Genomic DNA, 122715 nt, shown 5'->3' on the forward strand with positions numbered 1-122715 from the left:
TTTTTATTAAAAAATATACAAAAAGTAAAAACACTTAAATACAGCACTCAATAACCTAAACTACTATTAATAACAAAACAGAAAAACATGACTCGAGTCATGAAAAAAGAGTTCCTTATATTATTGTTTATTGTTTTTTTTAATCATTATTATTATTATTTTTTTTCCTTTTTTTTTTTTATTTGAAAATAAATAATCTAGATTGAATTGACAGATGGGGAAAACTCGCTTCTAATAAAATATTAAATAAAAAAACGCTTAGATTTCGGAAAAAAATACAATCCTTTTTTAACCTTTTGGCTTCCCGTACATTCAGTTGCGCTTCTAACTCGTATTCACTTCTGTTGGTACGTATCACGTATGGTAACTGGGCAAAACTACGCATGATTTGTTGTAGTATGATTGCATAAAGGAAGGAAACAGGAATTCCGGTAGGGAACAGAATCGACTGACGTGCAGGCAGCGCTGCAGCAGTGCAGCCACTTAAACAGAGTTTGCCCTTCCCCTACTGACTTTCACTTTCGGTGCCCGAATGGAAGTGAATGAGGCTTTGCGATCGCGATTATTTTTTTATTTTATTTTTTTTTCTCGGAAGGGCGAGTCGGAAGGGCAACTTGAGTCAGGAAAGGCAAACGGGCAGTTACCCGGGCAACCAGAGCAACCCCCCTGTGCACGTCCCTGGTCTGTTTACCGGCTAAAACCTTTGTCACCATTTCCAAACATAAACGCCTGTCTCTACTTTATGATTTTTCCTCCAATATTATTTTATTAATGTAAACCAAACGCTACTTCATACACAAGTGCCAGAACAAACTGGACCAGAGGCTACAGTATAGGAATGTAAATTTTATTTGTTACATCAAAACAAAAGAAGAAACACAATTCAGGACTAGACTGCATTACCAGGGAAACTGATGTAGAATTGAGCACCGACAAATTATAACCAAACTGATAGACAAATAAGGAAATAACCCACACGCTCAAACCAATTAAACCAAATACTATGGAAAAACACTATCTGCATGCTGCACACTAATTACACAAAACACCCATGCAAAATGGTTACTCTGTCTTTCAGTTTCCCCCTTTAACACAGCCAGAAACACAAAATATGGCCCATTCAAGGATCTAGTGTGAGCACAATAAAACTAACCAGTGGGAAAAAACAGTGGTTGGCTCTCCTAATAACTTCTATTTGAAACAAGACAAACAAAAACACAGTAAGATACAAAAACACTTTAAAAGAAACATTTCACGAAACATAAGCAAATGTAACTATTATCATACCTTGCTTGACTTAGAAACACATTCCCCTCCCGCCGTTGAAGGCATGCAGGTGACTGGGATCTATATTTTCAAATGTTCCTGTTACATTCATATTAAAAAAAGGCTAAAATCTTGTTTAAAACCATCTTACACATACCTGTGCTTTAGCTGATGTGTTTAAACAATCACTCCAAGCTTTGGACCCTCACCACCACGAAGTCTAATAAATAACAGGTTTTTAACAATTCTTCAACGTGTCTTATCACATTAAGTTATTATTTTAAACCCCAACATGTAATATGCTAATGTTACAAAATGATAAACAGAAAGATAATTTTTTTTTTTTTTTGGTTTACATTGAAATTTTGTATTGGAAATGTTTGTTTTATTCGTTATTAGTGTGGTGTTGTATCTGTTTTTACAACATAGTTGGAACTGACGATAACAGTGCTGTTATCAGTGCAATCCTTAGAAATTTTAACATTACAAAAATAAAAACACAATATCAATAAAGAGTTTCAATATCGGTTTTCCAGTTTGGAGATCTTTTCTTTGTCGTCTTGTTTTTTATACTAAATCTTTATTCAAAATCAGGATATACAGCAGGTAAACACCTTGTGTACATCAATTGAGTCTACAGATAAATCACAAATAAGCTAGCGAGGTCGAGGGGTTTTCAAAAAGAAAATATAATCTAAAAAAAGGCAAAAGAAAAAAAATCTTGTAAAGCTTACAGAGCTTATGATTTAACAGCTTTTTTGTTTGTAAACTCAGATACTGAATGAATATATAGCTTAATGTTAGCAGCAAGCTCCAGAAAGCTTGGCTTCCCACTACAATGCAAATTCAGGGTACCGGTCTGGAAATGAGACTGTCAACATGTTTTCACCAGGTTTCCAAATAGAATTAATGTATTTTAAATGTATTTGTTATTTTTGTTTTTTCTAATTTATAACTGCTAAATGTAATGGTCTTGATTGTTAATCTTGTTATGTCCTCCAATTCAAATGTAAACTTTTTAGATTTTTGTTGCAAACTGCTTTGGCAACATGAAACAGTCATGCCAATAAAGCACACTGTACTGAACTGAACTGAATGTTTACTGTTTTTTTTGTTTTATTTTTTTAACACACACACACACTTTTACTGTTATTTATTTTATTTATTTAATGAACCATATGAATTGAATGACAACACACATGCCATCCATCCATCCATCCATCCATTGCCAACCGCTTATCCTGCGTACAGGGTCGCCGGGAGCTGGAGCCAATCCCAGCTGGCATTGGGCAAAAGGTGGGTACACCCTGGACAGGTCGCCAGTCCATCGCAGGGCCACAACACACATGCTTACTGTTTTATTTATTTATTTTTATATTATTATTATTGTTGTTGTTGTTCTTTTGTAATTTATTTGTTGCTTTAAAAATATTGTTGTTTTACATTCATGCAAATAAAGCTGAATTGAAATGAATTGAATGCTATCTGCCCTCCCGCGACCCTGTACGCAGGATGAGCGGTTGACGATGGATGGGTGGATGATTATCTGCTCTGCAGTGGTCACAATGAGGAACTACATCATGTCAAAGTTAATTATAATAACACAATAGTTGTACTTCCTGTTAAAAGTTTCAAAATAAATCTTAGCGACAGTGGCAAAAAAGTACAATCGAAATGAATGACACATTATAGTGTAGCCTAAATATGACATTTTTAAAAAAAGTATTTTAAGATTTACACCCAGTCAACTGAAAGAGTCATGAAATCATTTACGTCATAGGACTGACTTTTACTTTTATCACATGCCATTTGTTTGGCTATAAACCATTCAGGGTCTCAAATGAATACGTTACTGTCTTGATTTGACTGAAGCCTGTTGGGTCAGACCTCTTTGAATAATAGTCTTTGGTATCAATTACGAACACGTTCGCCATGTGTACCACTCTCCCAATGAATTATTTAGGAACACACAACTCCGACACCGGGATCACTTTTCTCTTTTCAGAAACTTGAGCTTCAGTCAACTGACTCCAGCAGTTCCGGATTTATTCACAGAAAACATGTGTTTTGTACAGTTATTGTTCCTCTCTGCTCCTCTCACGCCTCCAATGACCGTGAGCCGGAGCTGGTGGAGAGGCTGTTTCTATAGTAACAGCGGAAGAGAGATACACGCGAGAATATTTCGTCAAATCAGCGAGTCACAAATAGATTATTACCGGAAACGGATGGGTCCTTTTTCAAAATAAAAACACATGATTGGCAATTACTATTAAATACATGAAATAATTACTATCGTTGTTTCAGTAAATAATGCAGCTCTATCTGTAGCGGCGTGGCATATATGTCATGGTGCCCGTCGACAGGACTTAATTTTGAAAGTGGAAATTAATTATCACTTTAATTTTGTCAATTAAAGCAAAAATGCTTATTTGGAACATTGGGAGGAAGAGGCAAAAAAACAAACAACACAAACTAGATTGTTATCTGGTCCTAAACAGAGATTATCAAATGTCTGAATATCTTTCTACTGCAGAGATATCAAGCAGAGGCAACTTCTTACCAAGTACAGACTCACTGACCCATACAATTTAAAAGGGGAGATATAAAAAGTCCTGGTTACAGAATACAGAGTAGCCTATATGTAAGCATTTTATGGCATGTGAGGTGGAGACACATTTTCTCTTGAAATGTGATAAACAGAGAAGCATATAATAGTAATATTTTGAGAAATTCCATCTATTAATAACCTACCTGATTTCAAACTTGAAATAAAAATAAATTAAGAATAACTCTATGAGAAGGACATAAGGCAAACCTCGCTGTCAAGTACAATTCCTGTTTGTAGTTTAGGTGTATCTGTATTTGTTATTTTTGTTTTTGGAAATCATAACTGCTAAATTGAATAGCCTTGATAGCATGAATTCGTCTTATGTCATATTGAGATGTAAACTTTTTGATTTTGCTGCAAACGGCTTTGGCAACATTGTTTAACTGAAACAATAAAGCACATTGAACTGAACTGACCGGTAGAGCTATGCTTCATGGTGCCCGTCGACGTGACTTTATTTTGTAAGTGAAAACAGGAAGTGTAGTTTGGCACGTGGTGTGGAGCTTGATGCTGGCAGTGAAGCAAGAGCGGGAGAGAGTAGAGAGGGGGGGCTGGGGCAGGTAAAGGTGTTTGTGTTTGACTGTTTATGAATGGTGGGGAGACAGGAAGGGGTGACGGCGTGAAGAAAAGACGGAGAGGGGTGAAAGGAGGACAAAGGACCAAGCGGAGCGGAGAAAGAGCTGGAAGGAAAGAAGGAATAAGAAAAGAGGGGAGGATGTCGGAGAGGATATCTTCGTGTGGGAGCCTGTATGACAGCACCAACCTGCTGCTACAGTACTGCAACAACGGTGAGCCGCTTCTCAGTCCACCTCATCCGACAGCAAATATTGAGATTGTGAAATGACTCTGGAAGGTGCATTAAAATGTGTTTCGAAATATGCACAATTGGCCCCCAAAAATGTTTTGATAATGACATTTATTTATTTGGAAAGACTCTAACATTTCATTCAGCTGCTTATCCTCCTGAAATCCTGAAAATGTGTTGTGAATGCGCAAATTAGCTGATTGGATTGCATTATATATGATTGTCATTAACTGTACAGTTCAGTAAGCTATTATCATCTCAGATATTCTTGCCATGGTAGCTTATTTTATTTTTCTCTACCTTCATTTTGTGGTTTATTTTCACGACTTCTGGGCTTTGTTTCCTTTTAGAAAGAATATAAAAATATTAACACAGTGTTGCCATTTTTAAGCCATTTATTTATTTGTAGTAATATTTATATTTATAAAACAGATGAATATATCTGAAATGTGTGTTGAATTAGACTTCTGCTGTTTGCATGGATAGGTGGTGGATATATTTTCTAAGGTGCAGAAGAACAAAACAATTTCACTATTCAATTATAGATTTTATTCAGTCCTTTTTTTGTAGTTCCTTTTACTTTATTATTGTAGAAATGAGTTGTACTACGGTGCGGCTAACATTTAGGCCAGGCACTTTTAGGTGTTTTTCCTACCTTATTCTAGTGTTTTTGGTTATAGTTAAGGGTTAGACAGCGAAAATATATCTGCTTTTTTATTCTTAGACGTCACGTATCATCAGTGTTATTTACCTGTGATATGAATTTTGTTCCTCTCAGTCAACAGCTACAAAACACTGTCTGGAAAACACAATCACCTGTAAGACTAAAGCTGGAAGGATGATGTTTGTCATCATTCATGAGAACCCTGTTGTGATCACAACACTACTGCCAGCTTTGACATTTGGACATGATCCATTTTCTGGATTTGAATACATGATGATCTCTGATGGTAACATTGGCAAATTCAATAGCCTACTGTCTCTTTATCTGTCACATCCTGCTTTACAAATATAATGCAAATACGCTGCTGCCAGGCCCGATCTTATTTATTGTGATAAATGGAGGATTGTAGTTGATACTTAAAACATGTCACTGTCACCTGAACAAGGGAGTCATTGTTTCTCCAGCTGCTTCAAACAAAGTAGAGGCCATTTTTCTGTTATCACAGTCAGAGTAGATTTATTTAGAGACTTAAATATCACCTAGAGATCAGTTAAATGCATGTAAATGGTTTTGGTATCAGACAGTACTGTCCGTGGATTGGACATACCGTCCCCTGTGGTCTACTAAACTTCACAGTCAGCCATATTGAGCGGCAGGTGCAGAGTCAGCGAGGGGTCATGGCAGTCTGATCAGAGCTGTGATGTTTGTTATCCAAGATGTAACATGTACCTTCATTTGGTGAGTGTCTTGGTCCAAAGCCTCCTGCAGCTCTCCAAGTCATAAAGATTTCAGTTTAACTGTAAGACACAGGTTCTGCCCACTGAGCTTCACAAGAGCTTAGCACAGGTGATTGGATAATGCAAGATGAAAATATAAAGTGATTAATGTCAACTGCAATTTACCAGAAGAGCTCGTTGAGTGACAGCTGGTCCTGCAGAGAGGGATCAGCTGCTTAAACCTGTGTTGTTGTTTTTTTTTTAGTGTTTTGTCCAGTGTAGGATGCAGTTTTGTCTGCCAGTCTCCAGTATGTTTAAATCAATCAGCAAAATACATTGGTATTTTTTTACTACTTGGTAGAAATATTCAGCTGCTTTAAATTAAACTTGCAGATAGGGAGTAGGAAAGAGAGGCCGATTCCTGTACAGTCTGTCTGATTCCTCGGACACACAGGTGGATTAATGAGGTGTGTGTTGCTGTATTTCTGAGTGCAAATGTTCTCATAGGGAAAGAAAGATACGGGAAAATCCTCAGAAACAATGACTGGGTTGAGTTAAGGTTTAGAGCTTTGGTTAAGGGTTAATTTAGGCCTAAAATTAAGTTAAAGTAAGTGTCAGAGTATAAATGCCTCAGGAAGGTCCTCACAATAATAGGAAAACAGGCCTGTATGTGTTCGCTGACATTTTCACATGTTGTATTGATGCCCAGAAGGAAAGGAAAAATTGTCTTTTTGCTGGCCTTTCTCCGCTCAGAGGTCAGAAGTCAAACTCTCTGGAGGGATTTAGCAGCTTATGAAGGGCACTTCAGCATGAACTCTCCCTGTTCAATATGACCACCTCCCTTACTGTCGCTGTGTGCCATCAAGGCTCAAGACTCTGCAGGTTTCCCAGCACAGGCCTTTTGGGTTGTGACTTATAGGAAAAACAAGTTGCTCTTAGTGCCGAAAGAGTTGGAAGACAGTGGAAATCATTTGTACGCCTAAAAACCATGACGGCACATATTAAAGCCTGAATTGTGATACAGATCACATTTACCATGATAGGTGCTGAAATTGATGCTGAAAATAGGCCTGTGTGAACCAAACCTGAGAATAACACAGAAATCAGGAAGGAAAGGTGATGACGCTGGTAGACCGAACAGAGCAGACTGGAGAATAATAAGACTTTATAGCAGAGTAGACCGTGTTTGACCGTCTTTGTGGCCACGTCGAGTCTGGTTGTACTGTTGATCTCAGCAGTGCAGCATCTGCCAAGTGAGCATCAACCAACTTCTTTCTTCCTTTCTGTTAGTTGTGTCTGTCTGTCTGTCTGCCTCCTGTCTTTCCTTTTCTTTTCGACGTGTCTCAATTTCTTCCTCTGCCATCTGTCCTCTCACGTGAACCAGCAATGTGTATTGTGTTCAGATCTGCTCTTCTGGGTCATCTGGTCACATCTTCAGCCAAATACAGTTTGCATTCACCTTTTTATAGTTTTTAAAATTGTATTATACTCAGGGGCAGGGTAGTCATGTAGGGCAATATAATAGAGCTGCTAAGATTAATCGATGAGTCAATCTCTATTTTGATAATCGATGAATTGTTTCTGCCATTTTTTTTTTTTTTTTTTAAGCAAAAATGTAGAAAATTGCTGGTTTAATCTTCTTAAATGTAATGAATTGCTGCTATTCTTTGTCATTTATGATAGTAAATGAAGAGTTGTTGGGTTTTGGACTGTTAGCTGGACAAACGCAGCAATTTAAAGACGTCATTTTGGGCTCTGGAAAATTGTGATGAGCATTTTTCATGATTTCTTGACATTTTATACGGTTATTCCATTAATCGTGAATATAGTCGGCAGATTAGTCAATAATGAAAATAATCATTAGTTGCAGCCCTACAACATAATGAGTCAGTTTAGCTTCTTTAGTTTACTTTAAAAACAAAGCTGAAGGATTTGTTCAACTTGTTTTTTTACTTCATTTTGTTGCTCCTTTCTAAACAGGTAGCCTGCCTCTAAAGTATATCATTGCCCCATGAATCTACATGATGCAGAATTACACAGCAGCATCCCCAAATGGCAGTAAGAGGCAACAGTCAGTACCCACACATCATTAAACCACAGGAAACTGCACTGTTGTCAGACCTGTTGTCTTCGGTGTCTGCAGGAGGTTTGACCAGCTTTTTGTTGGTGCTTCCAGCTTTCTCTGTGCAGTTTCATATTTCACTCTCGGATTCAATTTTGTCACTAGCAGGGCGTGAGTGGGCAATACACTACTCACATCCCGAATTTAATTTGGGCAATGGGGAAGGAATTTGTCTTGACTCTTTTCCTTTTAAACCCCCATTTAGTGTTTCAGATGTGTAAGAGTGGTGTATTTAAACATACAGTGCAGCAGCGGTATTCTCTGCATACCCTGAAAATACCCACATTAGCACAGTGCATAATGCCATCGAGTTTACAGTGTAAAGGGTACCATAGATGCATTCTGGGTGCATGATAGCTGTGCAAACTACGGTATGTTCTTTCAGCTGTAGATGACTGACGGCTGAGGAAGTGTATGCAGTGTTGCAGCAACAAGAGCTGTCATTCACAGCGTATTGTACTGCTGCACAGACCTGTGATTTGCTGTAGATGGAGAAAAAAACTTCTTTAGCAGATTGTGCTGTAGTGTTTAGTGAAAATCTTGCATCTTTGTCCTGTTTGTAGTTTATCCAACAGGTTTTTAAAGAGGATTTTAAAGGATAAAGGATTGTAGAATTTTATAATCTGTAGAATTTGTTGTACTCCATAAACATGCAGTTTCTCATTGGGTTTAATAAGGTATTCTTTTTGGTTCTTCAGTTCAAGGTAAAGGATAAGGACAGTGTTCTTTATATATTTTTCTAATTGTCAACAAATGCCATGAAAATACAAAAACAACATTGTGTTAGCCTGTCTCTCAGTACCCAGTCTGTGGAACTGTGAATGGATTGGTTCCTACTGAAGATGTAAATTTGACTGTACAAGAATATCATTACAGTCGGCCATTTTATTCATTTTGAATTTTACTTGTATGCAAATGTATAGTAAGGGCATGTGGGTCAGGAGTGCTGTGTCACCTTTTGTGTGTGTGTGTGTGTGTGTGTGTGTGTGTGTGTGTGTGTGTCATTGATCCTAGAGACTAGCTCTGCAGCATCTCTTCCTGGTGGTGCCTGGCTGTACAGATGCTGATGCTGGCGCAGTGTGTGTGGCCCTGAGCCATGCTCCACCCCTTCTGCCTCTGGCCTCTCCGCTTATAGCTAACGAGACAGGAGGAGGAGGAGGAGGGAAAGAAGTATAGGAGTAGAAGAAGAGGAAGGAGGAGGAGGGGAAAAAAGGGGGCGGGAATGATAGGAGGAAGAGGGAGTGTTCCAGGAAGAAGTGAGACAAGAGGAAGTGGAGGTGGAGGAGGGAGTGGTTCAGCAGGAGAGGATGGGAGATTAGAGTTTGTGTGTAAAAAGAGAGAGTGATCACAGACGGGGAGGGGAGGGAGTAGAGTCCAGAAAGCCTCTAGGGGAGTTAGAGTGAACGCAAGTGGCCAGCCTGAGTTTTTGCTCTGTGGACTGACACACTGGTTGATTGACAGGAGGAGTGAGCAGGCGCTCAGCGTGGCACGATGGCAGGTAGGCGAGACGAGCTCCACCTTCATCATCATTTTACTGCACCATGAATATTTCAGCAGCCTTCAATATTTCTTACAGCCCTGCGTATCCAGTTGTCTCTCTCTGCCAGTGTCCGACTCTGGCAGCATCACACACACACACACACACACACACACACACAGCCCACCCGCCTCTGCATTTAATCGTCCATTTCTTTCCGTCACTCTCCTCTCATTCTCTTTTTTTTTACTACCTTACTACCAACTCCTCATTTGCTTCTTCCTCCTTCCTGGTCTGAGCTTGTAATGTAAAATGTGTGATCTCGTCTGCTGAATATCAAATAGATGTGGCCTCTGATTTATAGGGAGAGTAATGGAATCCCACTGAGGTGTAACCTTTGTTATGGTGTGTGTCTGTCTGTCACTGAATGTGTGTGAGTGTGATAATTCAAGGGCAAATTGAAAAGTAGCAGCCTCTGCAGTGTTTTTAAACAGGTGTCCTGACAGTGGAGGGGATGAAGGTGAACCCTGCTGCTCCGTCTTTGTTTGCTCTTCTCTTTTATCTCCCCTCTTGGTATGCACCCTTCGCTCTTCAGCATATAACGTTTAACATGTTTACTAGTTACAGTTGTGCTCATAAGTTTGCATGCTCTGGCAGAAATTTAGAAATTGTGGCATTGATTTTGAAAATGTGGCATTGATTTTGAAAATATGTCTTTGATTCAAAGACAGTTATTTTGTTGTTACAGACACACACAGGTTAAAAATGGCAATTAAAGGTTAATTTCCCACACCTGTGGCTTTGTAAATTGCAATTAGTGTCTGTTTATTAATAGTCACTGAGTTTGTTATCACTCACATGGATGCACTGACTGTTGAAAAACCTGCGTAACAAGGTATTGGAACTTTATAAAGATGGAAAAGGATATAAAAAGTTATCCAAAACCTTGCAAATACCAGTCAGTACTGTAAATTCGAGGATCTCTCGATACAAAGCCAAGGTCAGGTAGACCGAGAAAGCTTTCAACCAAAACTGTGAGAAGAATTGTTCAGGATACAAAGGAAAAAACCACAGGTAACGTGAGGAGATAAACAGGCTGCTCTGGAAAAAGATGGTGTGGTTCTTGAAAGGAGAACAATTCGATAATACTTGAACAAAAATGAGCTGCATGGATGAGTTGCCAGAAAGAAGCCTTTACTGTGCCAATGCCACAAAAAAGCCCGGTTACAATATGCCCGACAACACCTGGACACGCCTCACAGCTTCTGGCACACTTTAATTTGGAGTGACGAGTGACAGAATAGAGCTTTATGGTCACAACCATAAGCGCTATGTTTGGAGAGGGGTCAACAAGGCCTATAGTGAACAGAATACCATCCCCACTGTGAAGCATGGTGGTGGCTCACTGATGTTTTGGGGGCGTGTGAGCTCTAAAGGCACAGGGAATCTTGTGAAAATTGATGGCAAGATGAATGCAGCATGTTATCAGAAAATACTGGCAGACAATTTGCATTCTCCTGCACGGAAGCTGCACATGGGACGCATTTGGACTTTCCAGCATGATAATGACCCAAAGCACAAGGCCAAGTATACCCTACAGTGGTTACTGCAGAAAAAGGTGAAGGTTCTGGAGAGGCCATCAGGGTCTCCTGACCTTAATATCATTGAGCCATTCTGGGGAGATCTCAAAAGTGCGGTTCATCCAAGACGACCATGTTTTTATTGTGTTTTATGTAGCTTCTGTCCAAGTCTGTGTGAGTTTTGTTAATCACAAGGCTGCGAGTGCCCGTCAGGGACAGTCCATTTAAAATTGTGAACATTACATACAAGAAGTTTGCATCGTAACATCACTTTACTTCACTTTAATGACCACATGACCAGAACAGGTGGATTTATTTTCAGTACAGCATGGTTAAAGGCTCAGCTCAGTGTCAGCAGCATTGCACAAAGACATACAGTATATACATGTAACTTATCAAGCAATGAATAAACATTACATACAAACGAGTTAAACATGTTAAAATATAGAATATCAGCGGATGGGTATCGACCGCAACAGCCCAGTATTGAGTAGAATCGAAACGTCTCCAGTCAAACCAGTACTTCAATCGATACTTTTTGTAACCAGCAAAAAAATTACGATTTGTATGGTTTTGCTTGCAGCCAAACACGCAAGCAACACACAAAGAAAGAAAAGAGCATGCCAGCTGTGGTGTCAGGCATGTTCTTCACTGTTGCAGGTTCATCACCACAAGCTTGGCTTTCCGTTGGTTTCATCTTCTGGTATCATTTAACACTTCTCTGTACATTTTTATTTGCTATTCATATCACTTGTCACTGATTGATCGCTGCGTTCCATCACATTAAACGCTTTTATAGCGCAGCCTCCGGCTGACATCTCAGACTGACAAGCTCAGTCTGAGATGTCTTCGCATGGCACACAGGATAAACTCTTGACTATCACCTTTTCTCTGGCGCCACCCTTGGGGCAAACTGTTGAAGATGTCTCCCCATTGTTTTTTTTATGTGTTTGATCAAAGTCTATGGTTGCTATAGACTTTTAGTCCATAACTGTTCTGTGAAGTGAACTAATAGGGCCATTTTGTAGTGTAGCATCTGAATATTTAGTGAGAATTATTGTACTTTATGCACAGATTACCTCACAATGCAACTTAAAACGCATAATAATAGAGGTAACCCCCTCACTATACAGTATGTACATTCTTTTTAATAAGTGTATAAACACACTGCAGGAACTAGTCTTTAAAACTGTCTCTTCTAGATCAGATTTGATCTCTGTAGCTATCACCCTGTTTCCTCCTCACTCGTTATTTCTTTCCGTTTCTCTGTTCAGTTCGGTGTATCTAACACAGCAGTTTAGATAAAAAATTATTGCCATATCTAGTTAAACATTAATCATTCTTCTCTCTACTCCCATCTCTTTCTCTCACTCTGAGTCCTTTTTCTGTTCCTTTCTCCTCCCACCTACAATCTGTCCTCTCCTACCTCAATTATAACCTATGTTTCTTGTTTCTGTCTCTTTTGCGCAGTGATTCAGTTTGTTTTAATTATTTGCAGGCCCAAAGCTGTGCTTGTTTTTTCAATTTCACCAGTATTCCATTATAAGAAAGAGAGATTTTTCTACAAAAAGTAATGTCAAAAAACACAAATGAGAGTTGGATTGCTCTTGAATTACTATGACTTACTATGACTGACTATGATGGTTTCTCGGTATTATCTATGTGAGTAGCTAACATAGGACAATAAAAAGAGATTTGCTGGAATATTGTATTTGTGGAATTTCACCTTTTTTCATCATTTTACCATACAAATCATCCATGCGAATAATATTTAATGTAAATGAATTATGAAAAGCCAATTTCCATTTATCTGAGTTTTAATTTTCAAATGGATCATTGACTGACACAGACCTTAGACTCTAATGATGATGAGTGTAAGGACCACTCGAGGTATGGTGAATTACATTACATTTTCAGCAGTATACGCTATTTTACGATGTGTTACAACAGTAAAGGGTATTACCAGCAATCGGAACCAGAGCATCTGCAGATTTATTCCATATCCAAAATGTTATGCTCCACTAAAGTTAAAGAGGTGGTATTATGCTTTTTGGCTTTTTCCCTCTCCTTTTATTGAGTTATATATCTTTTTGTGTAACAGGTTTGCAAAGTGAAAAAGCCCAAAGTCCAGCCCAAAGGGAGTTCCCATCTCCCACAGAAAACTCTGCTCTGAACTGCTTGAAAACAGCTCGTTTGTAGTCCAGCTGCTTCCCTTTCATCCTTGTGACAACACAGGGATGAAAGCTAAATGTGCCTCATGTGCGGGGTGGTGATGGCGCATAGATAAGATTGGTGATTGATTCGATTCCCACTGTGAGACATCCACCATTGTGTCCCTAAGCAAGACACTTAACCCCTAGTTGCTCCAGAGGCGTGCAACCTCTGACATGTATAGCAATTGTAAGTTGCTTTGGATAAAAGCGATAAAAGCTAAATGAATAAATGTAAATATAACGCTCGCCAAGCGGCTACTCCGACACGCCCTTAAAAACACCGGTGGAAAAGCACTTAGCTCCTCTCCCTTCCAAACACTAGCTACCCTCCAGGCATGCAGTGGACATAAAGTTGTTCCTGTGATGTAGAGACAGAGCTCAGTTAAAACTTTATGGATAAAAAAATACTTTTGTTACAGATTAATAACTCACCACTCTGAAACTCTTGCTCCAGTCCATGTAGCCTACAGCTGAACCGAAGCTGTTTACCGTCTTTTGGCTGACCCACCCTTCTCTGCTTCTGATTGGCTAGTAGTCCTTAACTAGGAACTGCACATGTGCAACTCTCAACAAAGATCATTTAGAGACAAGATGTATCACTCCACAGCTGAAACGAAGCCTTCAACACAGGGTGAAAAGAGGAGCTGCAGAAATGTGCAGTATGGGGAAAAAAAATAAAAATAATGTGTCTTTTGAAAATTAAACCATGTAAACCTGTTGTAGTACAACCTCTAAATAGGATTTTGAACCTGAAAATGAGCATAATACCACCTGTTTAAGCATGTTACGAGATAAATAAATCACGTTTTTTGTTATCTTCGTGGCCATCTTGACTGTAAGGGAGCCAGGAGAGGCAATTATTTTTCTTTTCTATTTTTAAATTTCTTTTTTATTATTTGTTTGGGAGGGGTGAAGGAAGTAGGGATGGGTTTTATTTTGTAGGCTGTGTTACAAAAAATATTCTCTCTTGAATACATTTTATTTTTTTTTTTTTCTTTTTGAATTTTGGACTTATTGTCCAGTTTATTGTTTCCTGAAGTTTATACAGGGAGGCACTCTCCCTACCTTTTGGCTTTTCCACGTAGGCACATGGAGGGGTGGGGAGGTGCTCTCTCCTCCTCATCTTTTTCAGTTCAGTTATTATCCCAACTTGACTTTTGGTAAGGGCACATGGCTTTCCACGTAGGCCTGTTGATGGGCAGGGAGATCCCAGAACAGAGCCATACCAACAATTATATTAATTATTATTATTGTTTGACAAGTGGCTGATTTTTTTATATTCTACTAAAGGCAAATGTCATTTGGATAGTCCAGTCTTATCTTACTACATCAGATGAATTAGCTGAATGTTTTTAGAGAAGTTATTTAAGAAGAGAAACAATGACAAAGGCTTGTGGTATAATCTGACATTATGCTGCTGGGCCATCGGGCACTTCTGCCATGCAAATCTCCCATAAGATTGATTTCTGTATGTAAATCTGAAGCTTTTTCCTTATGGCCTCTTCCTGCCCCATTTGACTAAAAGATGTGATACAGTGTCGCCCGGCTCAGCTAACAGCACTGAACTCATGCGTTTTGGGAGCATTGTATTGGCTCCTGCTGTAGTGAATGGTGTACACATGAGTGTGACATTTGCATTAAAAATAATGAGGATGAGGAAGTTCATGGTAGATATAGAATATATTTTAGTGCGTTACGTTTGTTTTAGCCTTTTGTCTCATTCAGTGATAGAACTAACATGTTTTATCTTTTTTGGCTTGGTTTAACTGTAGCCTAGATCTGATTGGACAATCGCTGAAGTCTTCAACAAAAAACAGGTGTTGAATGCTGATACTGATATGTTTAGCAGTTAATGATACTGTAGTTATTTTATTACAGGATTTGGTTCTTTAAATTTGGTGGTTTTTATGAACAATATTGACCCACATCATCTTGGCAGCAGATACCGCTGAGATACAGCAGGCTTTTGAATAAAGAATTAATTAGCAAACTGAACAAATGGATGTGTAAAGAAAGTAACACATAATTTAAGGTATATTCTTTGTGTAGTTGATGTTTACTGCTTCCATTTTAAATTCCCTTGAGAATATAAAGCCAGCAGGTGTGAGGAAATTTAAAACAGAAAATGGATAGGAATCCCATTTTATTGTACAAATGGAGACTTATCAGAAGAAAGCAGCCTGTACTTACAAAGTATATGGTTTTAGATATTCAAGCCTAAATGATTGCATGCCTTCAATATTTTCAGGGCATAAGCAGAAGATACCTTGTATTAGTATGTAAGGTGAAAGTCTGTTTTTTTGTTTTTAAATTATCATTATTTCTGATCATGGAGGTATGGTTGTTTCAGAGCTAGCTTCATGACAGAGAAGGCACAGGGTTTAGGACTTAAATAAAAGAATTTAGGACACATGAGTCAAGATTTTCTATCCAATCAGAAACTTGTTTTTGACTCTATCAGGTTGTAATCTGTTAATGTGGGCCACACAGATTGCAAATTTAATCCTCACTGGGCAGTTTGCCTTCGATAATCTTGCTGGCCTCTGGTGATGTCATCGTGGAGGGTGGTGGGCGATTAGGCTGGAAAGAGTTCAATGAATAGAGGGTGTGAGGGTCAGTCAACAGCAGCTGATGAGTACAGCGATCGTTGACTCTTTCGGAAAGTTTTGCAAGTGGCCGTATCCTTAGTTAAGCACTAGGAACCTTTTAGATCTTAATGTGTGACAATTTAATGAAGAGGACAAAGCTTTTTCTCCCTGTAGGCAACTGTCTCCATTCGTCTTTCTTTTTTTCTTCTCTCTCAGGCTGTCCAAAAAACAACTACACAACCTAGGATCTGGTGTTGTTTTCCTTCTCTGACTCACACTCACATACAGAGTCTAAATTATTAAAACCAGTCAAGTTTCCTGTATGCCCCCTGAGAAACTCAAAACCATTGACCCACAAAGCAGCAGTAGCAGATATCCATAACACTCACCTTAAGCAGCTGTTAGTGTTTATTTCTAAATAAATGAGTCTCTTACACTCCCTCTGATGCACAGCCACAGCTTCATAATCCCTTCTCTCTAAGTTGCTTATTTGTCAAACATTGTGGGCTGAACTGTGATGTCTTTTTCTACTGATAGTGTTCAAAGCTGCATGTGATTATGGTTTTGAATGAAGTACTAACTTGCTTACTTTAATCTGTGTTGTACTGCACTTGACTCCTACAGGATGTAATTAGGTTTAACCTAAGACCTTTCTGAATTCCCTGTCTGTGCTGTATTGGGTTATACACTGATGCTAAGTTGTAGTAGTCAACACAGTGTGTTTTTATTAATAATGAAGTTAAAAATATCTTGTTTCCACTCTTCATGTGAGCTGGCCATTCTGACCTTGTGTGAACTGCGGTGTGAGCTTTAAGTCCCAGTAACCTAAATCTAAACTAAAACCATCTCTCTTCCTGTTCAGATGACACGGTGTCAGCCAGCAGTAACATGGACATGGAGGACAGGGTTTCCCACTTGGAGCAGAAGCTGCAGCTGCAGGAGGATGAGATCCAGCTGCTAAAAGCCGCTCTGGCTGACGCCCTGCGTCGTCTGGGCTACTGCGAAGAGCAGAGTCTAGGGATGCAACCAGGAGGTGTCCATGCTGCTGGCAGGAGATCTCTGGCCACCACAGCTTCTGCACCAGCAACCAAGGGTAAGTAAGGTAAAAAGAGAGCTAAAGGCCTGCACCCTTTCTTAGTTAGTTAGTTTTCTCATCAGTCATCATTTTTTTTTATTTCTGTATTTCTGTTAAGCTGAAACACGTTCTTGCTGTTTTTACGTTCATATTCTAAGATAAATGCTTGTGTACCACTGTGATTGAGAGGAACATTTGAGCAAGCATTCACTGACAACATGTCCCATGAGCGTTAGTCACTGCCCTGCTGTCAAACCGTCATAGGAGCTGTTGTTGAATGTTAACAACGTTATTGTTGTTTTATCTTTGTCAAAATGGGGAATAAATAACTGTATTGCTACAGCTGCTCTTCTGTCAACACTGTACCTTATGAGATTATGTCATTTTATTCCCCATTGTCACCAGTGGAAATGGCTCAACAAAACTATGCTCTGAAAGTTGTAGGTGGCCTTTCATACAAAACTGAGGACAGGTCAACCACTACATCTGCAGCGTCAGACTCAGACCTTCAATGTCAAAGACACAAAATCTTGAGGATTTGTCCTCTGTGACATGGATCTATAACACAACAAGTTATTACTGCACCTGCTGTCACATAGTATGGGGACAACATTAACTCACATACAGTACAAAGTGATAGTCTCAGATTTTGTTTTGACACTGGGCTATACTTTTTTTTTATTTTATGTTTTTATGAAATTGTTAACATCTATCAATTCCTCTTTTGCTGAAGCTAATGATGATGTTTTATCTATCAGTGCGTCAGCTCCTGCAGGCTCTTCCCTCCAGACCTCTGAGTAACGGCTACGTTCAACAGAAACGCCTCTTCTCTTCCCCTTCCTCTCCAAAGAAGGAGGTGCTACAGTCCATTAAGAGGTATAAACAATGCTAAAGAAAAAGATTTTTAGATTAGATTTAGATTTTTTATTATTCTAGCATTTACACTTAATTTCAGAAGGGAGATGCAAAGAGCCAAACTAGTAATGGTGGTGACACAATTTTGTGAATCCTACAAAAAGAAACTGAAGCTGAAAAGTATCAGTGTATTTATTTATTTGCACATGTTTATATTTATTTTAATTTTGTATGTCTGTTTAGCCTTGTCTTCACATTGGCCAAAACACAGAGCTCAAATCTGATGACTGATTTGAGTCATTTTAATTTTACATGATTTGCAGCAGATGGGCAGCATGACCCAGGCCTGGCCACATTAAAACAATGCTGCGTATCCAATGTCAGAACATACCGATTTCTCTTAAGCGTCCTCTCCTCTTTTATCTCCTCTCCTCTCCTCTCCTTGTCTTCAGGAAGAGTATGTCCACAGAGCGTCTCACCCTGGTGAGGAGAGAGCTGGGAGCAGAGAGTCGAAGTCGAACCACCTCCTCCAGCTCCTCTGGAGGCAAAAGGTAACGGCCTTGTCCAGAGATGGTGTAAATTAAACACTGTGCTTCTAAATTCGTGAACATGTCCTTAAATCTGGGACATGTCTTACTACTCTGTGATTCTAGAAAAAACACCATCAGTCAAATTTAACACAAAGGTAGATGTAACAGAGAAAACGTTGATACTATATCCTATGTTGCCTTGAAAACTCTCAAAAAACTAAGTCCTCTTTTTGTCTCTAACAAGCTCAGAGAACATGTTTGTGTATCCTGGGTCGTCAGGGTGGAGTGGAGGAGTTCAGTGGGTTACTCAGGATTGTTGTCATGAGCTGTCTTACCTTTCTACTCTCTCTTCTTGACTGTCACACAGTCTGATCACAGTCAGTCTGAACACATTTTGTGCTTGGCAGAAAGAAAGATAGTGAGTGTTCGGTTAGAGCAAGACTAACTTAAAAGTAATTTTAGATGTTAGAGTTTAAATATCCATATTTCAGATATCATATTATTGAATATGTTTAATACACTAGCAACATGTCCAGGGTGTGTTACAATGTATGCTGGTATAGTCTCCATCCCCACATGACCCTGATAAGTAGGTATTAAAAATGGATGGATGAAGTAATTAAGATACTGGTATTAAGAAAAGGCATTTACAATTGTGAATTCTTACTGTAGTCAAACTGTAGTTTGTTTGATATGGAACCAGCCCATAAAGTTGTGATGTTAACTAAACAAATGAGCTGCAGCAATCTGGTCAAAACAAGTATACAAGTACTTTTTTGTTGTTTCAAAAGCTGCTCTGTTACTTGAACTTAAATAAATGCACAGTATTTACTGTCTCTTTATTAAATTGATAAGTATGCCTTCATGATTGGCAGAAAATTGAAAGAAATTGCTAGATTACACTTTTCTTTAGGTATCATGACAGTAGGTGCAGAGTCTTTAAACCTTTCACTGTGCGCTTTATCACTGTGAAAGTCAAGTATTCCCAAGGCAACCAGCTGACTTGCCTTTTACAAAAAGATTTTTGTATATCCTTATACTTAAGTATACTTAATACCTTAATATTGAATAAAAAGAGAGATTGTGCAGTATGGCAATTGAAAAAGGACCAACTGGTTGTGCTACCCAGTCTAATAAACATCTGCATCTGATTTTGATGAAGGAATTTCACACGTACAGCCCTCAGTGTGGGAGCTGCTGGGACTCTGAGAAGTGATGGTTTAGCATTTCTGAAGTTTAAAGAACACTCAGGATGTGTTAGAGGCTTCAATTATTCAGACTGTGTTTTTAAGAGGAGAGAGAGAGAAAGACACAGATTCTGCACAACCTCATCGTCATTAGTGTCGACTGATGTGTCCCATCATCATCTGTCACTGTTACACTTCCACAGTCAGCACTTCCTGTTCGCCTGAATCTGGAATGTCACCATGAATTACATCTTGCAGTTAACATGCTGTTGATCTTTGCAATGCCACAGATCTGAGCCTGATAGACACTGAAGTATCCACGTGTCGCACAACACACGGACCATGTGGCATCAGTAAACAAACTGAGGAACTTTATCATTGGTTATACACACTTTTTTCATTGTTCTTGTTTTTCTTTTCATCAGTCTGCCTGTCATTACACCCTGACTTTCTTTTCTTCATTTTTCATCCCCTCTACTCCTGTTTGTGCTGCTTCTCATGTGGGCTCTTTCTCTCTCTTGAACAGTAAAACTTCCTTCCTTCCTTCCTTTCTGCTTCTCTTTTCCTTTTCCTGTCCACTCGTTTGCGCTCCTCTTCCCACCTCTTCTCTAGTTTCCTTCCATTTCCTCTCCTCTCCATAGTTTTCTTCTTCCCTTTTTTCCTTTTCTTTCTCTTCATTTCCTCTCTTTTTCTTTTCCTTTTCTCTCATCCCCTCTCCTATACTGTCCTTTCCTCTCCCCTCTCTCTGTTTTCCCTGTCTTTCTGCTGACGGATCAGATTTCAAACAGTTCTTGGTTAAAGGGGTGTGGTTACCGGGCAGAGGGGATGGGTCCGCACAGTCAGGAAATGCGTTCTGATTGGATAATGGGGCCTTCAGGCTGAGCTAAAGGTTTGCTGAGTGAAGGAGGAAGTCCTGTGTTGCTGTTGGACAAGGCAGGAACCACTTTGTCTGCTCACCACTGTTGACTGTTCCTCTACGGAAACCTTGCAGCCATGAAGAGATCTACCAGGTAACTAGTTGCTTTACAATGGACAGTCCGTTATTAACAGAGAGAGTGGGAGACTGTGAGCACAGAAGATTTACTTTTTGGAAGAGAAGATTTTATGCTTTTATGGATTTAAAACAACAAACAAAAATAAAGTAAATGTCTTTAAGTTATGTTGTGAAGGAAAGCTTGGAGCTTTAGTCTTTGGACTGCTAGATGGTAACAGTTATTTTTAAAATATGTATAGTGCTTTTAAAGTCTACATGACTTTCAGGGGGGAAAAATGTAAAAGTATTTTTGTGTCACACCCAGCTAGTCCCTCATTTGTTGTTTGATTAATATTTGAATAAATTATAGGTTGCACAATGAAATGCAGTTTAGTTTGTGGAATGCGTTCAGGCTACACAAACACAACCTTATGTTTGTGGTTATTTTCAGTCAGTTTTCTTGGGTCCCGTTGCATGACAGCCTGGGGAAGTTGTGGTGTTCTATGAAACTCTTGTCACGCAAACGGTTTGATGCAGTAGGTTTCCCATCCGCAGGGCTGTGGGTGGCTTTGGGGAGGGGCTGCAGCTAAGTAACATAAATACAATACAAACAAGAGCCGGTTTTGTTAGCGGACCATGGATCAAATGGCAGAAGGCGTGTCTGATGAAAACAAATAAATATATAATTCTGTCATTTTTGGAGTTAGTTATAGTTTTAATAGTGTAATAGGAAGGAAAAAGTGAGTTGTATTATATGAAACTTGCTGTTCATTTTAAAAGCTTTCAGATGATTCACATTGTTCATCAGCTCAAAAAGCTTTAATCTGACTAATGGAAACTGTAATTTGTTAAGTGGTTTTATAGATGTGAAGTGGATCTCTTACCTAAGAAGAGGTTTGATTATGTCCCATATTGAACTAATTTATGCACATTTTGCAATGTCATTAGTTGTTCTTTTATCTCCGGGCTTCTAATGATGGTTGAAACAAACAAGTTACATTTCTGTCTGGGTTTTGAAACACTCACACACAAATGAGTGAATATGAAGTGACAGACTAGTCACAGTGTGCTCAGCAGTTCTACCAGTTAACTGATCTGTTAAATCTGATTGATTCTGGCAGCAGATGGGACAGAGCTTATGCTTTTTATATTACAGAATGAAGTTCACCAAAAAATTAATGACAATAATACATATACTTATGTGGAGCAAACTGCTTCGCATCACCTTCTTTAATTTTGTTTGCACACACTGTGCCTTGCGTGGTGAGTTGCACCTAACATTAATTTAAATGTCATTCAAAGGGATTTTAATTAACAAGTTTCTGAAACCTGTAGAATATCCCCAAAAACGCTGCGAAAATTTGAAATGCCCTGCAGTGTTGCGATCACAGACGGGAGGATGTGAGACTGATTACTGATTCTTCTCAGCTTGTGATAACATTGATTGAACCTCCTGCTTAACATGCAACATATTGACCGTGTAGCTGATTGCAGAGAAGCATTTTCAACCACTAAAACCAGGTTTTGCCGCAATAAACCAGTTAACAGTAGTCACTAATTCTGCCTTTCTTTTTCATGTAATTTTAAGTAAAGGGTAATGTGTGGGTTTTTTTTTTAAATTTATTTTTATTTAAATCTAAGGTCATCGTACAAATTTCTGTTTTGCCATTCAGGCCTGGATTAATGCAAACACAAGTAATAAGGAAAAGATTTATATCGCGTTCACTCATGTTTCATGGTACAGAAAGCTGAAGCTCATGAGATGCGTTTGTGTCCATTAACTGAACCACTGCAGTACTTCAGTCATAATGGACCAGGAAATGGACGCAAACTTGACCATTACCACTGCTCCCACAGTTCAGGCGGCTACGACCCATCACTCAGACTACAACATCCAGTTTATCCCCGCATCCATTGCTGCAGTTTCTCACAGCTGGATTAAGCACATTCCCTTTACTTATGCGATACAGTGATGAGGAATCGCTAGTAACCATATCCTGTAATTTTATAAGTCAGCTGAGGGCTTGATAAACAAAATTGTGCAGCACACTAGTTGCACAATATTTGATTGTATTTATGCATTATAACATTGCAGACCAGCTAGCATTAATACAAATATACTTTCAGTTGTCAATATGATGCACATTGGGCACTAAAATGACCATGTTTAATCAAATTTACAACCTTCAAAGTATGATAAACAAACCAGCTAACACAAGATTACAAAGACTATAAAGACTGTGGTCAGGCACACGGACAGTCAAAAAGTCATAACTGAAAAAGATCCTAAATCTTGCAGTCTCCTTTTCAATAAAACACTCCGGTCGCTTCCAGCCCAGCAGCTGCAAAGCAGACAGATCAGTGAGTGGTTTAGATTAGGACAGCAAGCTATTTTGGATTTTAAACTGAGCACCAATTCAACGCCTCAATTTTAAAAATTGGAAACCTAACTTAATCAACATTTAGTAATTGTCTGACCTGCTTCTTACCCCCCAGATTTATTCAGAAGAATTTGTTTTGGTCAAATCTGACACCTGCTATGCTTTTACAAAGCTGAGCTGCAGGAAGCGTTCACATTTATGTCTGATAGATAGAAAGATGGGTACTTTGTTCTCTTATATTTTAGAGAAGGAGAGCACATAAATTACTATATTGGTTGAAGGCTGTTCTAATCGCCTGCATAGCTATCTCACTGTCCATGAGCAGAGCTCAAGCTAATGTCTGGGCCTTTTCAGACTACACTGAGAAAAGTTTAAAAAAAAAAAAAAATCTATCTCTACAAAGACTTCTTGGATCTTAGCACTTCCACAAAACAATGACATAATGCTGGATTTCTCAGGAATCCTAAAGGGTCTTTGCCACTCATTAGTCCCCTCTGGTTCTTAGAAGAACCAACTGTTTTCAAAGTGCAAGCAGACAAAAACAATTCACTCAGTGCTGCACGTTAATGAATGCTCTGTTTGTGCATTCCCTCACTGGAAACCTGGTGACCGGGACTGCAGCCGCATGGGTTTTACATCCACAGTTATTTGCCCTGTCCGGCTGCCAGTTACCCAGCATGCTGTGCACAAATTACTGACTCTGAATCAATCTTGTTCTCTCATTGGCTAGAACTGGGCCACACCTCATCTTTCTGGCAGACAACGCATACACACACTCACTCACAAACAAACGCACACTTGAAGAGACAAACAGACCTTTATGTGGTTATTTTCAAGAGCCGACACCCTGCCTGGTCAACCTCCAGCTGCCTAGAAAGACAACACAAGTCAGGTCCTTAGATCAGTCGCCTGTTTACTCTGCAGTCTGTCTTTTCATCTTCTTCAGATGCTTTATGTTCATACACGCATCCAAGCTCTGATCTTTTCATTTAATAATAATTATTGTAAAACATATTGTGGCAAACCGACTTTATGGGGGGGGAAAAAAAAAAAAAAAAAAATTCACTTGACATGACCTGACAAGCTCAGAGACACTGAGATGTCTCAGTGCTGTGAGGCTTTTCTCAGGTAACTCCCTGTTAAACAAATGTCAGGAAAAGCAGACACGTGGTTCATCCCGGTGCTTGAAGTTGTCCTGCTGAGTTCTATTTATTTATTTATTTATTTTTTTTTTTTATTCTTGTGCGCACGCACAATAAAAGAAACAGTGCTCGTAGCCCAGGGTGCCTATAAGTTTCAGTTTAATGCCTGAAGTAGCATCTATTCTTTGTCATTTTACCATGCATAGTATCCATAGTTTATTATTTCATATATGCCATTTGCTTTTCTTATGTTTGGCCATTCATTTATTCTTCTTTGTCACCTGTCTATATATAATTGTTTCACCTTTTTACAGTTTGATATTGCACTGACCGTAAAACATGTGTTTGCCACTTTCTTCAAGTCACTTTCGTACTACATAATTTGTAAATAAATGCTATTTGCGTCTTGTAAATTTGGTCTATGTTGTCAGTGTATACTTTTACATTCCTAATTGTTTCTGAATTTAGAACCTGTGCACCTAAGACAAATTTCCAAGTCATTGCCGTTGTACTCAAAGTGCTGAGTTTTCTCTTCACCCTTCCTGTGTCTGCTTCCAGACACTCAGGAAAGTCAAACATATCTTTCCGGACTCTCCTGTTGCTGAGCAGGACGAGACAAGCCCTCAAATTCCCTTATCAAGCCTTACTTTTACTGCTGTTGCCACAGGGATATTCACCTGTCAGCTGAGGCGGCAGTTCAGCATCCCTAATGATCTGATTGGTTGACAGCATCCTGACAGGTTAAGTTGTGGTCAGCATGCCGTGAAATGCTCAGTGGGCAGTTTTGATTGGTTGACAGACAGCTGATTCAGGAACAGCTACAGCTGCTGTAAATAGATGAGGCAGCTACAGGTTTTGATTGACGGGTCTTTTTATGGAGTTTTGGAAAAGTAGCGGACTCACTGTCGTTTTAAATTAGCAGTTATCCAACTTTTTCATATAAATACCATTTTGCTTTTCTATGTGACATTTGGTAACATGCTTGATTCTCCATCTCACTTCTCTCTACTCTATCCTCTGATCCTCCCTGTCACATTGTGTGGCTGAGCACTACATTCATTGTGTGTTTAACTGATGGTGTCACATTTGTACACAGATAATAGGACTTTTCTGTTTGCTTTGTCTGCTGACTCGGTCAAGAGCACCTGTTCTCTTTACCAACCTGTGTATAGGTTCACATGAAAGACTTGGCGCTTTTATTCAGTTTCTCTATTCATCAAAGGTTAACAGAGCTGTGTCTTGAATCATGTTGCCTTTAGGTACCCATCCCACACTGGACAGTACACACAACAGACCACACCTGGGACTTTTTTTGCCATGAGGAGGAAATATATTAAGGAATATGCAATATGTTGGCACAGTATCAACAGACACAATAAAGGTCTTCTACTTTACTTTTGACTTTATTTTGGTGTAATGCGTACATGAAAACAGTTTCCAAGCTACTAGTCCATCATCTCAAACAAGAATTGCAGGAGGATAAGAGCCTTCTTCCAAGTCTTGATCATATGATGCATGGGCTGTGTGTTTTTTGCTGACTCTGTGTTCTGCTCCTCTTCCACAGAGATCCCTGTTGTCCAGTTAATGTGAAACTGAGCGGTCAGGGTTGCAGCCTGTAGAGCAAGAAATAAATCTTTTATAAGAGAGCCTGATGTTATGGAACAAAGTCTTGGGCGTTTGTGTACTGTTTGATGTGTTGCTGGTGCAAAACAACTGTCTTTTTTTCCATTTAAGATGATAGACAGACCCTGAATCATCTTATGCTGCATAACAATATTCACAGAAGACATTTCATTGATTCTTTTTTTTTCTGTTTCAGCAAATCCAAAGAATGCACCCTCAATGCAGGTAAAGAGTTTTACCCTGTATAAATCTTGGTGTCTACTTTTAAGGCTGCATTGATGTCTTATCCTTCCATTACTGTCACATTCTAATTGGTTGTAAAGAGGATGAGCAACCTCTGATGTGAGAAACTCAATTAGCATTTAGAAGTCCTTGAAGTACTCTTGAAGGATTAAATATGGAAATATTGAACATCCATTATAATTACTAAAGAGCCCAGGAAGCAGTAACTTATGAAGCTACTAAATTAGTAGTAAAGACATGATTGTCATTGCTTAAAGTGTTCAAAATGATGACATGAGGAACCATAAACATCTGAGGCTAGTTTTTATTTTCTAAAGCATCCATATTGATTAAAGGATACTGAAGGATTGGCTTTGCAGAGCCATGTTCTGTCTGTAAATGGCTTCTGATCATTGCAACTAACGAAGACCAAATGTTTCCCTCTGTTTTCTATTACCTCTGGTTTTACTGGAGACAGCAATTTTCCAGGACACAATAGCAAATGTCAGAATTTAAAGGAAACATAGTGAATGAAGTTCACAATTACACAGGATACCTTTGACTGTAGTCAGTATGTATTGGTAGGCTTTGAGCATATTCTTTACTTTAGAATATGTAGGATTTTACATTTCAAGAAGCCAGAATTCTTGCCGTTTGTTGAGATTTATTTATTTTTAAAAACCTTCCAACCATAATTTTCTTTCCCTCCAGAGGACGGCTACGTAAGGATGTTCCTCCGAGGTCGTCCTGTCACCATGCATGTTCCAGATCAGCAGAGGGGGAGCTACAGCCTTGACCAGAAGGTGGCGCTACCTGACCGCAAGCTCAAGCTGCAGTGGGTGTATCCTTCAGACTGGGAGAGGGAAACTGAGAAATGGAGAAATTAATGAATGATGATCCGCTTTGATCAGAGGATTTCAAACTGAGGGAGATGTTAGGTAAAGATACTACATGAGGTGACTTGATGATGAATGATGCACATAATTTATTTTTACATTCAGGGTGATTTACATGTTGAAAACCCCGGGGGGGAAAAAAGATGGATAGACACTTTAATAATTGTAGTAATCCATTAATTAAATAAAATTTGACAATGAATTTAAAATCAACTTTAGGTCATAAGCTTTAATTTCATACATCTTGTAACCTTTATATTCTGAGTAGTAATCTTGGTTTCTCATTCTAAACATTGTTAAAGTGACATAAGCATCAGTCCTTATGAGTCACCTTGGTAAAGGGCATCAAATGTCTAAAATAAGTATATCAAATATTCTCTCGCTGGTCCTGTCCATCTTCATTCATCTTCTTCCATAACTTGAGTGTGGACCAGGTATGGCTACCGCGGACGTGACTGCCGCTCCAACCTCTACCTGCTGCCCACAGGTGAGATCGTCTACTTCAATGCCTCTGTGGTGGTGCTGTACAACACCGAGGAGCAGCAGCAGAGACACTACCTGGGCCACAACGATGATGTCAAATGGTGAGAAAAGGAGGCTGATTAGAGCTGTCTTCCAAGTATTATATTAATAGTATTGTATGATATTTAAGGTCAGAGTAGAGTAACTTGTCAGATTTCCTGTGTAACCTGGATTCTCCCATTTACCCTGGTTTTTGTGTGCATGTAAACTTATCGCATTTGATCAAAGACAGTGGTGAAAGATTAACTACTCAAGTACTGTGTGCAGTACACATGTAGAATAATGCACAGGAAGGACACAGAGTAGACCTGACAGCCGGATATGGAAACATTTATTTAAACAGAGGTGTGACTTGATCTCGTTTGATACAACTTTTAAACAAATGTCAAATGATTCATGCAATTCTTCCATGTACTGAAATTATTTTGTACAAACCTAAAACTAAAAGTTTTCACGTTTGGCCAATTTATAAGAAGCTTCTTCAAACTCCTAGAGAGCCAAATGTTTCAGACCACTCAGATTCTGTTTCTCTCATCATTTTTGTTTCCATGTAGCTTCATGCAGCTGACTGTGTTTATCATTGATGGGATTGTTGGTTTACTTAATTACTAGCTGACATCTGAATGAGCTCTGTGACTGGAGCCACTGGGATGTAAACAAAGTAAACTCCCTTGAGGCATGATGGGAACAATTTTTTTTTTTTATATTTATTTTTTACAGGGAAACACTCTCATTCTCCTCTCCCACGGCGTCATATATATCGTCTTACTATGAGGAGGCTCCTGTGTTAACTACTACAGTTTTTACGTAGTTTTATTTTAGAAACACAAAGTTGTTGTGATAAAGACAGTACAATTATAATAAAATAAATATGGTCAGTAAATCACAGAATTTGTAAGTGTATGTTTTAGAATGCTAGCATTTTATGGTCTTTAGTATCAGTAATGGACATATTTGACACTTCCTTGTTTATGAAAGTCAGAGGCCAAAAAGAAACCGTTATGACAGAATGGTTTCTGTCATGGAAACAGCCGCAAGTGATGGCAAATCCTGAACATTTCTCTAGTTGTGACACTATATGGTGTTTCCACTTTCAGAGTAAGGCATTTACTTTTTATTCCTCTGGACTTTTATACATTGTTCCACTTAAAAAAAACAAAAACAAAAAAACCCAAACAGAAGCAGTGTAAAAAATTGAGTAATGAGCAGTGTAAAATAAAGTAGTAATTTTATACTTTCTCTTCTTAGCCTGAGTGTGCATCCTGACATGGTTACCATAGCAACCGGTCAAGTGGCTGGGAACTCTAAAGATGGAAAGGTACAACTGCACCCTCCTACAGAGTTTGACTGTTCGTTGTATATGATGTAAAATTCCTATTAAAAACTTTTTTGTGTAGGATGTGATTTTAGCATGAGTAGAAAGTTTAATGAACTTGCATGGAACAAAAAGTTTAAAAGAGAATATATATAAAAAACATTTGTAGATCCTCTTGTTATCTAATCCATCTTTTTAGTTTCTACATATCAGATGAGTTTGTCTAACAGTGTTGTCTCCTCTCTGTCACCGGTTAAGGTGCTGGCTCCTCATGTTCGTGTTTGGGACTCTGTGAGCCTCAACACGCTCCATGTGATCGGGATGGGAGTGTTCGACAGAGCAGTCACCTGTTTGGCTTTCTCCAAGTCGGTAAGCGGGTTCACATCCTGTAGAGTTTACTGAGGGTTTGCCGCTGTGCAAAGTTCAGTCAGGTACTAACTGCTGATTTACAAAATAGTACTAGTTTTAATACATGTAACTGTCTTTTTTTTGTTTTTTTTTTTCTCTCAGAACGGCGGCACCTTCCTCTGCGCTGTGGATGATGCCAACGATCACATCCTGTCGGTCTGGAACTGGCAGAAGGAGAAGCAACTGGCTGATGTCAAGGTACCCTCACCCTTAACCCGGATCACATTTATACAGCTGTATCATTATTAATACTATCTCCTGGTACTAAACAAACTATATGGATTACCATCATGGACAAAAGACAACATAATTCTTCTCAGAACACTAAATTAATCTGTTAGAGGAACATGTTTGCATCTTCCTCCTGTCTCTGCAGTGCTCCAATGACTCTGTACTGGCTGCTGTGTTTCATCCCATGGATGCCAACCTGATTGTTACCTGTGGAAAATCTCATATCAACTTCTGGACTATTGAGGGCAACACTCTCAGCAAGAGACAGGGCCTGTTCGAGGTAGGACCAACTGTTCCATGAACGTATCATAATACCCTCCTACCTCAAGTTAACATTAGTAATTACAGCTCTAGTGAAAACTGTTTTTTTTGTTTGTTTGTTTTTTATTCAGCTAGCTGAAACAAATGCAGTCTACTACAACAGCCTTTCAAAAATCTCTCTTCTCTCTAGAAACACGAGAAGCCAAAGTATGTGTTGTGTGTGGCGTTTGCTGAGAATGGGGATGCCATCACAGGAGACTCCAGTGGAAACATCTACGTCTGGGCCAAAGGTAGAATCTAAGTGGATCACAATGATTACAAACTTTAGTTTTAGTAGTAAGATATTTAGAGATTAACACTGAAAGAAATCTGCTCACTGAGGTATCAAAACATTATTGCAGCATTTCTGTTCACATAAGAACGTGATTAGATGTTTGAAGAGCAACCTGTTAAGATACAGGAAAATCAAACCAATTTGCCAGTGATGGATCACAAGTAAGATGTAGCGAGAAGATGTTATTAATTCCATCACAACTTTCAAACTGAAATGTTCCGTGGGCTCATCACGAAGTGATGTGAATGTACAGCTTTTCCACTTGTTTTTCCCACTTAAAGAAAAGCATGAAAATATAAAAGCTTCCATCAGAGACGGGGTGTACTATTTTCTGATTTCTTCTGCCATCTGATTGGCAGGTGGTACCCGCATCAGCCAGCAGGTGTCAGGGGCCCACGAGGGAGGGATTTTTTCTCTTTGTGTCCTGAAGGACGGCACCATGGTGTCTGGAGGAGGGAAGGACCGCAAGGTGGTGCTGTGGGACCACAGCTACAAAAAGAAGGCAGAGATGGAGGTGAGGGCACCAAAGGGTGATGTGTTCATAAAAGACGCAGTGACAGAATAATCCTGAGGAGACAATCCGTTTCCAGTTGACATTTCTGTGCCGCAACTGCTCATTTTAAGTATTTAGAGCGAGACCCATAAATGTCTCACCAATGTCTTCTCTCAGTGTACTGATGTCTACGAGTTAACAATCAGTGGGTTTAAAATTTTTTCCATTGGGACCACCTGGAGCTACCCCATGTTCCATGAATCCCTGGAGGATTCCTTGGAGGAGGATAGAATTAAAACAAATATTTATAACACAAAAGAATATTTGAAAGATTGAGGTGTTTTTCATCAGTGTTGTAGTACTCGAGACCGGTCTTAAGACCACTTTTTGATGGTCTCGGACTCGACCGCATTTGTACCGGTCAAACTCATAACTTTGGGAATATCAATAAATTGCTTTTGCATTGTTTGACTTAGTTTTTAACATCCTAACTTTGATTGGATGTAAAAGGTGTTGCTTTGAATGCAACCAATAACCCTAATTAAAAATGAGTTGCCGTTAACGCCTGTCCCCCCTCCCCGCGATGGTAAACATGTAAAAGTGTTGAATAAAGATTCTTACGTTGATTTCAACTCTTAGTGTTTGAATGTGGGTGTGGATCTTTCAGATCAATTTGAGAAGTACTTAGGAGCTCGTTCCACATTTTACGTAACACTGAAATGTAATGTAATGTGGGGGAACTGGTCTTGGTCTTAACTACAACATTATTTTTCATCATTAAGTCCATTATAAATATGGCTACAGTTGACTATAGTAAAACAATAGTTTGGGCCTTTTTAAGGGGACATTGTCTTTGAGCTTTACCTTGTTCTGTAAATTGTGTGAGATGCTTTAACAGGAACATGTGAGCTTTCTTTCGGTCTGTGCTGTGTGCGTGTATCCAGGTGGGTGAAGCGTTTGGTCCTGTTCGGGCTTTGGCTGAAGGGAAACCTGGAGAGCTCTTTGTAGGAACCACCAAGAACGCCATCATCAGAGCCGCCTTCCCTGATACATTAACTCCTATTGTACAGGTACACACAAACAATTTGCATATTTCTGTTTTCAGAAGAGGACACAGTATCATTTGTTTACAGTGAAAGGTGCTCGCACACATTTGAACTTGACACTCGGCGGTCTCGGGTGTATTACAAAAAACATAATGTGTTACAGGGTCACACAGATGAGTTGTGGGGTCTGGACGTCCATCCCTCAATGGAGCAGTTTGTCACCTGCGCCCAGGATAAACAGGTTCACCTCTGGGACAGCAACTCTCATCAGCCCCTCTGGAGCAAAACCATTGAGGTTCTTTTACCATTACATCATATCAGGATTATAACATTGGGCTGTAGAGTACTGACCTGACAGTACTAGAGTAGAACAAAGAATTGGAGGATTAGACAATTTATCAATATTAAGAGTCATTATTTAAACAAATGAATTCATCCTCTTCTCTGCTTCCTCCTGTGCCTCAGGATCCAGCGAGGTCTGCTGGTTTCCATCCCAGTGGTGCTGTTCTGGCTGTGGGGACCATGACTGGAAGGTCGGCCTCAGTTACAATTCAGAAACTAAACGCAAACATAACAATCACAACCGGCAAACTATTATGCAACATGACAGCTAATGTATTTCTTAAAGCAGCAACCCACGTAAAGCTATAGACGGTATTACTGCATTTAGAGTTTATATTTATTTGGTGGTTTGTTCCTATTTGGTCAATTTAACATTAAAATTATATAAGGTAAGAGGTTTCCTCTTGAGGTCAAAATACAGAATGGGCATTTGTCTCGAATTTCTGACGTGTTTTTGTGTGTGTTGCAGGTGGGTGGTGCTGGACACTGACACCCGGGATCTTGTTTCTATGCACACAGATGGCAATGAGATCATTTCTGACATCAAGTACTCACCAGGTAGAGCATCACCCTTTTTATGTCACACAACCTGATGCATAAAAACACACACAAGACACAGTGAACAGCAGCTGGGGCGACACAGCTCAGAAACTGTCATGTTTCAGTACTGTATTAACTCTGGGCTTCTTGTGCCTTTTTAGACGGTAACTTCCTGGCCGTTGCTTCCCATGACAACTTTGTTTACATCTATGCTGTGACGGAGAATGGCAGAAAGTACAGCCGTGTGGGGAAATGCACTGTAAGTACACATTACTAAAATAACAACCCTTTTTCACAACTTGCATCTCAGTAGTCTGAAAGCTTTAAAAATAGTTAAAATGAAGAAAAAAATAGCAGTTTTTTTTAGCCACTTTTACACTATTGGATAAATAACTTTGTTATAGTTTGTGAAATGTAAGTGGCACTTTTACTTGAAGTACTTGCATAAACCTTTCCCTCCAGAATTAGATTAATAACAAGAAATCAGACCTCCTTCCAAATTCAGTTTTAACAAAAGTAAAACACACTGACTGAGAAATCCCATTTCCCCCTAAATGGAGTGTTTCAAATGAAACCCTCATTCCTTGTGTGATCTTTATTCAAGCAACATAAACTCCTCCCTCCCCCCCCCAGGGCCACTCGAGCTTCATCACCCATCTGGACTGGTCGAAAGACAGCCAGTACCTCGTCACTAACTCAGGAGACTACGAGATCCTCTTCTGTAGGTCCTCCCTCTTGTCTCTGTTCACATAAACTTGTAGCTTGCCCTTAAGCCACTCTTGTTTTAAAGATATAAACAAAATGTTAAAGTGACATTTTCACTTGTTCCATGCATCAGAGCATGATAAACTTTATTTTGTTTTCTTCAGGGGAGGCATCCAGTGGTAAACATGTGACCAACATGGACACAGTGCGCAACCTGGAGTGGGCCACTTACACCTGCACTCTGGGCTTCAACACCTTTGGTAGGTCAATAAAACTAATGACACCTTCTTTTTTTTTTTTTTTTTAAATCCATCTGTGATTTGATCTAGATCTGAGGTGATGTGGGACAGATGACTAGTAACATCTAGCTTTTGCATTTTGCACCAATTAAAGGCGGGCTAGAGACGACTGAGTAATGCAAGGAAAGTCGGAGTTACAGTAGCTTAAACAAGAAAAATTAGGGTATGTACGATATTCCATGTTTTTGACTGATATAGGTTTGAAACTGAAAGAACCCAGACTGAATGAGCTTAGTGATATGAGGTTTAAAGTTCAAATGTTGGTCAAAAAGAATACCAAGATTCATAGAGGCTTGTTAGTAAGGGGGCCAATATAAAGACTGACCTCCCTTTTTGTACAAAAATCAGGGCCAATCACAGTGACCTCAGTTTGGTCCATTTTGAGATTGGAGGTAATTTTGTGACATCCAGTTTGTAACAGAAGCTAGGCTGTCATGTAGGGTGGTAAGGTTATTAGGTTTAACCGAGAAGTAAAGCTGCATGTCATCGGCATAGCAATGGTAAGAGATGCCACTAGAAGAGTTAAGCAGATGACGCAGAGGTAGCACATCAAAATAAAATCCATGTTCCACATGGACCTTTTGATCAAATCACTGCACAGCGTTGTGCATTTTGCTGCAGCCTGAAACATGGAAAAGCATGAAATGAAAGAAAACAAAGTGAATTCTAATGTTTGACTGTTTTTGACTCTCGCTCTTTTTCTGGGTCTGTCACTCAGGAATTTGGCCAGATGGGGCAGACGGCACAGACATCAACGCCGTGTGCAGGTCACATGACGGATCCCTGCTGGCCTCTGCTGATGACTTTGGCAAAGTGTGCTTGTTCTCCTTCCCCTGCTCTCAGCCAAGGGTCAGTCGCGTTCACTCAGTTACACACTGTTAGCAACATCAGCATCGGTGTCTGTGTGTTTTGTATAAACACTGTTTTTATTTTGACATATTTATGACATGCAACTATTCATAGTTCATTCATCCACTGTCTTGAAATTTGCTCTATTCTGCATAGCCCTTTCACACCACAGCTGAGCAGCAACACTGTTCTTCCCTGCCAACATTGTGATTACATGTTAATGAACACTAAGACTCACTGAAAGCTCAGAAACAAAGTAGTCAGCCATAGACCTATAATGTGCACAATTTCTACCAGGTGTTTATTTATTTTTTTACAAGTTCAGGTTTTCAGCCAAAGCCGTTTAAACTGGAGCTGTAAACTTAATTGTCCGTTCAGACAAGCTGGCTGCCATTAGCACAGAAACTCGGAAGCTGTAAATAGTTACAAGGTAGAATTGTATCTCTCTTGGAATGAAACTTATTTACCAATTTTTTATTTTAATTTTTGACTAAAACCAAGTGAGTTACAGCTGTGCTCCATGTAAAACTGATAGTAATGCAGAAACTGACCTTATGTTTTTTATTTTTTTTTGTCAAATGTATTATCTAGAGCAGCAACGATTAGTCAATTAGTTGTCAACTATTAAATTTAATCGCTAAGAAATTTGATTATCGGTTTGAGTAATAATTTTATTATTTTTTTTAAAGGGGAAAAAATATTTGATTCCAGCTTCTTAAATGTGAATATGTTCTGGTCTCTTTACTCCTCTATAACAGTAAACTGAATATCTTTGGGTCGTGGACAAAACAAGACATTTGGGGACGTCATCTTTAGGCTTTGGGAAACAATGATCAACATTTTATAGACCAAACAACTAATCGATTAATTGAGAGAATAATTGGTAGTTGAAGCCCCCTTATCACTGTGTTGCCCACAGTTTCTCTTATATGATAAATCTGAAGGGTTTTGAGTTAGGAAAGACGAGGGGTGTGTGTGTGTGTGTGTGTGTGTGTGTGTGTCTATCATTATATGCCACAAATTACTGCTGGTCCTGCTGACCTTTTGCCTTGTTCACATTTACAGGCTCCCAGCCACCAGTATGGTGGCCACAGCAGTCACGTGACCAACGTTGCCTTCCTGCATGACAACACTCACCTGTTCTCCACTGGTGGGAAAGACACCAGCATCCTGCAGTGGGTGGTGGCCTAGGCAATGCTATCCATCTAAATCTCTAATCCCCCCCACAGGCAGGGACCAGCATCCACTTGGACCTGTCCTCACTGTTTTATCTTCCTGCCACCAGGGGGCAGTATCTCCTGTGCCTACTGGAAAGTAAAAAAATAAAAAACCACACACGACTTGACCTACCCACAGATGTCACACCGGATGAGATGAGTATCGCTGTAATAAATGGAATATTATTAAGTGTCCTGCTGTTTGTAATAGAATGTAGAAAAAATACTTATTACCATGCAGGAAGTGAATCCTAACTGTTCCCAAAAAATCAATGAACGCAGTGAACACACTAAACCTGTGATTTTAGCGTTAGTACTAACTGTGCCTAAAATGTATTTATCTTGACCCCCTTTAATGAGAATGCCACCTATTTTAAGGGACACATGTATTTGCAGGTTTTGGCTCCATAATTACAAATCAGTTTTGTTGACCATGTTTGAATGCATTCACACTTAGGGTTAGGTGAGGGTTTTAGTTATTATATTTTGGGGTTTAATATTGGTATGGTATTTTTTCCTACTACCCCCACCACCTATTGGTTTCCTTTAATTTTCCATGAAGTATGAAAATCTGACTCTTGACGCTTGCTTCGGGTAAATGGGTTAATGCAGTACAGACTTTGTAAATTGGACTGCACTAGAACAGTGTCACCACCCAACAAGAATGTAAGATTGACAGAAAATAATGCGGAATCGATGTTCACTTTAAGTGGTGACCAAAATAAAACATTTTCTAATAGAATTTCATATCATACTGAATGCATGGAAACAAATTTGTTCTTGAAAATGAAGAAAAAATATACTTGAATATCTATGAAAACAGCAGCTTGGTTTGCTAAATGGTGACCTGTTATGCAATATACATGATTTGAAATAACAGGGTTAAACACATGCAAAATCACATGGCTGTGCATGTAATTTCTGCACCCAAAGTGAGCATATTGGATTCATGGACCGCTCTCTGCTAAAGCCAGAAATTAAAGAGATACACCTTCAAACTTGTGCAGGATGTAGTAAAACAAAATATAACCATGTCAAGATGCGATATTCTAAAGTCAGTGAATATGTCCTGTAGCTTTAAGGAAGACTGATGCATGTTTGGAAAAAGTAACTGATATGTACTGTGACAAGGGAAGATTGTTTTAGAATTCCTAAAATGAGTGTTGTTCCCCCTTTTTAATATTCTTACTATAACCCCATTGCCTTGTTAACTTACACGTTTACATCCCAAGGCCTGATTTCCAAATTGCAGATTGCTGTTGGATATTGTAAACGGTACAAAGTGGCTATTTTGTCCAGAGCCTCTCATTTTGCCTCTACCCCCGGGTTACTGTGTTTGATTGTATTACTGCTGTAACTGTGCTGAGAAGGCACTAGATGGCGCTACAATGCAAGAGAATGAGCATGATTGAAGCTGCCCTCCTGTAGATGCTGTTAATGTGGCTAAGGTCTATAGAGTAAATATATGTATTATACAGTATATCTGAGTCTGTGTTATTTAAATATTTAACTAACAATGATGGATATTATTATTGTTCCTGTGGCACTTATCTCGATTGACAGAAGGGTAATATAGGCTTGCTGTGCTGTGGAAGTGAGCTTGAGCTGTGCTTTGCCTTCTGTTTTGCTAATAAAGTTTTTACCCAAATACTCCTAAATGGAGACTCTTTTTCTTCCTTTAAGTTGGCAGGTACAAGGGGGGGAAAAAAGAGATCCCGTGAACCCTGATCTCAAGACAATCCTGGTAGTTTAAAAACAATAAATGGTAATAATCCTGATTTGTGTTGTATGTGTATATATGTTATTGAAACTTGTTGTGCCCAATTCTTAAAAGTGGTCAAATGATTAATAATAGGAATATTGTGGTGGTAAATTTAAGATGAATTGGGGGAGAAGGATGCTGGGGTGAAAATTCTGTGGTCTATTGAGCCAACATGTGGTTGCTGGTTCAAATTCCCAGTCCATTCAGGGTAATGTGGATTGTGCACAGTAATCAATAGCTTTCAGTTTGCTGGGGGACCTGCAGCAGGAGGCTGGTGTGAAGATCCCAGGTGTGACACCTCCTTTCTGTCTCTATAAATAAATAGCTAAAAACAGTTCACCTATATTTTGAAAGAGAAATATAGGGACTGCAAGAGAGGACATGGGTCAAGATTTTTTTTTTTTTTAATACAGCCTTTATCTGTTCAACGGAGGTTGAAATATTTTATACAGATGTGGCACGTCCCAGAAAGCTGACGTTTTTTCAGCACATCCACTGATATGTGAAAAATGTTTGCCTCAGTCCAATTGAGGTCAATTCAGAAGTCAATCACTATATTTTTCAGAATGTGCTAGATCAATCAACATCTATATCTCAAGTCCTCTTTCAAATGCTACCAAACGTGACACCGACACTCTCTAGATGATAGACCAGGTGTTTCGAAGGGTTTTCAGATCAGTCAAACAGTGAGTCCACAGTGATATTCGTATTCTTGCAGTAATTTGTACAGTCTAAACATTTTTTTTGCTTGGTGTTGCTTCAAACGTCACCTAAATATTTGACCATACACCCAAAACGTGCAGAATGATGCGTTTTTTTTTGTCAGAATTTTACATAAACAGAACATTGTGGATCCTGTGAAAATGTCTTTTTTTTTTTCTCTCCATAAAACTTGGAAAGGGAAATATTGGCAGGTGAGTTGAAAATTCCACCCGCTACTCAGGCACACATAATGACACTCATTGACCTCAAGGCGATGCTGTAATAATAAAGTTTGCGTTTCTGTAATTATCTCAAAAACAGCTTGGCTTAGAGTCCAAATTCTTTTGTCATTTTGATCTCTTAAATCATCTTCATCTGGTGTTTTACACTGCAAATGTCAAATATTGCCTGGACCCCGATCTTTGCCGCTTGCGGCTATATTATTTGAAGATTGTACTGATCTTGACCCACTTCAAATAATTACTCTGAAATGAGACTACAAAGAAATCATATGAATATAAACCATGGGGGATAATTACAGACACATACTGTAATCTCTGATCTTCTAGAGAGGCAGAGATATCAATCTCTTCTCTTACAGCAGCCTGTCTCTACACCACACATATAACTGAAGTCAAATTCAGCAGATTCAGGCCCATTTTCGGGAATGTTTGAAAGGCATTCTGGGAAACTTGAGAAGTCACTGAGTGAAACAGAAATATGTCAAGTTACGGAAAGTGTACAAAAGTCAGTTACAACACTTCACCATATGCAATGAATGAATTGTAGATAAAGGTATAAGAGTGATCATGTGTGTTTTGTTTTTGAAGGGAAGAGGAGGTGAGGAGACCGAGATCAAAGCCAAGGAGGAAGATTCCAGTGTTTATTCAATGAACAGCAGGCAGTGAGCGAGGTTAGGGTCACGTTGGTATTGTGGTCACGATGGCCTACTGTTTGCCAACACCTCAGTTTAGGATGAAGGGCTATAGACCCTGGAGCCCCTCATAATATACCAAAACATGAATGTCAAAGATGGTCAGGAGGTTTGTAGGAAGACTGATCATTTGACATAGTATAGCCTAAACAGATTTAAAAGGTTAACTTCAGATGCCCAGTTTTTGACCTTTTTTCATTTTTATGAGTTACGTAATATCAACTGCTCTACTAGAAAAAAATAGTGTTGTGCGCAACCAGTTACAGTATTTATAAATCACAGACTGTAAATAAATATGATATGAATTAAACAAACTGACCGGCCAAAGGGCAGCTGTGGCTCAGCGGTTAGAGCAGTCATCCACTTATTAGAAGGCCGGTGGTTCAATCCCCAGCTTCCCTAGTCTGCATGTTGAAGTATCCCTGCAAGATACTAAACCCCATATTGTTCCTGATCCGTTTCTAATGGCAGTTGGCACCTTAGCCTCTGCCATTCATTGTGTGAATAGGTGAATGTGTAGCGCTGTGAGTGGTCGGAAAGATTACAAGAGGCGGTATACAAGTACAGACCATTTACCAAACAATAAAAAGTATCCATTAAGGCTACTCCATATTGGGGTTTACCGACAAAGGCAATTTTTTACAGCAGTCGCACACAAACAGATGAAGAGAATTTGCTCTTGGTAAAGATTTGTTGTAAAACAAGTCTCAACCACAAGCTGAAAATCCCATACAGTGTAAAGGAAGAGTGCGAGACATACCATGCCATAAACTTTAACACAATAAACACCAACCTTTAGGGCATGTGTGACACACAAGGGGGGCGATGAGGCTGCACTAGGGCTTCCCAGGACAACACTAACCCTTTTCAAAAATAGAAGATAACTATAGTACTAGTGTGTTGCCATTTAGAAGGTAATTGTAGTTTATCTTATATCTCTCCTAAAGGGCATGCACAGTGCAGGGAGTACTTGGAATTATTGGTTCAGGAGCTGACTCTACTCCTCCACTTTGCACTCTTCTCCACACTACAATTACCCTACCTGAAAAGCATTAACAGTATGTTTACTCATTAGGTTCTGTGTTGACTAATCAGGCCAATACACTATCTTTTACCAGAGGTCAAGATTAAATTGGCTGTTTTTTTATCTGTGCTTGTTCCGGTTTGTTGTAGATTAAGTTTGTAGTTTTGCAGATATCATTTAAACCCCCCAGAATCGCTTGATTGTATAATAAAGTGAATGTACATAATTTATTCAACTAATTTGTATGCATCTTTCAAAGCGCCTTCAACATTTTTGTTTGTAGCTGTAAATTAACAAACCTCCACAGATACAACGGATGAGTTCATTGGTCTCTGTAGAACAGTATTTGTGATGCACATGCAGTCTACATAACTTCAAAGTGATATTATCTGCCAAATTACTTTGTGCTCCTTGACATTTATTTATATCTAGTCTGGCGTTGCTGAAACATCATTGAATGATGTCTGACTATGGCAACAGCTCTGTACGCAGATACTGCGGCCGGTAGCTCCTACAAACTCTGCTCTTTTTTTGGTTATCATCTTATTTTCCAACTTTATTGAATCAATAAATTAATGACAGTTCTTGTTATTGAGTATGATCCTCTTCTGTAATCATTGTCAGTGTTACAAGTCCTCAATGAAGCGCTTGGCCCAAACTGATGCAACACATTTATTTGTAGGGAGTTACAAAACAGTTAACACATTGGTCAGCAATGCTGATCAGTTCTTTGTAGCACTATGTCTATATTTTTTTAAAAAATATGCACATTTCCATATAAAGAGTAAAGGCATTAGACAGACAAGACAAACAAGAGAGACAAGATAGGATCAAACAGACAAGAGAGGACCAGATAAACTGGGCTGAAAGGACTGAGGGCATGGAAATAATGTGAACATGTGTTACTTTGGCTGAAGCCCATGACATAGAGTTTGTAAGTGGGGATGTGGGTTCTATGAAGGACTTTATACTCTATTCGTTGGGTTTTGGACTGTTTATAGGGGACTGATATTGTTCTGTCTGTAGATGTTAGTAGTTTTTTTGGTGGGGGGGATTATAACATACCGGACCAGGGGTCCGATATGTTATAATGTCAATCAATAATAATTTAATCATGAGCTAGTCATCATTAAATAACTCTGGGAAGGCTCAAAAGTAAACCGTTTAAGATAAACGAACAGTTCCCACCTCTGATTATGTAGCAACGCAACGAGTTATTTTTCCCATCTACCAAAACAATCGATCAAATGTCCATCGACAATAAATTATTCAAGGACCCAAATATCACCAACTGGCTACAGTGACTATTACCCTGTCGGGACAACGACTATGAAAGAGCTGCTGAAAACAGAACTGTCTAATGACTCTAATCCTAATGGTGTAATAGCTAAATGTGTAGCTCCTGAGGGAAGAAGTTAAGAAAACAATCCAAGCATGTATATATGTACAGTATGTATGTATGTGTGTATATATAGAGTATGTGTAGATATGTATGTATATAGCCTGCAAATCAGTGTATTTATGTATACATGTGTATATTGGTATTATAATTATTACTTGTTTTTATTACTTACTTTTTCTCCTTTTTTTATTGCTGTTTCTCTCTATTACTCTACTTCACTCTGACCTCATCTTGACTTGCCTCTTTATTTAGAACTTTTACTTTTATTGCCCAGTATCTATCCATTACCCCATTAGAGTCATCTTCCGCCTTATCTGTTTTGCTTAATGCTTATGTAAACAAATCCAAAGATGTTATAGCAACGGATCAACTGCCTCAATATTACAATTCCACTCCAGTCCTCCTATAAACAGTTGAGCCTTCACATGACCTTTCATTTCTACCATCAATCCCCAATTACAACAATGTTCTGTACCCCTGTTTGTATGTTTCTGTTTGTGTTACATGCTTATTTTGTTTTTGCCATATGTTTTCACACTCCATACCATAACCAACCATAACCTGCTTGCATCCTCACTGTACATCGTGTAATTCAATACCACTTGTTACAGTAACAATCCCATGGTATTACCAGTAAAAATAACACCATAGAACATAAGAGGAATTAGCTCTTCTGCAAAACCACAAAAATAAACTAAGATCTGACATCCGCTTTCTACAGTAAACTCATCTTACAGAAGCAGAATCTCTGAAAATTACAGCCAGATGGATTGGCAAGGTGTACCACTCCACATATAGTTCCAAAAAAGCAATGCATCTCCATTTTATACCTGTAAGAACATTTATCTTACCTATTATTTAACTATGACTGATCCCGAGGCTCGTTAAACAGTATCATTATCACAAATTTTAACTTTAGCAAATATCTACTACCCTAACTCTACTCTTCTCTTTATTCTCAGCACTCACTAATATTCCTGACTCGCATATACTAGGTGATGATTTTCACATAGTAATAGAATTACATATTGATCGTTGTCATCACTTTCTCAGCAGAACTCCAACTACATCCTCCCCCAAGATGGTGCTTCAAGATCTCATTACCAATAAGAATGGGCATCCTTTATCAAAACCATTAACACTCTTTGAATAGCAGCATGTACACGCCATTGGAAACTGCAAAGACTAAAGTGTTCATACAAAAAGAAAAACAAAATTGCAGAAGAACACAACCTCCAAAAAGAGATGAAGAGATTGGACCTTCTGGCCTCTCAAGTGCTTAACGATTCAATAATGAAGGAACTCCCAAAAACCAAATATGTAATAAGCAACATACTTACCAAGACAACTGAATATATCCTCACAGACATTGCAGACATCCAATCAAAGTCACACCACCATAAAATTTGTCTTTACGCTGATGACATCCTGTTATACATTACAAATCCCTCATCTTCACTTCTATCAGGCTTTGCTCTGTGACTCACACAGGAAGGCTTAAGGGTCTTTAAACCAATGGGGTTTTAGAAAAGTTGAAAGTGAGAGCTTCCACCAGCATTTCCCTTGTCTGCATCAAAATAGGAAACAGCAGCTATCAAAGCATAAACACCCGCCAAGCGCTGAAGTCGGTTATAATGGAACCAGAATAGCACCATTTACAAATCAGCTGCTGACACCAAGTCCAGCTTGTATTTCCTCAGTGAGCAGGATTAGTTCATCAGAGCAGAAGCAGGTTGTGCTTCTATGTCTTGCTTAAAGTCACTTTGGTTTGGTTTGTTGGTTTTAAAGTTTCACCTCATCTCGACAACATCCTTTGTTTCTTAGAGCACACAAGCAGTTTACATAGCAGCAGCAGCAGCACATTTCACAGTTTCCTCAGTTTTTATACAAATTATAATCTATGGGAGATTTATTGCAAACAAATGTTTATCCACATTCCCCTTAGATACCAACAGCTACAGTACTGGACATAAACACATCATCTAGAACTATTTCTAGGCTTGCATCCAGCTATGATGCTGTCTCAGACAATCAGATATAATACTAGGTACACATTATATCATTGTTTGAGTAGTTTTTCTTTAGAAAGAGATATGGACAATTTCTTCTTCCCAGAAGATGGCTCAGAAAAAGTGAATCAGTTGTCTTTATCTCGGACTAAGGGCTGCAGACTGGAGGCTATTTTGTATTTTGACAGTACAGTACTGTAGATGGTGATATGGTTGCAATTTAGCTCTAGATAATCTGTCTTTTCTGTCAAATGCTGAAGAAGGGAACATTTCAGCTTAACAGTGATTTAATGCAGATCAGTGAAGATGTGGGCTTTAATTTATTACTTTTCATTCAAAGAGAGCAGTCTGCTTTGGTTGGCATTTTCTTCACTGAGACAACAGGAAAATGGAGTAGGCTACATATTAAAAGAGATTAATAGAGTCATACAGTAAGATTCTCTCTGTTGAGACTAAGAGAGTAATATTTGGTGTAAATCAGCTTAGTGGAGGGGAGCAGACTGATGGGGAGACAAAGCAGCAGAAGTCAAAGATCAAAGATCAAAAGATCCAAGCAAATGTCTTGCTTAGTAATATTTAAGAACAAAAAAGTAGGGCAGGGCACGTTAACACATTATTATCGCATTAATGCTTTAATTAATTAAAGCCAAGAATTATTTTATCGCACGTTAACGCAGTTTTTATTATTATTATTTTGAAAGTCTATTGCTCACTGGCTTTGAACACACATACACTCAAACCATGGGTCACAGAGGGGTGGGATGTTGATCAGCCTGCAAGTCACCCACCCGAAGAGAGGCTTTGGCAGACTACGCTGGATGCAGCGTATGGAAGAAGTAGATAAACAAAAGCAAGACAATCGATCAAATGCCATAGCGAAGATAGCTACACACTGTATGCTGATTAGTATTTGGGAAGATGTCGGTCTTATGAATGTTCTTCAAATTGCAACATAGTCGTTTGGCCCCGCGGGGTGGTCTTTGCTCCGGTGATCAGAAAGGGAGACAAGCGCTCTATGGATAATAACCATGGCAACGGCTTCTGTGCACTACACAGCTGTAGCCTATTTAACTTGAGTTAAAATTATAGGCTACATAACTTTAGCTGATAGGCCTCCATCTAGTTTTGTGGGGATGGTCTGCCATGCGAATTCCCTCCTGTTGATGTCCTATTTAGTAAACAGTAATAGATTCTGGAAACTCACAAACAACGAGGATCAGTCTCTCTTCCAATGATTTGACCTCTGCGTCACGTACAAAAAGTTCAAGACATTTCAACTTCAGCAGCGGGCGGGCGTGTGAGGCGAGCACTTCACCTCACTCTGACAGAGACACTTGTTACTGAACATAGACTCTTTATCCTGCTCCCCGACAAAAGAAAAATGTTTCTGCTAATACATGTTCTGAAAAGAAAACAGATTTATATATGTTAACCTGTTGCACAGAAGGTGCCTGTTATGATGTTATGATCGTGGCTCTGGAATCTGATGGTAACTTCTTTTAACAAGCTATGCCCTGGCAGTGGCAAATGGCTTTGGTTTGATTTGATTTGATTACAGTAATGTTTAAGTTGAGATTTACAAGAAATATTTTATTGCTGTGTATGCTGTGTAAAGGGAATACTGCTGGTAAAAAGTGCATAACTATCGCACAAAATCATGCGATTAATCGCGATTAAAAATTTTAATGGTTGCCCAGCACTAAAAAAATGCTTCTTGTTATTTCATCTTAGGGATAAAAAAGTGACATAAGCAGCAGATTTGCGATTGAGGGGAAACGAGTCGTGAGAACAGAAATTTGTCTGAGATGTTCTCAGACACACTTAATCAAATAACACAGGATGGAATATTTTGACAGTCTGGGGTCTCAACCACAAAATCTACAACCCTGCGGCGACACACACACACACACACACACACACACACACACACACACACACAAACACTTTATTATTCTGGGATTGACACATACTGGAAATGTTTTCTACTGAGGTTTCACTTTTAGAGGACTAATGTCACTAGTACATACTATGCGCACACACACAACTACAAGCGCTTAAGTGTTGCCCCATCAGATTAACTTGGCTTTTGTTTAGAGAGCTCTGCAGCTTCCCATGAACAAAAAAACGAAGAACGAAATTTTGATCAACTAGGAAAATTACCAGGTGTTTGAGAAATTACCCTCAACAGGTTCTGATTTATCTTCAGACTCAGGATCCTTAGAAACAGCTATAAAAACATCCCAACTACACTGCTTAAAGGAATAAATAAAAGTGGATTCTGACAACAGATCTCTGTCATCTGAAGATTTACTATCAGATTATGATATATTTTATCTTACTGAAATCTGTCTCGGTTATGAAGAATATGTTAGCCTAATAATATAAATAATAAATAAATACACTCTCTTTAGTCATATTAATGCTCACATTCCTCCAGCCTTGAGGTGGAGTTGCAGCAATCAAAATAGTTGCAACTCCACCTTCAGGAGTTGCAACTATCTTTTTATCAAGTTTAGTCCTTAAAACAGATAAAGCGGCTGTGTACAAACACCAGCTTTTCTTTCAGTGTACAATGAGGATTCAGATTTTGTATAAACAAAAGTGAGACCATTTAATGCTTCTGATATACACTTCCCTTTTGTACTAACAATACTTGGGTGTTGTTATTTTAAAAAAACAACTTTTCCACTGTGTTTGGCGCAGAGGACAGACAATGACAATGAAGTTGGTCGATTTGTTATTTCATGTAGGTAAATTGCACAGACACTGCTGAATGAATTACAAGAGAAGTGATACACATTTTTTTTTTTATTTGTTTTTGGGTTGTTGATTTCATAGGATTGGCCTTCTGCAGCAAAGTCAGCTGACTGCAGCTTATAGTCGGAGACAAAATTACAAATAAAAATGATTTGATCCTGGATTCCATCAAAATTTTAAGTTTTAAAATAAATTTTAATTGATATGATTAAGCATTTTTCCATTTGTGTTTTGGTTAAGAAAAAAAAAAGTTTATTACTCACTGCATAAGGAATCAGGGAAAATATGAACAAGACACTTAACCCCTGGTTGCTCCAGAGGCGTGCGACCTCTGACATGTATAGCAATTGTAAGTCGCATTGGATAAAAGCATCAGCTAAATGAGTAAATGAAATGAAATGATAATTGAAAATATATGTAACTGAATTTGTCATTAATTCAGTTGTTGTAAAACAATATTTCTCATGAAATTGCAAGTACCAAATCTTTTATCCTGCTTTGTGGGAGGTGTATTAGCAGGTCACATACTTAACCATATCATCACACAGTTTATCATCTGTGCACGTGTTGCAGTTAAGTTTACACCACAGCATCTGCCAAGATGTTGTGTTTGGTATAATGCAAACATCAATTAATATTCCAGACACAGTTTTATAACAATATCCGCAGAGAGAGAGAGAGAGAGAGAGAGAGAGAGAGAGAGAAATAATGATTAAATGAAACAGTTCAAGAAAAGTATACTGTTATACACTAATATAAGTATAGTGAGGTTTTTTTAAAGCATCACCACTGGACTACTTTCACATCATGTGAAATAAGAGAAGTGAAAACAGAACTTCACAATATTTCTGTAGAAACATGAGAGATGAGGCAGCCCCAAATGCTAAAAACAGATTTTCTAACAGAGGTTTTTTGCTGAGCATTATTCGGGCGAAGCAGTAACACTTCATGAACAAGACTTTCAAATCATGTGTGACTGTTTTGTGTGTGTGTGTACAGGACTGTGTGAAAAGGACTGAGAAAGATGAAAGAAGAAAACAGAAAAATGGAGGAAGACGAGAGAACGGAATAAAAAGTCAGAAAGAGGGAGTGGAGAAAAAGCTCAGGGAGAAGGTCAAGAATGCAGATTGTCTCTAATAGTCTATTCTCTGTACCACCAGGGTGTCTGAGTTGTGGCCGATGGCCTGTTGAGCAACGTGTTGATGGATGGGGCATTGCTCAATAACAGCGGTTTGTCTGCTGGAAGTCTTGCAGAGCGGAAAAAACCCACATGAGAATCATTTTATGTAGGCCTACAGTAGGTTTCCATCAGCTGCTGTTACAAAGGCACATTAGAGTAACAGAACACTTGTCCTCCAGTGTAACTGCTATGTAAACATCTGTACAGCTGTAGAAATGGATGCAAGTGCAGAACACAATTGCAATCTTTAAACTTTGAATTGTAGTTGTGCTTCACATGTAAAAAAGAAACAACAAAAGTACAGGTGCCTTCAATTATTCAGAGGAATTATGCAAAACACATGTTTTTCAACATGATGTAATATCTTTGTCAAATCAGCAGTTTGACTTCCAGGAGTTTAGACCTCCTTGAACTTTAAACATTGTGAACCTTAACAACCTAAATGCAAAAATACAGCAATGTAGCCTTTCCTTCTCCAGTAAACTGCACCCATACAGCTTCACTCAGTGTCATGGAGATACACTTACGGCTATGTTGCTGATTTAAACTAGGGTGACCATATTTTGGTTTTCAAAAAAGAGACAGAGTGGGCAGGAGGCAGACAGACACCCACAGTGGGTCAAAGGTTGGGGCTGGGTGGGGATTCAAGTAATTGGTGGCAATGAGACAATGTGTATGGGTTATGATTTGATTAGGGCCAATATTAGTGTATTAGTTTTAATTAATAATAATAATAATATAGCTTACCACTAGCATTAATGCCAGTTTCAGCAGTTTCATTATGGTATGTTGTTCTTGTGAGCAAGTTTATGCACACGCTTGGATAAAAAAAAGCACAGACAAGGGCAGACAAGTGTAACCTACCGGTGCCAGTACGCAAGAAAAAGTCCTGCTAAAAAGTTAAATGTAATAGTGCCGGTACTGGTCAAAGCAATGCGAAAATGACTACAATAAATGCAGACTGTAGAAAGCAAAAGCAGAATCTTGGACATTTTGGGCAATTTAGAAATCCCGTTTGGACTAAATTTTTTACCTTCCACAAACAAAACAAAACAAAAATAGAACGTGTGGTCACCCTGTGCAGAGTCTACAGTCATACAAGTGGTAACATGCTGACGCAAAGTAAATAAAATGTTTACCATATTTACCATCCTAATTTAGCATGCTAGCATTTGCTATTACCAGTAAACAGAAAGTAGCCTGTAGATGACCTATTACCTATTACAATCCATTGTGTAGATGTTGATATATTTCACTGAATAATTTTCACCAGATGAAAAGTCAGGCTTACTTAATTGTGGACTGAATGAACGACTGACAGTACGATACATACTATACATAAAATAGGTTGAAATGGGAGATTAACATACCTAAACATCTTGCGGTGTCTACCTGGTTGCCGTGTGAGGCCCAGCAATGAAGATGAAAGCTTTGTCTTTCATCTCTGCATGGTGCCGATTCTGCCTCTGTTTCACATCAGCCTGGATCCACTCTGTGTTCAGGACACCTGTCTCAACAGAGTTAGTTCAGGGTGATGGGTGTGGCTACATTTGGACAGACACATGCTGAAGTTAGCACAGTATCTATCATAATGGCACACACATTAGATCGACTAGAAACCAAAATATTCAACATGAAAAGCTTTTGTACAGCACGAGAACACGTGGGTGCAGCTGTTGAGACAGTATGTGTATCGAATCACTCGACTAACATTGTAAGGCCGACGTTTTCATTACAAATATCTATCATGGGAAAGGTTCGGGGTTTTAAAAAGTTTACTTTACTATTCTTGTGTTGTATTAAATGACACATGTTCACATTGTGGAAAATTAAGTTCTTGACATTTTAATTAAAAAAGTCATTTTTGCCAACAAAATCTATTAGTGTCCTACTGCTAACCCAGCTGTCTGTTTCATAATTTTTCTTTCGTTTTATAGATTAATTTCTAAGTAAAGCAGTTGTAAATGAATCAGTGTTGGCTTATTGTCAAAGTTTAGTAGCAATGCTGAGAGATTTAAGTAAGGGTTATGGAAGATACGTTTAGAGAAGTTATTTCATACCCTATTGTCATGCATTGTAATGGATCATGTATGTAATCAAAACGTCTGCAGGATTGTCAAAAAGCAACATCCCAAAATGTTTTTCAGTCCAATGAGAGGCCATTTCATATGATCTGTCACAGCTCAGAGATGCTGGCAAGCTGCTGTTAATGCAGGCACACATGGAGAGTAGGAATAAGTGTTTATTTGAGGCAGTTACCCAGAAAGGATGACATGGTTGGATACTGGTCTAAACTGGAAACAGGCGGAAACAGCAGGAACACAAGGAACACAATGGTTATGTTGCATCATTAATGATCTGGCAAACAAGGAGGATGAACAGTCTTCTGTTTATAGTGGGGAGCTAATGACTGAACTAAGTCAACTAAAAGCTTTGCAGGAGACTGAGTAATGGACTGGAAAACTGAACAGGTCTGACCAGTGGACAGTAAAGACATGTGTCACAGCAGACATTTTGACTTGTTGTAGTTGGAAAAGCACAGACATTACTAACAACATTAACAACGGCGTTGTTCTACTCAAGTGTCCCAGTAAGTCACGACAGTGAGCCAGCATAAACAAAACCAGGACCTGAAACTGAAGAAGCTAAACAGAATTCTGCCTTCATTGATTTGCCATTTACTTTTACTGTATTTTTCCTACTGTAACATGTAAAAATGTTATGTGTGATAAAGCCCTATGACAGAGTCCTGAGGGGGGAGGGAGCCTTAATTTTGTGTTTGTTTGTATTTTGCATTATTATTACCTCTATAAATACTCACTGTGACTGTGACAGTCACTAGTGCTGTTAAAACACAATGTTGGCCATTAATGTGGGGTGAATCATTCTGCACTGTAAACCAATAATGGTTGACATTCACAAATTATGGTTCACATCAGCATCGGCATCACCCTCTAAAAAATATGTTTCAGTTAGTTCTTTTTACAGTGTAGTTTTAACATACATAAGTAGGTGATGCATCAAATAGTAACAGTAATACAGTATATTGCTGTACCTGAAAATATTCAGCCCTTAACTGTTTCATCTTGTCATTGTTTCTCTCAAAAGCCATTAGGTATATTTGTTTCATTGATAGCTGCTGCCTCTTCATAAGCCGGGCTACTGTTGGTAGGCTGATGGATGCCACACTGGCAAAGGTGTTATTGTTATTGTTCTCCTCAATTGCCTGCTTTATTTCTGATAGCAGTATATCATTCCTGGCCTGCATCATTTCCACCACTGCCAGCTCCTGCTGGTCAGTCAGCACACGGCCACAGCCACAACTGTGGGGTTTTCTGTCAGTTCTTAGCATAGAGAAGAATATACTGTCGATAGATCATACTGTAAGAATACTGTAACATGGTGAATGAATTTGAATTTGAAGATGAATATACATGCATTACAATTTACAGTACTGTAAATCTAAAGGTAAAGCATAGTATACATCCTCCAGACTTACTGGTTTCCTTGCTGAAAAGTGTGAATGATTCAATTGACAGTTGATCTATTTAGATTTGGCTCAAGTAACCTGGCAGCCTCTGCCATAGTAAGGCCTCGGTTCACCACATGATCAACGACGATAGCTTCATTAGAGACAATAGTTCTGCCTCCATGTCTCTGACGACCAACCATTCGACAGGCTCTGACCACCTCTCTGACCTCTCTGTTATTGCTCATGCCCACCTCTCTGATGGACCCCTTGTCCAACAGCTCTTCCTCTTCCTTGCTGTCTATCCTGATCCATTTTTGAAAAAATTGCCAGTGTTTATACGCCATCTTTTATTGGGTGACCACTTACGAGATGAAATCAATCAGCAATAATGAGTATTTGGTTACATGTAATTCAGATGTTCATACGAACACACATTTTATATTGCTGACAAACCAATTTCAAATCTATAGATTTACCACACGGTTCAGTGATTTACCATTAAGATCAGTTGGATTAAGTGTTGGTCAAATGTATTTATGCAAATCAGAAGATAAGCATATCAAAAGTATTGGGAGCATTGCATTGTAAAAGACAATTACTTCATATGAAAGGTATTTCTTTGATGACATACTGATTAGGTGTGGTGAAAAAGTTGCTGTGTAATTTTGTGTGTTGTACTTAGTCAATTGAACATGTGATTCCATATTTGAAAATATACCCTTTTTATGATCTGCTTCGAGCTTTGGACTAAGAGTTGTGAAAGTTTACCACATACTTGCGATAATAGTACCAAAACTATATATATAAAAAAAAGCACACTGTATGTGGGGGCTGATCTCTCAGCACAAATTTTACTTATTTGTATGACTGTACATGTTTCAATATTGAACATTAGAAATGATTTACCTTAATGCTAGGATGATTTAAAGTAAACTTCACCAAAATGTTCTTGTTGTTATTTTGTTTGTTAATTTGTTGGCTTCATTGTGCATTGTGGTATATTGCAAGTATTGCAAGTGAAGGATAATTCCTGTTTGGGGATATTTATCCATCCTAGACTTACAGAGATTATCCAAGTGAGGTTATTGTTCACCCCTCTATACATCTGTGAAGATGCTATTGGATTTTGGTCCAAATCAAGACACTCGACTTACCCAAGTTCACCTAAAGTCTTGTCTTGTGTGTCATTCAAGCCACATGCAAAACTTTCTACATATAGCCAGTAGCCAGCCTGTCTGTAAGGAAACAAAGTAAAGATAATCTCGACCTTGGGTTACCTGACAAATGGGTAGTAGTGCATCCTTATCAAGACAGCTGCGTCAGTCAGTCGACCAAACAGGCAGAGAGGAAAGACAAAGTCTGACCTACTGTTTTGGAGAGTCAGTGACTGTCACCTTTGGCTTTTGTTAGCTCAACAATTGACCCTGAAATGACCTGGGGAAACCTGTGTCATTTTAGACAACACCTAAAGTTCCTTCCCACTATGACATTTTAAAGATTTAATTTTAGTTTTGAAGCATTTTGTAGAAAGTAGAAAGGTTTGGGAGCATCTTGAAACATTTATGGGAAAAAGTGTAGGCTTAGCCACATAAATAAATAAAAATAATAAATAAAGGCTTCAGAGCCAGATTCTCTGCAGTATGTTAAAATCACTCAGTGACTTTGTGCTGCTCAATTTCCATATAAACACAGAGTAAATGAGCTGGATTATGTTTTAATTTGACATAATGAGTTCATTGCTGGGAGATGTTTTACACCAGCAAGCTTGGCTTTTACTTGACTGCTGTTTAGATATTACACACACACACACACACGCACACACACACACACACACACACACACACACACACACACACCATCAAACACATACACTCAATGTCATATCCTCAAATAATTCCTAAGGTTTGCAGAGTATTTTAAAGAATTTAAGCACTTGTTTTGGTTTTCCAACCAAGACCTCAGTGTTCTCTGTTGTTTTCAGAAGCAGCAGCAGCCAAATATTTTTGTTGCCTAAGCCTAACCAAGTAGTTTTTGTGCCTAAGCCTAACCAAGTAGTTTTGGTGCCTAATCAAATTGTGATGTTTCACAATGTTAAACACTAGTTTTATTTTGAAAGTCTAACCGGACGTTGCATATTTATTCTTGCTACCTTGAAAGCAGAGAAACATTTACATAAACAACGCTAAAGGGGTACCCAGGCACCTATATGACGCCCTGAGATGAGGGTTAGACACACACAGCCCATACACTAATAATTACCCCACCAAAAAAGAGACACAGATGTTGCCTTTTCAGGAAGCCAGGTAATTATTAGATTTTTATTGGGATTCTGATCCATCTTGTTTGCTATTCACAAAAAAGTAGCTGAACGTTCACACACAATAATTAATAAATAGCCTAATTAGACATGTTTTTTTTATTGTATTTGTCTTTGGTATTGCATAAACATCCTATATCCGCATAGATATGAAATAACTCCAACACATTGATTTTACTTTATGTTAATGTATCACTCCAGAAGGAGAGTGTCGGCATTCTGCATGGCACGATGACGCCCTCCCCCTCCCCCTCCCTCTCTCTCTCACTCTGAGCGTGTGTATACGTGTGTATACGTGTGTGTGTGTGTGTGTGTGTGTGTGTGTGTCTCAGTCTGCCGGCTGTTATCGCTCTGTTCACAGCGTTTTGCGCTCTGGAGGCTGTTTACTCTGCCCATCACTGCTGCTACTGGACGTTTTTCGCAGAGGTTGAATAAAATAAGTTGACTTTTCTCTGGATGAATACGCGCTAGTTTTGAGAGGTGACAGCAAGAATCCGGGAACCTGAATGTGAGTACAGCGCTGTGTCTTCACTCATCTGTGTCTTTACTCTCTTCTCTTTACTCTTTTCTTTACTCAGAGAGGAAGAAGCATAAATGAAACCGTCACCTGCTACAGAAAGCTATAATTCAGCACTGTGCGTTGGATCATGCTTTAGGCCTACACAACATGTAGGCTATTTTTTAACTAATTAGTCACATAGCCTATAACATATTTATGTGCATATGTGAATTAGCTATTTTTTCAAACAAAAAAATTAATTACAGTGAATTATATTGATAATATCAGCTTTAAATTTTAATTTACATTCTAGTAATACCAGTTGGTCTGTATGTTAGAGTATTCACATCCCATAACATTCAGTCACATATTGCTTCAGTGTTTATGATCTTGATTAAATACTAAATATAGTAACTTAATAAAATATTCTCACTATACATAATAAACTGTAAAAGGGAATAAAAAAAGAAGCCTAAACATGCTGTACATAAGCTGCTCTTTCCCCTGACTTTGACCTCACCTTGTATTCTACATCTGACATCTGTTCTTCACACAGCTTGCAGTGTTTTTCTCCCATTGATTTGTTGCAAAACCAAGTCAAATTGCATTAGTAAATGGCACTTGTGTCCCTGCCAAAGCTCTGGAGGTTTTGACTGCAGACAATTAATAAATTATGAGACTCAACAACTAAATGAGCCGCTTGTGTCACTGAACCCCTCCAAGTATAGCACTGTGTGCAGGGAGCAGAAAATTGTTCTTTTAGATGAGTGGTGGTGCAAAACCAGTTTTGCTGCTATGAAGAACCCTTTAGAACATAGTTTATTATATGCTGAATTAAGCTGAAAGGGCTCTATGTTGACTATTTGTGAAATTTAAAGAAGACTATACCTCCAACATCTAGTTGATATTTTGCGATTTCATGATTTTGAAAAGCAGTGCGTAGACCAACATTAGAAATGTTTAGATTTCAAACTTCAGCCTCTCTGTCTGTCAGTATGATATCCCAAATATAAACAGATATGGCTCACAGTTGTGCTGCGATCACTTGCTTGTGGAATGGTCAAATAAAGGTCCAGCTCCTAATTCTCCTGCTGAAGAGTGCTGTGGTTATGTATTTTTCTGTCAGAAACAGAAGACAACCAAAACACTAAGGGGGCTGCAGGTACGCAAGTTGATAAAGTGTTAATCTGAGCACATTGTACTGTAGGTTCGCGTTCAGTCGTCACAGTTGTAAATTCACTTCTCTTTGGGCTGGCACAGATACTCTGAATGAAAAGATATGGGTGTGAGAGCAAAATTTATACAGTGACATGACTTTGAAGTATTATTTCCTGGCAAGAGTTTTCCATTTCTTCATACGTATGTCAGGAAACAGAAGGAAGCGAAATGCAGCGTAGATGATACCACACAACTTTAAGGAGGGAAAATCAAGTTTGACCAAATCAAATTATGGATTCATGCTTACTGAATCAGAATCAGAATCAGAAGGAGCTTTATTGCCAAGTAGTGTTTTACACATACGAGGAATTTGCTATGGTGATAAGGTGCTACATGTAGACAAACATACAGTCAACATGAATAAATGTAGAAATATATAAATATGGAATGGAAGAACAACGTTGCAGATATATACATGTACATTATTCTGGGTCTGTGCCATGCAGAAGTAACGCAAGAGAATATTGTGTACATATAACTATACAACAACAAAGATCAACAATCAACAACAAATATGTGCAACATTCCAAGTCTGTGCACGACACTGTGATGGGTTATCTCACCCTATGGATTTTTGCGCTGTACAAGAATGAATGGCAGCCACTTATTTTTTCTGAGATAAATGTTGAGAAGGCTTACGAACAACATTCAGCTTTTATAATGATTAGACAGATTTAGTGAGTAAAAAAAGCCATGAAGAACTATTGTTGTGACGCATGTATTACTCAAATGAGTACATATGTTATGTTGACTGCTGAGCAGATGAGCCACCTCAAGCAGTGAGAGAGACAGAGAGACCCTGATCTCTGGGAAAGCATTGTGCTTTATTGAGCTGCAGGGAAATGTTTCAACAGACCTTAATGGTCTTTTTAGTAAATAGTCGGCACAATGAATCCTCTGTTCCTTCTACAGAATTCTTGCTTTCAACTCCAACGTTAACATTAAAATCACTAGAATATCCTCTTCTTCTCTTGGGTATGTCTGTACGCTTTCTTCTCTTTCCCTCCTTTCTCTTCCCATTCTTGCTCTCTTTAACTCTATGGGAAGATTGAGCGAGTCAGCTTGTCTTCTTTTTCCTTTTCCCCTTCCTTTTTAATTCCCTTATTTTTATTTCTCTCATGTGATTATAATTTTCAGCAATTATCATGCAAAGAACAAACATTAATACATGCAGAATTTACATGCAATACTGACTGTTTTATATTCTGTATGTCATTGCAACGTTTATAATAACATACGTAAACCATCCTCTCCTTTTCCTCACCCCGTAACCTCCTCCATCCTTTGTACTGAACTATTTCTGACCTCTTAGGAAAGGTAATCTGTACTGTTTTAGCACTGACCTTGAAGGCAGGAGGATGACTGTGGTTAGCTAAGAGCTCCAGCTATACTTACATACCGGTTCCTTTTACCACTCCCAACCAATCACACACACACACACACCACCACCGCCTCATCCACCGCAACCCCCCAACTCAGATAGATCTTCCTCCTTCTTACTTGAAGTGTGACAGTGGTGTGACCTTTAAAAGAATACGTTCACCCTTGCATGACGTTAAGGAGAAGCACAGCACAGCACACTGTATCATCAGTCCCTGAACAATATGCAGTGCTAACTGTATATTGGAACAGAATGGGATGTCAAATAATGTATGGTATATTTGGTTGAAAAGTGCACAAATTTGAGGATGGACCAAACAAACATAGTTTTTAAATAATTAATAGTAGATTTTAAAGTAGTTTATTTTTTTAGCCACCTGGCTCTAGGGATGGCAGTGCTGATCAGTGCACCACTTTGGTCCGGACTTAAATATCTCAGTAACCATTGAATGGAGTGCCACTAATATTGGCACACATATATGGCGCTCATAGGATGAATCCTAATGACTTTGGTGATCACGTTACATTTCATCTAGCACCACCAGCAGGTCAAATTTCTCAGTTATCCTGTGAAATATCTCGCAATCTAACAGATGGATTAGAAAGAATTGGATTAGGAAAGGAAATAGAGAGAAATTGAGTTAGGAAGAGAAGCGAAAAGAACAACTGGAAAAAGAAGAAAAGGCAAGAGACTGAAAGGATGGAAGAAAAAACAGAAAGTAAGTAAAAAGTTGGTGAGTAGAGGAGAAGGGGAAGAGGATGAGAGGAGAGCAGGGCAGTAGGAGATAGGATGGAGAAGGATGGTTGGTAGAAGGTTGGAGGACAGCAAGATAAGAAAAGAGCTTCAGAGGAGGGTGAATGTGAAAGAGAGGGCAGCGATCATGTAATTTCTCTCCAGAGGAGTTCTGATAAGCAGCACTTAAGAGCCTCTGTGGTTAAGTAATCATTGCGATTAAGGGCTAGAATGGCTACAGTGTTAGGTTACGTCCACACTAACATGTTTTCTGACGTAGCTGCTGTACTATACATGAGGAAGGTGTTAATTTCCTGCTGCACAGGTTGTTATGAATACAGTAGCTGTGATTGCTGTCTTTTTTTCCCATGCGGTACAAGTTTAAACTGTTTTTATACAACAAAGATGCTCTGGCGGGCAAGAGTGATTAGCATTACGGTCTACCACAACAAACAACTATGTGAAAAAGTTTAGTATCTTCACATTTGTAGCCTGATGTCTCAGGTGAAAACCATCCTGACACATTTACACGTTGCTGTCCATTGCCTTTAGCCAAGTAAAGCTAAAGCTGCATTAAACACATTTTGACCACTAAGTGGCAGAAAAACAAAGTGAATTATATTAGTGGCTTATGAAGTTGTCAACATGTAAGCAACACAATAGACTACGTATGCAGCCAGCATACACCATTGCTGGAGTAACTGATCTACCAGGGAAGTTATCAACGCTTGGCAAGTTGACCAACAGGTCAATTTCCCTAAAACTAAACACACGCGCATTGGGGTGACAGATGAGCGAATAGATTGTTTCTGTTCAGTCCAGAATAAGAACCGTCAGCCTGCATGCTCACGGCTCGCCTAATTGGATAATTGTTCTGGAGATGTTGAGCAGTGTCACGATTCTGGTCTCTTAATTAGAGGGGTGACTCATAAGCGAGTAAAGGTGACAATGGTTTGAGTCAAACACACACACCCATCCACCCACACACACACACACACACACATACAGAACAGTCCAGTGGTGTAGCTACACGTTTAATTGGAGGTCTCTGAGTAGAGTTTTTGTGCCGGTGTGGTTTATTGTGGGCGAGTCTGCCTTTGTTTTCCAGAGTTGAGAGCTCATTTGCATCTGCAACGATGCCTCCTGCCAACTTCTGCTTTGTTTCTTGTCATGGTGATAAGATAATTATTTGTTTCCTCAGTACATCAGAAATACCAGTTAACTATTAACTTAACTGTGTTTTCGCCTCACTATCCTCATTCTACTCTTACCATTTATTCTATCCTATTCTTGAAAGAGGTTTAAATGGTTACCTGGCCTGACATTTTGCTGATCTATCACTCATGAACTGATGAGAAAATAATTAACTGCTTCTAATGCATCACAGTTAAGTATTTAATTAGCATCTTTAAATGATCAGATTTTAAGTCCAAAACTAGAATCATTGTAGGTGAGTATCTAACTGTGTATGTCTCTGTGAGACACTTTCACCATTTCAGAAATGAATGAAATTCAATTGAGATGCACCGATTGCAATTTTCTTGGTTGATTCCAATTTCTAGTATTTGTAGTCTGATATTCTTATTTTGGCCAAATCTGATTTTCTTTCTTTCTAAGAACTGAAATTGACAGCATGCACATTTTTGTAACTTTTTTCCGCCCCATTAGCACCAGCTAAGCTGGTGGCTATTCTTCCTGGGATTCGTTCAGTTGTATGTTCATAATAAAACATTAACTATTAATTAACTTTCACATTTTCTTCAAAACTGCCCCAGGCCGATCTCTCACTCTCACTATAAACAAAGTTACTGGACAGAGCTTTTTTGTACAGCTAAAATCCAACTGAAAATGAATTGCAGGAACACAGCTCAGTGTTTCCCACAGAGTGACAGTGTAAATGTGGCAGGCTGTAAGCATAATTTATTTGAAAATATTTGAAAGAATACATGACTCTAGTAGGTCATGTCACCATTTTAATTCTACACCTCAACTACTTTGATCTGCTCACCTTGCTTTTCCCTTTAGACACATGCGTGCACACCTACACCTGTCGCAATATGTATTATAAAGTCACCCTTTTTTTATGACATCATGACGTAGCCTATCAAAATGATGGAGACCTCTGTGGTGCCGAATGAAATGAAACAGGTGTGTTCACTGTTGCTTTACCTGGTCAGTGCTTGTAAAATGTACGGCGATAACATGTTTGTCATTCGTGTGTATGTTTGTGTGTTTGTGACAATAATTGGTTACTGTCTGTGCCCCTGTGCACATATAGTGAAACACTCTGCAGCTCAGCATGCTTGTAAATTTCACCACCACAGTCATTGTGATGGTCTTTGCCGATGAAACTGAAAACCGTCCAATTACCTTCCATTAACCTTCCTTGGATTCCTGGTTGTGTAGATTACTTTGTAACATGAACATAGCTTACCTTGTAACAAAACAGGTTGTATTTCATTTTCTCATGAGGACCTTAAACAACACTATCCCATGTTTTAACACAAGGCTGTTTTTGGTCTGAATCCCCTCTTAGTGTGGACTTTCTCTAAATCAAATGGCTACCAGACTTGTTGCCACACAGTGTGAAGTAGATCATGGTTTGCTGGTGCATTTCTTCGAATGGAAAAAAGAGATCCTAGAATCAACACACTTTGAAGGCCTTCCTAGAACATTGCTGTGTGAGTCTCTGAATGTAACGTAATAGAGCACATCTCTGTGTGTTGATAAAATGATACGGCTGATGGCCTGCAGACCGAGAAGCAGATTTAAACAAAAGAGAGGAAAAAAAGAAAGTGACAGGGGGATACAGAGATCAGAAGTGTGTGTCAGTGTGTGTGTGTGTGTGTGTGTCTGTATGTGTGTTTCTATAACTGCTGACATCTGACGCCACGTCTAAATGCACCCAGGGTGTGATGAGGTCACTGCTGTCTGACTGTAAACACTGTTAGCCCTGTTAGACACACACACACACACACACACACACACACACTCACAGATGTCTCCAGTGTGGAGACAGTAGCACCTGTGGCCAGCATTAGAGCAGTTTGAGATGGTCGATAACCACACCTACTCTCTCTGTTTGTCTTCCTTCTTTCTTTCCCATTAGACCTCAATCTCTCGATCCACTTTATCTTTTTTTCCCAGCTCTCAATTTGTTTTTCTCAAGATCAAAGACTTTTTCCACTCTTTTTATTATTTCTCTTTTCTTCTCTGTTGTGTCACATTTTCCCCTCTCACATTATCTTGTTTCCACCAATTCTTTTGAATCTATTCTCTCTCTCTCTCTCTCTCTTACTCTCTCTCTCTCTCTCTCTGGATCTAAAATTACCAACCCTTTCTCCCTGCCCATTTGGCTCTCCCCCTTTTCCATCTCTAACATTATCTCTATCTTTTTCCACTTCCACTGTCTTTCACCCCCCCTGTCTTTACTTTCCCTTGATCAATACATTTCTTCTTATTGCTCCCTCCGTTATGTCTCTCTATTATCTCTCTCTCTCTCTCTCTCACACACACGATGTGAAGCTAGTCCAATGGTGATGCTAACTATACTTAACAGTATACTTTTTGTTTAATCTCTCTCTAAAATCATGACTTTGGACTTTCACGGTCTATTTTCATTCTTTTTCTCTTGCTTATTTTCTATATTCTCTATCAATCATCTCTCCTGATGCTGCTTTGAATCCAAGAGCAAAACCACTTTCAGCAGAAGTTTAGCCAGTTTCAGCTGTTTTGCTGGGGCCCCCTGCTTCAACGCCCCATTGAAATTACTGTAATGAGGGGGCTGAGTATTTTTCACGCAGTGCTGTTGTCTGTCTGAACAAGAACTAGCTGTGGTGGTACTGTCTAATTGTGTGTATCTGCTGGAAAATAGTTATTTTTCTATCTTTGCAATTGTGATTGTGATTTGTGACAGTTGGCTATATAAACAAAATTGATTTGACTTGATTGTGTTTCTTCTTAGTATACAAGCATAAAGCTTTGGGTCGTAAAGGCTTTACTACAGCATGAGCTTAGTGGGCATTAAAAATTGAACTCTTGCTCTTAAAACCACACGGTGACATGCAAACAAATACTTAATATTTCAGCTACTATTTAACTACTACAATAGATAGAGTCAGGATGGATGTATCTGCATGAAATCTGAATTTGAAAGTCTGATGATGACATGATATTAAAAGTGTCAGTTGAAGGAGAGAAAATGTCCCTCTCTTTCCATCAGTCTCTTTGTGTCTCTCTCCCATCTTACTCTCTCTCCCCGCAGTCTCTCATCAGGTCTGCTGCTATTGACTGTTTCAGTAATGGAATATTGACGATTATTAGATTAAACTATAATGACCCCACAGGAAAAATGGAATTGCTGCAGCAGAAAGAAGAAAGCAGATACATCAAAGTTAAAAGGCTGTATATGTGTGTATGTGTCAGATATATCGATCAGACATATGGATGAATAATGTTGTAGTGAGAAGAGGGGTGTGAATGTCCCTCCACATTCACAAACACAGTGCAGCATCGTTTACAACCCTGTGGAATTCCACTGGGGGAGTTTTGAATAGTTCAGAGGCTCCTCCGGATCTGTAAACTGACTTCTCCCTTCCCTAAAAGTCAAAGATATCAATATGGAGACTAACAAGACAAGAACTTTCCACCCCCGAGAAAATATGTCTTGTCAAGATAAAAAAAAAAGACTCTTGTTTATTTTAGCCAAAATCAAGTCAAAAAAGGGAATGTACAGACCTACTCTCCTCCTCCCCTCCATGTCTGTCACCCACACAATCACATGCAAACACAAATATCTTCTCTCTATTTCTTCTCACCCCCTGATGTGGTCTGAGATAAGTTAAAGGGATAAGTGAAGTAACTGTCATGCTCTTTTTAGTCTGATTTAAAGTGAATTTGCTATCTAACCAATCATTTATGTCGCGTTCTCAGGCGGACCCGGATCAGCTGTTAGCTGTAAACACACCACAGTGCTTACGGTAACTTTGCTATGTGGCTGTGTTTTAATGTTTTAATGACAGGGTCCGTTTGTTTTGGAGAGGAGACGACCTCAGACTAGGGCTGGGCGATATGGCCAAAAATGTTATCACGATAAAAACATCTCACATCATTCGATATCGATAATTATCACGATATATGTCAAATAATTTTTGCTCCAGAGTGAACATTGAAGAAACCAGATGGTTAATTATGTTAAACTTATCTTTATGGTCAGATTATGACAAACACTTAATGCCAAACAGTGGATCACTTCACCAGTCTGAGGTAGAACATTCAAAACTATTATCTTTTTCAACAAATATGATTAGTTAATCTTTTTTTTTTCAACAAAATAAATATTTTTATAGAAATATTAAGTGCGTTTGTGATTCAAATTAATTAAGGCAAATATTTATTGACAATATATTGAACATTCATTATATTGTTATTGAGGAAAATTATATTGAGATAATTATCATTACTGTTTTATTGCCCAGCCCTACCTCAGACGTGATTTGGCTCCCGGTAGAAACCTGCCAGGGCAAACACTAGCAGGATTAAAGTTACCGTACGGCTGTGTTAAAACTATTGCACAACATCACTGCACTGTAATAACGGTATGCTTTATTAAATGTCACGTAATTAACAAAATAGATATATAATGTCAGTCCTGTGACTGTTACCTGACAACTGACTTACCTCTCATTCTCCGGCGCTGGCAGTATCTCAGCCTGCCGAATGAACGAAACACTCTGAGGAGGACCCATGTGAGTGGTCAACGAATAGTTCATTCCTGCTCCACAGAGACCCAGAGTTGAGAGTCGTGAACTAATCAATTCTGTTTCCTGTGCTGACGGAGCCCAAGAGTCCAAGACTATTCACGCATGTGTAAAAATACCATTTTCCAATAGAATTGATTGGTCACTAGGCGGTACTTTTGTAACGTTGATCTCATATCTCCAAAATAACCTGCTCCGGAGCAGGCTGGCGATGGGACACCTGGGTATGATTCCCACTGCGACACATCCAACAATGTGTCCCTGAGCAAGACACTTGTTACAGGCGTTTGGATAAAAGCATGAGCTAAATGAGTAAATGTAATGAACCAAACTGACCTCGCTAACCAATTCTGCATCATAGTACAGGCCCCCAGGACACTGAGGTTGGAAGTTGGAAATTAAACCAATAATCTGTCTGGCCGATTATCAGCGCTAATATTCAGCATTTTTCCAATAATCTGCATCGGTCATTTTAAAAACAGATAGCCGATATAAAAAAATGCGCTACTTTTGGCTCTGATGCAGCCGCCTCTCTCTGTCTGCTCGAGCCCTCAGAGGGGTGAGTGTAATGTCCCATCCACAGTACTAGCTGATTGGGTACAAGTAGTAAAACACGAGTAAAAGCCTATCAACACTTATGTGCTAAAGTAGCCAACAGAACGAGCGAGCCATCACGCTGCAGAGCTCCACATACACACACGCTGAGCGAAGTGAGCGGAGATCAGTGTAGATTACACAAGTTGACCATAACTACGGCCGTTACTGTAAGTAAGTGCAGCAAAAACCACCAGTACTAGTAAAAGGCTGTTACTGCATCAGTGGAACAAGCAGGAACGTTTACAAAGCGATACTTTAATCTGCTCTGTCTCATCCACCGCAGCTGTGTTTTGGTTTTACACAAGCACATGGGCTAGCTTGGCTATTAGCTAGTTTGTCATAAACAAGCTAAAACGAAATCTCTCTGTCTGTGGCCTGTTTAGCTGAGATGCTACATACCTTAAAATAGAGCAAATCCTTGTAAACTCAGCTGCTTGTTGAGAGAAACCAGCTTCTCTCTACCAGCAGCAGCAGAGGGTGGGGTGGGGGGGGGGAAATGGGGAGGAATGACTGACTGCTGTCTTCAATCTAAACTTCACTCAGTATTTTCATGTCATGAACATAATTTACTTTAGATGTTCCATTTGTTTCCAGTGAGATATAGCTTTTATGTTGATACTTTGCTGCTTTAAACTTTACTTTTGTTGCTCAATTTTAAAGAAAATGTATATCGGTTCCACATATCGGTCATCGGTCTAATTGGTTACTAATAATAGGGATCGGGAAAAAAACATATCGGTCGATCCCTATTAGAAAAGTAAAATGACTTTCTTTTCTGCTTAATGAAACCATACCTGTTGTTATTTTCATGGGCACAGTGGACAAACAAGGCTGCACATGTTGCGGTGTGTATCGGCTAGTACAAAAGAGCACTTTTATTTTTGTGGGTTTTGTTTTCATTCATTCAATTATTGTACAAGAAAAACGTGCTACATGGTGGTTAGTCTCTAATTTGTTAATGCTAAATACCATCTTGTCATTAATCAGAACCATTCACATAGAACAATGATTATAACATTTCAAAAGTTTGCTGTCAATCTTGTTGTTTCATCCAGGCTGTGATTAGTCGGTTCACGAAAAGTGACACTGATGCGCAACTTTATGCACATGGCTGCTTCTCCCTCTCTGACCGAGATTATCAGGCAGGCAGTAACAGGAACATCTGAGCGTCACATAATGCCCAGAGTACCTGATGGTGAGGGCAGAAAAGCAGAAAAGAGGATCGGCAGCTTGTGAGATGTGCCGGTACCCAAGAAAAAGTCCTATTACGACAAAGAGTGAAATGTAGAAGTGCCAGTACTGCGTGCCGGTGAGTACCGGCCCACTTCAAGCAGCTCGCTAAAACATTGTACATTTGATGATCCTCATTTTGCATAACTCTTACTCTTACTCTTTAGCTTCCTACCCATTCTTTGATCCATGATCACTTCTAGTGGGTCAGGGGTAAAGCCAATAATAGATCCTGCCTTCCTGATCGGTTTATTGATCTTAATCCTATCCTCTGAACTTAAGCCACTCCCCCAACAAGCAACAGCATAAAATAGGACACTTTCTACAATTCTTTCATAAAATTAATTAAATTCATTGTTAAGAGATTTACTAATTTAATAATGGAGTTAATCATTAATTTGGTCTCTATCTCTAAGATGGTAACACTAAAACACCTCGTAGAGCTGCAGAGTCGAGTCATAATTCTCTATGCGTAGGTCACTACGAATGACCCCTCTAACAATACACATAGCCATTTGATCTATTATTAAAATCAAATATGTGCAGCCTTCATAATATGAGTTCATTTGGAAAAACAGATAAAAGCCATTCTTAAACTAATAAACAAACACTCTTTCTGATACGATGCACGATGATGATGCTGATGATGATGAGTTGCTAAGCTTCTAATCAGCATTAATGATTTGGTCACTGTATATGTGTTTCTGTTGTTTTTTTTGCTGATAATACTAGATTTTCCACATTTATTTCTGAATTAGATATATTTTAAATGTTTGAAGATAAACAAACTTGTTTTGTGAACAAAGTGTCAAATGAAATTTTATGATATTTAGTTGCCATCAATTATTTTTATCAATAAAATAACTTGTTTGGTTATTTACAAATGTTATATGTTCAGTTTATCCATACATACGTATGCACATTTTCCAGTATATAGTATAGTGTAGTATATAACTATATATTTAATTTTAGATATTTTTGTCTACAAGTAAGTAGGGACAGTGGATTGTTTAATTTATGTCAGATATTTCTAACCCACTTCAGCTGGAGATCAAAGAGCAAAAAGATTTTCTAAGACTTGTACCCTCTGTGCCCTCATATCACTCGACACAACTAACCAGAATAGAGCCAACCAATCAGACGAGAAGAGACAAAACAGGAAGTGGCACAGGAAGCAGCTACATCCTGGCAGCAGACCGGGGCTGGCAAACACACACTCATGCACACACCCCTACACACACACACACACATTGTTTGTACTTGTAAACTAATGAGGATGCTCACTGACATAAAAACTTTACCAACCCCAAACTCTAACCTTGCACATCCTCATACCTAAACAACAGAATAGGTTGTCCCAGCGACAGACGCATCAGCCCTTCACCATCCTGGTAACAAAAAAGTGTGGTAATGTTCAGTTAACCTTGTGAAATGGTCACAGTTTGATTAGATTTAGGTACCAGAACTACTTCATTAGGTTCACGAAAATATCAGGGTTTGGGTTAAAATAAGTATGTTACGTTTTGTGTCTTGTGTTATTTATGAGATTAGTATTTTAGTAGATAAGGTTTGGTCTCTGCTGTTTAATTGTCTGTATGTATATGTGGGTTGTGTGTGTGCATATTGTTGGGCAGCTGGTATACTATAGTTAATGCCTATCTGTCAGTCTCACACACACTCACCCATCTACACCCCACATATACACTCGACTCGACATAAATTCAGACAATTATATGCATACTCCCACTCTGTGCCTCTGACACACACACACACACTCACATGCACACACAAACATAGAGCTCCGGTGGGATTAGTCTGGCAGGCAGTGCCTCAGAAATGAGTGGAGGTTTTCTGCAACCCGTCATTAAAACTGCTGACACCTCCACATCCAAACCTCCACTGGAATATCATTTGTCGCAGTTGCAGCGAGCAGCTGAGGACTCAGCGTACAAACTGCTGTGTCCCACACACATGGTATAAATGTTTCAGACACTTACTGCACAAGTAGGACAGCAAACAAAGGGATGATTTTATTCTGCAAAAAGGTGTAGTAAGTGATAAGGAATGTGAATATGATCAAAACAATTAAGATGTTTTTTGGGATGCAAAAAGTCCCAAGAAATATTTAGATCTGTGATAGAGATATTTCTTAGCTTCCATCAGACCATCAGGAACTAATTTGGGGTAAAGTCAAACATGAAACATTCCAGTGATTTAAATAATCGACAGAAATGACCTTTGATGACACTCTGATGGTATTTTATTAGTTGAATTTTGGAAATATCCACAGATGAAACCAAGTACCGCTTGTCCTACCAACTGATCACTGATCAGCTGTTTTGATAAGAAAATTACAAAGAAGAAAATTCCTACCCAACTGGATAAACCACTGAATCAAAAATTAAAACACGTGGTCGGAATTTAGTGGTTGAAGATGGACTGTTTGGGGAAACTGAGGTAAAACAACACAATCCTCTTGTTTCAGCAGTGGGAAAGAAGTTCAAACAAAGCTTAGTGGTACAAATTGAGTTTGCATATGCAAGGCAAATGCTTTACTTTATAGGTCAGGCAAAAAAGGGACTAGAAGTCCCAAATGCTGACACTAAAAATCTGATCAAGTGGACAAAAATGAACTTCTGGAAAAAACAACCCTTACCCTTTCAGGTAGACTACAACAACACAGGTGCTCAGCTAAAAAGACAAGTATCATACATCATGTCCTATTTATTGGCTGCAGCAGAAAGGAAAGAAGTTAGTCATCTGCACACACACACACACATAAACACACAAAGTGCCTCATTCATTTCTTTCCAGACGTACAGTAACAAGCTCTGGTGATTTGATCAGAGCCAAATTAACCTTCGTCCAATAAAGCTCGATGCGGGAAACGTCACAGGAAAATGTGGCACTTTTATTGAAGTCATTAATTTTCCCTGCAGGGAGTCAGGTTGAGCCTACAAGGGCTTTGAAACATGGACGGCTGCACGACCACCCGAGCATGAAATGAACAGCTAGGAATAACTATGTGCAGCCTTCGACTTTCCCTCCGTCTCTTTTCCTCAGGCCCTGGACAAGGCCTACACATGTCTTTCCTATTCAGTTTTTATGTTTTCTTCGACTCACTTCTTTTCTTCTACAACATATTTTTCAGTGGATGTCAGTGTGAAAAAAGTATAATTTGGTTAGAATCCCCAGAGTGTCCCACACTGCACAGACATGTTGACATGTCTGTGCAGTGTGCAGACATCTTCCACCAAAAGCAATGTCATTGCCTGCACCAATGTTTTTTGGAATAAATATACAAGGCAGCACTGGATCCCTTCCAACCTGAAAGGTATTGAAAATAAAGAGGTGGCTGCATTTTTAAAGACAAAATAAAAAAGCTAAATTTTGTATAACAAATAGCTAGCTTAGCTTGCTAGCTAAACAAATGGCTCTGGGGATTCTGAGCAAACCAAACAGCATCAAATTGTCTAACAACTAACTAGCTAACTAACCAACTCTGCATTACTAACAACAGAATCATGTGGGTAGATTTTGAAATGTCATGCAGGCAGGACAGAATCTGATTGGTGGGAATCATGCACCATGTAGGGCTATGTAATGGTGTTGTGGTGGAAAGGAAATGTCTGCGCAACATGTGTGTTTTAATGCAGCAAAGCATCAATCTCTACTGATCCTAGATGCACTTAACAGTAATTTTAATGTGACTAAACAGGTTACACATTTCTTGAGAAACATTGAGACCTTTTGTCTCCAACTCCTGTAAGTCTCTAACTTACAGTAATGTTGCTATGGTTACAGGTCAGGCTGACAGTGTCTATGTGTGTTTGTATATGAAAATGATTTCCTCCTTGGAAAAATCCTCCGGACACACTAAAACAGTTTTGCATTTGTGATCCACCAACATTTGCATCAGATTAACTCTTATTCATGATGATGCATGTGTTTGTTATGTTAGTACTTTTAAGTGTTACAATTCTGTATTTGCATTGTAAAAGTGTATGTGTTCAAAGGATCAAAGCTGCTGTTATTATGTCCGGTACACCTTGTATGAAAATCCTATTACTTATCAGGCTCTCTTTGTTTCATTTAATGGCTCTCTGTTATTGTAAACAGGGTACTGATCAGCAGAGGGGCTATGGATGTAAAACAAGCTGGTTTATTGAGTTTAGCTTCCTGGAGCCTGATTTAGAAACAGGAATTGAGACACATGGAAGAGGGGCTACGGGGCTAGTGTGTACTATGCAATTTAGAGTGATATGAAGTCTGCAGTAAGTTACCCAGTCTGGCACGGCTCTTTGAATTCCTGAAATATTCCTCAGTGATTCATGTGACAAAGCAGGAAGGAAGAACATATTTAGATTCTGAACAAAGGCAGGCTTAATCTGAAAAGCCATAGAAAGGTTTGGGAAATTCAAGCAGAAATACTAAAGTTAGCTTTAGAACAGGGACATAAAGCTCTACTGGGGCACAGGCCCCCACATCCTTCATGTAAATCTTTGATTTATTTTTGATTGAAGTGTATGAAATGTGTTAGTATGTGCCTTACCAGCTTCCTTTGCTTAGCCCATTTTTATTGGTCATGTCAGAAAGGGATTTTACCGTAGCATAAGCACACATAGGCCTACCTATTTTATGTATGCTATGTTACCTGTGAGCCATGTAAACAATTTGCCACTGCTGCACAGTCACACCTGACGCTGCATTGCTCTAACTACGACCTTTGTCTCTGTTATAAACCTGTATGGAAACCTCTTCTAGAAAAATCCTCATAAAGTCTGTTAAGACTGCTGCTGACTGTGCATCTCTGGCTATGCTGGTACTGGCTGAGGCTGCCTGTATTTCACCGGGGTCTGTGTGACCGGCTAAAGATGTCTGGACTGGGTCTGTGCTCGTAATGGCTTATGATCCATCATCTACTCTACTGACAAATTTAAGCATAGCCCCTTTAAATAAAAAAAATCAATACAGCTACATCAGGCACATACAAACTGGCTCCCCAGGTTTCCTTTAACATTTTGAAAACTAAAATACTATTTAAACAAGGGCTGTGTGGTATGGCAAAAAGGTTAAATGTCAAATCATGAAAAATGGAAAATTGTACTGTGATAATTATTGTTAGGCTATTGTTTTATTGTACAGCCCTAATTTATACAATGACTTGACTGAATAAGTGATGTTTATTATTTACTGAAAGATGTGCATCCATATTGCCCAGTCTGCCCCACTAATCAACATTTTAATAGTCAATGTGAATCCAATGCTTTCCACCGTGCATTATTCCAGAGTTGTAACTAAACCTTCACTGAGAGACAGATAATCACTGTCTTGTTTTAAAATGATGTGTGCCTATGTGGAGTGCCATCACATCTACATCTACATAAACCTACCTACCTACCTATCTGTGTGCTGTGTGGACTGGTCCCACTAATGTTGCTGCTGGATTACAATAATGTTTGGCTGCAGATTGTAGCACTGCTCAGCCGGCTGCGCAAGTTTCATTTTGTGCATGCGCAGTTTATAAAGATTGTTGCCCGTTTATCAAAGGTAATAAATAGTTGTATTTCACTCTAATATTGTTCAGTCACAGTCTGGCAAGCAACCAAGACAAAAACAGACCTAGCTTGGTTAGCAGGACAGAGGCTGACTCACTGCGGCTAGGCTACACATGAACCTGCTCACATCAGACTTTCAGAGAACAGAATACAAGTTTACCTGACTGCTGTTCCCAAAAGTCAGTTATTTTCTCTTCTTGTGCCCAGGAGGATAGTCCCTCTTTGTCCTCTCATCAATGTTGTAAACACTTGCTTTCAACACTGACTAGTTTTTTGCGATGTTTCATATCGTAACAACATGCCTTTTCTCATTAACCAGTAGTTTTATTTTGAAAGTTTAACCGGACGTTGCAGATGTTGTCAATTGTTGCTAACTCGGAGCCCTACACGTCCAAAACGATGGCAAGGGGTCTCGATACTCTTAAGCCTAGTTGACACTACACGATTTTTAGCCTGATTTGCCGCTTGGTGAGCTTGGCTGTGATCGGGAGTAAATCAACGGTTGATCGGCGGCCACCAGTCCTTATGTGTAAACTACTCAACGACGGAAGACAAAAGTCGTGTAGTCTGCACAAGCCTTTACGGGGACACAGCATATGGATACGGGGCACGTGCCCCAGTAAAAAGGGTCTAGCGATGCCTATGCTCTAGAAAGAAAGTTAAGTGAGAAACTGAAGTTGTGTTTTCATACCTATCTTTCTTTTCAGTCTTCCTTATTGTGATGGTTGAATAGTCTGAAAATTCAAAGTCAGCTGCTTTGCATTAATTTGCTACAATTGGTTAAAGACAGCCCTGCGATGGACTGGCGACCTGTCCAGGGTATACCCCGCCTTGCGCCCGATGTCAGCTGGGATTGGCTCCAGCCCCCACGCGACCCTGTACGCAGGATAAGCGGTTGACGATGGATGGATGGATGGATGGTTAGACATGTAGTTGTGATGGTTAGGGTAAGGAGCTAGGAAATGAAAAGTCAATGAGATGTCCCCACGGAGACAGAGAAACAAACGTGTGTTTGTGTGTGTGTGTGTGTGTGTGTGGAAGCACAGCTGCTGCCTGATATCAAAACTGAGCAGGATCTCCAGTTCTGTTCTTTTTCTCCAGTTTCTCTTCTTTTTTTCTGTACGTTCAAGTCAGACAGCTTCGGAATGAGCAATGTTGGAGGAAAGCCTTTGCTTAAATGTCCTAGAGCTGATCTGTGCTTGTTTTCACTGGCATCTCTCCATTTACTTTCTATCCTGTCTCTAAAATCTGCTTTATATTAAGACAATTCTAAATGTTGTTTTTCTCAAAATGTTCAACCTCACAACAGATCTTTCTGTCACAGTGTTGTCTTGGTTTATCCTCATCGCTTCATAAGGACATAAGGTCCTAAGAGGGGAATGACAGCTGAAAGGTGACGTGATGCCTTGAAGCGATTCCAGCTTGTTAGGTATGCTGAGAGAATGCTTGGGATGAGGCTGTCGTGGTGGTTTGTTGGGAAACCTTAGAGAGGTTTGTCAGCTGTGGAGCTGGTTGAATGATATGGCTGAAAACGGTGAGACGGATATGGAATGAAAATACGATTCTGGGGCCAAGTGTCTGAATTTTGAACGAGAGACGAGTGAATGAATTACTAATGAATTGCGATAGCAAATCGTCAAACCTCTTCTGCATAAAACTAATATCCAACAACAAGACCAGGAAGAAATAAGGAAGAAAGCTGGAGCGGGCTCTTGTACTAGGCTACTGTGTACTAGGAGCAGCTACTAGGAGGAGCAGAAGCCGTATTGCTGTATGCAAAGGGTAGAGGAAGGTGGGGATGATGGGATAAAAGGATGTATGTGCATGGGAGTTTTGAGAAGCCTGCAAACACAAGGATGAAGAATGCAGAAATCACCTGAGACACAGACACAGAGGGAGCAGGCACATGGGGAAATATAACCTGACCCCTGCCAGAGGGAGCTGCTGAAGAAGCTTGTGAAAGTCACAAAAAAAGGAAGGGATAGAGAGTGACATATTTTCCATGTGTTAATACTGTGAAAACTCTGGCAGTGAGATGTTGTTACATGAAGGTGTTTACAATATTTAAAATATTATTATATGCATATTACATATGCTGGACAGTCTGTGAATGACTTGGGCATTTGGTTCAGGAGAATGTCTCATCTCAACGACATCTCTGACAAAATTATTGTTTTATGTCTCAGCTATTCAATGCTGTTAATATTCAGGAAGAGATAAATATACTGGACTTTGTTTCTCTTATTTATATCTATATTTTGAACTATATTAGGTCTTCTGAGAGCTATTTTTCATTCACATCAGGCAATGCTTCATGAGAATAGCAAAATTTATTAGTTTTATAAAGGGCAGGGCAGCTCTAACCAACAACTCCAATCTCATCTCATTGATTGGACTCCAGGTTATCTAACTCCTGACTCCAATTAGCCTCTGACATGTATAGCAATTGTAAGTCGCTTTGGATAAAAGCGTCAGCTAAATGAATAAATGTAATGTAATGGTTTGTTTAATTAATGAATAGACAGAAATCACTGTCCTTTCCTCACACACAAACACACACACAGGTGAGACAGCCACATGATGACAGCGTGGATCCTCTGGCTTCAGTCTCATGACACAGCTCAGCAGCTGATGATAGGCTGGAAGCGGTTATCATTCGGTCACTCTCTCTAGCTGTTCTCTGCTGCTCTCAGCAGCGGCGTCATCTTGTCTAACATGTATTGTGGTGACAGATACTGTGTTTGGACAGTGCCATAATAGCAACACATCCTGTCCTGATCATTATTTTCTCTGATATTGTGTTGTGTTACATGTTTGCTTACACGCTGTCAGCCACTTTCTCATTGGTGACCTGTTGTGGAAAAACTGACACACTAAAAGTGTTTCTTTTGTTTTCATCACAGATTATTATCAATGAGTGCTTATGTATACGGTTGTCATTATTTCCTCTACAGGTTTGGCATCAAGCATCTGTCGAATTTGACATAGATCTCCTCTCGACCTGAATCACTTTTTTCTTATATGACACAAAAGAAAAAAGTGATTCAGATTAAGGAAATTGCTGCAAACATCACAATTAAACACTTTAAAAAAGGACACACATGCAAACTCTAGCCTGAAATTAAATAACCAAGCAATGTAGTCCACAAGGCTCTTTTGGAAATCTTCTAAGGCAGGGGTTTTCAAAGTCTGAGATTATGGGACTCCCCTCAGACAAAACTTGGGAAAAGGCAGCCTCTCACCCCTCTTAGTTTTCTTGCTTAGTTTTGCTCAATTCCTGGAAACCATCATTATATTATTTGATCCCAGTATTTTTCATCCCATAGATAATCAAAATTTGAGGCAAGATAGACTAATATTGCTGTTTGACATAACGTCACACTGCACCAAATACATTAAAAAAAGGTCTGTCCTAAGGCATGTATCACTTTCTGACTCTGATAAAGCGTGAAAAACCTGCAGTTTCCTGAGACTAATAGTTGTGTTTACACAAGGTGACCCTGTACTCCCTTCCAGAATTTATTAGCACATACTCAGATTTCAATACATGAGAGCTGTTGGAAAAAAACCTGCTGCCCTGTAGTAGACTTAGTAGACTGCTCAAAAATGTCTTGCGGGGTAAGGGTGTTCCCATAATTGTCCCTGCCATCTGAACCAGACTTAATATTAAAATATTTCATTTAATGTGCCTTTGCAGTTTAATTTTGGGCAAACATGGATTTCCTCTTGGAATCCATGTCGGTCATTTCTATAAATTAAATCATACAGTGTCTTTGTCCTGCTCGTTCCTTGTGGTGTTTCCATGCAGCTCTCAATAGCTGATTCCGGTCCTTTTATCCAGCCTTCGGTTCTGTAGTGTCTGTTTTCTTTCTATTAACACACTCTGTATTTGTATAGCGCCTTTCTAGTCTTCGCAACCACTCAAAGTGTTTTTTACTATACATCGCATTTATCCATTCACACACATTCATACACTGATGGAACAGCCATTGGGGGCAATTCGGGGTTTTGTATCTTGCCCAACCAAGAACCGCAGATCTTCCGATAAGTGGGAAACAAGCTTTAAACCACAGTGTTGTGATGCAGGGTTTATTATTTAGATATCTCTTACCAGTTTTCTGAACTATGATTAAGTTACCACAGAAAGAGATATAGTAGTAACTGATTCTGTGACCATGTCAATATCTGGAAAAAATGTCCCAGTCTGTGCAGAGAAAGCATCCTCACAGCTCCTTTGTATGGTTGCTAGACCACACATTAACAGCCCTAATTACTGTTTTACTGGACATAAACAGGTGAGGAGCAGCTGGATGACATTGTGATCACAGCAACCAACAGGAGGCTTAGCGCTGTCTTTGTAGGCATCCATATTTATATCACCCAGGGTCACCATAGGTCCAACAGGTGTATTACGTAGATGCTGGTATAGTCTGTCTGTAATATGACTAGCTGCTCTAGTGGCTCTCCCATTTGGTGGAATACACACAACACTCATTCCCTTAGTAGGTAATTTGGTCCAACGTGTGTACACACGGCATCCACATTAAAGGGGCATGGATTGCTTAATAGCATAGACAACAAATAGGTCTCATCAAAGTGCATAGGACAAACATGAAAGATTGGGAGAAAGAGCCAAAATGTAACATAGGACCATATTTTAACCGGAGCCTGTGACATGTTCCCATTACCTTGCTGGGACCAGTGCGGATCAACATGACACACTGTGCGCAACAATTTCCTGCTGAGCTTTACAAATATGACACAAGTGAGACTGTATGACAGACGTGTTCTGGTCTCAGCTGAGGACATACGACTGCTGCACTGTGCTGACTCACACTCTGCAGGGACATTGTAGTCAGATGCCATAGTAGCGCATTTCACTCCAAAGATATTACAAAAACTGATTACCTCGCTGGAGACTGAGCCTTTCTAATAATACAGTCTGGTTGTTTGGTCCAGATAGACCCAATCATCTTCACTATAATCTAATCTGAAGTCACTGTCTGTTGTGACTCACCTGTAAAAGGATAGGGCCCTTGATGGATCGTTGTAATAACTGTGACCCTGGGCAGCAGCCACACTGCTGGTGAAAACTGTCTTTCAGCACAAAAGAGTAACAATTTAAACAAGGGACTGGACAGATCAGGGAAACTGTAGTAAATTATATCATCAGCATGGTTAGCAAACTGTGAAATAAATTGAAGCTCACAGTTTGGAACTTTTGGAAGAATTACAGCCGGGGTTCTCAAACTTGTGACTTCAATTTTAGATTCATAAATTCTCACTACCACTTTCATACTGAAACCTCCACAAAGAAAAAATATAAATGAAATTGGAGGAGTTCTGCACATGGTACACTAGCACCATGCAGAACATTCACAAACTTCTAAAAGTTACATGATTTCCAACATGTAATAATAATAATTATAATGGATTACATTTACATAGCGCTTTTTCTTAGACACTCAGACCGCTTCAGAGTGAATGGGGGAAACTACGCTCAACCACCACCAATGTGTAGCACCCACCTGAATGATGCACAGCAGACATTTGTGTCAGAATGCTGACCACACATAAACTTGAGGTGGAGAGGGAGGAAAACATAGAGCCAGTTACTCTGGGGGATGATTAGATGGCCAGATGGAGAAAGCCAAGTCGGGAATTTTGCCAGGACACTGGGGAACCCCCTACTCTGTGTGTAAGTGCCATGGGATCTTTAATGACCACAGTGCATCAGGACCTGGGTTTAACGTCTTATCGAAAGGTATCAATAGATCAGATCTTACACTTATGGTCATTAGGGCCATATTCAAAAAGTTCCACCTGTTGGCAAGTTTACAGCTGAAAACAGTAATTTCAATAGTTTAATAGTGTGTGTGTGTGTGTGTGTGTGTGTAAAGTAGTGCAACATTATGATCAACAAACCTGATGGATTCAAAAGTCACACTAGGATGGAGGAGAAATAAAAGAATTTGAGAATTTGCCCATCTGGTCCCCAAATGATGAATCCTCGTGACTTTCATGACCCCTTTAACTTTTAATCTAGCACTCACAAGATCTTGGTTCATAATAGAATACCTCTAAACTATCGAAAAGATTCCTATCATCCTCGGACGGTAAAGCTAACGTAGCACCCTGATGTTTAATGAGAGAAAATGTTATATACAATGGCATTACACTTTTGTTTATTGTTGTTTACTTTTATATATTTCAGGCCTCTCAGATTTAGGTAAATCAAGAAGATGCTTCAGAAATACAACTGATTATTTATTAATAGTGCTATTATCATGATTGCTACAGACCCTCCTCACATATGAAGTGTTAAAAATGAGTAACAATGTGTAAAAAAAAAAAAAAAAACAGCACAGGAGAAATTTGTTTTGTTGTCCAGAAACCACTCGCATTTAATTTGGGATTTTTTTTTTCACACGTGAAATGTCTGAAAAACACTAATGAGTGACTTTATCACAAGTGAAATAGCATTTAGGTGTGCCTGTCCCAGGGCCTTGGTGCTTTTTATGCACTGTTACTGATACTGTATGGCTTACAGAAACGTTCTCTTCACGAGTGAACGGGGGATTAGACAGAAGAGGCAGACTGGTGACTTTCAATAATTTATTGTACATGAATGAGCTTACAGGCAGGTAAGACTGGAAGGTTTTAGAACTGGTTCAAAAGCTGACAGGCAGGCTGACTCAGGCCACTATGGCCACTCACCATATCTACCATAACTGGTAGATATGGTGAGTGGGTAGGTGGAGTAGCACAGGTAACCGCAGGGCTGATGAGAGAAGTGGGAACAGTTGTGTAGAAGGATGGGGCAGTCAGGCGATGGGGGAAGGAGGGAAAATCCAAGGTCATCTGGTGGACAGCTTGAGGATGACATGTCTGGGGAGTCTTCTACAGAAGAAGGCAGTGGGTGGAGACAGGGACAGATAGGGAGAGTAATGCAGAGATCTAGAGAAGAGAGTGTTTGGCTGCTAGAATGGACTGAGAGGAAAACTGCGACACATCTCATACACCTTGTACACCACTTGGAGCAGAGGCATCATTGTTAATAGTTACTTTTCCTGCTATGCCAATATCTGTCACAATATCTGCTGTGGGAAAGGTTTGCAGCTGTTATATTATTTTAATATAATAATAATTAGAAATCAATTTACTCTTTGGTTTTCTAAAAGTAAAAATGTTCAAAGTCAGAATTAAGGCTATATATGAAGTTTCCAGGACCAGGGACAGGTGGATCATTGTGACACAACTGCAGCAAGAGTCTTTTGTGTTTTTCATATTCTGTGAAGTAAAAAAGAAGTTCATATTGTTCATATTACAGTGTTATAGAGCATTACTGAAGGCAGTGTTTAAAGCTTTGCTTGGACCAGTGTTAGTAGTGGCAGCAGTAGCATCATATTGTATTTTACTATATCTTGTGCCAGTACAGTTCTCTGTACAGCTGTAACTTTCCTATAACATAACAGACATAATGGTAATTTCATTAGAAGCCTGATATGTCTAAATCAGATATGTGAAATGTTTTGCAGCTGGTTTAAGACTGTAGCTGGTGGCATCGTCAGTGACCCTCTGTAGCTGCAGTTCTGCCACATCCAGTCTTTTTTGTCTCTGTATAACATGAGTGATGGTGTTACAGCCTCTGGCCTGCTTCCATGTGACAGCATATATGTCTGAGCTTGCCACAGATGTTGTGTTTATGCTAGCAAACCAAATGGGCTAACGCTGTGACTATCACAGGAGTATCTCTTTTTTCAGGACTCAAGTGAGCTTCCAGAGCAACTGACAAAAAACAACTAGCAGCCACATAAACCCACTGCTGATGGCTTTGGGAACTGTGCATGAAATCTTGTTTGTGCAGAGGGGCCAGACGGTGCAGTTTGGCGCTGTTGATGTGTTCGAGTGAGAAATTGTTATCTTTTTTTCAGCAAACTCTTGCAGCCCATGTGACCTTTTCAGCACACTTTCTTTCATATTATGTGACAAAAAATACAGTTCAACATATGGATAGTATTATCGTAAGGAGATGGGAGCTCAGCTGTGGGTGTTAACTGGTGCGTTATGCGTCTCTTTCCTTTTTGCATTAACAGTTCTCAGGGGAATCACAGTAAGAACTGGGTGGTAAAGCAAAAGGAAAATAAAATACAAACAACCAGCATCAGCCATCTGGAGGCTGCTGTGCATAAATAAACAGTTTCGCCTACTGAGGTGTAATCCGACCAATTCAAATTCTTCTATCATCACTCATCCTTTTCTCTCCCCTGCTTTTTCAGGTCCTCATCCTCTATTTACATTTCTTCATATTGACATTGCCCTGATTAATGAAGACAGACATTCTCTTTTTTAAGCAATGGCTTCCCGTTTGTCTGCTTTTTTCCTATCCTTCACTTGTCAGTTCTTCTCTCCTCCCTCTTATCACCATTTCCTGCAACCCACATTCACTTTTCATCATTTATTCAGTTTAGTTTAAATTCATTTTAAATTCATACTTCTCCAGTTTAGTAGTCATATTTCATACAGTTCTCCATACTGCCTTTGTCTTAAAACTGCAGGTCTTAATAGATGGTTTTTAATGGTAGTAATGATTCCTATGCTCCGTACTTGCTGTGAAGAGATTCCTTCCTAAAATGGCCATACTTTAAGATTGGTATTAATTTTCTAATCTTGGCAAGTAAGCAAATTAGTGTATTTTCCAAAATGTCAAACTAATCCTTTAATCCTAAAACAGAGACTTAACCCTCCAACAGCCCCAACTGGACAAAATATCCTCACTTTCCAAATAGGTCCTCTCTCTGAAGGTCTTAAGGTTTCAAATTAGTCCTCACAAAGATATACAAGTACAAGAGTGCACATAAACGCACACAGGGCAAATGTTTAGTTCAAAGTGACCAAGTCACCGTGTCTGCACATTCTCCCTCCCTCCTCGCTGTGTTTATTTTTGCGGGGTTTGACAGGATGATGCCGGGGCTTTTCCCACCACACTTATGGTAGCTGACACTAAGCCATCCTCCCTCCTGTTTCCAACTCATTATGTCAGTCAGGGTCCCCTGGGATGCCTGTCTTAAAGTTGGATCCATGAGTGCCGGAGACGCGGGCCAACTGCCGCCTCTGACGTTGTTGGCAGTCATGGCTGTTTTACATCATAACCTCTCTAATTTCATGAAACTAACCAACACATCTTTGCTGTTTTGGTGAAAGGAGGAACAAGTGCAAAGTCCTCAATTATATAAATGAGGTGGACAAAATATTATAAACACCTCTCAGTGTAACACAATACAATTCCACTGCACCACAAACTGCAGCCTCCAAAATAAGGATATGGACATTAAGAATAAAATAAAATTTTACTGCTGGACTGTTGTGTTAGAAAGCATAGGGTTAGCTTGGTGGACCTGATAAACTGGCTACTGAGGGCGTATCAAATTTAGACTTTTTCAGTGCTGTATAACAGTATGAGAGAGGAGCTGCATTTTAAACATACCATTACTGAAGTGGTTGGTTAAAACATAACCATCCAAATATTTCCCATTAACTCCACTAGCTGTGTTCTGCTGGTTTTCTGCTTTGCATTTGTTACACAGATCTCAATGCAAACAAGTCTGGCGCCATCAGGGATGTCTGGGAGGTCACAACTGACTGTGTGGAAGTAATGGTTAAATATTCAACCACTGGGTTTTAAGAACAGATCTACCTGATGGAGAACTTGTTTACTATGGAATATCTGGGCCTTGTTTCCATGATAATGCACAGGGGACGGCAGGGATCTCTCCTGGCAAAGCTGCTTTCTAACAGAGTTTTTTTTCTCTTCTGCACTGGTTTTGTAGTTTTCTGACTTGCTTTTAGTTTTTTCAAAGACTCAATGTAAGATGTTTCTAAAGAAGAAATATACAATTTCCCAATTTTATTCTTGATACAGGAATAGTGGGCACACTGGATGATGAGTCATGGTCCCTATACACTTTGGACAGTTTGGGCAGTCCCAAGCGAAACTTCATTGTTGTGACAATAGTGGTGAAATCTTAGGTCATTCATCCGCAATGGTGGTCCACAAACAGCTGATTTAGGGCTCTTAACAGCCAAAGAAATTCTGACTGTGATGGAAATTTAGGACCAAACTTGACTGCAGCTGTACCAAACAAGGGGAAAATGGCATGAATACTGACTGATGCAATTGTGTAAACAACATTTTTGTTAAGGAAAAGAGAGAGAGCTAGAGAGAGCATAGGACAAGTGTAAGCAAAACTAGATGTAAGCTGAAACTTCAACAGTCATTCTTTATTTAATTGAGGTTAATTACTGCGGTAAAAATAGCAGCAGATAAAACTGAGCAACAATAGTTACTGGTGACAGACTGCTCAAATTTCATTGGCCACATTGTCACAGTTGGTAAGATATGCAAATATCACATTAGATATGGAAAGGACAAACTCTACAGGGACACAAGCGATGTCTGTGTAGCGAAAGCTACACAACAGCACCCAAGCGCGTTGTACATTCATACATCCCAATACAAAATCAATGAAGTTACGTGTTAGTTACATGTAAGACATTTAAAAACCTCTTTATCATCTAAAAAGATGCTACAATTACATGTGTAAAGCAAAAGTAGAACATGATTAAATGTGAAGCTGTTTTGTCTTTGTATGTGATTTGTGGTTGAAAAGCCTCCAGTGTAGACAGCATGTTACTTCTGATGCTCATGTGCTTTATCCACAAAAATGGAATAAGACAAACTGATCCTATTCAAAGGCTGAACTATATTGGTAAAAATACTTATCGGCCCACTAACACTAATTCATCCAATATGTTTCATTCTACGTATGCAGTACATGTGGCTGTTGTGGAAATGATTATTCAGCTTGAGGCATGATAAAAAAAGAAAAAACATGAAAGAAAACCTACCCTTCAAACCCTCCATGCCTTCAGTGAGAACTGTGGAGGTGGCTGCATCTTTCTGTAGCTGTCAGTGTCTGGCTGCTAAAGCAAACATCTACATCCACCCCCTTCCTTCATAAGCCAAACTGTCCCTGTTTCTGTGAACGTATCTGTACCATGATGAACAGAACAACACGTTATCCTCTCAGAAGCTAATTTAATATCATCGCTGTGCCATTCTAGCTGTTCTGCAACTTCTACACGATATCAGTTTTCTTCTCGGAGTCAAACTGCTCTATTCAATTACAAAACTGCCAGAACCTGATGACAGTTTAACCCTGTATGTTCAAATGTACGTTAGTGCACACTCAAAAATACAAGTGTAGGGGAATAAATTGTTGTCCAGAAGAACACATTATTCAAAGATGCACCATTTATGTTATAGTGTACACGTTTGGGAAGTCAGCGAGGGATCAGGGGGCTATTTCACAAAAGCAGAATTCATAAATCCAGGATAACAGAAAAAGCAAGGCTTGACTTGTCAAATCAGTGCCTTCTGGCTTTAAACTTTTCACGTTGGCCAATCCAGGTTGAGGAGGTGCGACTAGTTGAGGACAGGTGTAAGTCATTTGGATATATGCACGTCCACAGCTTACTTCAAGAGACCATGAGGGTGATCATAGGGCTGGGCGATTAGACCAAAAATGTTATCAAGATAAAAAAAATTTCATATAATTCGAGATCGATAATTATCACGATAAATGTCAAATCATTATTTCTTTCAAGTTTAAAGGCATATTTTTGCTCCTTAGTGAAAATTGAAGAAACCAGATTGTTATTTGTGTGGTAAAACTTTTCTTTATATTCAGAACGTGACAAACACTTGACAAACAGTGGATCACTTCACAAATTTACAATTAAAACAATGATGATCAAATTTGTTTTCAAAAAATATGATTAATAAATCTTTTTTCAGTCTCTTTTCCTAAACAAAATAAATAACTCAATACAAAAATGTAGTCCTAATTCATTTGTGAATTAAATCTGTAAACAATGAAACACGGCCACTGTAATAAAACAGCGAGAAAAAAGACTAAATGCTTGAGTAGCCTAATAATATTACTGCACATTATCATATCTGTAACAGGACCCTGATGCTGTATAGCCTGAGAGCCAGTCTGGCAAGTCAACAAAGGGAGTATTAACTGAAGGACATCCACACCATGCACAGTTGCTGCTGAGCTAAGTGATAGATGTTTTGCCGAATTCACAACTTGGACCTATGGAAAAAAAATTGGACTTGGAAATACAGAAACTAAGAAGAGAAGTCATAATTTCAATAAACACCGTAAGCATGACGGTTAAACAATATATAATTCATTGTTATTTTCTCTGAAACCTAATGCAGGCTTACACAAATAAGGCAAAATACATACATGGAATAACTGTAAAAAAACATCAGAGTGACTTCTGATCAGAGTGACTGCTGACTGAAAAGAAAAGGCACAAGCCTGTCTGTTAGCCTGGTCTGGAGCAGGCAAGCCTATGTGCCACTGCTTTCAGGAACACTGTTAAATTCAGCCTTGATAACATGAAAATCCAGTTTTAATCATTTGCATATAGTCACATTTTGGCCAGGGAACATTTGTTTTACTTGATGGTACAAATGGTAAGAGTACAAAAATGTACCTGCACAAAAGGGTACCATAATGTACCTGTATTTAGTACTGCCCACATGACAAGACTTCTACCATTAAAGAACTCACTAGTATTAAGAACAACTTTATTGGTAAATGGCTCTCAAGCATTTCTTCAACCATTCCTCCAACACAGGTTGCTCATGTAAAAAACATACTATTTAACATTTAACTGAATTACAAGACACAGACAACATTTACCACTTGCTCCTAAAGGTTTAAGATCTTTTGATATTTCACCTATAGCTTTAAGTGATTTATGTTTAGTTAAAAAATTTACAAATCCGCACTTTTTCCCTTCAATGATGTCATTGAATGAGCCTATGATAGATGTGGGTGAAAGGCTGGACTGTATTTACCGTCAATGTCAGTGTACGCCACTTAATATGCCAAATAAATGGAAAAATGTTTCTACTCTGTATGCAAGTTCTGACCAAGAAGTGAAATATGGACCCAGGACTACATAAAAAGTAATAATTAGTAACTCACAGCCAGATGAATATGGCAAACTGCAGCTCCCACATTTTTGACTGAACAGAACACTCTCGCTACAAAACTACATTGTGTTTGTATCATGTGTGAGACCTGTACTTGGATATCGCTTTGGCAGTTTTAGTCAACACAGCCATCATTGTGTAACAATAATTCTGACTGTCAGACTAAAGGTTTCTGGCTAAAATATGATGCTTTGGGAGCTGCCCTCATCTTGGGGTCTGTTTAAAACTTTCTCCTAATAATCTTCATTTCCCCGCAGACATTCAAATTCCTCCTTAAATATTCCTCCAGTAGATTTTATTCTTTTTTGAAAATGCAGCAGCCTGATCCCAGGGGACGCAGTCTTGTGACCAGAGGTATGCCAATCTGAGTCCTCAGAGGAGTTGCTGAAATCACCCTCCTCTCTGATCTTTAACAACAACCACTTAACTGACATTTTCAATTACAGACGATGTTTTTACTGCCCTCTTAGGAGTACTGCAATCACAGACAAACAGTTTGAATATATTCCTGGGAGGAAAGCACCAGGTCCAGCTGGGTATATACACCACAGTACTGAATTATTTTAATAGACAAGATCAAAAACATAATATGAATTTAACTGTGTGAAACATATTTCATTATTTTTATATGCCAAACAAATTAAACCGCAGATTTTTCCCATTTAGATTTGCATTTTCAAGCCCACTACTAATATGTAAATGTCATGTGTGACATCCAGACCATACTGAAATGTGTGGAATTGTATATATTTGTTTAATCCAATACAGTTTTCTCTTTAAGGAGGCAATACAAGTAACCTTGAACCCTGACATATTAACATTCAAGGTACCTAACTTTGTTGAGTGGATGATCATTTTAAACAGAAATACAAATAAAAAGGAACATGAATAATTAAAGCTGCAAGCAGCTTTGGGCGGGCCAGTGAAAATTTGAAGTCGGTCAGACTAATTCTCAAGGAGTTCATTAAGGTACGAAGCCTGTAAATCATCCAAAAATTACCATACAAGTCAAAATGGCTGACTTCCTGTTGGGGTTAGGCCATCGCTCCTAGAGGCTTTTTGGTACGTCTGAACATACCACAGTACCACAGACATTTCGTACATGTAGGTGAAACGTGCCAGGGGAGCTGCATCATTAAAGGTCACTTCCTGTTGCCAGCAGGTGGCGCTATGGCTTTGAGTGAATGTTGGCATGTGAATGTATTCAGGGCGGACTCTTATTATACATATAAAATTTAGTGCAGATGTGAGCATGTACAGTGAAGTTACTACAACTCTCTGTTTCATGGCGAATCATCAATTTTCGACGCCACGCCACCGGCACGCCGTTCCACGAAAACTCACAATGGGTTTAACTGGTCGACTGATTATAACCGTTTGTCCAACTTTTAATCGTCAATTGGTTTAAACAGCACAGCACAAATCTGAAATCAGTCGGACTAAATGCCTAGGAGGAGTTCGTTAAAGTACGGAGTGTGTAAATCACCCAAAAATGACCATAATATTCAAAATGGCTGATTTCCTGTTGGGTTTAGGGCATCGCTCCAAGAGGCTTTTTGGTACGTCTGGACATGATACATGTCTCACAGAAATTTCGTATATACAGGTGAAATGTGCGGCGGGGGCTGCTTTGTTAAAGGTCACTTTCCTGTTGCCAGCAGGTGGCGCTATGACAATGGGTGAAAATTGACATCTACGTTTTATTTTATTTTACCAGGAAGTGTCAATGAGTTAAAAAATCTCTTTTACAAGACAGACCTGGCCAAGGTAGCAGCCATACATAAACAAAACATATTAAAATGCTTCGTACAATCATGACAAAATTCACAAAAACAAACAAAAAAACAACACAAAAAACACATCTATTCAAACACAATGGCCTCTCAAGAAATACAATTGCACGTCTCCTTCACCACATTCTTTATGATGCTCTTAAATTTATCAACTGATATACAACTTTCTAGTTTAAGATCTTTTTGCAAATTATTCCATGCGCAGGGTGCATAGTATGAAAATGCAGTTTTCCCCAGATCTGTCAAAACCCTGGGTACATTAAAAAGCAACCACTTGGAGGAGCGTAGCTGGTAACTAGCAGAATTGAGACAGAGAAGGGTACAGAGGTAAGCTGGAAGTTTACCTAGCATGGCTTTATATATAAAAATACACCAGTACTGTTTTCTGCGGGTGGAAGAATTTATTGCACAAAATAAATCTTGGAAATGAAATGGCAATTTGAAAGTAAGTGAAATACAAAAACCTGAAATTATAAAATGGAAAAGCTTCGGTGGGAACATCTTGAAGCAAATACTCTCTCTGTAGTATTATTCAACCATCTGCACGCAGACTCACAGCGACTCATACATCAGAGTACATGAACACTCAAATGAGTAAAGACGTCTTAGTTTTAATGGCCAGATATGTGTACACATACGAGGAATTTAACTTCGGTCTTACATTGCTCTGATGGTACATACACAGAACAAGCATAAACAAAAAGAGCTCAGCAAAAAAAGGAGACAGTACACATATACACCATAAACAAAACATTTGTAGACTACAAGACTGCAAGACAATAATGTAGTGAGGCATAGTGCAAAGAGATGCTAGAATAAATATTTTTGTGCAGGTGATCTTATGTACATGATGTTGGTGGATATGATAAATACAGTATCTGTATTCTGTATCTGGCTCAGGGTCAGCATTATCTTGTCACAGTTACATGTTGTCACTGAGGTCTGAACAGTACATTGTGATGAGATGACTTTCTTCCACATATTTAGTGCCACATCATCATTTGAGTCACTCTGAATCCAAAGGGTTGCATGAATCATTAAAAATGGTCAATACTTCAATTTGTCTTGGATTGGTATTACAAAGGTTAAATGGAAATACTTAAATTGAGAATTTAAATTACATTTTCAATCGAAAAGTTAAACAAATAAGATTCAAAGGATAAGAAACAAGTCTCCTTCATATCTGTGCGGTGCCTCTTGGGTCTGACAGTTTTGACTCTAGACCTTCAACTTAATTTAACCTTCGGCTTTAACTTTAATTCAGAAAGACACAAGTTATTTTACCAAAACATTTCACACATTTCTGTGTACTGTACAAGTGGAAGAGGGAAGCTTGGTTGTCGTGATGATGGACAGAAATCTGCATCCTAGCATAGGTGGGCATGTAGCTGCACCTGGGTCTCTGGTGTACAGTATAAGTTTTACTAGTCGGTGTCTGGGTCAGTGGTGGTTCATTTAATTCAGTTAAGTGAATTTTCTTGAAATCTGATGAACTAAATAACTACGAATGAATGTTGAATGAGTCCCCAGAACAGTTTTATTATGTGCTCACTGGATTAAAGTACATTAATCTCAGGTCTATTAGCAGAGCACTCAAAACCATTATCTCATTGTTTGTGGACAATTACATATCACCAACTGGAGAAATAGTGGAGTTGTACAGGTGCGTACTCTCAAGGTGATGCAGGGAGTAAAAAGCACTCAGTCAGCACTATTTATTGTTTACTTCTTTCATTTGTTTAGTTTTTCAGATGAGAACACCGCAAACTGTGGTGAGTCTTCTGCTCAGAAAGTTGCAGTTTGTTCCAAAGAAAATGCAACGTGGGTGTGATGACACCCTCGGGGGTCGACCCTCAGATGTCACAGACGCTGTTAATGACGACTTGGTCACAAGGCTAAAAAAACAACGTCAGCCGTTTGGCCACCAGCTTTCAAATATCAAAGACACCCTGAACTGAACTCTTCAGGGTCATTAATAATGACAGCACTTTTAATGGGAAAACAGATGTGCTGCCTTTTAATGAGTGAAACAGTCCTTCAAACTCCCCTGTGTCACCAGTGTCGGCTGCGCGTGTCCTAAACATTTAAACATAAATCTGCCCGTGTCCACCGAAGAGTATCATTGTTTAGGTATTGATCAAGTTTCAGCAGTTTTGAGATTTGAGACATGTGTGCGTGTGTCCTAGACGTCACCAAGTTGTAAGAGGTGTGTTGACATGTTTGATAGTGTCCCATTGCTGTCTTCCTGCTTCCACTGTTTGCCAAACATTCCTGTTGACAGGCAACAAGAATGTTTGGCCAACAGCCACACAGTTACTGCCCACACACACATGTTGTTGCATCTGTACTTTTGGGAAACTCTCATTGACATTTTGCCCCCAACCTTTACCTAATTTTAACTTTAACCTCTGTAACCAAATCATAAATAAAAGTTCCTTATTTTCCTTGTCATTTTTCTTGGTAAAGGGAACATTATGATCCACAAGTTAACAACTGAGATCTTGAAATGTGGCGTCATGACTGAAAATAAGTCGGACTAGAAGAAGGAACACAAGCAACCAAATGGTTTTAAACAAACACCCAGGCTAGATAACCTATAATCTGGAAGAGAAAATTAAACTGTTGATTCTGACCTAAAATATCCATCACAGTTTACACAGACTTCCTACTTAGACTTAGTGTAATTGTTTACACACAGATTTCCTTCTCAAAGAGGAATAATTAATTCAGTTTCAGGTATGCACACATACGTTTGTTGATGTTGCACTAGTGCTCTTTGTTTTCTCACTGACTAGTTTCCAGATCTTTGTGATTACTTTGGTGACAGAAATATTATTGTAACTGATAGAAATGATGGCCACAACGATGAAAATTACACCCTAGTTGGGATTAACTGTTAACCCTCAACAGCAAAAATGGGAACATTATACTAAATAACTAAGCCTGTAACCTATCAGTTCATGCATATTAAAACTTGGATATACTGTATTGCATAACTTTTTAGATGTTGACCCTTCCACCCTCAAATGTCCAAAGGTTGTGTTACCAAATGTATTTGTCAACACCACAAAACTGAAAATAACTAAACAAACAAAACAAAAACACCTACAGTTCTCTCAACTCTGTCCAATGTTTTAAAATAAAGTCTATCAATTAGACATCCAAGTGAGAATTACCAAGAGAACTGGCAGTGAAAGGAATTTACAGATACTTTAAAATGTTTTGTCAAATGTTGAAACCTTTCAGTTATTGAGGTGTTTCAATAGCAGAGATGCTTATTCTGAAATCACCATTTTAAATGTTTTAGAAAACTAGTTGTCACAGCATATATCTCCTTCTGTTGCAGTTAGTTCAACAGGGGACCAAAGTGCAGAAAACAGACTTAGAAGCAGGTGAAGTTTAACAGATTTATTGAATAATTACGGTAGTTGGAGATGGGCTGAGGAGACAGGATGGCTGGTTATGGTAGAGCAGGAATGGAGAATGGCAAGGCAGCAGCAGTAGCCTACAAAGCATTGATTAGCAGGCAGGCAGGAAGCCAAGGCAGGCAGGCAACAAGCAGGGAGGCAGGCATGCAATGAGATGCGTGATGATCCACTGAGTTGAAGCAATGATCTGGTGACAAGTGGGAGTTGAGCATGGTTGATGTGCTGCTGAGGTGATGAGCTGATAGCAGACAAGTATGCAGGAGGAGCTGAGCCAGGAGCAGAGACCACGCCTACACACACAATTATACACAGAAAAATATGTTTTTAGAGAAATAAGACGTCCTTTCCTCTGGAGCGTCACGTGAAACTGATCACAGCTGCACAGCTGGAGCTGTCGGTTGTGTCTGTACACACTGCACTGTACTAATACTAATAAAAGGTAGAAAGTTTTCACTGCCAGAGCAGCAAGTTTTCTCTCTGTGTCTGTTACCTGTTTAACACACTGCACATGAATAACAACTTGCATTGTGTATTTATACTGTGAAGAGTGTCCAGGTCAGAGGCACATTTCTACTGGCAGAATGCCTTTATATTATTTATTCATTATTTGCATCTGTATATATTGATATTCAAATTGTGAATTTATCAGTGAATAACCCAGAATAAGATTATGGTCAGGAATTATCAGCCTCACGTGTGACTGCATGGAAATAACGATAAATTATGTAAAACCACTCTCTGACCTGATTTTTGTCCATGATAAAAAAAAGAGAATGGGGGAAATAACAGATTGTGAAAAAATATTTCTAAGTTGTTTGTGGTACTTTTGTTGTTCAGACCTACAATGAGCACAGATTTTTTTTAATTTAATGGTGAATCAGAAAGCAAACCAATTGTAAAATTTGGGAGTGAGTTTAATCTATTATCTGTCAGTTCACTCAGTTATGAAACTCCTGCAATGTTGTGATGTTTGATGAAACGCTGCTCTGGTGTATCCTCGCTCATGGTTCCTCAGAGATCCCTCCTCGCTCCTCAATCCTTGAAGCACAAATGAGAGCTTTGGGATGGCCTGTATAATGGCGGCCCAGAACAACTTCCGGTTAATGCAAGGGTTGAGGATTGAGGAAATATTAAATAAGAAACTAGAAGTAATCCAAAATTGACAGCATAGTCACGAAAATAAAATAACAACATAACAAAACATTTTGTTAATCTGACGCATGTTTTTATATTATTTTAATCAAAGTTCCAGTACATTATTATATGGTGATAATTTACACTCACTCTTGATATGACTTGTAATGAGTCACACTACTTCAACTCAACTTTATCAAACAACAAACTGAATGACTTTGACTTAACCGTACATTTGTGACGCTGCTCTGACGTATTAAAGAAAATCTTTATCTTGGCTTGCGTGTCATATCTCAAATTATGTTAGTTATTGTTCTACATTGCTCTGGGAGTTTTAGTCTGAGTTTTAGGGTTGGGTTACCTGCATTAACACCAAAAGTCTGCACAATGGAGGCAGTGTAGCAGGAAGAAAAGTCCATTGTGAGTGAAGGGCGGAGAGAGATGTATGGAGAGCATGTGTGTGTATGGAATTGTGTCCTGTAAAGTTTTTATGTGTGTATATAAAACATAGCTGTGTGTATGGTATGTTAGAGAGAAAATATGTGTGTGCGCTGACAGCCAGCATGACGTCTGCATGGCTGCCTTGACCTAATCTCTTCTGGCAACAGATCAGACACGGCTGTGTTGAACCGGACAGCACAGAACACGTTGATATAGGCCTCCATTGTACATGCACACACATTCCTAATTCTTAATTACTAATAAACCTCTTGAACTGCTTTCCAGCTGTGAACTGTGACCTCAAACCTTCAGTTAGAGTACATCCTTGAGAGAACTGTACTTTATGTAATACAAACCATTTTCACATTTTTTTCCCCACAGAAATCCAGAACATTTTGGCAAATAAGCTCTTTAATACATGAAAGACTGCGCAGGGAGGGTGATGGAAAGAAATGATGGAAAGAAAGTAGAAAGGCTATAAAGTCAATATTTCAAAAACTGAGCTATTTATTTTGTAAAATGTCTAAATATGACTTCCTAATTTTAGACAATGTCATCTGTGACACAGGGAACACACCTTCACACTCACTGTGAAACAATTACATTTAGTAAAAAGGAAATGGGTAAATCAAAGCAATATTAAAGACAGAGCAGCTACAGTCACTCAGCACTGTAGATCGTCAGCCCCTCCGCCTGCTTTTAATGATTTCTGTCACCTTATGTATGGAAGCGACTAACCCTTGAAACTGAGGACGCTTGGCAATTTTAACTTTTTTGATTTTTTTAAAAGGTAAAAGATATTTTACTAGTATACACTGTAGACAGAAAAAATATTTCAACAAAATGTGTAAGTCTGTTGTGAATGGAGTACAATGTGCAGTGTACAATCTTCTGTTGCATATCTGCAGAGCTGAAATAAAACAAGCATCTGTAGGCTGCTGGAGTATTACTATGGAAAATGTACATCGACCATCAATCTAACATGTCTAGCCAGCACTATTATCTGCAGAAGGGTTTCCAGCTTTTAATTACAAGATAAACAAATATAGCAATACACAATAGACACTAAAAATATATAATATACTTGTGTGCTGATGACATATTGAAATTCCCAATTACTCTTCTAAGAGTACTCTTGCTCAATAATGCAAACATTTTAGTGTGTGGTGTTCAAGTGCCATTCTTTCATATAAGACATTGTTGTTACCATTGCTAAAGGCTAATGTGGCTAGCTTACTCATAGGTACTCAGGTAATTACTGTAAGTTCCAGCATTACAACTACAATTACTCAGAAATTGTAATAAGTGACTTTTTACTTCTTACTTGGTATTAAAAGTAACTAGTTATGTTAGTCATTACGTTACTACAATACTTTCGACATCCTGTTTGGCAGCTTAATTTTTTACATCCTGTTTGGCAGCTTAAATTAGAAATGAATCCACTTAAGCCTAATTAAGCCTCATAAACCAGATGCATATACAGTATTTAACAAAATAAAAAACAAATCAAGTGTCTCCCGACTTTAGAACTAATTGTATATTCCTAACAGCAGCAAGGAGGATGCAGTGGCTGAAATTAATTAATTAATTAAGCAAGTCAATCCAGACTTTTGAACTACTGTTTCTGCACATGCATTCATAAGAGCAGTAACGTTAGGCAAGTCAGTGTTTTTACAAAACATAAAACATTAATGCCACTCTCTCCCGACGAGTGCATGCATCACTGGCAGTAGTGGCCAGTGTGAGTGTCTTTCCATAGGTTTCAAATGCTGTGTTGCTTTAGCAGATCTTCAATAAATTAGATGTAGAATTGTTCGCAGTTAAAAGCTTTTTGCTGGTCACACAAAGTTCACAATAGACAACAATGTTCTTTGCATTTTAGACTGTGACACAATAATGGCAATACTTAAGGCTTTTGAAAGTACACCTCTTCTACACTTCTTGCTTTAGCTTTTTTGCTAACAGCTGGCTTGAACAACATAAGCCAGCTAGACTTGAACTGCCGCTGACCTGCCGTGCAGTTGCGCATTCACATCAAGGATGTTGCGTTCTAGTAATGTGCAATATCCCATTGTGTAAGGGTTGTGCTTCATTTGTGGGGAATGCAGCCGACAGGGTTTTTCAATCAAAAACTGCCACTGGAAGAAGAAGTTAATGTGCTTACTATATAGGTACCTGTCTAATGTATATGAGAGCATGTGTGTTGAGAGATGTTTATTTCTGTATTTTGTGTTGTCTTTGTAAAGCTGCAGAACAGATCAAGAGTCCAAAACAAATTTTGCTTCGGGGACAATAAAGTATATCTTATCTTATCTTATAGTAAGACAGCGTTACTTGGATTAGTAATTGGAATATTATTACTGTTTTAGAAATAGTAATCTCTTGCACTGCTAGTTACTGGGAAAAGTAATAATATAACAGTAACATGTTACTGAGTCCTGAGCTGGTGTTCTTTTTCTTCTTTTTTATTGTTTTAAGCCCTCTTCTACTCTGATCTTACTGAGTTCGATTTCCTTTTTGGACATTGTGCTGACCCCTTATGGCAATGTCCCGCACAGTGTAAATGCTTTACTTGCTCCTGCTCTTCAATGCGCTCCTCCTTTTCACAGTTGTTCTTCCCACACCACCCACATCTTCTGACTCCTCCACATACTGCAGCAACATGTCCATATCCCTGACAACAGAAACATGTTAGTGGAGCTGTCTCACACGGCCTCACCCTGTAACATATATAATCCAAATAGATCTTTTCTGGCAATTCCCCGACAAAGGTCAGACACACCAAATTACTTTCCTCCTTCTCCGTTTGTTGGAATATTGTCAGTTTTCTTGCCTCACAAACATCTTCAGTACTCTGAAATGACTCGTCCTCTACTAACAGCGGTACACCACTTGTCACTCCCTTCTTTTTTATTTCTGACCACAGTAGGAAGCAATTCAAACTGCTATGATCTTCATACTCTTTAATTCTCAGAATTCTCATCTTGCTGCTGCTTTGACACACACTCAATAATAAACCCACTTCATGTTATCGTGACGCATACCGCACATCCCCAAGTTCTTCTCTGACAAACTTTTGGACCTTTTGTGAATCTCTGAAGACCGTCTGTTTGTGTCACAGCTATCAACCCAACACAACATGTCTCATCTGTCCTTTTCGTCTCACTTGCATCGCTTCTTATTTACAAATCCTTTCATGTCATCTCCCTTTCTAGCTTGGCTCTCCACGTCCTCCTCTGACTCCATTCTCGAACTACCCACCTTCCCGACACCTTGGGAACCGTCCTTCCTGCTGCTGGTGTTAGAAAAATAAAACATAAGAAAAGAAAAAAAGTATTATAACCATGAACAAGGATATAATATGAATTTATGAAAATGGGAAAATACTAAATATGAGTGAATGTGAAAACACCAAGGTTTGTACTCAGTCAATGATATGGCTAGATTGCCATGACATTTGTGATGTACATGGTACAAAATGGTAATGGACTTATTACAATAAACTCTGTCAATTTCAGTTATAACATGACCTTTCATTAGTGTCACATTTAGGTCAAACTATACGCAAGACATCTACTGGCCACATTACCATGAAATTCGCTGTGGATTTTCATGTTCCACAAAGTATGAACTCTTGGTGATCTTGTTGAATTTTATACCAAACTTTACCCCCAGAAGAGGAATTCTGATTCCATGAACTATTGTGTATCGCTTAAGATGAGGAAAAAAACAGCCTCTGGTGGGTGCTAGCAGGACATTTCTGTGATAAATATTTTACGGAAATGTGTAAAAGCTGCAGCATCCAGTTGGCTTTTCAGACTGAAAAACCTTTTCTATTGATCTAACAGAAATGAAAATGAGCTGAAACATACATAAACTCTGGAGGAAGGCAGTTCACAGTACTTAAGAACATATTTAAGTAAAGTAATTGGAAGCATAGGTTAACTCATATCAGCCACACGCATCATCAAACAGGTCCAAGATCTATAAACAGAAGCTGAGCTCAGAGTGGAGAACGTGAGAAGTCGAGGAATGAAACAGAAACTGAGCTCCTATTCTGCTCTCTCTATTTTACATGTATATTCAGGTCATGTTTACTAGAAGGCTTACACTCTATGCAAGGTCTTTGCCTGTTCGATGTGTCAGCATGTTCTGTATTATACCAGATGGTAGAAAGTCTCTGTACTAGTGTCATTCCCCTAATGTCAAATGGCAAAACCAAATGCCTAAAATCTGCAAGTCTGCAAGTCTGAGTCTTGTAACAAGAAACTGTAGTGCATTTAAAGTATATGCAAACAAATCGAAATAAGCCTGAAAGACACGGTTTAATGGAGAGCTTGACATCTGACAAGGCAAGCGGGCAAAATGAATTCTGCAGTCTAGAGACATTGTTGTTTCTGTTTTTACATTCCTGAAAATATTGGGGAATGTAAATTACTGCACAAAAAGCATCATGCTTAGTTAAAGTTTTAACATCACATAATCATGCTGTGCAGACATTGTTCAAACTTAAAGAACTTTTGTGTTAAATTCTAGTTTCCAAATATTCCAAAATGTCAGTGACGTGTATAAAAGCAATACAAGACATTGTCAATACTGTTGTTCCATTTTTTGTTTTAATCGGCCCTCTTTACCTTACCTTACATTACTGTTTTATTTGTTTTATTATCTTAGGTAGGTGATACAAACAACACAAAAACAACTCTTCTGTATTTATTGTATTTTTTTAAAGCAACGTAACTCTCTCTCTCTCTCTCTCGCAGATGTTCAGGACTCCAGAGTTAATGGACGGCCTGTCCGCTCCAGAGTGGTGAAGCTCTGTAAAGTCATTCCTGTGTTTTATTGTGAACATCCCAGAGGAGTCAGGACCTTGAGACACACCCCCCTCCCCCTGGACACAATGATGTTCAACCTTCTCCTTCTTGCAGCGGACCTGGCAGGCCTCTAATCTTTAAAAGATTGATGAGGCCCTGTCCAGGCGCAGGAGGTCTGGCACAGCTTCGATAAGGCAGCTTTCATTTCACTACATTGTATTCCTCGCTCTTTTCTTTCTTCTCCTCTTGTGCTCCACGCTGACAGAAGCGGGGGCTGATTTTGAAACTTGAGAGAGGATCATGACAAACCCTGGCCCCTGGGCGAGAAGGACAGCAGTCTAAGCAGGAATCATGAAATGCCCTGGAAATGACAGTTCTGTTTTCTTCTGTTGCTCCATGTTGGACAGCCGTGTGGTAGCCGAGCAGGACGCCAGAGTCGGCATGTCACTGTCAAACTGCTGGAGCTGGAATATAGTGAAACTACAGAGGGACACTCAGAGCTGAGATTAGCTGAACACACATCATACACCTGCACATACCCACACACAACCAGAGCGTTCCACACAGGACAATGTGCAACATCTCGTTCTGTGATGTGGACAGTAAGGTGGACCAGTATTTCCAGCCCACGCTCTACATCATAGTCATTGTTCTGGGGCTGCCCACTAACTGCATGGCCCTATGGGCTGCCTACATGCAGGTAAGGTCCACTAGTACACACACACAAAAGCACACATACACACACCCCCATACACATACACAGATAACCATATGCAGCCTGCCACCTGTGTTGCCAGTAACATGTTACTCTAATAAAGTGGTTTCAAACCTAGTTGGGCTGTGGTTTGATCCAAGTTGGTAAAAAGACCCTGATTTATAGTGTTTAGAATCTAATGAATCTCTCAACAAAGCTTCTCCCCAGTGTCAAAAAAGTCTTTATAGGCATTTAGATAAATAGCATTCAAATAAGTCAATGAGTTTTATTTCTGAGATTATGTTAGATTTTTGTTAAAACGCTAAGCCTAAATAGATTCAGTACGGGTTGCAAAAAGAATTGAATTCAGTAAGCAGGTAGACCTATTAAGATTCAAAAAGACATTTTCTTAAAGAGGTTTATTTGTACTCAAAGGAATGAAAGGTAGATACACCACTGTCCTCACGCTGCAATGGTACACTATAGTGCCGTAATGTCATGGCATTATTTCCCGAGTATCATGTCTGACACTGCTTGCTACATATAGTCAACAGAGCACTCGAGAGATTTTCCCATACAGCGTCAACCATTTCCAGTGCTTCCCACAAACTGTCAGTTTGCTTTGGCAGCAGCAGGAAGAATTCTTATTGACTTTTAATTCAAGAGAGTTCTCTAACTCGTATTTTTTCAACCACAAACATCATTAAAAGTGAGGCATTTCAACATTAGATTATAGTTTTGCTACCATCTCAACATCAAGGCCACTTCTCCAACTTTTTACGTTCAGTTTGAACCCTGGCACAGACATAAAGTGGGTACATCCCAAGTCTCTTAATTGGATCCACGTTTCCCTCTCTTTCGACTAGTCCTTGCATCTTAGTCTCTCCCACTGGGGATGCATGGAGAGATCCAAGGAAACCATGGGAGGAGAGACCAAACAAGGAAATATGTTTTTAGAGAAATTAGATGTCCTTTCCTCGGAAGCGTCACGTGAACTGCACAGGAATCACATCTACTAGAAGAATGTGTTATTTATTCATTACTTGCGTCCGTATTTGTTGATATTCTGGTTGTGAAGTCATTATTGAAAAAATATGATCATGGTGTCTTTTGAACAGTATTTATTATTTATTAAATGTTTTAGGAAAAATTTAAATTATGTGACTCATCAAATCTTTTAAATCACTGAAGAAAGTTGTTTGTGGTTCTTCTGTTGTTCAGACCAACAATTAACACAGATTACTGTGGATGGTTGAACTTGATGGTCAATCAAAAAACTTGGGGGCGATACACGAGTTTAATCTGTTATCTGTCTTCAACCGGTATGAAACTCCAGTGATGTTGTGATGTAGCCTATCAGATCAATCCGAACAGCTGCAGCGTCCAATCAATCTATAATCTATCAATCTATCCAATGGGGGGCGTTGTCAGCCATTTAAAGACTACCGTGAAGGCTGTTGTTGTGTGTCCTCGCTCATGGCTCCTCAGGAAATCCTTCTTGCTCCTCGGAGCAAAAATAAGAGCTTTGAGACGTCCTGCAAGAACCAGGATCCGGTTACGGGTTCAGGCAAGGAGCCTGGAAATATCAAATAACACACTCGAGATATATCCCATGACACAAAGGAGCACAGGTGCGCTGTCTCATAGGTGTTATGGTTATTTTAGTCCCCTTCCGTGCTTGCCAGCATTAACTGCTCTGCTGAGAGCCACCAGTTTCATTAATGACAACACATGCACTGAATCCAAAACTTGAACGTACTTTGCATGCTGTTTATTTACCAGGGGAGGTTCTGCCTATATATTAACATTGTAATATCAGTACTGCATGGGAAACAGAGCTGTGTCCTAGTAGCTGGATTTCAGTCCAAGTAATGACAAATCAAAAGATTAAAAGAATCAGTAAAGTGGACATGCAGAGCTGCTGCTCTGAAATATTTGTCCACCCCTCTCTCTTGTTGTTGCCTCACCCTTTGTTGTGGTTGTGCATCCTTGAGTTGCAGTATTTTATCAAGTCCAGTCAGAGCATACACAAAACAACAATAATACTGTACATTCAGACCTAATCAGTCCTTCAGAGACTTTGCATTTGTCGTGTTTTGACATTCAGGAAGCCAAATGATTTGCAGCTGATGGTAATACACACATTGTTTGCATTTTATTTTATCTCAAGTTTGCCTAAAACGGAAACACAGACTTTTTACAGGCTGTTTGACTTTATGTATACAAAAACCACAGAGGTTGAACAAACAATGACACTCTTACTCTCTCTATCATTGCAATGTTTCTGTCTGTCTTTGTTCATTTTCTCTTTTAACTTTTAATCTCCATCCCTCACCCATCTCACACCCCTTCTTCCCTATCTTTTCTTTCCTCTCCACTCTTTTCTTCCCTTCATTGCGTTCATCCCTCCAGGTACGCCAACGAAATGAACTTGGCATCTATCTGATCAACCTGTCAGTGGCCGACCTCCTCTACATCACCACTCTTCCCCTGTGGATCGACTACTTCCTACAGCATGATGACTGGATCCATGGTCAGGAGAGCTGCAAGCTGTTTGGCTTCATCTTCTACACTAATATCTACGTCAGCATCGCCTTCCTCTGCTGTATATCACTGGACAGGTACCTGGCCGTGGCATATCCTCTGCGCTTTGCCAAGGTTCGACGAATCAAAACAGGTATGTAGGGTTAAGGATGGGCTTTCCTTCTGAAATAACACATCTGCACTAAAACAAATTTACATTAAACCAAATGATGGTGCTTTTAAAGATTAGATTAGAAGAGAAGAAAGAACTGCAGCACACTCTTCTTAGACCTATACCTGATGAAGGTCTAAGGACTGAAACGTTCTATCTCTCTTCTCTTGCCGATGGATATTACCTCCTACCTGTGTTCAAGAATCTGAAGGTGAACATGAGCCTTTAAAAACTAAATTTAGGCACCTAATTTCTAAAATTGTTCTGGAATGTTTACTTAAATGTAATCATATTCATCATTGCTCACAGCATTTTGTGGTTGCTCCATAGAAAAAACAAACACCATATAAGCTTGGTTAAAAACATGCAATTGTGTCATTAGCACTTCTGATTCAAAAAATGTTTTGGAAGTAACTTCCCAATAATACAAGAGTACTTTCAAATCTGATATACAACACACTGCATCACATCCTGTTTTTGCAGGATAAAGATATTGTATTTGATTATTAGTTCCCCAAACCGTCCTGCTGCTGAGCTTGGAGAGGATGTGCGTCTTCAAATCTGACATTGCCTGACATAACAGGAAATTCAGTTTGTGTAGAGATAAGATCACTTCCATGTCAAAAGAAGTTTTAATAAATAGCTAATTAAAATGAGGATGTCTGCTAAAGTCATTACTTTTAATCAAACATAATGATACCTACCTTAAGCCCAGTTCATAAACAAGGCCCCAGACTAACTTTTCTAGAAATACAAAAGGAAATTCAGGAAATATCTTTTTCCCGAAATTGGAAAAACATTTTCGGGCGGTGTGGTGGTGCAGTGGTTAGCCCTGTCACCTCACAGCAAGAAGATCATGGGTTCAAGCCCTGGTTTCCCTGGCTTTGTAAATGGGTGGTAGTGAGGTTTATATGTCATTTCATAAAGTACTGTATCCTCATGGATAACATTTTTGTCCAAAACAGATGGTATTCAGGCCACACGGTGTCATTCAATCAACAGAAAGTTGGGAACTCTCTGTCAGCTGTGTTTATTTGTCTATAATTCCAAAATAATGCTCTCCTCTCCTGAACTCCCTGCAGCTGTCCTGGTCAGCATCATGGTGTGGACCATTGAGATCGTAGCCAATTCTGCTCCTCTCTTCCACGATGAGCTCTTCCAGGATCGGTTCAACCACACCTTCTGCTTTGAGAAGTATCCCATGCAGGACTGGGTGGCGGGGATGAACCTTTACAGGACATTTCTGGGCTTCCTCGCTCCATGGACAGCCATGCTTGTCGCCTACCGAGGGATCCTGGCAGCAGTGCGCTGCAACGTCTCAACAGAGCGTCAGGAAAAGGCCAAAATTAAGCGGCTAGCATTGAGTCTGATCCTGATCGTTTTGCTCTGCTTTGGGCCATACCACATCCTCCTCCTGGTGCGGAGTGTCATGTTTCTAAGGAAGCCTTGTGACTGCGGCTCAGAGGAGAGCTTGTTTGCAGCGTACCATGTATCTTTGGCGCTGACCAGCCTTAACTGCGTTGCCGACCCCATTTTGTACTGTTTTGTCAACGAGGGGGCTAGACACGATGTGGGCCGAGCTCTCTCAGCTTTACTGTCTGCAGCTTGCCACAGGGGCTCCTCTTCCTCACCATCGCATGCGGACATACTCAATGCTGGTTCAGTGACTATGGATACACCGCTGTCAGCAAAGAAGCAACCTTGTGTGTACACTGATGTAGGCAAGACAAGCAGCTACAAAACAGAACTGGTGGCTCTGAAGGAGGAGTGCCTACAGATGACCATACTCAGTGTTAGGAAGTAACCTCTACCTGGAAGCATACTGTAAGAGGTCCAAACTTATCAGCTCAGTGGATGGAGGAAACTCCTAACACTGACAGGGTCTGATGTCTTCTGGCCTGACAGGTGGAAATCAGATGCATTTATGAAGATGTAGATTCTTGGGGTAAAAGTTTCCACTAGCAATTAACAAGCCAGAATGGGGATAAGATTGATGAAATAACCACGATGGAATAGCCACAGTAGAAGCACCTATAAGACTGAAATGCTTGCATGCTGGAAAACAAAATTGTTGGGTAAATTAAGAGAGACAACTTTGCTATTGTTTGATCCTTACCTCTAGCGGAGCAACAAATGTAAACGGTGGCACCTGAGAACAGGCCTTGTTATCAATCAAAAGGGTTTATCCTTTGTACAGTGGCCATTTTAGGACATCTCTGACTGACCGCTTTTCAGGCTCAGTTCTTTGATGCTGAGTTGGTTCAACTTTAATTACTTAAAGCTGTAGTTTATCAGCGTTTGCACAGCTGCACTGCATGTTTATGTTGGCATGTCAATATGCTATCTTATTATTTATCCCAGAGTACAGCTGTGGCAGATATGGATTCAGTTGTTAGCTTATAAGGACATTTTGACCTGCTGGTGGCGCTATATAAAAGGTTGGGGGACTACCCCAAAGTCCTCAGGATTCAGCCTTAATTGACCATGAATGTCTACCAATCCATGCCCATCCATCCATTAGCTGTTGAGATATTTCAGTCAAGTGTTGAACCAACAGATTGACATCTCTACAGTCATATCACTGGTGTGGCTAATAAGGGCAACTTAGATATTTGGACAATTGCCAGTCAGTAGGAAGACCTTTTTGAATATTTAAGTGGAATTATTTAAACTCTGCATGACTGAGTATTGTTAATGGTCTGAAAGAAGACACCTTTGCATTCAGACTGACTGTAGGAAATTGGGGTTTGACACCGAATGCACCACACTGAAATATGGAAAAAGAGCAGAAGGGTAATAAAAAACATTTTTAACTTATTGGAAATGTGTCCATCCATCCATCCATCGTCAACCGCTTATCCTGCATGCAGGGTCGTGGGGGGCCGGAGCCAATCCCAGCTTAAATCGGGCGAAAGGCAGGGTACAACCCGGACATGTCGCCAGTCCATCGCAGGGCTATTGGAAATGTGTTTACCGTTTTGTTTGTTTTTTGAAGGAAAAAAGCCTTATGACGTACCTCAGCTCATAAACTGTGACAGCAAAAAGGCTTAGAGTAGAACTCTCTCTTTAACTATAGACAGCTAAATAATCAGGACTCCGTCCACTGAGATGGCAGAGAAAATCCTAAACCAAAGAATTTTACTGCATTAAGCTCAGTTTGAAAGTCAAATTTACATACATTCTACATTATGTTGAGAGCAATGTAGAGCAGAAACAGATGAAACCGTGAAACAGTTTTACCTTTATTGAAACTGTGTTGCCAAACATCTCTCACACTTCACGAAACCTAACTACATGCTTTAGTAAAGGTTGCCCGCAGATGACATGATACTATTTTTATTCCTGTTTCAGACAGATGCCATCTAACAATACTGTCCTGAATTTCCTAAATGATATACAGTATATTCTTTTTCATAAAATTGTTTCTCATCACACACATCAAAAGAAAACTTTTTGTTTTCCATAACAACATATTTACTTCCCTTCTTCATGTAAGTGACACTATTAACATTGTTTGTCAAATTAGGAAACAAATTTAGAAACATTTCTCTGTAATGTCAAAAGTGTGATGAGGAGATTGAGAAATACTTTACTGCATATCCATATAAAACCTCCAGTGGTCATAAAAAATGTGCCAGCTGCCATGAATGTACGTGGCAGCATTCAAAACAGCAATGTGACATTGATTGTTTTTAATGATTTATTTCAAAATCAATTATAAAAAATTTAAAGCAAGCATGTCATATTTTTTATAGTGAAACTAATTGTTCTTAATAATGTAAATATAACTGACCATTTTAATCCAACAACGCTGGATTAGCTGCCATGTTTTGCCATATGTTGATTACTTTCTGAGGTTATTATGTCAAGTGAGAGCTGTCAGGGCCTGGGAAAAACAGAAGAAAAGGTTCTGTGCTTTGCATATTTTCCTTATTTGATGTTACACTGATTGTCCTTCCAGCTTTTTACAGGAAATCCAACACAAAGTGTCCAAACATGGCTTTTTTAGCATTCACAGCAGCTGGGATCCTATAATGTAATGGCAGCTTCTACAACAGAACTTTCAATACTGTACATAAAAATGCAGACTGGAGACGACTGTCGGAGCAGAGGCATCTTCAACTTCTAAAATTAAGTTTGTAGCTGTCAGCTTGATCTTTAAACTTTCTCACAGTTTGCTTTATGTGCAATCAAACCTTTAAACTTTTTTTGTGAATCAGTGGAAATAACATTTCAGCAAATTGTATGTTTACATACAGAATGTTCCGCTGTATGTTCAGATATATAACAATGACATACATATGTCCCTTGTGTGGAGTATTATGCTCAATGCTCAAATAACTTTCCGACAATGATTTCATGATGAGACAACAAGTGTCCATGTTGCAGTTCCACTGGGCAACGATTCAGTGTTGGACAAGAAATGGAAAGTTTTGGAAAGTTTGGAAATTTGGAAAGTGTCTAAGTGATCACAGCAACAACAATGTTTTATGTTGTCTTGGCATGAAAGCATTCCTCTGTTCAGTGCAATGATGGCAGGTTTTTTTGGACACTTTCAGCTTGTCAGTGTTGCCCTAAATGCTGCTCTGTGTACCATTGCTTTTATTGTGCATCTGTCTGTCATTTCCAGAGAGGAGGTACCAGGCTTCGTAATGTGTATTTGTTTATCAACATTGTCAGTGAAAAATAAATTATGCATACAAAACTTTGCATCTGTGTTTGTTTATTTGGCAAGCTGAAAAGGCTGCAAGTAAGTAGCATGGATGACGGTGCCTTTTTGAATGGAAATTAACTGAAGGGGGACTGTTTCAATTCAATTCAATTCAAAAATCCATTATTAACCCCACAACAATGTCCCCAATGTTACAGAAGCAGCAGGGCATAGTGCAAAAAGTATAAAAGACACAGACTCTAAAAATTAACAAACAATGAATAAAAGTAAAGAGAATAAATAGTAAATAGCTGTATCTACAGAATTGCACAGATTATCAGTCTTGGTGTGTGTGTGTGTGTGTGTTTTGTCCATGTAGTCTACTGGGAGCAGGACTGATTGTAAAGTCTGACAGCAGCAGGAAGGAAAGACCTGCGGTATCTCTCCTTGACGCAGCAGCCTGTCACTGAAGGAGCTGCTCAGTGACCTCAGAACATCCTGCATGGGGTGGGATGAGTTCTCCATCATAAAATAAATCAGCCACTATCCTCCAATTTTCCACCACCTCCATGGTGTCAAGGGGGCATCCAGGAACAGAGCTAGTTTTCCTAATGACCCTGTCAAGTCTCCTCCAATCTGCCACCACAATGCCACTGCCCTAGCAGACCACTCTGTAGAAAATGCTGCTCTGGCCCTTTTTGTAGAGTGCTGTTGTGTTGTCAGTCCAGTCCAATTTATTGTTCAGGTGATCACCCAGGTACTTGTAAGATGTTACCATGTCAATGTCCTTACCCAGGATGTTCACCATTAGAGGAGGAGAGTATTTGCTCCTGCAGAAATCCACCTCCAGCTCCTTGGTTTTCCCAGCATTGATCTGGAGGCGGTTCCGTTGGCACCAGTCCAGAAAATCCTGGATCAGTTCTCTGTACTCCCTGTCATCCCCATCTGTGATGAGGCCAACGACTGCAGAGTCATCAGAGAACTTTTGTAGGTGGCAGTGAATGAGTTTGTGAGTTGTATGTGAAGTCTGCTGTGTACAGGCTGAACAGGAACGGGGCCAAAACTGTTCCAAGTGGGGCCCCTGTGCTGCAGACAACAATGTCTGACACACAGCCCTGTGTCCTCACAAACTGAGGTCGGGTGTTGAGGTAGTCCAGTATCCATGCAGTGAGGTGGCGGTCCACCTCCAACCTCTCCAACTAGTCCCTCAGTAGCATTGGTGGGATGGTGTTGAAAGCACTTCAGAGCATAGAACATGACTCTCACAGTGCTACCAGCCTGTTCCAGGTGGGAGATAGATCTGTGGAGGAGGTACAAAATGGCCATGTCCACCCGAATGCCAGGTTGATAGGCAAACTGAAGTGGGTCCAAGGGTGGGCAGGTGTAGACAATGGTGTCAGCTGCAGCAGGGAGGACTGGATGGGGTGAGTGGCAAAATAAACCATCAAATCTGTTAAAGAAAAGATTTAGATCACTCACTTTGTGTCCCACACAGTCTGAGGTTTCTGTTCCTTGTTGCCTGAGATGGCTTTGAGGCTTTCTCCAGACCTTACTTATATTGTTGTGCTGCAACTGATCCTCCATCTACTTTTTAAAGCATTTTTCCCCCTCCCTGATCTTTCCTCTCAGTTCCCTCTGTGTTTTCTTAAGTACAGGTCGGTACTATATTTTAAACACAGAAATTAATGTGGTCTATTATACAATATGTGAGACAGTCAATGTCCTCCCCATGCGCATCACAGAGTACATCCCACATAGTTGTGATCAAAGCAGTCTTTTTTCAGACCATCTCTTTACTGTTCGTGGGACAGATGGCTGCCTGCCGGCCAAGTTTGTACACAGGCAGGAGATGGACCAGGTTGTGATCTAACCTTTCAGGGGAGGGAGAGGAGATGAATCATATGCCTTCTTGGTGTTGGCAAAGAATAAATCCTATGTTTTATTGTCTCTGGTGTAGCATGTGACATACTGGGTGAATGTGGAAAGTGGGGGATGGAGACCTATGATTACTTTAATCATAAAGTTTCCATGAAACAGAAAATGCAGTCCTATTTGCCTTCATATGTTTTTTTATATACAGCCTAGGTATATGCAGGATGGGCCATAGACTGCATTTAGAAAGGGAAGTGTCGTGTGATATTAATGCCGTTTACATTCGCCAGAATGTGTGTTAACGTTACGCCCCCACCCTGTGACCAGACTGCTTCCAGCTATCACTACCAATGAGTGAACACGCCAGCTGGACCAGGAGCACAGCCGGACAGAGGCCAGTTTGACTACTGGGAATACAGTACCAAGGTGGTTTTCTTGCCGGGTTTAGCCCTTGGCACCTCGGGGCTGAGTAAGCTAATAGAACCACTTGCAGCATGGTAGCTCCGTTTTAATCTCTATTCATTAGTCACTGTAACTTACACTGTACATTTCCAGCAAAACTGTGCAGAGTTTTGTATGCATGCCGCGCGGCCGACAGCTGCCTGCACGTCGCTGTTCCTCACGGGTGTATTTCAAGTACTATTTGATGTAATATTCTTTGTGTGGTTTATCAATCGTGATAAAAATCTGAACGTCCCGCGAGGTGCGGACAACACGGCACAAGTTGTTAAGGCTCCGTCTCTACAGCAAGTTCCTCTTCTACCTCTACACACTCACACACACATACATGCTACACCTACACATGTGCACTGATGCCCCCTACCTTGAGGGTTAGGGTTACAATTCTGGATTTATTCACACACTTTAAAAACATTTAATAAAATTTTCTCATTTCTTTATTTTCAGCATTATATATTGAAATGTATATTGTACGTAACTTATATTGTATATAGGCTGTATATTAATTTATTGGGATAAAACTGGTAGTTCTATGTAAAATCAGACTTTGAGCACCCCCATATCGCTAAAATGGCATGATCCTCATTTTGCCGCGAAGCTTTGAGTGTGAGATTGACAGTCAAATCAGGTTCCGTCCATCGCAGCATCGAATCTTCAACTATTTATAGTTTTCAGTCATGTGACATGCGCGGTGACCTGGAGGGAAAAACAACAGACCAACATAGCAGTTCACAAAGATGTGAACACAAACTGCAAGTGTTGTGCATCTGCTGCCACATTTCTACCGTTAAAAACCGCCAGATCCCTGCTGTCGCTAGACTGGGGTAATGTTTACATTTACCTTGTGGGGAATCCCTCACCTAACACAGCCCAGGCTTGTCTCTTCCTCGGTTAGTGCATCCGAAAGCACAACAACCATCCAGCATTTCCAGCAACTCAAAGTAGCAGTGTATCACTTGCTTTTTGGTTGGCAGGTAGCTGAAAATAACATATTTTTTGCCCTCCAAGGGAGCGTTTTCCTTGGAATCTGATGTCACGTGAAAACTATGAATTAGGGGTCAACCCTGGTAATTCGAAATTGTACCGGATTAAATTTGATTAAAGCTGATCCCTGGTGTAGACAATGGGACCTTGGCAGGGCACATGGTCTGCAAACACTGGTAAACAGAGAAGACCTGGTACTTTTTTCCCAAATCACCTCTGTCAAGGTTCGAGCGAGCTGAGGTGATACCAAAAAGATGATGTAAAAACACAGCAGACCACTGATTCACTGCATCATCATTGTGCGCACCAGACGGGGGCCAGCCACAGAATGTATTTTATTTTTTTATTTTTTGTACGCTATTTCATCACTAAAAGTTTTGAGATGATAAGTCAACTGTGTAGATTTTGAATACAAAAATTGATGGCGGATCGAAAATGTGCTTAAACATTTTTCAGACCCCTCAAACCTCCTGCAACAATGGCAGAGGAAAACACAGCAAGATTTTCGGACCACTATTCTGTCTTTACATGCTGAGTAACATTTTAACTTAAATCATCTGCTAGTGGGTGTGGGGCACGGGTGTGTGTCTCGTTGAACATTATGTCGCAGCAGTTGTGTGAAGCGTTGCTATGACGACCAGCTACATTGAGAGGGTACTATCTACAATGGAAAACGTAAGACTGCGGGCTAAAAGCGAGCCAGTGGTGGAAAAGGGGCTTTGCAAAGTTAAAAAGTTAAATAAGAATTAAAACAGGAAAGACAAAGCTCACCAGTGAGCGAGAGCTGCTGCAACAGGCTGCCACACTATACGAACCATCATCATATTCTGTATGCTGTCTTCCTCTACCTTCATCTTTGGCAGCGACGTAACAGCATTTTTCACATACTTGCATCTGTACTTTGAGTGTACCTGGAGGATTAAACATATATCCACTAGAGGTCAAATCAGGACCAAATCATCCCTGGCTGACACTGGAATATCTTCTTTGACAATTTGCACAACAAACACAAACATGGCGACACTAAAGGAGGTTATGATTTTAGTGAGGCTAAGATCATGGTAGAATCTATTGTTAAAGCATTACCATTATTCATTTTATTAGGTTTAATATGAAAGAAGTTAATCGCATCACTGTTCATTATCTCTTTAACAGAGAGCAATCTCACTGCTGAACAGCTGGTGTAAAACTATCACCACTCCAGAGCAAGGCTGTTGTTGTTGAAAATGTTTGTTGTACATTTTAGCTGCACAGTGGAGTCTTTGGAAAGGCCATCTATTGAGACAGTCGAAGACATAACAAAGGCTTGCGTGGCTCTGCACAATTACCTTTATGGCACTGACCAAGTCCAGCCAGAAAGGGCAAGGTACTTTATACAGCACCTTGGTGGACAAAGGGGATGTCCTTGGAGAATGGAGTCAAGTGGTGGAGGGAGACACAAACCTTCTTCATCAGTCTCTTGGCATCAGGCTGAAGGAATATGGTGATGTAATTCCCAAAGCTACTGTATATGTTCTGGCTTGCATGTCTTGCCTCACTGATATTTGTCAGCCTCTGGAGGAAGGCAGTGTTAACGGCATCCATCTCCAGGGTTCACTTCCCCTCCCTTTGCACTCTAGGTGTTCTGCATGTTGAGGTAGAGGGCTCAGATGACTTAGATGGGTCTGGTGAAGGACACAGAACGTACACAGGCTCAGTGAAGCAGAAGAACAGGGAACAGATGTCCTCCTCATTTGGCATCTACAACCACAGCATCATGGCACGCAATGTGAATTCTGATATCTGATACATGTATATTTGAAGCATTTTCTACTCTAGTAGTTATATATTAATTCCTAAACACAAAACAAGGTAATTAACTGTTTCTTGCCGACGTTAACATAGGGCCTAGGAAACCATTAGATAGATAAAAGCCTGTATTTTGTTGAATTGAAGCTACATGTAGAACTCTTAACGTATTATTTTTGGGAAAATCGGTGTCAACTGGCCGGTGATTAATAAAATACTTTAGCCAACCCAGATGATTGCCAGACAAAACATGCCTTCGGCACCATCCCAAATCTGTTTTCCAGCATTTTCATCTCTGCTCAAACATAACAGTCTCCGCCCTGTTTGCACTTATTTTTGCAGGTTTCCACGTCGCTGTCTCTTGCCAGCTATATTGACAAGTGTACTTGTCGCTGTGGAGTGGCATATTAATGTGCTGAATTGCATCTTGTGGATGCATGGCTTTAAAGGCAGGGTAGGCAATTTGCTTCTAAAACAGTTTTATCCATATTTGTTGAAACTATCTTTATTCACCAATACATATTAAAAAGTTATGTGCTCCTCACAGGGCTGCAATAAACTCAGACACTCCTTCCGTTCGGACCGAATAGAAGTGACTGTCACTCAACCTCGCTACCATGGCTACCAGCCATGGTGTTACAGAACCACGCCTACGGACGCACACGGTCACTCAGACCTGATGAACAAGACAATGCCAGGTTAGATCGGAGCCGATATCGGCATGGCTTTTCAACAATGCCAATGTGGTGTCTGAACAATAATGCTGCGAGGATGTGTTGAGAAGAAATCCGCTTGACACTGTTCTTGATCATAAAAGTTTATCACATCAAGGAGTTCAGCATCAATTACAAGCTCTGCAGCAGCTTGGAGAGTGACCCAGCCCGATGACCACTCTGTCTCTCTGTACATCAAACATAGCTTATATAGGATACTGACCCTCTGTCCAGCTGCTAGAGTCAAATGCACATATGTTATACACCACACCAACAACTGAGGGACCCCAAGGGTCTGAACAGTGACACCATGCTTTATTTCTACTGACAGGTAATCTGGCTTTTTTCATTCTGATGTTAATTTGTTACTTTCGTTAAGTATGTATCGCTAGCCAACATAGCTACTACTACTACTTAGCACACAGCTAATGTGAAGGCCAAATGTGAAAACACTATAATGCTGTAAATGGTACTGCTAAGCCATGAATTATAGTACCATAAGGGAAAACTACTGTGTGTTTTATTTCTACTGTGCCCTCAGGTCAACTGCAGATTTTGAGTCCTCCAACACCCTGTACTTCTCACCAGGATACGCTGATTAGACCATGCTGGCTGTCCTGAATTACAACCACTGTGTCCACAGACCAGCCAGGAGAAAAGCTGATGACACAGTTCAGATGTTGCATTTTTAGTACTCTCGTGTATTTTCCTTAATACATTTAAGTGAAAAATAGTAAAAAAGTATGAGGAATACAGATGGTTCTGATTCTTAATGGTTCTTATTTATTGTTTTGATTGCATTATATGTGGAAATGCTAACTACTGTGTAAGAGAACTATAAAAAGTATTGGTATCGGAATCGGTATCGGCAATACCAGCCTGGGTATTACTTGGTATGGATTGTATAGGAATTTAGTATCAGTACATTGCAGACCTCCAGAGTGATATCCGACAGTTGTCTACTGCTGAGGAGATGCCTAGAAACAGAATCAGGAGACCTGATGATCCCTGTTAACATGGGGTTCTGTGTCCCTGCCCCAAGTGTACTGCTAGATATAGCAAGGTGTACAACAAAAAGTAATATGGTTGGTTTTGAAATGTGGTAATCGTGTCAGAGTGGTGATTGTGATTAACTGAATCTCTACAGCAGCGATACAATGTTACACGTAAAGTCTGACCTGTCTTCATAATCAGTTAAGATACCTCTGGACACACCTTGTCTTTCTTCCTGTATATACTTATTTTTAATATTGATGATGTTTATAATTGATCTATTTGTTTATACGTTGTAGTATTAGTAGTATAATAAAAAACTATAAACAAGTGTTATACCACATTTTGTTGTCATTATTTGAGACATAAAACACAAATGTAGTTGCTTGATTGTTTAAGCTGCAAGTGTTAAGAAAAAGCTTTCATCATTTAAATTTTTTTATTTAAAAAAGAATGAAAATATTATACACAACAGGGAAAATATACTTTGTGTTTTCTCTACTCTCCTGGGAATAAAACAATAACTATGTACAGGTATTTATCCACACAGTGGATGAAATTATTTGTATATCTGTTAGTGACATTATATCTTACACCCTACTGAGATTAAACCTCTGTATTCTCCTAGTGGATCAGAAGAACGGTCACATTTCTTCTAGACACAGAAACTCAGTATCACAACTCTATGACTCTACTTCCTCGGACCCTGGTTGCCCGCCCTCCTCTGCTTGGCCTCAACCCTGGGCCGGTCCCGGGTCTCTGCTTGGCTCTGGTCCTCATCAGAGACAATGTTGTCACCGTAAAAGCGCTAACGTACAAAACAATGTAAATGTCTAACACAAAATTTACATTCATGTAGTGTCACTGATGGTAACATGTAAATGTGTATCAACCTGTTTTTAGCTTTGCGTAATTCAGCCACTGTTACCAAAGCTATCTGTTGCTAACAGTTAGCTAGCCAGCTGGTAGCTTGATAGTGAGTACTAACACCTGGGTTAGTTGTTTATTGTCATAATGATAAAGTTAGTTGTTCTCTTACCCGTGATTCAGACATGATGTGAGCCACAGCACTGTTCTCCTCGCCTTCACACTCTGCTCGTGCTCCAGCTGACCGGTGAGTTGGCAACGCGTGTTCACTTGGGGGTATGGCTTTGGAAGGATCCTTGATGGGAGGGGATGTGAGTTTCTTTTTTAGATACTTTTAAAATTCTTGCTGGTCTCTCAAATTTACCTACGCTACCTTTAATTTCTGAAGAAACTATTCTCCAAAGGAATGCATGACAGCCATTTTGCATACACGAACAAGTAAAAAAGCAAGTACTAAAAGCAAGTATATCAGAGTCTTTACATGGGTTGGATGACATGTTACACGATAGTTCAAAACACACTGAGATACATAAACATAGCAAAACCTATTTCACTGAGGTGGCAGATCAGAAAACTCTCATGTATTATTCTAACTGGAAGTCTGCAAGTCATCCCAAAAAGCTTGAGAAATGCAGGCCGTGTTCAGGTGCACTAAGTGCTACAAATCACAAACTTTAGACCAAAAACGGCATATTCCTGCAACAGCAGAGAAAGCAGGTCTGGGATGCTGCCAACACAAAGTCACCTTCTTCACTCTTCAGTTTTTTTTGTCCTTTGACTCCTAATGAATGACATGAAGGACATATTATTAGAGGGAAGCTTATATTTCAACCTTTACTCATGGGGGTGGACACATTCCCACTGTGTTATGCAAGACAGGACTGTGTGTATGTAGGTGTGTGCGAGAGAAAAGGGGGAAAGAACAAAGCTAGAAAGAAAAATCATTTATTTGTGTAACTTAAAGCCTATGTTAAGGTATACTGTACACTGAATTTTTGTATATACCTGTACATGTGTTTCACTATGTGTGTGAAAGAAAAAGAGGGCGAAAAGGGAGTGTTCCCACATGCCTTTATGTTCTTGAAAGGAGAGGAAGGACATAACTCGCTGTCTCTGAGGGAATATTGTCTCTCGCCCTCTATGCTTCACTGGTCACCTCTGCTATAGGACTATATATAGCAGCTAACCAGAGGCCATGCTGTCATTACGAACAGCTCACCTGATTATTAGAGAGTGATTTATCACCAGGTAAGAATACAGAAACACCTTTGGGACATACAGGATGATTGTGCTGTTTTTTTCATGGGATATTAAGATTTATTCCTGGCCTGAGTGCAGTTCAGAAACAGAGCTAAAACTAGAGCATATAGTAAGGCTCTATAAAGGTAATAGTACCTGAATAAGAGTTACACATGGTGGAGGGATGTATCTTCCCTTCAGTTTTTTTCATACAGCTAGTTCAATTTAAACAATTAAAATGAAATATAAAATTCAGGAATCAAGGTTGTACATTGTTCCTGACTCTCCTCTGCTCTCCTCTACATTGGTTAGTGGCATAATGCTATGAAGGGTATTTGACTCAGCGCATAATGGCTTTTTTATATTTCTGCTTTAGCTTTCTTCACCCTTCTCTATTAAAAAATCCCTACAGATTTAGATTAATGTAAAAAAAATTATTTAATGTTAAAAGGTACGTAGTATAATACACTGCAAACTGTTTCGGTTTGCTATAAAAGACAAAAATTATTAGATGCATATCATTCATTCCTAAAAAATAAACATAAATTCAATCTTATGCTAAATCTATGTAGCATTGGTGAGCCGTTTATGCCTCCTACAACTGTCACCAATGTGACCCAGAATCCATTTTGAAGATGCATGTTATAATCGTATTAGTAACTCATTCAGTCGTATTTCCATCCTGGCAGAGGAAGCAGGTCACCAGCCCCTGAACGGCTCAGACAAATGCACAACATGGTAAAAATAGACTAATTGCGTTTGGGTGCAAGCCATGTGTAATGATTTGAGCAGGAGTCCGGATCAAAAGCCCCAATTACTGATTGACAAGCATTGTATGTCTTTAAATGTTATCACATGTTTGGAGAGGCGTTCAGAGTACTTATGGGCTCTTGTCTATAAAAGACCATGTGAACCATCACCTTGTGTTCATCATAGTGAGAATCACACTTAGGGGTTGAGACCAAAGTCAAGACCAAGGCAGGGTGAGAGCGAGTCAAGACCGGCACCACCACACGACATGACGCACTTTAAAATGTTAATGATAATTTTAGGGTGATTAACTTAAACTTAATTTAAAAGGCGGCACATATTATTATAGAAGATTTGGCTGACACCTCCTCCCAGAGTATTTAGCTAGTTTATTTAGCTAACACAATAACCAGAGCAACTACCTTAAATACAGTAAAGCATAATATATCCATACCCGTAAGTCAGTCTGTTCTATTCCTGCTTCAATGATTTCATTCCCAGAATAATCAGCTGTAAAACACAGTTGCTGGTTGTTGAGTAGAGACTGGAGTTCACAAAGGAACCAAAATAAAGGAAACAACCAACAAGCGCAAGACCTCTAAACCTTCCACTGACTGATTCTTAGCTGTTGGTTGCCCATTTCCTCAATGTGGGGAAGATTAAAGATAGTTAGGAATTCAAACATGACTGTTTGGTTTCCAGATTTGGCATAAAGGTTGCATTAGCCACAGTAAATGTTATCCCTTATGTTGAGAAAAAGTAATGCTGTTAATGTTTGTGATCATTTAATAATCAGTAACCCAGATTTAGCATATTAACAGCAACTGTCATTTTAAGTTTTAATGGATCTGGGATAAGTTTTGCATTTGATGCAGTAAATTGCCAACTTCCCAAGCAAGCAAGGACTATAGTAAAGAGCAAGTATCACTAACTATTTGAGAGAGCCAGCACGGAGACCATAAAAACTAGTCCTGTACTGTATCTGCAGAAAAGGTAGAGTTATTTTTAAAAAGTGGATGCTTCAACAGAAAAGTCCAAAGCCTTGATATGTTCTTGCTGATTGCAGCTATAAACAGACCGTGTCCATGTCGAGGTGAAATTGCTTCAGTGAATTACAGTTTCCCTCACCTTATTGAGTGGTGAGTCACCAGGCAGCTACAATCTTCAAGAGTCACAGGAGGTGGTGTCATGTCCTCTGTGAGAGAGTGAGATTGGATTTCTATGTGAGACCAAGTGAGATTTGGTCAAGTCCTCTCTTCTTCAAACTGCTGTTTGAGGGTTCAGACTTGGTATAGACGCAGAATGACTAGGATTTCTCAACATTCCAACTTTGGCCAACTATGGCTAATGCTGTATATGACAATGTTGCTATATCAGTTCTTCAACGTTAGGAATAAAATAAACTGCCATAATTAATGTTAGCAATTATCAGCTAAATACCAGCTCATTACAAACACTAGTCTCTGAGAATCACCTTTTTTTTTTTCAAAATGGCTTTATTGGCATGAAAGAACGATATTCGTATTGTCAAAGCAACCGCATAACAAGAGACTAAAAGAAAAGAAACAAACAAACGATATAACAATCATAACAATAATAACATTGCTGCTATAGTAACGGTATGATGCTTTAATTTATGTGTTCCACAAGATTTCCTCAGGTTATGGCATGCAAGTGTATATTTAGCTGCAATTATTTCACATTTTTTGTTTCACCTAGTAGGTATGGAAGTTTTCCTGTATTATTTTTGGTCTCAAATTTGGGATAGGTTTTAGTTATTTGGGGGAAGTAGTATTCTCTGAGATCTTTGTATTTTTCACATGTTGTGAGGAAGTGTTGTTAATTTTCTTTTTCCTGCGATGTAAAAAGTGAGCATATTCTTTCCTCTCTAGGAAGCCAGGTTTGTCTACGGCGGCCTGTCTCGATGGCTAGGTTATGTTAACTAAATCTGGTAGTGGTCGAGGTTTCCCATATTTTGTTGGGTATGTTAATATGGTAATTTGCTGGCATAACTTCTATTTATGGCCAAAAAACCATGGAGTTTGTTCTGATTGTGAATGTTTTTTTTCTCCAATGTGTTTCTTTTTGTATTTCTTATTTGCATTTTGGTTTGGAGTGATTGTATATCTGTTGTCCTGAGGATCTGTGAGGTTTGGGGGGCACAGCTTCAGCATTAGCTGATTTAGGGGACTCTTCTCTAGGTTTCTCTTGTCAGGGCTTTGTGATAAGCTTTTTGGATTACTTGATTTTAGATGGAGATGATTTTTGATGTAGAATTTGATAGCTCATTTTTGGATTCTGATAATGAGTGGGTATTGGCCTAGTTCTGCTCTGCAGGCACTGTTTAGGGTTTTTCTTTCTGTATGGAAAGATTCAGTTGGGTGTTTCTCCCATTTATCAAAATCTAGACCTGTGAGTGGACATGATTATTTCACTCCCATAAAGGGCAATTTCTTCGGATGGCATAGAAAGCTCTCCATGCTTTGTCCCTCAGATCTGTCACATCCATGTTAAAGTTTTGTGTTGTGCTCATGTTTAAGCCCAGATATGTGTCATTTTTGTGTGTTCTAACAGAATTTGTGCTTGTTTTCTTGATGTCTTTATCGTTTTTGGAAGATCATAATCTTTGTCTTTTGAGGTTTACAGTCAGTGCCCAGGTGTGACAGAATTGATGCAGGGTATTTAGCTACAATCTCCAAATAGAAGGTATTTAATTCGTGTGTCGTGCAGGTGCTGCAGACTTATCTGGAGTTTTTGTAAATGTATCGACATATGTATTGAAGAGCGTTGGACTCATAGGTGTTATTTACACTGGGGACGCTGGGGGCATGTCCCCATCACTTTTTGAAAGCATCATTTTTTAACACTTTTCTGAAAAGTAGATGCAACGAGAAATGTTAATACCACTAGAAAGGTTTATTTGCACATTAAGAAAAAATTAAGAATGCAATTTAAATATAGAAGAAAGAAATGTTCATTGTCCAAAAAAAGTAACTGAAGCTCAAATTAAACAAGCAAGTGATTGCGCATTCTGTTACATTGCGCAATATTATAAATTTTGAATTGTCACCTGCCACCTGGATTGTGTTACCCTTTATATAAAAAAATTGCATAATCGCGCTTGTGAAAAGTATTCTGTATGATTTATATGTTTGAACTTACTATGTTGGTTTGGGACTGCCATAGTAATCAGCATAGAGCTTGTGTTTCAGAGAGATAATTATTGTAAGCTCATATTCAGCACTACAGACCTTGAGGGTCATTTTCTCAAAATGTAAAGGTATTTGATAGTAGGACCTAGTGTGTATATACAGTGCTGGCTACTATTTCTGGAACATTACATTATTGTAATGGAAAAACCGATACTTAAGCTACCAGTGTCTCTGCAGATACAAACACCATCACACACTTCTAGTGGGTCAAGTGTAATGATTGAGAATTTGAAAGGGATTACTTTGTATGAGTCTATACCATATGATACTTCAAGGATAAAATGTTTAGGTTACAGTAAGGGTAAGGGTAATGCTTAAGCATATAATTGTAATGATTAGGGTATAAAGGTTAGGGTTAGGAGCTAGGGAATGCAATATATCATTGTGGGGAAATACTCAAACTGAGCTGAGCCGTGTGCGACCATGACCACTGAAGCCATGCTGGGATGGTGCGACTTGTAAAAATGTGCAAAGCATGAGCAAATATACAAAACAAATAAGTGCCCCCAAGACAAAATTAAGGATGTATAAGGACCATAAAAGCTCAGATGGACTGTCTGTCTGTTTGAAATACTGTTTATGTCCCAGTGTGTGTCAAGATTGTGAGTGTGTATGTAGAATGCTTGTATCATAACATATATTCACATATGTAGGCCTATGTATCCGTGCAGGTTGTCACGACTCACATGTTGTTATTTGATAAGATAAATGGTGAAGGGAAATGAAACAATAGCTGTTTCTGCTTTAGCTTCATGAGGTCATAATGTTCTGAAGTCTGACTCACGTCTAGTGTTGAACCTCAATCATTGTCTCCTCCTCCGCCTCACTGCCTCTTTAACAATGAACTTGAGAAGGAAAAAGAAATCAAGACATGCACTTGTATAGAGTCAGGAATGGAAGGTATAAATTGCAATACACAAAAACATTTTTATGATGAATTGGGAAATATCTTCTGCTCATTTTAAGCTAAAATGCCACTTTAAATACAAGTGAACTGAGAGAAGTGATAGAGAGAAAGAGAGAAAACTAACTAACTAACCTTATGTATGATTTTTAAAAACACCTGCCGGACAATTAGAAATGATTTTTTTAACTTAGCCCCTGAAAAACAGAGTAAATGTGTACAACACTTTATGGTGAAGAGTTTTCCATTGTGTCTCAAATTTCTGGTAAAAAAGAAGAGGAAATGTTATGTCATCATCCCATGACCCTGTGACCTGGAAAACATATTTAACATCACATGATTGTGCAATATACCACCACTGTCTCTCTGGTGACAGAGAATGGGAATAATTAACTTAATATACAGTAATATAAAGATGGATGCATGTCAAGAAACTGGACTTGTTAATGTTGTAAACGTGTACTTATATAACTCTATATAAATTACATTTATTAAAGGGGAACACTATAATAAATTAGGCAGACAATACTGTGCTTTCCTCTTCTCCACATTCTATCAAATGGTGGGAAGCACCATTAACAAGCACAGGTTCAAATCTGGCACTTGCAGAGTTTAAGTACACTGAACCAGTTGAAGGGAAACAATGTCACACTGAAGTCTCTATGTTTATTTCTCTGAAGTACCTCCTTCATATGGTTTTTAAAACAACTTAGAACTGATGTGAGAACATAACAACAGAGGAGGATTTGAAAAACTACAGTCCAACATTACACCGCCTACATTTCAGAAAGGACTTCATTTTGAAAAGACTGTTCAAAATGTAGGTAGTCTCTTTTAACGATAAAATTGAAACATTCATAGACAGCCTATAGTTTACTTTAAACCAGTGATTCCCAAAGTGCGGTGTGCGCACCCCTGAGGGTGCGTGAGCTGCCTCTAGGGCTGCCTGACAGGAAAAATGGAATGGTGGTGTAATAGTGTAATAACAACAATTTTAATGAAATTGAAAACTTAACTTATAAACAATGTGCGATTTGTGTGAGAACAGCGGATAGATGTTTTGAAACGCTTTTTTTTCTTCATGAAAATAACCCCCACCTCCCTCCATGGTTCGGCACACAGTGAAATGTGGTTAGATTGCAAAGTTTAGCCATCACAGGCTGAGAAAAAGTTTTACTCCCACTGTAGTAAATATATAACGTTACATCGCGATCTGTGAAAAGACATAGAAGACGGATGCGGATTTAAGCGCAGTGAGTGGGTAAGGGCAGAGCGACTGATTTAAAAGCTGTCACTTTCAAGAGTGTCACTGAGTGAAACCCCGTAGCTGTGACTTCGGTCATGTACACGCTGGTGTAACTGGGACAATGCGCTGCTTGTATAACAGGGTGCAATTTGTGAGATAAAAATAATAGAGAGGGAGTTTGAGGGTGCAGCAACCTGGTCAAGATGTAGAAAGTGGTGGTTATTTATCGACTGCAAGAAGGAATTAACGTGATGTACCACTTTAATAATTTAGCCCTGCCCACCTCACAACTATTTAATATTCAAATCACTAGTACGTGCACTGCTCACCTGTTGGAAGTCCAGAGTATTAACCATCCTGCTAGCTTGTCTACCTGGCCCACAGATATATCTACATTTCCAGCCATATCCATATCCACAGAACTCACAAAGGTTGTCAGGGATAAACATTCATAAGGTAACTCCTTTGTAGCCACAGTCAGTCAAAGCTGGTTTATCTTGGTTGTGTGAAATGTACGATTGGATGAGCTGAACTCCTTTCATCCTCCTTTACTTTTTTGTACAAACAGTCCCGAAGAAAAGAATTTGTACTGTGTGTTCACATCTTCTACAAATGTTTGAACTAAGCAAAAAAAACTCATTATATATATTGAAAGGTTTTCCACTTGTCGGCTGAGCTGAGTTAAGGTCAGTGTAAATTGCAAACATGTGTCTTCTGTGTTTTCTTTTTTATTTCTTTGTCCCACCTCATTTAGCAGAATAAACAACCTATTTTAAGTTAAATAAGAGATTATTTGTGACAGCTTGACTTATTTTCACATTAAACCGTGTTTACCAAAGTCCTCATCCATCTTTTGACTCAGCAGTAATCAGTGGCAACATGTAAACAACATGGCAAAATGTCAATAAAATGAACAACGCATTTGGTTTTGTTGATATGTAATGTAAACCAGCACAATTTAGTAACTACTAAAGAATTTATACAAATTAAAGATCAGTCATTTTTAAAACATTTTGTATTTGTCCCTCTTCTGTCAGCAGGTCAGACCATTAGCAGTCATGACCCAGTAGCTTCAGCTATCTTGGGTTTACTTAAAATGCAACACCCAACGCTAACCCCTGCAGATGTTTCCCGACAGTGCGCTGAGCTGGTGGTCTGTTCCCGTGTGTGAATCCTATTCTGATTGGTTGGCCTAAATAGGAAATAATAATACGAGCCCTGAAGCAGTAAAGCCAGCCCACTTCCTGTTAACAAATAGTCCCTGTGGTGGTGACAGAGTGAGAGTCCAGCTGCATCAGTGCAGGGTCTGTGAATTTTGAAAGCGTAAAGCTGAGATTAGAGTCTGGGTCAGGAACAAGCACTGAGGACTGGGTCTGAGGTCTAGGGACTGAGACTGGAAATGGAATTGGGACTGGAGACTTAAGACTGTGATATAGATTGGTGACTGAATAAGAGTGAAAGTAGAAACAGGGGAACAGGAGGCAGAGGTCTAGAGATTGATAGAGAGATTAAAACTGGGATTAAGAACGGGGCCGGAACTGGAAGCAGACCGAGAGTTGAGGACTGAGATTGAAATTTGGATTTAACCTGAGATTAGACTCTGAGTGGGGCTGGAAGTAGAACTGGGATTTTGGTCTCTATGTGAAATTAGTAGGATTTGGATTTAGATCAGTGAAAATAGGACTGGGTTGAAAGTTAAAATTAGAGAACAGAGCAGGAATTCAGGTAGGAGACATGAACTAGGTTGTTAGACTGGAATTGAAAATGGGACTGGTTACTGAGGTAGCCTGTGGGTGGGCAACAAAGGCAAAATATGTCAGGGAGTGAAAGAATGGTGTTTGTATTACAGTTTAAATTATGTATAATTTTTTCCAGTAGTCAATAAAAATAACACTGTTTTAAGGTTTTGAGTGAACAAAAGAGAGACAGGAGCACCTAAGCTTGTTTCAGACAGAGGCTGAAATGAAGGCCTACATGAAGAGTCAGTATAAGAAAAATATTTTTTTGAACTTTGAATTATGCAAAGCTGCTGTACAGGTTTCACAGAACTACAATATAGGAGTGGAAAAGCAGCATAATGGGTCTCCTTTAAGTGTAGAGCTTAAGTCAGGATGTGGTTAGCCTAGCTTAGCATTAAAGACTGGGGGCAGGGTGAAACAGCTAGCCTTGTTTTGTCTAAGTGTAAAAGTCTATTAGAGTCAAGTTTTTCTGTCCATTTCGCATGAGGTTTAACTTTTCGTATGTGGGAAGATCCTAGCTGGGTAAGATATACTGGAATCTAACATTTTGAAAAATAATCTTATGTTCTTTATTTTCAGGAGCGGGACAAGACTATCAATATTAAAAATATACCTACCATCTACTTATTAACTCACTTACTTACTAATTCACACCAATATCTAGTTTGCCTAAGCTAACAGTTCTAAACTTAAGTTGGAGGTCTTCACGGGTCTACATTCACATATGAAAAAGGTGTGTGGATGTTTCGGGTCTCTCTTACTAGGAACCCAGAGCTGCCCATTCTGCTGTTGGGATTTAAACCTATTACATTTCCAGGCAGGAGTGGAGGGAAGCCCGATGGTTTTGCTGTTTTACCTCAGAGGAGCTGCTATCTTTGTTTATAAGCAGTAAGAATGTCTTTAGACTTGAATAGTGTAAACCAGTAAGCACAAAGGAGAACGTCCAAAGTATACAGCATCAGCTCGAGTAAACAAACAGCCTCAATCATCTGCAAGCGAGAAGGGCAAAAAAATCACATCCCATTCACTGTTTACAAACTAAATTTCCCTTTTCTCCTTCTTTTTCTCTTCAGCCAGAGCTCCAGCTATTTGCTGATCAGTGATTCTGCTTTGGTTTATTTTCTATTCAGAATGATCTAATCACTAAACCAATAACCAGGCTTATTTTCAGCATGTGATATAAGTATATTGTTTGGCTACAATGCTTTACAGTCTCATGTTTGTGGATATGAAGACTCTTTCAGACTTTGAAATATTTTACTCAGTCCCACAGTACATTTGCAGAGTAATCTTATTTTTATTTTGAGGGGTTTAGCACTTCACTGGCAGTGTTCTGCTGATTAACTTATTAAGTGTGGCATTTTTTATATTCAACTGTCAACAATACAACTATATTTCACTGCTAATGCAAATTTTACAGTAGGAGTAAAATAAATGCTGATTAGATATATGTAAAACAGAGAAAAGGCTTTATTAATAACAAAATAAACAAAAATACAAGTCATCAGAAAAGTGTAGACCATCCTGTTTTTCTTCCTGGACACGCTAAACTTTCGGGTATGCACTATATGTACATTTCTATTCTAATATACTGTAATTTAAAAAGTAGGGAGATTAACATGCAACGCATCTGTCAAATCATGACTTGAAAACGTTCTGTTGATTGTAATGTCGCTGTGAGTGGAGGCAGGAGACTCTCCATACAGGACAAATGTCTGTTTTTATTTTTTTCTGTGAAGAGCCAATAAGAAAGAACTTTCTCACGGTACCCAGACTAGACCAATGCTGAACAAATAAACTGGTGTGGTAAAAGAATATCATCTACGTGACCATCATGTTTACCTTCCCGCCAGAAGATGGCTGACAGGCTGTATTACAGGAACAGCATTTATGTAGGAGCATTACAAGAGTCAGTTTATAGCAGGCTGATGATTGTAATCTGATTACTCATTTGATTGAACACAATGTTCCTATTCACTCAAAATGTGTCAAATAATTTACAAAAATGCCTTATAAAAAAGCAATTAATCAGGCTGTAGATGTTGATATTAAGTCAAATTACAGTCAGAAGATACGGTTTGGTTTATAAAATCATTGTTTTAAATGAAACTATTCAAAAAATAACCTTAAATAATAAAATATTACATTCCTGAAACAGTATTGTTTCAAGTGCTATGCTGATGAATACATTTTACATTTTAAAACACAGTTGTAAAAACTTTTTTGGTTCATTCATACCAACCAACTCAACACTGTACTCAGTGCTGCAGTTTGGACAAATGATGCAATGAAACTTGGGCAAGAGCACCATCCAGTGTATGCAGAGCAAAATAACCATTTCATGTTAAATTACCACTTTATTTTAAACTGTTTAGATTCAGTTTCATATGAAATTCATCCAGAGGATAGACGTTTAAGCAGTAGTAGAGGTAGAATTGAGTAAATGGTTGTACCATTACTTTCAGCAACTGTATTAAAGTGCTACAATTACAGTGAACTGATAGTAGATGTACAGCAGCTCTGCTGATGCATGTAGTTGTTTGTATTGCAATGACAGTATTTAAATAAAATTAACTTTGTTGTGCAGTCTCTATAAAAGCTTACTGCTGCTTCCAAATATTACAGTTCCAATAGATGGTGACAAACTAAACCTAAACCAGATCAAATATTACACTCTCTGACACTCAATGACACTAATTTGATGATTCATTAATTCAAGCTTGCACCTTTAAATCAATCTGTTAAAAGCGTAAGGATATCATTTATTCATATTTACTTATTTACGTACTTACTTACTTACTTACTTACTTACTTATTGCAATTATTCTCTTTGTTTTGATTGGTTCCCTTATGCTCCCCACCAGCCTCTCTGCCTCTATCACCAATCATAAAGATATATATGATACTATAGCTGATTTCAGCATTTATTACAGTGTAATGGTCCAGTCCTGTACACGTTCACATCAGGGACTTCCCAGTACAACTGTTGGCTGTTATATCTGCAAAGAGTACAGTTTGCTTTAAAGGTTGTCATTTCTCCTGCCCAGATATGTAGTTATGGTCCAGAGTTCAAAATATTTTGGATATTTTATCAGCCATGTTAGAGGATTGATATGTATGAAAATGCATGAATTCTAAACTTGACATTTAATTTCTGTTATCATGATTAGTTTCTGATATTATCACTTTTGTACAGATTATTAAAC

At 39.2% G+C, this 122715-nt stretch overlaps 2 protein-coding genes across 2 annotated transcripts; both read left to right on the forward strand.

The window, feature by feature from the left end:
- Nucleotides 1-20578: 20578 nt before the first annotated feature.
- eml2 (EMAP like 2) lies at nucleotides 20579-37143 on the forward strand. The gene is made up of 19 exons (XM_046074247.1): nucleotides 20579-20696; nucleotides 26002-26030; nucleotides 26739-26868; nucleotides 27358-27507; nucleotides 28694-28763; nucleotides 29019-29129; nucleotides 29271-29366; nucleotides 29545-29679; nucleotides 29851-29950; nucleotides 30354-30508; nucleotides 31432-31557; nucleotides 31697-31828; nucleotides 31999-32066; nucleotides 32345-32433; nucleotides 32577-32674; nucleotides 33049-33136; nucleotides 33285-33380; nucleotides 34138-34268; nucleotides 35334-37143. Exons 1-19 carry the CDS (start codon nucleotides 20680-20682, stop codon nucleotides 35457-35459), a joined length of 1947 nt encoding a protein of 648 aa, XP_045930203.1. The 5' UTR covers nucleotides 20579-20679; the 3' UTR covers nucleotides 35460-37143.
- Nucleotides 37144-53427: 16284 nt separating this feature from the next.
- Nucleotides 53428-102802, forward strand: gpr4 (G protein-coupled receptor 4). Its single transcript, XM_046075041.1, has 4 exons — nucleotides 53428-53552; nucleotides 94653-95403; nucleotides 97810-98074; nucleotides 99175-102802. Exons 2-4 carry the CDS (start codon nucleotides 95275-95277, stop codon nucleotides 99894-99896), a joined length of 1116 nt encoding a protein of 371 aa, XP_045930997.1. The 5' UTR covers nucleotides 53428-53552; nucleotides 94653-95274; the 3' UTR covers nucleotides 99897-102802.
- Nucleotides 102803-122715: the final 19913 nt, after the last annotated feature.

The sequence above is a fragment of the Micropterus dolomieu genome, linkage group LG17 (assembly GCF_021292245.1).
Source record: "Micropterus dolomieu isolate WLL.071019.BEF.003 ecotype Adirondacks linkage group LG17, ASM2129224v1, whole genome shotgun sequence".
Taxonomy (NCBI): Eukaryota; Metazoa; Chordata; class Actinopteri; order Centrarchiformes; family Centrarchidae; genus Micropterus; species Micropterus dolomieu.

Coding starts and splice junctions, on each gene's coding strand:
- gpr4 (XM_046075041.1), top strand. CDS start 95,275: ATGTGCAACATCTCGTTCTGTGATGTGGACAGTAAGGTGGACCAGTAT. Junction 95,404..97,809: donor TATGGGCTGCCTACATGCAG/GTAAGGTCCACT, acceptor TCATCCCTCCAG/GTACGCCAACGAAATGAACT. Junction 98,075..99,174: donor GGTTCGACGAATCAAAACAG/GTATGTAGGGTT, acceptor AACTCCCTGCAG/CTGTCCTGGTCAGCATCATG.
- eml2 (XM_046074247.1), top strand. Junction 26,031..26,738: donor AGAATGCACCCTCAATGCAG/GTAAAGAGTTTT, acceptor CTTTCCCTCCAG/AGGACGGCTACGTAAGGATG. Junction 30,509..31,431: donor AAAAGAAGGCAGAGATGGAG/GTGAGGGCACCA, acceptor GCGTGTATCCAG/GTGGGTGAAGCGTTTGGTCC.